The 144,179-nt window shown below is 42.9% G+C and overlaps 1 long non-coding RNA gene across 1 annotated transcript; it reads left to right on the top strand.

The window, feature by feature from the left end:
- Window positions 1-41,673: 41,673 nt before the first annotated feature.
- Window positions 41,674-138,490, top strand: LOC142761082 (uncharacterized). The gene is made up of 3 exons (XR_012883498.1): window positions 41,674-41,910; window positions 53,934-53,984; window positions 138,458-138,490. It is a non-coding gene; the product is annotated as an uncharacterized LOC142761082 (long non-coding RNA).
- The last annotated feature ends 5,689 nt before the right edge of the window (window positions 138,491-144,179 follow it).

Below are 144,179 nucleotides of genomic sequence, written 5' to 3'. Positions count from 1 at the left end.
TCCCTACCCCAATGTCCCAAACCCTTTGCCCACCCCATACTCTTCCGCTCTCCCACCTCTTCAGATTAATCCTCCCACCTCTGCGGCATACATGCCTTCGACCTCGACCTCCTCCTCTGCCCCCTCCTCGTATCCACCATTGAGCCCCCTTCGCTACCAGACCTTGCATTAGGTTTTGGGTTTGTTTGGTTAGCGATTGTACCAGTGAGCGCATTTATGGTCAAAGTTGTTCCCTGAATGTTCTCAGGGCGTCTAATTGAGAGTTGGAGACGTGGCATTAAAGTTAAGTTACATTTATGACTTTTTTTATGTGTGGGCGCCAAAATGGGGAAGGGCATAATGGGAACATCCAACTCACGTTTCCAACATGTGTTTTCGCTAATACACACACTTAAGGGCCAATCACAATAATTTTTTTTTTTGGGCCAAGGGAAGCACATCCAACAGACAATTTGGCAATCCGTAGGAGTAACATTGCCAGAATAGCCTACTGTGTGGACATGAGACGGATTACTGCTGGGTAGCCTGCACACCAGCAACCAAGGAGTATTGCTAAGGCACGGCCCCTTCCTAAGTCACGAAAATATAAGAGAACATATCTGGAACTGCTACACCACGCCTGGCCTACCCAACAGAACCTCAGGGGCAGTGACCAAGAAATATTCTGTCCCAAATATATACCTTCTTAGTTCCCGAAAAATAAGGGCGAAATTACCTTTGGTTGCTCTTACACCAACCAAAGCGTCAACCCACAGTCGGACACGGCCTCTTTATTTAACCTGCGTGAACAAAAGGAGCAGAAAATTCCTGAAACATGTTACTATCTCATTAGCATACAAAAACATATACTTTGGCCTTGGACGTGTGTAGGTGCCCAAATATTACTAACACATTGGCATTGCCAACGAAGGACAATGCTCACTATGGTGCGCAGCCACATATTCAAAATTGCAGCCGTAATTGAAGTGGTCGCGCCTGAAGTTAAGCCATTGTCCAACACTTCGGACTAGTAGACTTCGCCAGCCAGATTCACTTCTCCTTCTGGCCACACTTAATACATGCCATGGGTGTGTCCAGCACGTGATCAAAGGAAATGACCTCCCAAATGAGGTCAGTGCCTAATTGGGAAGAGTGGTTTGGGAAATCCGCAACTAAAACCGCAACGAAATCCGCAACGCAATCCGCAGCACTTTGCCCAAAAACGCACCGTAATCCGCAATGCGGATTATGTGCGGCATTGATGTGGACACTTGCGGAGAAAATCCGCCTCGTGTGGTCATGCCCTTTCAAAATGCTTTATTATTAAGAAACAAAAAAAGTAAAAAAAGTTACACATATTTGGTATCGCCGCGTCCGTAACGACCCCAACTATAAAGTTATTACATATTTAAACCGCACGGCGAATGCCGTAAAAAAACTAAATAAAAAAACATGCAAAAATTGCTGTTTTCTGTGAATCCTCCCTTAACAAAAAGTAATAAAAAGTGACCAAAAAGTCGCATCTGCTCCAAAATGGTACGAATAAACACTAAAATCATCCCACAAAAAAAAACCCTCATAGAAAAATAAAAAAGTTATAGCTCTTGAAATATGGAGACACAAAAACAAATAATTTTGAATAAAAATAGTTTTTACTGTGTAAAAGTAGTAAATCATATAAAATCTATATAAATTTGGTATCTTTGCAATCGTAAAAACCCACTCAAGTTATTGTGTTATTTATACCACACGGTAAACGGCGTAAATTTAGGACGCAAAAAAGTGTGACGATTTATTTTCTATTCTCTCCCCAAAAAAGTTAGTAAAAGTTAATCAATAAATTCTATGTACCCCAAAAATGGTGCTATTAAAAAATACAACTTGTCCTGCAAAAAACAAGATGTTTTACAGCTATGTCGATGCAAAAATAAAAAAGTTATAGCTCTTTGAATGAGACGATGGAAAAACTTCAAATATAGCTTGGTCATTAAGGACTAAAATAGGCTGGTCACTGAGGGGATAATGATCTGTATGGAACTAGGGAAAGTTTCGTTTACATCTGCGTCAGGGCTCCGTTCCGACGTTCCGTTGGAGCTTTCCGTCGGAACGGAGCCCTTACTGACACAAATGGAAACCATAGGTTTCCTTGTTATTATTTTTCTTTGTATCCGTCTGCAGAAGATTGTGCTTATCGCAAAAGCCAATTCTGATAGCTCCTCTAATGTCACCTTTGTTGTGCTACCATTGCTAATTCTAAAATCAGTTACTATAAGTAGGGTGATATGATCAGGAAGACTGGACGCACTCATGGAATCATCTGGCCACTTATTTTAAAGTTAAAATTGACAACATCCGCCATGGTATTATCTCCCAGTCCCCTAGTAACATCGGTCCCCTTCCCACCCGCACTCCCTCTTCTTCACTCTCAGCATTTGACCCAATAACAGAAGAAGTCTCTAGGCTCCTCTCTTCGTCTCGTCCTGCTACCTGTCCAAGTGATCCTTTCCCCTCACACCTCCTCCAATCCCTCTCCCCAGCTGTCACTGGTCACCTAACTAAAATATTTAACCTCTCTCTTTCCTCTGGCATCTTTCCCTCCTCTTTTAAACATGCCATTATAAACCCATTACTGAAAAAAACAACTCTTGACCCATCCAGCGCTGCTAACTACCGACCAGTCTCTAATCTGCCCTTCATCTCCAAACTCCTGGAACGCTTGATCTACTCTCACCTTATCCGCTGTCTCTCTGCTCCATTCTAGACCCCTTACAATCTAGTTTCCGCACTCTACACTCCACGGAAACTGCCCTTACTAAAGTCTCAAATGATCTCTTGGCGGCTAAATCTAACGGCAAATACTCTCTACTGATTCTTCTGGATCTCTCTGCTGCCTTTGACACTGTAGACCACAAACTCCTACTTAAGATGCTCCACTCTATTGGACTAAAGGACGCGGCACTCCCTTGGTTTTCCTCCTATCTCTCTGACCGCTCATTCAGTGTGTCATTTTCTGGTTCCACCTCTTCTCATCTTCCCCTTGCTATCGGGGTTCCTCAGGGATCAGTCCTAGGTCCGCTTCTCTTTTCTCTCTACTCAGCTCCTATTGGACAAACCATCAGCAGATTTGGCTTCCAGTACCATCTCTACGCTGATGACACCCAATTATATGCCTCTTCCCATAACATCACTCCTGCTCTAATACAAAACACCAGTGATTGTCTGTCCGCTGTCTCTAACATCATCATCTATCTAAAACTGAATCTTTCTAAAACTGAGCTCCTTGTGTTTCCACCATCTACTAACCTCCCTAAACCTGATGTCTCCATCTCTGTGTGTGGCACTATCATAACTCCTAAGCAGCACACCCGCTGTCTCGGGGTTATTTTTGACTCAGATCTTTCCTTTACTCCTCACATTCATCAATTTCACGCTCCTGTCATTTTCACCTCAAAAATATCTCCAGAATCCGCTCTTTTCTTACGGAGGAAAGCGCCAAAGCTCTCATTGTTGCTCTGATTCACTCTCATCTTGACTACTGTAACTCATTACTAGTAAGTCTTCCCCTCACCAAACTCTCCCCTCTACAATCTATCCTTAATGCAGCAGCCAAGCTCATATTTATGACCAACCGCTATACCAACGCCTCTACCCTGTGGCAGTCACTGCACTGGTTGCCCATCCCCTTCAGAATAAAATTCAAACTTATTACTCTCACCCACAAAGCTCTCCACAGTGCTGCACCTCCTTACATCTCCTCCCTCATCTCTGTCTACCACCCTACTCGGGCCCTACGTTCTGCCAATGTCCTTAGATTAAAATCCTCCATAATACGAACCTCCCACTCCCGTCTCCAAGATTTTTCTCGTGCTGCACCAGTCGTCCTCTGGAATGTACTACCCCAGACAATCAGATTAATTCCCAATATCCACAGTTTTAAACATGCCCTGAAAACACATCTATTTAGACAGGCCTATAACATTCCCTAATCTGACTCCATGGCCCTCCTTTTAGATTAGTCAACAGAATAAGATTCCCTCACACTCCTTCTCTTCATGTCCGTCATACACGGTTACTGGCTGGTGACCGGCTCATGCAGCTTTATGTTACCACCTCATGTGTATAAAAATGGCCGGACTATTGTACAGAACAAACACTGTTACACTTTGTGTCTCCCTTATTTCCTCATAGATTGTAAGCTCTTGCGAGCAGGGTCCTCACTACTCAGGTTTGAACTGTAAATGAACTTTGTCAATATGTAATGTCTGATATTGTTTGTTTCATGTTCCCTCTAAATTGTAAAGTGCTGCGTAATGTGTTGGCGCTATATAAATAAAGATTATTATTATTATTATTATTATTTATTATTATCTATGGAAAACAAAATATACCTTATAATAATATAATGAGTCTGACATTGATAAAGATATGCGCAAGGGCTTCTGAAACATGTATCACACACAAAATAATACAACACTCAAATTTAGAAATGTAAGCAATGTATATCATTAGACAATAAAGAATGCAGCAGCTGTATTTCCACAGCCTCACGTGACTTCATCCTATTTGCTTCCAAACCTTGCAGGCATTTATACTAATGTGTTATTTCGGTGTCCACTTGATGGCAGTGCGATTATCCTTCTAGAATTACTCAGTGCTAAGATCCAGCCAGGGGAGGAGAATCTGTAGATTCAAGTCACATAATAAAGACAGTTGACTTGAAGTAAAGGTGTGTGTGTTGGATTACTCGGAAGGACAACTGTGGCAGTGTCTCAGTAGGCACAAGGCACTTGTGTGTGACAGTTTACACACCATCTAAATCAGTGCTGCTGTAGCTGCTGCTAACATGACCTCCACAGTTCTTTGCAGAGGTCTGGATTATAAAGGCTGAGCAGTGTACCCTGAGTCTTTGTCAAGAGGGGCTCTGACAGCCCGAGAGCGCTCATACTGATCATCTCATTGGTGAGTGACACGGGACTGCAAATTATACAATGGGTTATGATGGGTGATGGAATATATATATATATATATATATATATATATATATATATATATATATTTATTTATATATATATATACATACGTATATATATACATATATATATATATATATATATATATATATATATTGCAAAAGAATATCAGATTTATCCGATTAATCCAACATGATTAGCTCTTCAAAATATTTTTTTTTCAATTTATTTTTTATTTGATTGGAAAATCAATACATTCCTGACTTCTTTGACTAATACACTGGAATTAGAGTCAACAGATGGGATATGAGGGAGAGGGGGAGGTTTTTTTTTCATTCATACCGGTATTAAAGGATGTCTTGCTTGCTAGAATTCCTCATCTTTCCGCTATTACCATATGCAGTTTAATTAATAGAGGGCTTTATAGTGCATAGGTTACATTCATGTATGATGTGGATGTGTCCTTGGCTATTTAGAGAGTGGCTATGATCACTATGTGTTTCTATCCCTGATATTCCTAGTTACTGCTGCTATATTCTGTTGGAGAGTAAGCAATTCTTTCAAATGTTAGAATGAACTCAGTCTTTTCACTACAATATACTATACTAAGGGAAACTCATCAGCACCAGACTTGAAACAATGTGAAGAGTTTATTATGTTTTATTACATTTAATAAATTCCAATTTGATGACAAATGTAATGCGATTCAGTAAACTGTAGAAATCCATTTTGTTCAAATGATTCATAATGTAAAAATATATAGATATAAAAATTAAATAGAATTATCTGAATGCCCTAAGTGGATACAGTAATGGATCAGCGTAGCTACTAAGCCACTGTGTCTGTACAAACAGCTGACTATAGAAATATGTATTACAGTATTCTAATACCTAATAAAATAATACTCATCTTTCTTTATCTAGTGCCAACATATACCACGGCGCTTTACAATTGGAGAACAGACTAACAAGTAAATGACTAATAAGCAAAACAAATGAACAAACAATGAGACAAAAAGGGGAAAGGTCCTTGTATAAAAGAGCTTACAATCTAAATAATACACAGAATGCATGTTATTCCTCATGCACTGCCCTCCTCGGAGCATGACTAGAGTTTTTCAGTTGAGGTCCAGGATCATGCACAGGATAATTAGGCTGCACCATCTTAGAAGTTGTGCTTCAACATTTCCGATCATGACTTAATTTTCTTACTTGTCTATTTCCACTTCTAACAGACACAACTTCCATAATTTTCTTTTTGTAACATTCATTGTATATTCTAAATATTTTTTTTGATAAAGTGTCATAGTAGACCTTTATATATGGCTGATTAAAACGTTGTCCGGTCAAACTGCTTGAACGGTGTCCTGCTACTGGAACGTCCTCCAATCAGCTAATATCACCAGGGGAAGCAGTTGCCAAGTCTTTACCGTAACACATTAAAGTATTGTATACGGCCCATAGAAATCAATGTGCCATCCATTTAATGCACATCACCCTTCATGGACAGAATGCTCTCATAGGGCATGTCAAAATGGTCTGTCTTAATCAGAAGATATTAATTCAGGCCCTACACTCATGGGTGGTATCTGCCACATACAATAAGCCACATGGGCATTTCATATGATAAACCACATATCATGATTGCAAGCTATAATAATGTTACATTGGGGAAACTACCTTATGAAGATTTGTAATAACTACAGTCGGTAATAAGACTTACAACAATTCCATGGATCCGCCATATTGCTATTTTTGTTGGTTCCTTAATATCCAGAACCCATGTACCAGACATATCTAAAAACACCAATCTTATATAAGGTCTGAGATATTTTTGACCTTTATGTGTAAACATAGACATTTTGATACAGCTTTGTTCCTACAGCAAAAGTTATCTGATCATAAACATAAAGGGATTGTGCAATCTGCACAATCCCTTCTCAAATCAAAGATGACCTTGGCAATCAGTGGCTGCGAGCAGCCCTACATCTTTAGTTTTACATTATACCTATTCAAATGAGTGGGCAACCATTTCATACATGACTTTGTCTGATCTGATGTATGGGGCCATTTTTAAACATGAATTGAACCTTCAAATTGATGTGTTCTTTATGTATGTTGTGTCTGTGTTATAAATTCAATGTTTAATAAAGACCTGCCTACAATTAAAAAAAAATACCATATACTTGGCCGTTTATGGTATATCCAAAGGATATTACATAAATGTCTGAAAGATGCAGGCCCCACCTCTGGGACCCGCACCGATCTCTAGAAAGAGTCCTCCTGACCCCATTCTACCGTGCCTTACTCACGCTGCTTTCCGGCCACTAACCGACTAGGTGGTCGGGAATACGGAAACACCTGAGCTTACTGAGCTACACTGTTTCCGTAACTCCCCTAGAATTGAATGAGAGTTACAGAAACAGCGTAACACACACTACACTAACATATATCATATTATCCTTGCACAGATAAAAAGTTTCCATGCACTTGAAAAAGTGTACAATGAAACAATAGCATCAAAATAGCTTAGTAATCAATTATACATAATAGATACACTGGAGGCAGGGAATGGAGCCACTCAATAAACAGATGACAGTAATCCACCAGTGACATAAGATTAAAAAATTACGTCCAATGGGACGTACTGCGCATGCACCGAAGACCGCATGTATGTAATAACACGGCCAAGTTTCACGTGAAAATGCAGTGGCCATTTGGAGAACCCCAGCCATCAGCGTCCTAGGTTGTCATGGTTATGTGACTCGATTACGCAGTTTACACATGCGCATCAGCTGTAAGCAAGATCGTCTGAAATTGCCCCCCATTGATTTAATGAGAAGCAGAGACATTTTTATTCGGCAGGTGGCTTTTAGCTGCTCGCAGAAAAAAGCAGCATTTTCTTTCTTAAAAAAATCTGCAGCGCTCGTTTCTGAGCGTTTTTCGGTGAGTTTTTACTCATGGTCCTTGCATTAACGAAGAAAAAAGAGCAGGCAGTTTAAAATCTGCTTCAAAATTCCTGAAGGAATTCTGAGGCACATTTTTTTCTGCCTGCAAAAAACTCTGTGTGGACAGGGCCTTAGTGTGTGGCAACATGTTTTTTTAAGAACACACTTGTCTCAGGTATACCCGGAGCAGTATCGTAATTCACTCTGTTCCAAGTGCTCATCACTCAACACCCATATTGATAGACCGGGTCATTGCGATACCCCCCTTATGTATGAGGCAGGCAAATCACAGTAACCATGCTCCTAAGGCTCACCACCCACACCTTCTGGGGTGGGTGCACTATTAGAACAATACGGTCATCATGTTAGGGTGCCTCCATATAAACACACACATAACCAAGGGCGGAGAGTTAAGTCAATGACACTGTCACCGTTACATCCAGCACACTTTAAGGGTTAACCTCATAAAGGAAAGACCGGGCAACATCTAAAAGGCCATTAAGGCTATATTGCATAAATGCTAGTCCACCAATTGGCCAGAGGATCAGAAAAAGCACTTGAAAAAAATATTTCAGGTACTATGAAATTTATTTAGTAGTACATAAATTTCAAATTACCTGAAATATTTTTTTAATAGCTTTTTCTGATGCTCTGGCCAATTGGTGAACTAGCACTTATTATTAAGCTATTTTGAAGCTATTGTTGCACTGGATTTTTTTTCATGTGCACAGAAACGATTTATCTGTACAAGGATAATATGATGTTTGTTAAACATTATTTGAATTTGATACATGCGATGTATTTTATACAATATTATATTTATAACACTTGATTGTTTGATTGGCAAATGTGGGTATATAGCATGGGCAATCTGTGTGTCACATTGCTTCAGAAAGGCCTTGTGACATGGCTGAAACGTTGCAGCATTGAAATGGATGAATAAACCACCTTTTATAGTTTGAAATGCGTTCGATGCCTGCGATTTATTTGTTTTTGCGCTTACCTGGGGACCCTGGATCAATGTCAAGTTCGCATAGCACCCTATCTAAAGTGTTTCCTCTTTTGAAAGGCTTACATATCATTACTATAATAACAAAATCTGCATGGTTTATAGTTACATGATATTTACTAAAGTTGCTATAAATTAGGGAAATGCATTGAATGTATAACAATTAATAAATGTATACGTGAGGTCAAACCAAGAGTACGTTGTAAATGTAACATGTTATTTATGTTACAATATTTGTAGGATATTTATGTGAGGTTTCAGTGAGAATGCCCCAACATATAGAACAAAGGTAGCCGAAGTGTTGCTTAGGGGCCACGTGCAGCACTTAGGCTTCTACCTATTGCAGGTCCTAACTCTCCAACCTTATGACAAACAAGTATCCAGAAATCAGTGGGACAGTTAAGGATACCTTGCACTGTTCTGCAATACCTACTTCAGCCCTAATAAATTACTTCAATCACAGATCATGCCCGATGGACTTCTCCAGTGTCCATCGCCTCCTGCGTACAGATTACCACTGGATGACATAGCTACATTTCAGGGGCTGCTGATTGGCTACTATAATGGAAGTTCCTATTAGTAGAGTAGAGATTAATGCAGGACCATGGAGAAGATCAAAGTGTTTTACAATAGGGGCACTGCACCGGGCACATTTGTATGGCAATTGCTGTAGCAGTAACTACTCTATGGACACCTATGTGCGATTGTTGTATGGTCAATGCTATATGGATTTTATGAATAATTCTGTGCGGTGGGCACAACGGCCGTAGCTATTTTGTGTTGATGTTATTATTATGACTACACTACTGTATGAATACTGCACTATGAAATATCTGCAGGGTAGCACCACTGTGTAGGTAGCATACGTCCCTTGTGTGGGCACATTTTTTTTATGGGCAATACAAGTTGGAACAATTCAAGACCATCACTAGGTCTCAGGGGCCTTTAAAGACCACCATATTTAAAATTAGAGTAAGGCCCCATGCCCACTTCAGTTTTTTCCTTCAGGGTGCGAGCCGTTTTTCTGACGGCTAGCACCCTGACCCATTCATTTCAATGGGGCCATGCACACTTCAGTTTTTTTGACGGTCCATTGCTCCGTTCCGATCCAAAGTAGAGCATGTCCTACTTTGGTCCGGGATTCCGTGACCCTCACGGTCACGGAATCCCGGACCAAAGTAGGACATGCCTCACGCCCATGCAAGTCAATGGGGCCGTCAAAAAAACTGAAGGCACACGGAAGGCATGCGTGTGCCGTCCGTGTGTGACGGAGCCGTTGCCTAGCAACCGCCGGGCGGGCAGTAAAACATAACAGAAATATTACACTAATCGGCAGCCACTTGTCTCTATCAATCACTGATAGAGAAAAGAGGCTGCTGATTAAAAATAAAATAAAAATCAGTTCATACTTACCCGGTTGTTGTCTTGGTGACGAGTCCCTCTTCTTCCTCCAGTCCGACCTTCCAGAATGACGCGGCAGCCTGTGATTGGCTGCAGAGGCCGCTGCGGGCTGTGATTGGCTGCAGAGGCGGTCACGTGGGATGAAGCGTCATCCCTGGAGGCCGGCCTTCTGACGTCATCCTGACGTGCGTGACCGCCTCTACAGCCTGTGATTGGCTGCAGCGGCGACATGGATGAAACATCATCGCTGGAGGCCGGACAGGAGGAAAGTAAGTATGAAATTATTATAATTTTTTTTTATTACATTAAAATTGTATTTTCCGAGTTCCGAGCATGGTACTGTCAAGGGGGCTGAAAGAGTTACCGCCGATCAGTGCAGCCCATTAACTCTTTCAGCACCCTGGACAGTACCATGCTCGGCGCACGGAAACGGAAACACGGAGTGCACACGGCCGATAAAACGGACACACGTATCCGTCAAAAACGGCCGTGAAAACCGTGTCGGAAGTGTGCACGAGGCCTTAGGCCCCATGCACACGAACGTATTTTTGTCCTCCCGGAAATACTGGCGTAAATACGGGTCCTTGGTCACATGTATTTGACCCGTATTGCACCAGTATTTACGGGCACGTTTTCGCTGTTGTCTTGGTGACGCATCCCTCTCTTGACATCCAGCCCGACCTCCCTGGATGGCGTGGCAGTCCATGTGACCACTGCAGCCTGTGATTGGCCTGTGATTGGCTGCAGCGGTCACATGGGCTGAAACGTCATCCCAGGAGGCTGGACTGGAGGAAGAAGGAGGTTCTGGGCATGTATGAACGTCTTTTTTTTTTTACAGGTTGATGTATATTGTGATCGGAAGTCACTGTCCAGGGTGCTGCAACAGTTAGTGCCGATCGTTTAACTCTTTCAGCACCCTGGACAGTGACTATTTACTGACGTCGCCTAGCAACGCTCCCGTAATTACGGGTGCACACACGTAGTCACCCGTAATTACGGGAGCCCCATAGACTTCTATGTGCCCGTGCTGTAATTACGGCCTGAAATAGGACATGTTCTATATTTTTCAACGGCACGGGCACCTTCCCGTCCATGGGCCTTTAAAAACGTGCCGTAATTGCGGCCCGTAATTACGGGCGTTTTTACGTTTGTGTGCATGGGGCCTTAAGGTTGGCTTCCGTGATTGAGGCTAAAGAATAGCATCTAGCCATTAGTGTGGCTCCCGAAAGACCACCCTTGATATAGAGGATACATTGCGCTGATTTCAGTCATTTGGCATACTATATTTGTAAAATAAGCTGATTTATAATTGTGCCCCACTGTGATTTTATTCTGTTTTTCTACTGCCAACTTTGTAAAATTGTTGCAGTAAGGAAATAAAAGGAGTCAGGACTTACCTAATTTTCAAGTTTTCCATGTGGCTATATTGACATATTTGATATAAGGAGGCGGAAATGCTGGTGGCATGTGCCAATGTGCACAACCATTCTATCTATAGTCCAGAGATCCACAGAAACATATGCCAGCTGTTGTGCCTGTTGCTAGGCAGCTGTCCTAACCTACTGGACTCTGCCTATCAAGGACAGTGCTCGTAAAAATTATTCATTAAAGATAATGGTACACTCCAATTTTTTTTAACTGATTAATGTGTTGTTAAGTCTTGATGGTAAACTATCTGGCTGGTGTTTCCAGTTTTACTGCCCTCCTAATCTCAAGATAGGGTTTAAAAGAGGCATTCAATTTTACCAGTAGAGTTCAAAAGACATAACAACAATGTACAAAGGGGATTTTCATTTCAACAATGTGCAACTGGCATTAGGAACAATGTTTCCTGTCTTGAGACCTGTCACTTGCAATAATGCCGCTTTGAGGGTACCTCTGCCTACTGCCTGGAGCGCTACTTGCTCTGTAAAAGGCACTACATTAAAAAGATTTCTGTAAATCAATATGAGAGCTCAAGTATTAGTCAGCTACAGTCACACTCTAGGACTTTAAATGGCGCAGTAAGAGAAAGAATTTATTAAGCGGCATAACATGTAAATGTGACTTTGGTCTGCAGAACATTTACTAGAGGGCAAATTGGTCAAAATTTCACTGAAAAGGATTTGTTGGCAACAGTCTTGCTCCTTGTTTAATGCAGCTTTTACCTTGGAGCACAGTATTATTAAGCCAAAATTACTGGTAACAATAAGTGTTGCATATATGATTTTTTTTTAAATATGATTTATAATAACTTTAAGTTTGTTGCTGCAGTTTTGAATTTATTGAGGTAAAAAGATGTTGTTTAAACAAGGATAGTGTCAGTAGGTAGGTGACGTGTATGGCATCCATGAATCAACTTTGCATTGCCTCATTGTTGACCAAACTATTTTATTGGTCCCTTGATTTATAATGAGATGGAGTTTACAATGAAAAAATACCACTAAAAGTTGAGTCTAATAAACTCATGAAACATGTAAACATGGCAACTGGCCCAAGGGCCATGCTGCTCCTCACTCCGACAAGGGAATGGGATAAGTGCTGGTCCTTTCTGTTTGTGGTAATATGAACCAGGACAAAGCCCATTTAGATTTTTGTTACGTGGCCCACTTTTTCTTACACCACTGGTTATACAACTCTATATTCAAGTTGAAATGTAAATTAAAATATATGCAATGCAGTCTCTTATTATTCTGGTAATCAATGAAGCAGAGGGCCCTATATACTGATAAATATCCCTTTGTTTAAGTCTATGATTAAAAAAATCTAAATCCCTCCTTTAGGCAACTGTAGCTACAAATTTGGGGTATTCTTTGATTCCACTCCTGGTTCAGATAAATGTCCATTTTCCTTCTCCATGCTTGCTGAGGCGATGGGGGCTCTTTCCTGGTTTGATGTAAGAGCTGTGCTATGTGCGCTGAGCCAGTCAGATGTCACTCCCCTTCTGCTCCTCTTCTCCTCTCTTACTTAGAATATTTTACTAAAACACTGAGTAAGAAACTGCAGCTGCATCCCCCACCTCCCTGACTTATTACCGACGTCATGAGTTATGATGGGTCTGCTGTGTAATGGATCCTAATGGCTCCCGTTGACTTTAGATTGATCCGTCAGGTTTTCATTATTTATTTATTTTTTACAAAAAAAGAATAGTACAGCAAACTGTATTCTGGCAGTCAAACAGCAAAGGTCAAGCTGACCGAACAGACCCTATCAGTAGTTTACATTACAAAGACAAGGCGGACACACTAATCATTAAATAAGTGTAAAGCCTTGGCCACAAAATTCAATACAACCAACACACAAAGTAGGGCAAAATCTAGAAACATGCGGAACAGACCAGAGAACCTGCAGGCCGGGAAAGAGGAATACAGGCTGCAGAAATATGTCACTTTCCCCTTATAAGATATATTACAAAACAAATATTAAATGTACTACTATTAATTTTCCAAAATAAAATTAAAAAATATAATAATTGGTATACTCAAATGTAATTTTTTTTTTATCAGCTCCTCAGTCTTGATAACACTTTGGCTAAATTAGAATTTTTAACTCTTGCTCTCCATAAAGAACTATAGTAAATAAGATCTAAAAATACAACTGCAACATGCTAATCCTCATTAAACCGCCGTACATAAGAAGCTCACAACCAACTTATAGTTTCAGTGACAAATCCTTATTAACCACTTGTCTGCCAAAAATTATGGCTATTCCAAGTATTACCTTATTAGAATGAGAAATAAACTCGTAATTTAGGTTAGAAGAAATTTTAATGAAAGCTTTATTTGATTAAATCTTTTAAGTATTAATTTACTAACTTGGGATTTTAGGGGCACAATTGTATTGAATTTAGCCAATTGCAACAGTCTTTGCATGTTATAGTTGCTTTATTAGATCTAATAATATTTAACATTTGAAGCTACTTTTTGTGTTTATTTTTAGTGCATATTCAGGGAGGAGGAGTGATCGTGGGAAAAAAAAGGCTTTCATTTAGGTCTAGCCACAGATATGTGTGATCTGTGGTAAAGGGGGCAACACAGATGACCTGGCAGTGGGGCTTTGAGCCTGATCTCATGGAAATGATACCACATATAAACTCTTGAAACATCCTAGACCACTAGGGATATTAACCCATGAAATGTCTGTGAAGCAAAAATGTTAAATATAGGACTGTCCATAAGAGCAATCTACTCTGAAGAAATACCTCTATTTCTTCCAGATTTTATATGCCGAGTTCATAGCATAATCAGATTCCTATGTACCATGCTGGTATGATTTGCAGATGGGAGAAGTTATCCTTTTTTTTTTTCATTGTAGTCATGCATTTAAAAGACAATGTTCTGATTCCATAAATCCCATATTTAGCTCTTATGTATTTTAGCATCTTGGGTTATTGCAAATATACAATTTGTTAGGTACAGGTTCAGCTTTCTCTAAAGCTCCATAGTCACATGATGAACATGTGTTGGCCCCTAAGGCTTTGCACATTGTCAGGAAGTCTTTATAATGAAATCATTAGAGACATGCTGCGTAAATGAAGCATATGAAAGAAACCTGTAATATATTTTCACATTTACTGTGTCATATTCAGACTGACATTCCATGTGTGATATATTGTAGCGCCCGTGGCCCCAGACCGCCGGCATCACCCTCTTACCAGCGGCCGCAGTACTGTGCCTCTTCACCAGCGTCCCCCTTCCCAAGATGACTTCTGTGTTCAAGTCCAGTGTCGGTGTCAAGTCTATTGCCTGAGATGACTTCTGTGTTCAAATCAAGTGTCCATATCAAGTCTATTGCCCGAGACGACTTCTGTGTTCAAATCCAGTTATCCAGCACAAGCCTTCTTCCGATAGTCCAGCACAGGCCTGCTTCCGATAGTCCAGTACAAGCCAGCTACCCAGGTGTTCTCGTCCTTGTGTCTGTCATTGATTTTTCATTTGACCAGCTGCTACTCCTCTACGGCGGGGCGGCCCAGTCGGTCCACATACCCCATAGCCGTGACATATATAGGACAAACAAATAGGCAACAACTCTGTCCTGCTTTTTTCTTTTTTTTTTTTAAGTTTTTATTGTGATTTTCCCAAAATAATAAATTTTTATGTTTTCCAACAAGAAAAAAAACAAAAAAACAGCAAGTTATAAGGAATAAGTGCCTTGACCAATATCTTTGTATGAACAACACTCCCATGCAATCATGCCTATGGGTTTCAATGGAGCATGATGATATACCCAAGAGCCTGTATCTATAAATCATAAAATTGCATAATACAGAGAAGGTATCATTAAAGCATTAGAATCAATAATAGCACCAATTGAAGCATCGAAGTGTAATCTGAACAAGAATAAACAATAGCTCCTATAAGGAGCCCAGAACCAGCCATGCTCCTCACACCCCCAAAGACACCGCCACTCAATAATGTCTGTGTAGCCCATACCCGAGTAGATATGCCAATTGGAATGTTCCAAAGCCATACTTAGTACGAGACTCTCCATCCCATCATCCAAGCTACAAGTGTGTGTTGTTACCCCCGTGTTTGTATTGCCTCTTTCTTTTGAAATCATGTTGGCGGAGATCCCGTCAATATCCTCTCTTGATACCAGACAGTGGCCTGGAAGTTAACTCAAATTGCCACTTTGATTAATTGTGGGAGAACTGAGACAAAACTACCCCAGATTTAAAAAAAAGATTCTATAAGTGTCTACTTACGGTTCAGGGTCTCCGTCCAATCCATTTTAAATATAAAGGTAAATTTGTCCAAAAACATCTTGAATGGTGGTGCCTGTTTTTGTAGCCAAGCTTGTAGAATAGATTTTACACCTGTCGCAGCTATCATGTATAACAATTTACCTGCCCCCTTTGAGTAGTTACAGGTATCCTTGTCCAAATATCCAAAATGGCCAAAGAGCATCATTAGGAACTAAATTAGTCAGATGTGCTATAGTGTAACTTCTTATTTTATCCCAATAGTGTTGAATTATAGGATATGTCCACATACAATGGTACAGATTTGCATCAGGTTGTCCGTATTTGAAACAATTGGGGCTGTCATATATTCCCATCAGGTATCCCCTTGAGGGTGTAAGGTATGCTCTGTGGCTTATCTTCAGTCTCATTTCTAAGTACTTGGATGATGGAAGACATTTTTGAGCATGTTCCAATGCCAACAATATCGTTTGATATGTTTCAGCTGGATCATCCAATACCCACTTGGAAAGAGGAACTTCTGCATTTTTATAATCTATCAGTGTATGTATGGATTGATAGTTTCGATATATCGCCCCTTTAATATTTGTGATTGTTGCAAATTTTGCATGTATAGCGGGATTCCAATCTTTGTCAGATTGGGTAATAACGTGGTACTGTGAAATTGAACCTCCGGATATTTCTGAAGAAGTTCCAATCTTGTGTACATCCTTTTTCCTGTTATGTTAAGCAGTGAGTAAAAAGATCTAATGCTTAACTAGTACCATCTTCCAAATAAAATGTGTCATCCACCCTCTTGGAAATTAGGATTTTTGACTAATGTCAAATAAGAGGAGGCTGATGGAGAGATTCCCAGTATGTTTCTAATTTTGTTTCGCCCTCCTTCCATGTAGAGAACAAAAGAGGATTGTCCTTTACGTCCTTCGAGAACTGGTGATGTTGTATATGAAGCATAGTGGGTAACGCGCAACATGGGAAAAGGTCTTGTTCCGTCAATGTGTCTGCAAAATGTGATGACAATCCTAAGGAGGGAGGCTAACTTATATATTTTGATGTTCGGGAAAGCTATCCATCCATTTAGCTTAGGCTGTTGTAGTGTTTTATATGCTATCCTTGATCTTTTCCCTTCCCATATAAATGTGCGATTTAAAAAGTTGATGCGTTTTTCATCTTTAGGGGTGAGGTAAATTGGCAGTGTATGAAACAAATATAATAGTCTGGGAAATTCGGTCATCTTAAGCAAGTATGCACGTCTCAGATATGAAAGGGGCAGAGACCCCCAAATTTTTAGCATCACCTCTAATGCGTGGATATACGGCTGAATATTAAGTTTATGTAAATCCGTAGGCCTTTTCGTTATCTGCACCCCCAAATATTTAAACGAGTCAACCTGCCACCAGAATGGATATGTATACGACCACAGTGGTTTCGATGGTCCCTTTAGTAAAAGTGTCTCAGTTTTGTCTATGTTAAGAGTGTATCCCGAAAGGCCACCAATTGTGGATAATTCTGTTAATAAGAGAGGTAATACTTGTTTGGGTATTTTTAGCTCCACTTTGTCATTATGTATGCCTTTAAAGAGGCTCTGTCACCACATTATAAGTGCCATATCTTCTACATATTGTGATCGGCGCTGTAATGTAGATTACAGCAGTGTTTTTTATTTAGAAAAACGATCAATTTTGACGGAGTTATGACCTATATTAGATTTATGCTAATGACTTTCTTAATAGATAACTGGGCATGTTTTACTTTTTGACCAAGTTGGCGTTGTAAAGAGAAGTGTATGACGTTATAAAAGACTGATGAATTTAATTTGTTTTTGCCTCAACCCCCTGTAAACGCCGGAGTGTTCATGTAGATAGTGCTGCAATACCCCTGTATATAGTGCCACAATGCCCACTGTAGATAGTTCCCACATAGATAGTATCAGTACACACATAGTGCCACAATGACCACTGTAGATAGTGCCCACATATAACGTGCCAGTGCCACAGGGCCCAAGTAGATAGTGCCACACACAGTGGATATGTACATAGTGCCACAAACTGCCCCTGTAGAAACTCCACCCTCTGTAGATAGCGTCACACCCCCCCTCCTTAGATAGTGCCACACACCCCACTATGTAGATAGCCCCACACATGATCCACCTTGTAGATAGCGCCATTGGGGCACACTCTAGGAGCAGAATCCCCGGGCAGAACATTGCTCACCCTCCGGCCGTAGATTCCGCTCCTGGAGGAGCCTCTGACAGACAGTGACGTCAGGGGCTCCTCCAGGAGCGGAATCCCTGGCCAGAGAATCCACTGACATCGCTGTCCATAAATGGCAGCGACGTCAGAGTCTCCCATCAGGAGGGGAATCCCCAGTCAGAGCGTTGCCGACAATCTGGCCAGGGATTTTGACATCTCAAAGCCCCTAATGTCACTGTCCATATATGGATCTCAGGGGCTCCCAATAGGTGCAGAATTCCTGGCCAGAGCATTGTCGACGATCTAGCCGGGCATTCTCTCATTACATTGCGCCTATAATCTCTGTCCATATATGGACAGACGTCAAGGGCTTGTGATGCTCTGGCCGGGTACTCAATAGTTGAAAGCCCTGACATCACTGTCTGTATATGGACAGTGATGTCAGGGGCTTTTCCGGGCTCAGTACTTAAAGTAGCGCTGTGCTCAGGGAATCCCCTTGTGATCAGGGTCAGTTTTTAAGAGGTGTCACAAGGATTGATTTCTGAAAAGCACCCATTAAAGAAAGATTTATTGACTTCTATGGAGGCCGTCAAGCTGTGAAAACAGATAAAACCAGAACATGTTCTATTTTTTGACAGCTAGTATTCATGGACCGTTAAAAAAACGGCCGTGTGAATACACCTATTGAACTTTATCGTTCTGAAAATGGCCACGTGATGGCCGTTAAAAAAACATTCGTCACATGGCTGTTTTTCACTGTCGTGTAACTATAGCCTAAGTGTTGTAATAAATTGAAATTTGAAAAAAAAAACAAAAAAACATTTGTAAGACTGTTCAAATTACGTTTTGGCCATATGTTTAGTGTGTATATTGGGAATGTTTCCGAAGCACATGCTTAATGTGTCCATAGGGCTCCATTGTCAGATGGAGGCCAAAAGAGAGTCCTTGTTGCCTCTGTTTGGCCGGTAGACCTCAGTATACCACCAAAAAAGAGTCCAGTAAAAAATAAATAAATATATGTTAAATGTATATGTTTTTAAACATGGTAGTCTAAAGGTGACGATGCCACTGTATGGCATCAGTCACAGGCATCCGTTAAATGGATATGTCATGAGCTTTTCAATAGCTGTGTCTGTTAAACGGATGCCATTATAGCCCATGGGTGACAGATGTGTTAAACGGATGCCTATCAGTGGAATCTGTCACCCATAGACTGTAAAGGTATCTGTTTCTTATAACCCCTTTTTATGATGTATCCATTAAATGGACACCATTAAAGCCTATTAGTGATGTATGTCACTGGTTAAGGAATTCATCACAGCCTATGGTTAACGTATACTTGGAAAGCTTTTCCCAGCGTATACGGCACAATACTCACCTATGGCTTTATCTTATAGTTATAGCCTTCGTTATCTTACAATGTCTGCTGCATGGGCAGGAAGTCAGTCTCCTTATTCATTGCTATGAGACTCATATCGAGGCTTCCATATGAATGAATAGCGACAGTGACTTCCTGTCCACACAGCAGGCGCTGTAAGATTCAGTTAGACAGAGCATGTGACCGAATAGTAGCTCCGAATGAAGGCTGCAAATTCAACATAAAGCCATACCAGAGTTTCATTTGTGTCACCTAAATTTCAACAGTGGGGGGTGGGATTTTTTTTTTGTTGCTAGGAGTACTTCTTTAAGACGGACACCTCCTGACAACCCCAATTGAAAGGCTGCAGCTGTTAGGCACTGTTCACATCTGCGTTGTTGCTCCCTGTCTATAACGCAAGCCACAGCGCAATGCCCGATCTGTGTAATTATGGATCCCAACAGTGCCAAATGGATCCCTTGCACTTACAATGGTTTCCATTGGGTTTCTTTGTGATATCAGTCACTCTGACAGCAAGAACAGCGTTGCATGCTGAGCTATTCATGCTGTTAAATGTGACAGAACTGCCAAAGAGGGCATCAACAGGGGGGGGGGGGGCTGTATGGCGTTCCCTTCAGGGGGGTGCTGTATGGCGTTCCCTACAGGGGGAGCTGTATGGCGTTCCCTACAGGGGGAGCTGTATGGCGTTCCCTGCAGGGGGGGGGCTGTATGGCGTTCCCTACAGGGGGGAGCTGTATGGTGTTCTCTACCGGGGGGGGGGGGGCTGTATGGCATTCCCTACAGGGGGGGCTGTATGGCGTTCCCTACAGGGGGGGCTGTATGGCATTCCCTACAGGGGGCTGTATGGCGTTCCCTACAGGGGGGCTTTATGGCGTTCCCTACAGGGGGCTGTATGGCGTTCCCTACAGGGGGGGCTGTATGGCGTTCCCTACAGGGGGGAGCTGTATGGTGTTCTCTACAGGGGGGGCTGTATGGCGTTCCCTACAGGGGGGGCTGTATCGCGTTCCCTACAGGGGGGGGCTGTATGGCATTTCCTACAGGGGGGCTGTATGGCGTTCCCTACAGGGGGGCTGTATGGCGTTCCCTACAGGGGGGGCTGTATGGCGTTCCCTACAGGGGGGGGCTGTATGGCGTTCCCTACAGGGGGGCTGTATGGCGTTCCCTACAGGGGGGGGCTGTATGGCGTTCCCTACAGGGGAGGGCTCTATGGCGTTCTCTACAGTGGGGGCTGTATGGCGTTCTCTACAGTGGGGGCTGTATGGCTTTATCTACAGGGGGGCTGTATGGCGCTATCTACAGAGGGGGCTGTATGGCGCTATCTACAGAGGGGGCTGTATGGCGCTATCTACAGAGGGGGCTGTATGGCGCTATCTACAGAGGGGGCTGTATGGCGCTATCTACAGAGGGGGCTGTATGGCGCTATCTACAGGGGGGTAGTATGGCGCTATCCACAGGGGGGGCTGTATGGCGCTATCTACAGGGGGTCTGTATGGCGCTATCTACAGGGGGTCTGTATGGCGTTATCTACAGGGGGGGCTGTATGGCGTTATCTACAGGGGGGCTGTATGGCGTTATCTACAGGGGGATGTATGGTGCTATCTACAGGGGGGCTGTATGGCGCTATCTACAGGGGGGCTGTATGGCGTTATCTACAGGGGGGCTGTATGGTGTTATCTACAGGGGGTGGGCTGTAAAAAAGGCACTATCTACAAGGGGGGGGGTTTGTGTGACACCCAGGGGAGGGGGGGCCCCAGTCAAAAGTTTGCTATGGGGCCCAGTCTTTCCTAGTTACGCCCCTGGCTAGGTTGTTTCACAATTTCATTATAATAAAGGATAATGGTGCATGTATGCCCACCTCTCTTATACAAACGGAAGACATGAGATCAGTGGGGGGTTCCAGCAGTCAGATCCCTACCAATTAACACTTATAACAGTTTTTATCTATATTCCATAAATGTGTGTAGTGGAAACACCTTTAATTGTGCTGATTATACCCACACCAAAAAGCATGTCAGACCTTAATCATCGAAAAATGTTCTTAGACTATGGGGTCTGAAAATAATATTTATAAGTAAACAGACAGTACACAGTTCTGTGCTCAACTCTGCTGTCTGGGTTACAGAGAATTTGTTCTCTGGATCATTGATTGTAATCCCACATATCACAGTTTATAGGCACATCAAACTGACGTATCATAAAGGTGTACAAAAGGAAATTCCCTTTAAACATAGAGGAAGTTTAACCGGGAGTCCACATTACTCATTATATATTAGTTTACTGAAATGTAAAAATAGTAAACCAATGAAAAATGATGTGGTTTGGTTATAGCAAACATGTTACAATTTCTGTGGTATGCATTATTTAATGTATTCCAGAATATTTACTTTACCATCTATTATTCGCTTTCGAAGAATCAATCCACAGAACTTCCATTATTTTCTGTCTTTTCATACTTGTAAGTGGGCTGAAATAACTATTACACAGTAGGACGGTAGTGTAGGTTTTGTAGAAATCTGCAAGCATATGTCACTTGAGTATAATAGGGAAAGAAATATATGTAATTCCTGTGGTTATCATACTCTGATTAAAGCTAGCAAGATTTTAAACCTAAATGTATTTCAAGTTTTTTGTTTTTTTAAATAAAACAATGTATTATGGTGTTTAATGCAACTATTGAATTGTTTTTTATTAATAATCTTTTGTAGCTTTTGAGGTACAGCTTCTATGTATCCTGGATACAGAGAATCTGTATCTTGCGCTGAAATCTGAATACGTCAGGTCAGCGGGACTATGTAGCTTGCCTGCGTAAGTTATATGTGTGTATATTTACGTTACTTTTTTACATTAAAAGTGACGTGACCACTACTTTTTTTTAATTCTGTATCTTCATTGCATGTATTGTAATGGGTGATAATAGGTTGGCTGGAGTGCTAAAGGTAAAATACCTGAACTGCACATAAGAGAGTTAGCTCATCAATGCAACCTCTTTTCAGCTAGCATGGCATTCCAGCTTCAGAATCCCCCAGTGAAGGGGCCATGAAGGGGCCATACATTTCACCTGTAGCGATAAAAATGTAGTATACATGCCAGTCATTCAAATTAATGGCCGACCATGTAATACATGGGCAGGCAATTTCCGTCAGAGCGAGAGACACTCTTTGTTAGTGACTCTCTACTCTGGCCAATTACAAATAGCGCAATAACACTAAATTAAAGAATCTATTTCTTATAATAGATTAATAGGTAAGGCCAAAATTATGTAAATGCTAATCCTTTCATCTAGGTTCTGAGGTTCTAATATGGCAGAGTTGGGGTTCGAGGATGGAAAGATCTGTCTGCAGCCACCACTGTCAATGAGGCATTATTTTTATGTTTGGTTGCTAGTCTTTAGTAGCGAACCATCGTGGTAGTGGAGCATTCTTTATGATTTTTTTGAAACTTACTGTCACATTTCTGGGGTATGTGAACCCACTAGGCCGCTCCGCCGTAGCGAATGGGCATCTGGCCAAACAACAGTGAATGCAAAAGTCTTAGCACAAAAATACCTGTATGAGATTACAGACAGACACGAGATGTAGCAGACACTTTGGCACAGATTATTCATGGTACAGATGACTCGTGGAACAGATGATTCATGGCACAGATGACTCTTGGGATGGCAGATGATGGAAGTGGCAGATGACACCGGACGCGGCACATGGAACAGATATGACTCCAACACTAGACTTCAGCTCAGGAACAAACACAGTTACAGAATACAGGAAGCAGGATACGGGAACACTGGGAACAAGATACAACTAAGGGACCAGTTGCTTAACTAACAAGGCTCAGGCAGAGAGTGTAAGGGCAGAACCCTTTATATAGTCCAGGGTGTAAGGGGATAGGTTGGGGAACAATTTGTTGGTGCGCGTGCTGGCCCTTTAAGGCCAGGGAGGCACCCTAGAGGCAGGAGAAGCAGAGTGCATCCGGCAGCCTGGGAGGGAGACGCCAACAAGCCTTCAGTGTCCCGCGGTCGCGGCTGCCAGTGAGTACAGCATGATGGGGGTCAACGACCACGGTCACAACACTTATCAATATGACAATACAACAGCACCTTGCATTCTTACATAAATAGACCTCTCATTAGAATTTATTTTTGGTTTTCCAAGAAAAGGTTCTTGATTGTAAACATGTATGGTTGTCATTATGATTACATAGCTCTACATTGTACAGTATTACAGATTTCCCATAAGAAATTGTCGTGAAGTAATTTTTGACTATGTCCTTCATAATGCAAGTAGAAGGCCTTATTGGGATATGTGCCTTCTGCTCCTGTTAGTATGCTGGAGAGGTAAAGGCAGATGGAGAATCAAGTGAGAACTGATCAAACTTTCCCTCCAAACTACTTTGCTACTGCTGTTGCCATAGTTACCCCCAATCTTATTCTACAATTTCCCTCTGATGTCTATGTACAATATTGGCTTATTTAGAACACTGGAGGTAGATACACTGTCCCCTGCTTAATGCTTCAGATGCAGAAATATAGTGAAAAACAAGATATAATCATTATTTTGCAGGATTTTATTTCCTGGTGCTTATATAGCTCCAACATATTCTGCAGTGTTGTACATTGTCAACATTCACATTGGTCCCGGATTAGTTCATTTTAATTAAATTATAAAAAAAAAAATCACACAGGGCCACAAAGGTTTATATTTATATTCAATTATATTATGTTCATTGTTTTTAAGGGGGTGCTGGCTCTACTATATAAAGTTTAATAGGCGTTATACAGGTAAAAAAAAATACTAATATAGGTTGTGTTTAAAATCTGCAACCTTGCTGTAACTATAAATAAAAATTGTTTTAGATAAAGTTTTCTGGTATCACTAGGAGTTGTCCGTGCCTATCCATATCCCATCTTTAGGTAGAAAGGGCAGGCATCAACCTATCGGTCTCCTGATTACTGATAATGCTGTGTGTGTTTCCTGTACTGTACACAGCCTGCAACGCTGTCACCATCATCTTCACAGACATCCACACACTGACCGACCAACTGGATAAAACACAATTACCACAGTAATCTTTCTTTATTACAGTAGATCATGATATAGACTTTTCAGATATAAAAACCAAACAGAAACCCATATCGAGGATGTCGTCCGTGTGCTGTCCAAGTTTTCCACGCACCCATAGACTTCAATGGACAACAAGGTGCGCAAAAATGCACCAATATAGGACATCCAGTGAGTTTCACGCAACGGACACTCGCTGCTTGTAAAGTTGTCCGAATAGCCACATTGAAATCAATGGGTCCGTGTGCTGTGCGTTATTTCAACACACAGCTCATGGACGAGAATTACGCTCGTCTGAATGACCCCTTAAGGCTTATCTACTATCATTACCATTTTTCATACATCTCGCCCCATTGTTATATTTATTTTTGCATATGTACAGTATATGTATGCCACTTGTTTTGAGGCCTGCATATCCAGGTCACCAACCCCTTGTCTTATACTCCTCTTTTTTGAAGGTGCTTTATTTTTTTCCACACTAATATATGTTTTTTATTATGTATGTACAATATCATATACACTACCGTTCAAAAGTTTGGGGTCACCCAGACAATTTGGTGTTTTCCATGAAAACTCACACTTATAGTTATAAAATGAGTTTCAAAATGACTAGAAAATATAGTCAAGACATTGAGAAGGTTAGAAATAATGATTTTTATTTGAAATAATAATTTTCTCCTTCAAACTTTGCTTTCGTCAAAGAATGCTCCATTTGCAGCAATTACAGCATTGCAGACCTTTGGCATTCTAGCTGTTAATTTGCTGAGGTAATCGGGAGAAATTTCACCCCATGCTTCCAGAAGCCCCTCCCACAAGTTGGATTGGCTTGATGGGCACTTCTTGCGTACCATACGGTCAAGCTGCTCCCACAACAGCTCTATGAGGTTGAGATCTGGTGACTGCGCTGGCCACTCCATTACAGATAGAATAACAGGTGCCTGCTTCTTCCCTAAATAGTTCTTGCATAATTTGGAGGTGTGCTTTGGGTCATTGTCCTGTTGTAGGATGAAATTGGCTCCAATCAAGCGCTGTCCACAGGGTATGGCATGGCGTTGCAAAATGGAGTGATAGCCTTCGTTATTCAAAATCCCTTTTACCTTGTACAAATCTCCGACTTTTCCAGCACCAAAGCAACACCAGACCATCACATTACCTCCACCATGCTTGACAGATGGCATCAGGCACTCTTCCAGCATCTTTTCAGTTGTTCTGCGTCTCACAAATGTTCTTCTGTGTGATCCAAACACCTCAAACTTCGATTCGTCTGTCCATAACACTTTTTTCCAATCTTCCTCTGTCCAATGTCTGTGTGCTTTTGCCCATATTAATCTTTTCCTTTTATTAGCCAGTCTCAGATATGGCTTTTTCTTTGCCACTCTGCCCTGAAGGCCAGCATCCCAGAAGTCGCCTCTTCACTGTAGACGTTGACACTGGCGTTTTGCGGGTACTATTTAATGAAGCTGCCAGTTGAGGACCTGTGAGGCGTCTATTTCTCAAACTAGAGACTCTAATGTACTTGTCTTGTTGCTCAGTTGTGCAGCGGGGCCTCCCACTTCTCTTTCTACTCTGGTTAGAGCCTGTGTGTGCTGTCCCCTGAAGGGATGAGTACACACCGTTGTAGGAAATCTTCAGTTTCTTGGCAATTTCTCGCATGGAATAGCCTTCATTTCTAAGAACAAGAATAGACTGTCGAGTTTCACATGAAAGTTATCTTTTTCTAGCCATTTTGAGAGTTTAATCGAACCCACAAATGTAATGCTCCAGATTCTCAACTAGCTCAAAGGAAGGTCAGTTTTATAGCTCCTCTAAACAGCAAAACTGTTTACAGCGGTGCTAACATAATTGCAGAAGGGTTTTCAAGTGTTTTCTAATCATCCATTACCCTTCTAACACAGTTAGCAAACACAATGTACCATTAGAACACTGGAGTGATGGTTGCTGGAAATGGGCCTCTATACACCTATGTAGATATTGCATTAAAAAACAGACGTTTGCAGCTAGAATAGTCATTTAGCACATTAACAATGTATAGAGTGTATTTCTGATTAATTTAATGTTATCTTCATTGAAAAAAAACTCTGCTTTTCTTGCAAAAATAAGGAAATTTCTAAGTGACCCTAAACTTTTGAACGGTAGTGTATGTTAAACTCCTGGAGAACCCTAATAATAAAGTCAATAAAATATTTCCCTAATATAATTTTATCAGAACTTACTTTTTAGCTGCGGTATTCTAATTCCTTCCCTGCAAGCCATCAACAAACTACTGGATGTTTTAAGATTTCATTCAGTGGCATGCCTACCATCGAGGCAGGGCACAGAACTGGTACTGGGGGTAGTAAACTAATACCCATGCTTGTCATGACTGTCATAGTAAAAAAGTAACTAACTACAGCCGCCACTAAGGAAAGCTGACTGCATACAGATCTATTCAACTCCCATTGAGTTTAATTACAAGCTGTATAAATCCAGTTAATTCCCTCACGTCGTGGCTATACTTATATCATTTATCAAGTTTGAAAAATAAAAAACTTCCTTATGCATATATACACTCCTCAATATTGAAATTGCAACACCAAGAAGGAAAAGTTTTGGAATTGTGGAACTCACAGGATGTATAAATATGTTAATGATATGTAAATGATAAAAAAATAGAAATATTGCAAACATCTTGATTTATTCAGTATCGAGTATGAGTGCCACGCGCAGAAATACACGCACTTACACGCCTTGGCATGCTGACAATGAGGTCATTAATGGTTGTCTAAGGAATGTAATCCAACGCTAAATGCACTTGGGCATGCAAATCATCAAGATTGGCTGCTGGCAGCTCCCTTTGCAATTGCAGTTTCAGATGTGCTCGATGTGAGACAAGTCCAGAGACAATGCAGGCCATGGTAGCACGTTTAGGCCACGGATGCTGCTCACACAGCACAAGCACAAGCACAAGCACAGTGGCACAAGCAACATGCGGCCTGGTGTTGTCCCGTTGAAAAATGGCTTCTGAGACTCCTTGGAGAAATGACCACTGGTTCCACAACCAAATCAATGTAACACGAGCTGTTAGTGTACCTGAAATGAAGACTAGAGGGGTCCGGCTACCCTACATTATACCACCCCACACTATAATCCCGGGAGTAGGACCAGTGTGACGTTTCCTTGTGAAGGCCTCTTCATGGCGTTGCCCACGTGATCTCCAGATATATCTCCAGCATTGATTGCATCCGAGAAAAAAGCGAGTTTCATCGCTGAAGAGGATAGACCTCCATTCTAGCCTCCATTGCCATTTTGCTGTGCACCATGATAGCCTTTGAGAGCTGTGGCATGTGGTCATTAGAACACCTGTAGCTGGACATCTGGCTCGTAGCCTAATCTTGTGCAAATGCCTCCTAAAGGTTTGTGTCGACACTGGTTGCCCCCCTAGGCTTGGGATGTGACGTCCAATTTCACTTACAGTACAGAATGGATCACTATGCACCATTCTTCCATTTAGACATTCCGCCCGTGCAGAGGTTTGCCTCCACGCACCTCTTGCTGTCATTCCCATTCGTGTTGTTCGCCCAACCTCCAGGACACACAAAGTTGTACAGTCCGGACATTTCGGCCTAGGAGCGTAGCGATCTGCCGGAGTTATAAACCAAGGTCTCTCAGTTCAAGGATTCTATCCCTCGCAGTTTACAACAATTGCCGATAACTGCCACGTTGATGAACAGTAGAGGCAGCACAATCATCCCACACCACTTGATCCAATTTTTGAGGTTTCATGTGGCTAAAAAAAATTTGCTTTCAATCTGGCTTTTATGCCCATCCCATATGCCAGATAGGAGCTGGGTGCTTGAAAATTTGATCATTTGCAGATCTTAACGACACCTGCTACTTCCTCGATTTGCATAATCTTACGGCTTGCCCTTCATGGCCTTGCAATTTTAATGTTGAGTGTATGATACAATTAAACAACACAGACATTTAGATATAAAACAACATGGTGGTCATTCGTTTGAATAAAGTCTTTGTACTTTTGGCAGAGCTGTCAATGGGTCCCACTCTGAGTTTTGCTTTGGGGATCTTTAATTTCTGAGTACACTTCTGATTCTATTGCAAGAATACTGTAGTCTGCTGGTGTATTGTAAGAGAAACCATGTTATTGTTAATTTCTCCTTCAGCTAATGGAAGTGATTCTAATAATCACATTATCTTAGGGAATTGCTAGTGACCACTGTTCATATTATGAATACTATTGATGGCATTTTTATGTCACCCAGCCAGCGTAGCAAAGAGTCTTCTAGTCTTTGAATACTTGTTAATTAAAATTATGTAGTCAAATATTGAATATGGGGAAATATTCAGCAATTTGTTGCTCTGAAAGCTTAATTCTTCATCTAAATCTGTCCATTCCTATGGGATCTGGGCCAAATCCGCTAATAAACAAGCTTTGAGTTGAGGGCTTTACTGCTGTGAATGTGTTTCATGTATAATTGCCTTTTTGCAGTCATGGTCCAGTGTTTAAATCAATTAACTGCAGCTCAGAGGTAACTTACAGCAAGTTTTACCTTAAAGTATTGATGGTATTATCGATAGAGATGATGTTACAACACATTCCCTTCAAAGGGGTTAATGACCATCACAGTAATTTAAAAAATAATCTGTGGACTGTTAAAACTACCAGCTGGGAAAAAGAAAGACCTCTTTTACTCGATAGTATAAAATGATGGCCTAAAAAATAACAATAGTCCAAAGAAAATGTTTTATGTTTGTGTATCCAGGGCTGACATATTTAATAAACCTCATAAGCCACAACCACAACCACATTTTGGAAAGAAAAGGAACTGTTATTTTAGTTCCAGGGTTAGTTTTTTGGAATATGTATTGGTAGTGCAAAAGCAGGAGAAAAATATCTATCTTGATCAGAGGACAGGACCTCTGTAAATGATTTTTTATAAAAATTATTTTATTGGGCAAACACCATAAGACATAAAAAAAACTATAAACATATGGTATCGCCGTAATCGTATCGCACCGTAGAATAAAGTTAATGTCATTTATAGCGCACGGTGAACACTGTAAAAAAAAGGAATGAAAAACAATAGCAGAATTGCTGTCTTTTAGTCACCACGCCTCTTAATAAATAGAAAAAAAACTGATCAAAAAGTCGCATGAACCCCATGAAAACTACAATGAATTCTTCAAAGGGTCTAGTTTCCAAAACGGGGTCACTTTTAAGGGGTTTCCCTTGTTCTGGTACCTCAGAAGCTCTGCAAATGCGACACGGTGCCCAGAAACCAATCCAGCAAATCTACATGCCAAATAGCACTCCTGCCTTTCTGAACCCTGCCGTTTGTCCAACCAGCAGTTTATTACCACATGTGGGTTATTGTCGTAATCAGGAAAAATTATTTTTCAAATGTTGTGGTGCTTTTTCTCCTTTATTTCTTGTAAAAATTAAACATTTGTACCTTTTATCGGAAAAATTAGATTTTCAATTGCACAGCCTAATTCCACAAAATGCAGCAAAAAAACTGTGGGGTCTAAATGCTCACTATACCCCTCGATAAGTTCCTTGACGGGTGCAATTTGCCAAATAGGGTCACTTTTGGGGGTGTTTCCACTGTTCTGGCACCACAACACCTCTTCAAACCGGACATGGTGCCTAATAAAAAGAAGGCCTCAAAATCCACTAGGTGTCCTTTGATTCTGAAGCATGTGCTTCAGTCCATTACCACACTAGGGTCACATGTGGGATTTTTCTAAAAACTGCAGAATCTGGGCAATAAATGCTGAGTTGCGTTTCTCTGGTAAAACCTTCTGTTTTACAGAAAAAAAATAGAATAAAAAGGATTTTCTGACAAGAAAAAAAGGCATTTGTAAATTTCACCTCTAGTTTGCTTTAAATTCCTGTGAAACACCTAAAGGGTTAAGAAACTTTCTAAATGGTGTTTTGAATACTTTGAGGGGTCTAGGTTTTAAAATAGGGTGTTTTATTGGGTGTTTCTAATATAGAAGGCGCTCAAAGCCACTTCAGAACTGAACTGGTACCTAAAAAAAAGAGGCTTTTGAAATTTTCTTCAAAATATGAGAAATTGTTGCTTATGTTCTAAGCCTTGTAACATCCTAGAAAAATAAAAGAATGTTCAAAAAATGATCCCAACATATAGTAGACATATGGGAAATGTGAACTAGTAACTATTTTGTGTGGTATTACTATCTGTCTTACAAGCAGATACATTGTAAATTCATAAAAATTCTATTTTTTCCAAATTTTGCTATTTTTCACAAATAAACACTGAATATATTGACCAAATTTTATCACTAACATAAAGTACAATGTGTCACGAGAAAACAATCTCAGAATCCTTGAATATGTATAAGCATTCCAGAGTTATTACCACATAAAGTGCCACATGTCAGTTTACTAAAATGGGCTCTGAGCCTTAAAGGGGTTTTCCCATGAAGGACATTTATGATATATCCACAGGATATGTCATAAATATCAGATAGCTGTGGGTCCCACCTCTGGGACCCGCACCTATCTCTAGCACGAGGCCCCCTAAACCCCATTCTAGCTTTTGGTGCTAATGCTGTCTTCCAGCCACTTCCTGACTTTATGGTCGGGAGTTACGCAAACAGCGTAACTCGCTGAGCTACACTGTTTCTGTAAGTCCCATAGAACTGAATGGTAATTACGTAAACAGCGTAGCTCGCATGCTAAGCTGCTTCCGTAACTGCCATTCACTAGTATACGAGTTACGAAAACGGCGTAGCTCAGTGAGCTACGCTGTTTCCGTAACTCCCGACCATGTCCCGACCATAAAGTCAGGAAGTGGCCGGGAGGCAGCGTTAGCACCAAAAGCTGGAACGGGCTTTAGGGGGCCCCATTCTAGATATAGGTGCGTGCAGCGTTCTCTATAAGGAACGCGCGTGTGCGGCCACGCACCTTCCACGATCCGCCCGCTCATTAAACTTTAAAGCCTGCACACTGTCACGGGCGGTGGGCAGATGCAGTGGCGTTGCTAGCACCGGAGGAGGCTCCGGTGCTAGCGATAGCCATATTCACTTGTATTTGCGTGTTCAGGATGCACATACAAATGAATACTATAGGCTGCAGGTCACGTTAGGCCTGCAGCCTATAAGGCGCTGGGATTCGCGCAGGCCGGTGTGATGACATCACATCATCACGCCAGTCTGCGCATGTGTCCCGCTGGAGAGGCAGTGTAGCGCTCTGTCTGTCGCTGCAACGGGGCAAGGTAAGTACAATCTTATTTCATTTTTATTTTTTTTAAGGAACTGTGTGGCAGTATATACAGGGGGAGGGGGGATGTGCAGCGCTATATAGAAGGGGAGGAGGGGGGCTGTGTAGCGCTATATACAAGGGGAGAGGGGGCTGTGTAGCGCTATACACAGGGGAGATTGCTGTGCAGCGCTATATACAAGGGGAGAGGGGGCTGTGTAGCACTATATACAGGGGGAATTGCTGTGTAGCACTATATACAAGGGGAGGGGAGCTGTGTAGCACTACATACACTAGGGCAAGAGGGGGGCTGTGTAGCACTATATACAAGGGGAGGTGGGCTGTGTAGCACTATATACACACAAGGGGAAGAGGGGGGCTGTTTAGCGCTATGTACAAGGGGAGAGGGGGGCTGTGTAGCACTATATACTGGGGAGAATTGCCGTGTAGCACTATATACAGGGGGCTGTGTGGCAGTATCTACAGGGGGCTGTGTGGCACTATCTACAGGGGTCTGTGTGGCAGTATCTACAGGGGTCTGTGTGGCAGTATCTACAGGGGTCTGTGTGGCACTATTTACTGGGGGGGGTCTGTGTGGCACTATCTACAGGGGGGTCTGTGTGGCACTATCTACAGGGGGTCTGTGTGTCACTATCTACAGGGGGGGCTGTGTGGCACTATTTACAGGGGTCTGGTGGCACTATCTACAGGGGGGTCTGTGTGGCACTATCTACAGGGGGGGTCTGTGTGGCACTATCTACAGGGATCTGTGTGGCAGTATTTACAGAGGGGGTCTGCGTGTGGCGCTATCTGCAGGGGTCTGCGTGTGGTGCTATCTTCAGGGGGCTGTGTGTGATGCCATATAGAGGGGGTGACGCTACCTACAGGGGGAAGGTCCTAGAGGCGGGACACACATCTATTGGACATTTATGACCTTCATGGGAAAAACCGTTTAAGGCCGAAACTAGGCTGCGTCGTTAAGGGGTTAATGAAAAGCTAGAAAAACCGGGCTTCTTTACACTGGGATAAAACTTTATGATTCGTTACTGCAAGAGGTAAAAATCAATACATAAATTACAGAATTTAAAAAAGGACTTGAAGATTATTTTATGCAAATACATGTTTTTACTTATCTTCTCCTTTGTTTTTGCTTCAGAGCTGTTTTTCCACCATTCCTGGCTGGCTCAATGCATGCACAAAGCTTGCGGTGGTGATTTGCATTCTAGCAAATGTAGTCTGTACAACAGACCCTTCACCTGTTTTGAATGTTGTCATAGTGTCTGCCATTACAAACGCTTGGGGTAGGACATTCTATAGTTTATACTCTATACTCCTTCCTATATTGATGTCTGAATCGCCATTACTCCACACGTAAAGAATCTCCCTTGGTCTTCTGGGCAGTTCTAGTAATGAATAAATCATGTGCTAGTTCTTTGTATTGACCACAGATATATTTATACATGTTAATAAGATCCCCTCTAAGGCGTCTTTTTTCGAAGCTGAACAAACCCGATTTTTCTGGCCTCTTATTGTAAGAGACCTCCCATTTCATTTAACCACAGGTTCCACTGTGGTGTCCGTCGTTTTGACAATAAAATAACGCTGCAGATGAAAATATAGCTATAAAAACATTATTTTGCCCTGAAGGAATTATATAACCTACCATATCATTTCACTGTTTTATTGATGATTTATATTCTTATTAAACTAAAGTATAGGGAGTCAGAGTTCTACCTTTGAACCCCCTTCAGTTTTCCTATATCTTTTTTACAATGTGGAGCCCAGGTATTTATCTCTCTTTTTATACATCTTAAAATCTTATTTGCTGTTGCAGCCGCTGCTTGACATTGAGTACTGCTGTTTAGCTTACTTGTAACCAGAATACCCAGATCCTTGTCTTGTTCTGTTATGCCCAGATTAATTCCGTTAAATGTATATGCATTAATACTATTACTGTGGCCTAGGTGCATTAGTTTGCATTTAGCAACATTACATTTTGTGGTACTCACTGCAGATGTCAGCCCATTTTGAGTGTGTGTCATATATAATAACTCATTATTTTCTGTCCCTAATTCAATTCTTTACACACGTGCATACATTCACCCCTAGTTCCTGTTCTTGTACAAGATTGTTATGAGGTACAGTATCGAATCCTTTCACAAGAACAGTTAAATCACATCAGCTGTATTACCAACATCTAGATTTGTATTTATCTCCTTATAGAAACCAAACATGTTTGTTAGGCACGACTTGTTTTTCAAGAATCCATGCTGCTTATATTTTGTTGATATTTTGTTGCAATAGCAATTACAATTTTGGAGTCTAGCATGTTATGTGGTTAGCTCCGAGAAGCCTATTAGCTTCGATTTTATATATTCTGAAGTTGTCTACTAATGGAAAGCCAAGAATCAATAATTAATAATAATAATTGTAGCGTCCATGGCCGCGGACCGTCAGGATTTCTCACCCCCCCGACGGCCACAGCCATGGATCTGTGAGCGCTTCCCAGGACATGCCAGCGCTCAATACCGCTCTGGTCCGCTGTGTTCCGTAGGGTGCGCGCACATGCTCGTGCCCGGCCTTAAAGGGCCAACGCGCGCACATGGGAATTAGCATTAATTAGCCCATGATCACCCTGGACTATAAGAAGGGCCCTGCCCCTTTGCTCATTGCCTGAGCGTTGTTGTGTTTTCCTATGTTAGTCTTGCAAATGGTCCCTTAGTGTTATCCTGTTTTCATTGTTCCCGTGCCCTGCTACCTGTACCATGTATGCCGTGCTATTTGTTCCTGTGCCTTAAACCTGTTGGAGTCGTGTTGTGCCACCGGTTCCGCCTGCTATGTTACACCACGTCTGCTGTCAAGGTCCCATCTGTGCCTAGCCGTTGCTACTGTCTGAACCGCTACAGATACCCTTGTGCTTGGAATATTTATATATTGATTTGGTACTCTGTTGGCCAGCTGCTATCCTGCTATGGCGGTACGGTCCAGTGGGTCCACATACCCACAGATCGTGAAAATAATTATTTATTTTTGTAGAAATCTGGCTTTATATCAAATTGTCCAACATATTAATATATAACCTGTTTCTTTATTGAAGTCTGCATACAACGCAAAGTCCTGCATTTACTGAGAATAACATATTTGTGTCTTTAATTTTCATGAAATAATATGTTGAATTTCCACACATCTATAAACTTCTAAAATAAAGCTTTAGAATATATTTTCAATTATTATATTTGGAAAAATTGCAGCGATCTTTATTTGCCAAATTACATTGTTTAGGCACGACAGACACCAGTGGCTTTCGACGGCACTATTGACTTATAACGGGGTCCACTGTGTTCTACTGTGGTGTCCGTAATTTTGACAGTACAATAAGAGAACTGATGAGAACAAAGCTTTAAAAACATTAGTTTGCCCTGAAGCAATTATAGAGCCTACCATATCATTTCACTGTTTTACTGGTGATGTCTATTCTCATTAAAATAAAGTATAGGGAGTCAGAGCTTCGCTCATCTACTTGTAAAGATGGGGTAAACATGAGGCCTCTCATCACTACAATAAGATAACCAAGAATGCGGCTAACTATTCCAAAAATTTGCAGAGCTTCTTAGCATATTTTGGAAATTCCCATTTTCTGCATACATTTTTTTCTGTACTAGAGCATACAGGAAAACCTTGACCTACTCTAGAATTACATTTTTTTTATATTCCTTACCTACATGTACTTCAACTGCAACATTAAAAGAAAAAGAAGGAAAAAATATCTTGATCCAGCGCTGGGTTTAAAAGGAAATATTTTCCACTTTATTGAAAAATTTGTTTCAAAATTGCAGCGAGCACAATCGCTGCAATTTTTCAATAAATTTTTCAATAAAGTGGAAAATATTTCCTTTTAAACCCAGCGCTGGATCAAGATATTTTTTCGTTCTTTTGTGATTTAACCGAGTGCCACCTCGAGGATCCGTGCACAACTGGGGATCAAATGCCAAAACTGGTGAGCTGGCGAAATCCCTCTTTTTGTTTGTATTAAAAAAAAAACTTTTGGTAGAAAATATAACAAAGCCTTTAGTTTGGACACATTGATGCTGCCACCTAGGCTAAAGAAAATTTGGAGAGCAAGCGTATGGTGTTGTTCTTTCAAATGATTGTTATACACTAGAAAGTAATTAGTGAGAATAAATACATTTACGATGTAAGTTTAGAAGAGCAATTCCATATTATCTTCTCAAATCCAAGATCACTCGTAGTAAAAACTCCAATTCTCTTCAGCGCTCCGGAACTTCCAAGTTCAATCCACTAACAGAAAAGTATAAGCCAATTTATTAAAACATAGTTAATTAAAAACAATAATAAAATAAGGGACTTTGGGGAGACACCTCTTTGTTAGGTATGTAGAATTCATACAAAACATTCTTCTTTTAAATCCCTGATGGTCCCCAATTTATTTTAAAGCATGATTATTATTTGTTCTCATTATACATTTTATCATTTGGAAAAACGCCCACAAGCTTGCTCTCCATAATTTATTTTGTAGGCTGTTTATTCTATATGCAGAGTTGGGCTGTAGCTTTTTTCAGATGGTATTGTAGCAAGTTCAGGGGGAAACTTTATAAAGCACTGAAATGAATATGAGTGGCAGAGGTCTACCACTCACAAAGTGTAAATAGATTTCCAATCTGCAGTTAGGCAATTCTGTCATTGAAATGCCTGTTTTAACTGGACAAGCCCTTCTCAAAAACATGTCGCTCTAGTAATCACCTGATCTGCGGATCCAGCTGCTGAAAACCCTGTCAATCGGCTCCTGTTACTGGGGGAAGCTGTGGGCAGCCGTACATTTTCTCTGAAGTGACTGCAGCAGGGGAAATATAGTATTGTACCAATAAATATAATATCAAATGTAATATCATATGGTGCCCATTCAACTTAATTGGACCATAATTTATTACCACGTTGCGTAATTCAGAGTAAAAGGGGGTTTATGCCTCTCTGTCCTATTAGTGCACTTGGACAGTGGTTATCCAGTTGTGGCAACCTCTTTCATTTTCCCTTGACCAGCTTTTATGGGATATACTCAAATGCTGTTGTTTCTCATGTTGCTGCCCAATATATATATATATATATATATATATATATATATATATATATATATATATATATATATTCACACTACCGTTCAAAAGTTTGGGGTCACCCAGACAATTTTGTGTTTTCCATGAAAACTCACACTTATATTTATCAAATGAGTTGCAAAATGACTAGAAAATAGAGTCAAGACATTGACAAGGTTAGAAATAATGATTTTTATTTCAAATAATAATTTTCTCCTTCAAACTTTGCTTTCGTCAAAGAATGCTCCATTTGCAGCAATTACAGCATTGCAGACCTTTGGCATTCTAGCTGTTAATTTGCTGAGGTAATTGGGAGAAATTTCACCCCATGCTTCCAGAAGGCCCTCCCACAAGTTGGATTGGCTTGATGGGCACTTCTTGCGTACCATACGGTCAAGCTGCACCCACAACAGCTCTATGGGGTTGAGATCTGTTGTAGGATGAAATTGGCTCCAATCAAGCTCTGTCCACAGGGTATGGCATGGCATTGCAAAATGGAGTGATAGCCTTCCTTATTCAAAATCCCTTTTACCTTGTACAAATCTCCCACTTTACCAGCACCAAAGCAACCCCAGACCATCACATTACCTCCACCATGCTTGACAGATGGCGTCAGGCATTCTTCCAGCATCTTTTCAGTTGTTCTGCGTCTCACATATGTTCTTCTCTGTGATCCAAACACCTCAAACTTCGATTCGTCTGTCCATAACACTTTTTTCCAATCTTCCTCTGTCCAATGTCTGTGTGCTTTTGCCCATATTAATCTTTTCCATTTATTAGCCAGTCTCAGATATGGCTTTTTCTTTGCCACTCTGCCCTGAAGGCCAGCATCCCGGAGTCGCCTCTTCACTGTAGATGTTAACACTGGCGTTTTGCGGGTACTATTTAATAAAGTTGCCAGTTGAGGACATGTGAGGTGTCTATTTCTCAAACTAGAGACTCTAATGTACTTGTCTTGTTGCTCAGTTGTGCAGCGGGGCCTCCCACTTCTCTTTCTACTCTGGTTAGAGCCTGTGTGTGCTGTCCACTGAAGGGAGTAGTACACACCGTTGTAGGAAATCTTCAGTTTCTTATCAATTTCTCGCATGGAATAGCCTTCATTTCTAAGAACAAGAATAGACTGTCGAGTTTCACATGAAAGCTCTCTTTTTCTAGCCATTTTGAGAGTTTAATCGAACCCACAAATGTAATGCTCCAGATTATCAACTAGCTCAAAGGAAGGTCAGTTTTATAGCTCCTCTAAACAGCAAAACGGTTTACTACGGTGCTAACATAATTGCACAAGGGTTTTCAAGTGTTTTCTAATCATCCATTAGCATTCTAACACAGTTAGCAAATACAATGTACCATTACAACATTGGAGTGATGGTTGCTGGAAATGGGCCTCTATACACCTATGTAGATATTGCATTAAAAACCAGACATTTGCAGCTAGAATAGTCATTTAGCACATTAACAATGTATAGAGTGTATTTCTGATTAATTTAATGTTATCTTCATTGAAAAAAACTGTGCTTTTCTTGCAAAAATAAGGAAATTTCTAAGTGACCCTAAACTTTTGAATGGTAGTGTATATATATATTAATGTAGAATGTGGCATGCCATGTCTTCGTTTGGTCAGTTCAATGATTCATCACTGAACATGCTGTGCGTTGAACTAGTGAGAGAAGCCAGCTGTATTCCAAATAGTGCTATTCGTATTATTTACTCGTATTACTATATCTGAATGTTGCTACTTAGGTTCTTAGTTGACATTTGCATCTGATTGACTTTGATTTGTTCCCTTTAAAGGGGTATTCCGGAACTAAAAAATTACATTTATTTAAATAAAACAATGAAAAAGATATAACTTTCCAATGTACTTACGTTTCATCAGATGGCTGTAGCGTCGTATATCCTCCTCCGTCGCCGTCCCCTTAGCAATGCAAAATCTGCACTTCCTGTGCAGACCCGTCCATTTGGTCTTCTGCCTTGCTTCCGGTTTCCGGCTTTCACACTGTACGGTTACGTCAAAAATGACGTAACCGTACCACGTGCTTCTTTATTGAATTAGAGCATGCGTGGTGAACACACTCCACCGCGCATGCTCTGTGAAATTATGTGGCTGCGTCTTCAGCGGCCGTGTATATTACACTGCGCATGCGCAAGGTTGAAGGTGTGTAGCGGTGTGTATACGAAGTTGCAGGAATAACGGCCGTTTCGGCCGTCTTCCCGACAGGTGCAGGAGCTGTGACAGCTGCTGTCTCGTACAGCAGCTGCCGCAGCTCCTACAGCGGGGACCGATCGCTGTGTCCCCGCTGTCTAACCCCTTAAAAGCCGCGTTCTATAGAGATCGCGGGTTTTTAGGGGTTAAGTTACCATCGCCGGCCTGCTACACGATAGCGGCCGGCGATGGTTACTATGGCAACCGGACACCAAACAAAGGCGTCCGGCTATGCCATCGACGGAAGCCTAGTGGGTCCTGACAAAGTCAGGACCCACTATGCTTGCTGTCAGTGAATAGCTGACAGTTCTAATACACTGCACTACGGATGTAGTGCAGTGTATTAGAATAGCGATCAGGGCCTCCTGCCCTCAAGTCCCCTAGTGGGACAAAGTAATAAAGTAAAAAAAAAAGTTAAAAAAGATGTGTAAAAATAAGAAATTAAAAGTTAAAAAAATCCCCCTTTTTTTCCCTTATCAGTCCTTTTTTATTAATAAAAATATATAAATAAACGATACATAATTGGTATCGCCGCGTCCGTAACGGCCTGAACTACAAAATTATTTCGTTATTTATCCCGCGCGGTGAACGCCGTAAAAGAAAATAATAATATACCGTACCAAAATCACAATTGTTTGGTCACTTCACCTCCCAAAAAATGTATTAAAAATAGATCAAAAAGTTGCATTTACCGAAAAATGGTCCTGATCGAAACTACAGTTCGTTACGCAAAAAATAAGTCCTCGCACGGCTTTATTGATGGAAAAATTATAAAGTTCTGGCTCTTAGAATAAGGTAACACAAAAAGTGAATGATTGTTTACAAAACGTATTTTATTGTGCAAACGCCATAAGACATAAAAAAACTATAAACATCTGGTGTCACCGTAAGGCCGATTTTACACGAGCGTGTGCGTTTTGTGCAAGCAAAAAGCGCGGCGTTTTGCGTGCGCAAAAAGCACTTAACAGCTCCGTGTGTCAGCCCTTTATGATGCGCGGCTGCGTGCTTTTCGCGCAGCCGCCATCATTATGACACTCCGTTTGGATGTTTGTAAACAGAAAAGAACGTGGTGCTTTTCTGTTTTCATTCATCCTTTACAGTGCTGTTGCGTGAATCACGCGCGTCCCACGGAATTGCTTCCGTGCGACATGCGTGGTTTTCACACACCCATTGACTTCAATGGGTGCGTGATGCGCGAACAGCGCACAAATATAGGACGTCGTGCGTTTCACGCAGCGGACATACGCTGCGTGAAAATCACGTACCTGTCTGCACGGCCCCATAGAGTAACATAGGTCCCTGCGACGCGCGTTGCAAAAACGTATAATACGCTCGTGTAAATGAGCCCTAATCGTATCGCCCCATAGAATAAAGTGAATATGTCATTTATAGCGCACGGTGAACGCTGTAACAAAAATAGAATTAAAAAACAATAGAATTGCTGTTTTTTAGTCACCGCGCCACTTAAAAATAGAATAAAAACTGATCAAAAAGCTGCATGCACCCCAAGAAAACTACAATGTATTCCTCAAGTGGTCTAGTTTCCAAAATGGGATCACCTTTTGGGGGTTTCCACTATTTTGGTACCACAAGACCTATTCAAACCGGACATGGTGCCTAATAAAAAGGCGGCCTCAAAATCCACTAGGTGCTCCTTTGCTTCTGAGGCCGGTGCTTCAGTCCATTACCGCCCGAGGGCCACATGTGGGATATTTCTACTGCAGAATCTGGACAATAAGTATTGAGTTGCGTTTCTCTGGTAAAACATTTTGTGCATAAACTTTCTAAATGCTGTTGTGAATACTTTGAGGGGTCTAGTTTCTAAAATGTCGTGTTTCATAGGGGTGTCTAATATATAGGCCCCTCAAAGCCACTTCAGAACTGAACTGGAAGCCCAAAAAAAATAATTAGGCAATACTTCGCTTCTATACGAACTAGTTAGCGATTCACAGTGTGATGAAGTAAGGGGAAGCAGCGCTTATACGAGCGGTGCACCCCCTTCAAACAGCCGATGACTTTTCAGTTCACAGGTAGCAGAGTTACATGATGGGGAATTTGTTTTCCTGTTGTGTAACTCTGCTACCTGTCAATGGAAAAATCAGCTGCCAGAGTGAAAAATGTTTCCACACATAGAGGATTACCGCAAAGAAACACCTGGGAATCAGACATGATGGACTAACATTTTTCCCTGTGGTGGATGACTTTTCAGTTGACAGGTAGCAGAGTTACATGAAGGGGAATTATTTTTCATCGATGGCTAGTTAGGAGCGCTGCTTCCCTTTAGTTTTTTCTTGCTCACTGTGAATCTCCGACACAGGATGCAGCGGCGATCCACAGGTATTGCTCCTTTTATCCCAATTCACATGTTAGAATTCAATTTTTTTTATTTTATATATATATATATATATATATATATATATATATATATATAAAATACAGTATTTAAAACTAAGACTGTATAAACAGTTAATATACATTTAGAAAACTTATAATTATAAAGACCAAACTTTACGTATCATCATATAGGGTCAGTGTTGTTTAAAAACGCAGATATCCAGTGATTTCAGCTTGTGCTAGCAGTAATAGAATGAGAGCACCAAAATGAAGACTGAGATTGCAGAAGTTAGTAGAGCTGGGTGTAGTAGGCGGAGCAAGTGCACTGCTGCATGCACATTGCATGCTGGGACTAGAGCAGTGCATGCAGGGAGGAGAAACACAGGAAGAGAAGAGGAATGAACTTACTGAGCAAAACAAACCTCTCCAGGTAAACAATAGGGAGTAATGTTACTAAAACCATTTATTATCAAGAAAAAGCTAGACAGAGTGCACTAATATATTAATAGAGGAACATTGCATTGATTTAAAAAAAAAAATAAAGTATTGGAAAACCCCTTTAAGCCTTGTAACTCATATGACTATATATGCTGAGTATTTAACACTATTATTTTCCCTTAGATTTCAATACCTAATGATTAATGCTAACATTAAAGGATCATTTCATGTTTTACATTCTTATTTTACCATCAATGATGCTTCCATACAAAATTTTCAAATTTACTAGGTCTTATGCTGGAGTATGTATTTATGTCATAGAAAGAAGAGTGATTTGATATATTTTAAATACATGCTGCTTTTTTTTTAGGTTTGAAATAATCAAGTCCCTGTTTTGAAATGAAACCTTTTACTGGTCTTTAAATTTGACATTTTTTAATTGGTTTGCTCAAAGTATGAAATAAAGTATGTATTTTTAAAGACTTTGTATGGTACTGGGTTATTACCAGCTATAAATAACATCATAAATTAAAAAATGTGGCCTTATTACTCTTAAATTGTAATTCAGATTTAATGAAAAATTAGAATATTGCCAGGATTTTTCTTTTAATTAATTTTGACCCTTGAAATATTTTTGATCAAAAAACATAGAGTAAAAACTGAGAGTGTATAAAAAGATAACCGTCTAGTTGTGCTACAAAACTGTAACAAAGTTGAAGAGTTGCAAACAAAAATTACTATGAAACTGAGAAGTTATATAAGTTTTCTATTACACTTCTATTTTTAGAGTCTTGTTTTCCTTCCATTCTTCAAGTATTGGTTTATCCTTCAAACATAGTGTAATGGCAGGAAGGAGGTGAAGGGAAAGTGAGCCCTAATCTACCCACCGCCCTGTCCCTGCCTACTTGCAACGACCCGCCCTAGGCGACGAGGTACAACTGGGCGGCGGTCCCTACGCTGGCTAAGTGCACAGGAAGACAAACAGGGAACACGCAAGGGAAGGGGCAGTAGCCACGGAACGCCACGAGGAAACGGGGCGGCGAACGAACAGTCAGGACCAGGACGAAGTGAGTACACCCGAGCGGGCACGGAGACAGAAGCAAGCCAGGGCAAGCAAAGCAGGTCAAGCAGAACTGCAGCAAGGCAGAAGCACGGCAGAAGCAGGCTGGAGCAAGCAGCAGTGGGGCCAGGAATCCAAAAGAATTACAAGCACTGAGGGAGAGCACAGGGCAGGTAATAAAGGGCAGGGGGCGGAGCTAACTCCGAGAGACCAGGCCGCGATAGGCTCTCCCACTCCTGAGCCTGCCACCCTGGTTGGTGGGAGATGGTGTCAGTCGAACAGATCTGGCCTCAGGTGTGGATTGATTAATCCCAGGAGTATAGCTAGATGAAGTACCTGGCAGATCCCTAACAGTACTCCCCCTTTTATGAGGGGCCACCGGACCCTTACTAAGGGGACCCGGTTTAGTGGGGAAGAGGAGGTGGAACCTCCTGATCAATACCCCAGCGTGAACATCACGGGCAGGTACCCAAGTCCTCTCCTCCGGCCCGTATCCTCTCCAATGGACCAGGTACTGGAGGGAGCCCTGGACCATCCTACTGTCCATAATCTTGGCCACCTCGAATTCCACCCCCTCAGGGGTGAGAACGGGAACAGGAGGTATCCTCGAGGGGGACCAGGACGGGGAGCAGCGTTTAAGGAGGGAGGCATGGAAGACGTCATGTATGCGAAAGGATGGGGGAGCTCCAGACGGAAGGATACAGGGTTGAGGACTTCAATGATCTTATAAGGTCCAATAAATCGGGGAGCAAAATTCCTGGACGGGACCTTAAGGCGCAAGTTCCTGGACGACAACCAGACCAAATCCCCGACGACAAACCGGGGGTTAGCAGAACGTCTACTATCCGCCTGAATCTTTTGTGCGCTCTGGGACGCCTCTAGGTTCTTCTGAACCTGGGCCCAGACAGTGCACAGTTCCCGATGAACCTCCTCTACCTCAGGATTATTGGAACAACCAGGGGAGACGGAGGAGAACCTTGGGTTAAACCCGAAATTACAGAAAAACGGGGAGACCCCTGACGAGTTACTGACCCGGTTATTCAGGGAAAATTCAGCAAGGGGAAGGAATGAGACCCAATCGAATTGACAGTCAGAGATGAAACACCTTAAATATTGTTCCAGGGATTGGTTGGTCCTTTCCGTTTGGCCATTAGTTTCGGGATGGAAGGCGGAGGAGAAGGACAGATCAATCTCCAACTTTTTACAAAAAGCTCTCCAAAATAAGGAAACAAATTGTACCCCTCTGTCAGAAACGATATTGACTGGGGCCCCATGGAGACGCAGGATGTGTTTCACAAACAAAGAAGCTAACGTCTTGGCGTTAGGTAGCTTCTTAAGGGGCACAAAGTGGCACATCTTGCTGAAGCGGTCGACTACCACCCACACCACCGACTTGCCCTGAGATGGAGGCAAATCGGTGATAAAATCCATGGAGTTATGGGTCCAAGGTCTCTGGGGAATGGGCAAGGAACGTAGTAGGCCCGCAGGTCGGGACCTAGGGGTTTTGGACCTAGCGCAAACCTCACAAGCGGCGACGTAAGCCCTAACATCTTTAGGCAACCCAGGCCACCAATAGTTTCTGGTAATGAGGTGTTTGGTGCCCAAGATGCCAGGATGACCAGATAGAGCGGAGTCATGGTTTTCCCTCAGTACCCTCAGCCGGTATTGCAGGGGAACAAACAGTTTGTCCCCAGGGACGTTCCCGGGAGCTGCACCCTGATCAGCCGCGATATCAGAAGCTAAATCAGAATCCGTGGCAGAGACGATTATACCAGGGGGTAAAATACAAGCGGGATCCTTCTCGGAAGGAGGATTGGCCATGAAACTACGTGACAGAGCGTCAGCCTTAATATTCTTGGACCCAGCCCTATAGGTAACCAAGAAATTAAATCTGGTAAAGAATAGTGCCCACCGAGCTTGTCTAGGATTAAGCCTCCGGGCCGATTCTAGGAAAACCAGATTCTTGTGATCCGTAAGGACCGTTACCTGGTGTCTGGCCCCCTCCAGGAAGTGCCGCCACTCCTCAAAAGCCCATTTAATGGCTAGAAGTTCGCGGTTGCCAATATCATAGTTACTCTCCGTGGGCGAAAACTTCCTAGAGAAGTAAGCACAGGGGCGGAGATGGGTGAGGGAGCTGGTACCCTGGGACAAGACGGCCCCCACTCCCACCTCGGAAGCGTCAACCTCCACAATAAATGGCTCCTCTTGGTTGGGCTGAATCAGCACGGGGGCCGAGATAAAGCACTTCTTAAGAGTCTCAAAGGCCTGGACGGCCTCAGGGGGCCAATGGAGGACATCGGCACCCTTGCGGGTAAGGTCCGTAAGAGGCTTAGCGACGACCGAGAAGTTGGCAATAAATCTCCTGTAATAGTTGGCGAACCCTAAAAAACACTGTAACGCCTTAAGGGAGGCAGGTTGGACCCATTCCGCCACAGCTTGAACCTTGGCAGGGTCCATGCGGAATTCATGAGGAGTGAGGATTTGCCCTAAAAATGGTATCTCCTGTACCCCAAAGACACATTTTTCAGTCTTAGCAAACAGATTATTCTCCCGAAGGACCTGGAGCACCTTCCTGACATGCTCCACGTGGGAGGACCAGTCCTTGGAAAACACCAGTATGTCATCAAGGTACACAACAAGAAAATTACCCAGGTACTCTCTCAGGATTTCATTAATAAAATTCTGGAAGACAGCAGGGGCATTACACAACCCAAAGGGCATGACCAGGTATTCGAAATGACCCTCGGGTGTGTTGAACACAGTTTTCCACTCATCCCCCTCTTTGATGCGGATAAGGTTATATGCCCCCCGTAGATCGAACTTAGAAAAGCATTGGGCTCCCTGAACCTGATTAAAAAGATCCGGAATCAAAGGAAGTGGGTACTGGTTCCTTACGGTGACCTTATTCAGGTTACGATAATCAATGCACGGCCTAAGACCACAATCCTTCTTCCCCACGAAGAAGAAGCCAGCACCTACAGGAGAAGTCGAGGGGCGAATGAAACCCTTGGCCAGGCATTCTTGGATATACACCCTCATCGCTTCACGTTCAGGACATGAAAGATTAAATATCCTACCCTTAGGAAGCTTGGCACCAGGCACCAAATCGATAGCGCAATCGTAATCTCTATGGGGGGGCAACACCTCGGAGGCCTCCTTAGAAAACACATCGGCGAAGTCCTGAACAAACTCAGGAAGCGTGTTTACCTCCTCCCGGGGAGAAATAGAGTTAACAGAAAGACATGACATAAGACATTCATTACCCCATTTGGTGAGATCCCCAGTATTCCAATCAAATGTGGGATTATGCAACTGCAACCAGGGAAGGCCTAAAACCAGATCAGACGATAATCCCTGCATCACCAGTACAGAGCACTGCTCCAAATGCATGGAGCCAACCAGGAGTTCAAAAACAGGAGTATGCTGAGTAAAATAACCATTAGCAAGGGGGGTTGAGTCGATTCCTACTACAGGGATAGGATAAGGTAAATCAATACAAGGCATCTTTAGAGACATAGCAAATTCCACAGACATGATATTAGCAGATGAGCCAGAATCCACGAAAGCACTGCCCGTGGCAGACCGGCCAGCAAACGAGACCTGAAAGGGAAGCAAAATTTTATTGCGTTTCACATTAACGGGAACTACCTGTGCGCCCAAGTGACCTCCCCGATGATCACTTAGGCGCGCAAGTTTTCCGGCTTCTTATTCTTGCGCCTGGGACAGGTGTTCAGTAGATGCTTGTCGTCCCCACAGTAGAAGCAGAGACCATTCATTCTGCGAAACTCCCTACGTTGTCGAGGGGACATGGAGGCCCCGAGTTGCATAGGTACCTCCGAGTCCTCCGTGGAGGGGCGAGGAGACGGGACCTCGGGGGGAATCGCAGAAAAGTCAGAGGGGAGCACACTGAAGCGTTCTAGTTGACGTTCCCTGAGACGTCGGTCAAGTCGTACTGCTAGGGCCATAACCTGGTCAAGGGAGTCAGGCGAGGGGTAGCTAACCAGCAGATCCTTCAGGGCGTCAGATAATCCTAACCTAAACTGGCACCTTAGGGCCGGATCGTTCCACTGAGAAGCTACGCACCACTTCCTAAAATCAGAACAGTATTCCTCAACCGGTCTCCTACCCTGACGTAAGGTCACCAGCTGACTCTCGGCTAAAGCAGTCCTGTCAGTCTCGTCGTAAATGAGTCCGAGGGCAGAGAAAAAACGATCAACAGAGGAAAGTTCAGGGGCGTCAGGAGCCAAGGAGAAGGCCCACTCTTGGGGCCCTTCCTGGAGTCGGGATATGATGATACCCACCCGCTGGTTTTCGGAACCTGAGGAGTGGGGCTTTAGGCGGAAATACAGTCAGGACCAGGACGAAGTGAGTACACCCGAGCGGGCACGGAGACAGAAGCAAGCCAGGGCAAGCAAAGCAGGTCAAGCAGAACTGCAGCAAGGCAGAAGCACGGCAGAAGCAGGCTGGAGCAAGCAGCAGTGGGGCCAGGAATCCAAAAGAATTACAAGCACTGAGGGAGAGCACAGGGCAGGTAATAAAGGGCAGGGGGCGGAGCTAACTCCGAGAGACCAGGCCGCGATAGGCTCTCCCACTCCTGAGCCTGCCACCCTGGTTGGTGGGAGATGGTGTCAGTCGAACAGGTCTGGCCTCAGGTGTGGATTGATTAATCCCAGGAGTATAGCTAGATGAAGTACCTGGCAGATCCCTAACACATAGGTTAACTATTGTAATTTATGGAATTGCATGGGTAGCAATTTCATAATATACTTATGAACAAAAACAATCCAATATTTGGGCAGGCCAATGATGCTGTGGACATATAAAAATATTTTTGGGAATTGCTGTATTTTTAGTGACCTAATATAGTAGCATAAGCCCTGATTTGGTAAGCTAAGTAACACTTTAGAAAAAATAAGCATGGAGAATAAGGCTCTGTAACAAATTTGCTTTCAGAGCCCCTACCCTGTGTCCCATTGGCTTATCTAATATTTTTGATGGAAAAATAGCACAGCCCGCAGTGTATTTCTTGTTGTCAAAACTACTAGAAGCCAGTGATTCTAGTGTTAACAGAGCTTAATTTATCTTAATCCTTCTGCTTTCTTTTTGCATCCATTCCCATGTTTCTGAAAATATAATGGGGGATGGAAATGTGAACAAACCCTTAGGCTGTGTTCACACGGAGTTTTTTGCAGGAGGAAAATTCCTCCTGCAAAAGCTGCTCCAGTAGGTTTTTGCACAGTGGTTTGACAAAAACTCGTCAAAACACTCGTCGAGGGTTTTTTTTCCTCTTTCTGACTCATTGAAATGGGGTTTTGGAGGAGGAAACCGCCTCAAGATGGGTCATGTTGCTTCTTTTTACCACGACGAGTTTTTTTTACTCGTGGAAAAAAAACTCGTCTGCCTCCCATTGAAATCAATGGGAGGCATTTTCGGGCGGTTTTTGAGGAGTTTTTTGGTGTGGTTTCTGCCGCAAAAAACTCGTCAAAAAACTCAGTGTGAACAGGGCCTTAGTTTGTTTTCATTGTCGACTTTTTGTTGCTTTGGGTTTAGGTTAAATAGCTCAACTAAAATGGTGTACAATAGTGAACAATAGATAGCCATGAAAAAAAGTCTTCCATTCTTGGTGCTCCTCATTCAGTTTGGGTAATTTAGGCATTTATATTATATATTGGGATTATTATAAGTAATTTTTCCTTTTGTTCACATTTAGGGATTATATTAGGATTACATTAGGATTTAGATTTCTAATCTAGTGTCTCCAAATTAATTATTCCTTTTAGAGAGAGAGAGAGAGAGAGAGAGAGAGAGAGAGAGATGGAATTTCTTTGCAGAAGGGTTGATGCTGCAAAGTAGTATTCGGGTTTTTAACACATTGCTTTTGTCTTCTTGTTGAATATAAGCCAACTGCCACACTGTATAATATCAGTAAAACCATCACCTACAGTATTTGCTGCATTGACAGTGTGATTTATTAGGGGACTATGTGTGTTACATTCTGGACATGTGTGAAAATGTCCCTTATCTGGGAATGATTGCCTTTAGTTTACAGGAAATATAGTGTCTAGATGACACCTGTGATATATATATAGAATCCTTAATTTATGGTTTGTATAGAAAAGCTTCAATGTAAAGGATCTATACTCATAAGATATAGTTTAATAATGTTTAACATCCTGACATTTTATTATGTGAATGTTAGTAGATTTATGGAATTTACGGGTGGGACTCAGAAATGCGGAAACAGGCAGTCTTCATGATAGTCGATTCACATAATATTTATATGTTAAAAAAAAACTGGTACTCTGTTATACTGTAGGCTATTTGTATCTGATAATCCAGAAAGTGATAACCTGGCATTTGTTTCCAGCACAGAACTGAAATATATTGTAGAGTTTCACAAGACTAGAAGCAAAAGACTGAGGACAGAGAACCAGCTAAGAAATGCCCTTGACTGAAAAGTTATAGGAGCTGTTATTCTGTTACCATTTTATTTTGGGCTGTCTTACTGAAGGTTCTCTACCCTTACACGCAAGTTTTATATACTTTTATGTGACTGTCCAATATTTTAAAATACCAGATAGTCCGTGACCTATGAGGTTGCATTGATGCCAGATTAAAGGAATTTTACTATATTGCTTTCCGTGTCTAGAACCATAGTAGTCATGTTGAACACACTAGATACATTTTACTGGCCAAATGAATAGGTGTAAGTGCAGACTTTTGAAACACAATGGGGCATATTTATCAATAGTGTTGTAAGAAGTAAGAATGACCCTCTGCTAAGGATTTGATTGGATGAATATGCCTCATTATGTTATTTTTTTAGTCTAACAGTACAAAACTGAATCAGAAAACCATCTGTTTGGAGCCAAAGCACCAAAAAATAAGATGTAACCTCAAACAAATATGAGCAATATGAGCACTGATGCACTATATGGCTAAAAGTATGTGGACATCTGACCATCACACCTAAGAGCTTGTTAGATATCTGATACAAAAACCATTATAGCCCTCTTTTGCGGCTATAACAACCTTCACCTTTTCTGGGAAGGCTTTCTACAAGATTTTGGAATTTCTCGGCGGGAATCTGTGCTCATCCAGCCAATAGACCATTGGGCCTGGCTCACAATGAGGGTTCAAAATCATCCCAAAGGTGAAGTTCTGTGCAGGCCACTCCAGGTTCTTCAAACTCGTCAAACCCTGGCTTTATGGACCCCACTTTGTGCACAGGGGCACAGTCATAATTGACAGGTAAGGGCCCTTCCAAAACTGTTGCCACAAAGTTAGAAGTATACAATTGTTTCAAATTTCTTTGTATGCTATATCATTAATATTACCCCTCACTGGAAATAAGGGGCCTAGCCCAAAGCCTTAAAAACAATTATTTTACAGTAGGCACTATGCATTTCTCAAGGTAGCGTTCTCCTAGCACCTGCCAAACTCAGATACGTCCATCAGACTGCCAGTAGTAAAACATGGTTCATCACTCCAGAAAACATGTTATCAATGCTCAAGAGTCCACTGACGACATGCTTACACCACTCCATCTAAAGCTTGGCATTGGGCATGGTATCTTAGACTTATGTGAAGCTATTCGACAATGGAAACCCATTTCATGAAGCTCCCGACACATCATTTTTGTGCTGATGTCCCTTCAAGAGGCTGTTCGGAAATCTGTAGTGAATGATGCAACAAAGGATAGGCGATTTTTATGTGCCACATCGTTTAGCCAGGCATCGTTTAGCCATCTTTAGCACGCGTTAGTTAAACGGCTGTAACTTTTTATTTGTTGGGCTAGCAACGTGATTTTTGCAAGGTTTAAGCATTTTTAGGCTTTTTTACCTTTTAGCTTATTTTTTCTGGTAATAATATAGTGTTACCATAAAATAGGCTTTTTATTTGTAATTGTCATTCTCTATCGTAAATTTTGATCTCTTATATGTCTATTTAAGGGTAATTGAGTCAGGACTAGCTTTATGACAATGATAGGCGGGGTGAGCATTTTTTGTGGAGAGTATTTTATTGCACGGCAGTCCCAGTTACAGGGGAAGTCAGCCGTATTATAGTGACTATTGTCACTGTTAGGGTTCTGCTGGGTCCAGTTAGACTTTTAATTGAAGCATAATAACATAATGCATGTGACCGATCGATGAAATACAATCTTAAGTTTCCTAGCTGCAATTTTGGTTGTACTATATATTTTTAGCTGACTAAACAGCAAGCTATTGTATTTCTTGCTTTTTAACCAGAAATGGGAAAGGAACCCATTTCCTAATAGATGTAAAAGCATTGTTCCAAGGAGTTGCATTTACAAAAATAAAAATTCATATGTTATAATTAAGAGGATGCTAATTGGGCACTGCTCTGTGCCCACGCAGCACAGTGGCATTTCTAAACTACTAGCATATACAGAAGGAATAATGGATACACTTAGTTCTTGTGTGCAGTTACCCTTTTATTTTATCTTTGTGGTTTAAGTACAATGTAGAGGTAGGGTGAATATTGTTTGTCATCGTAGCACTTTCATAATGTGCTTTTAGAAGACTCCTAATACGAGGTTGATTTAAAAAAACCAAAAAAAAAGACATTTATTTGAAGATAAAACCAAACCACTACAATTTCCTTGTCTGGATTACTTTGAGTCCCACTATCCTAAAAATAATGGCCTGCTAGATGGGATGTCTCCTTTCTTCAGTCTGAATGGTATTATCTGCATTCGTAGACTCTCTGTGTGCATTATGTATGCACATAGTATTTCCATTTAAGGCTTCGTTCACATCTGCGCCAGGGCTCCGATCAGGCGTTCCGTCTGAGCTTTCCATCAGAACGGAACCCTGACTGAAACAAACAGAAACCATAGGTTGATTCAATGGTGACGGATCCGGTGCAAATTGTTTCTGTTTGTCTCAGTTGTGCAAGGGTCCCGCCGTTTTGACGGAATTAATAGCGCAGTCGACTACGGTATTGCTTCCATTAGAACGATGGAATCCTTGCACAACTGAGACAAACAGAAACCATTTGCACCGGATTCATCACCATTGAAATCAATGGTGATCCAAACGGAAACCTATGGTTTCTAGGAGCTTCACATACCTAAAGACTTTTTTAGGACGGTGGAGTGCAAACTCTATGACTCCTGTAAAATTAGTCATTGTCATCTTCTAGCACCAAGGGCGTTCATACCATAGAGGCAGACAATAAAGCTGCTATAAGGCCTAGCCTGGGATGGTACCATCCATTTTGCTTCTGGATGGCAAGAATCTATGCAAGTTGTACCTTCTCTAGAGAATCTGCATTGGGGAATTGGTCTAACAGTCATGGAAAGGTCATGAAGGGCAAGATAGACACCAGGTGGCAAAACCCGGCACCATAATATGTATGTGGCCCCATGTTTTCTATGTATGCGATGTTAAGTGTGGTAGATTACAATTTCACATAGCATTCGATGTAGGTTATTTAACTTGTCAAATCAAATCGTTGTCAATAGTTCCTAAGCAATTTCAGTTTAAAATTGATTTCACGCCCCGATTAGTGTTACTTGGAGATGATTTAGAAGTGCAGTTATCAAAAGAGAAGTAAAAGGGGCTGATTAAAACTCTATTCATTGCTAAACTCTTAATAGTCAGATTTTAGATATCAGAAAAAATACCTACAATCAAGGAATGGTTATTACAATTAGAATCCACAATAGTAATTGCGAAGATACATTATAGTCGTACGCAAGTAAAAAAATACCCAACGCTTTGGGGCTAGGTATCTTTACAATCTAAGTATCTATATAGCAAGTACGTTTTACTGTTTCTATTTATATCCCAGGCCGGAATAGGGAGGTAGGGTATAGGATACCTATGAGGAAATTTTTTTATTATATGTATATCTGTAATACAGTAATATTTATTCTTGAACAATAAAAATTATTATAAAAAAATACAAATTGTCAAATCAAAATAAACATGTATTTATATATGATAAAATGTAAAAAAAAGTCATTTGTCATATACTCTTGTTAATATGACAGTGTTATCAAATTTCTATGATTGCACTTGCATTAAATAAAGCAGAATAATATTATTTCAATGTTACCAGAAGGACTGCATTTACTGGAATTTTTGTTATACTTTGTTTTCAAATTTTGCTATCACATTTTAACATGCAGAGTGGCATAGAGTTTACAGTATGTCGATAATAAGGGTAGATGTATAAGAAAATGGTCATGCATGCAGCACAGTTCAACAAGGGTATGCTAGGTTACGCTGATGCCACTTAAATTTACCACTCTGGCCCTGATGGTACCTCTGCGCTATCCGGAGTTCCAGAGAGTCATCAGCTTTCTTCTACTGCTTCTCCTCCCACTTCCAAAAACTGCCTTCATCATATCCTGCCTAATACCTTCTAACACTATTGCAACCCTCCAATCCATCCTTAATTCTGCTACCCGGGTTATTAACTTCTGCCTTCGTTGCTTTCTTGACTTTCCTCTCTGCCAGTACCTTCACTGGCTACCTATTGCCTAGCGAATACATTTTATAATACTGAAAATGACGTACAAGGCTATCCACAACCTCTCCCGTTCATGCATCTCTGCTGTAATATCCTGATAACTCAACACACATAATCTATGGAATCCTTGAAAGTCGATTCTCCTTTCCATCCCCTACTCTGAGACTTACTACTCCAACACATCAGACTCCCTCCCACCATCCAAACCTTCAAAAGCAACCTGAAAACCCAACTCTACAGAAAAGCTTACAACCTTCAATAACCCTTCCCTTACTACACAATTATATAAGCAGCTCCTACCCTCACCTCTCTCTCTGTAAAGAATAAGAACTCCAGGGCCGGACCCCCTCTCCTTTTGTACTAGTTTATTACTCACTAAGCTCATGTTTATTGTACTTGTTTTTATCATTTATTCATGTTTTCTATTTAAACCTCTCTGTATTTTATATGTACAGCACCCCTGAAGTTAATGGAGCGTTTAAAAAAATAATAAGAAACATAAAAAGGTATGTTCAGACACTTCAGATTTGTTTCAGAGATTCATTGTGGATTCCAAATGGATAATCCTGTAGACTTTTTTTTATAGCAATGTACACTTAGGTTTAAAAACTTTTTAATACATATTTTGTATCGTTTTTTTTTTACTCACAAACATTGGAGGCTGCTCTGTCCTGTTCACAGCGAAATCCATCTGTGTAAAACACAGACGGTTCAATCCCCATCCCGTCTGTCTCCTCTCCTGAGCGCTCATAAACACTTGTTGAACTCTGATCAAATGGATCATGTGCGATTGTTAATCAATTTTATGTTATTTTTTGTTGCAAGAGCTTTGTCTAGACTAGTAAAAGGTGCAGGACTTTGCATTATGTCGTAGTAGTATGCAATATGCAGTTGCTTGCAGCAGTCTATCGTAAATATTAGTGCCAATAATTCTTTGTCACTCATTTGCAGCTGTAGCATTACAGATGTACAGATGTAGCCAAGTTTATCTTGACTCTGATAACTTGCTGTAGCGGAATATCACGCAACAAAAGCCATTAAATGCCATTGAAAATGTCAAGTTATAGTTTCTTGCCACAATATATTTAACGCATTAAGAGTCAATCATTGCTACATCTGATACAAGTCACACAATATTTGTCCCGCTGTAGCCCCAGCATACGACATGCTATAACTCAGAAGCAGTAAAAAATTAGTAAAGCTAAATACATGTAAACTCCCTAACCTTTTTATGCAGATCATATCTATATATAAACTGGAAAATGATGTTCAAAGGCAAATCTACGCCTTCCGCTAATGTCCTTAGGAATCCCATATCTGTGTTTATTTTCAGTATATCCTATTGCTTGGCTCAGTTTCTATTTATGGCTGTGAGGCAAGTTGAACCATGTACCGGAAAATTAACTAGATCAGCATAATAATCTGTTATAAAGCATTTTGCCTGTTACAAAGTTTTAGTGTTTAAGATTTGTCTTGTGATTTATTGTGCTGCTTGTCCTTCAACTGCACTCCATTAGCAAGTTAAAGGGGTATTCATTTTATAATCAAAGGTCACACAATAAAAGGTCACACCATTTCCCAAAATTCTTACTATGTCAATTACTCATGGATTTAAAGATCTTTGCTTGCTGTCATTCAGTGGGACCCTTCATTGTTTACTTATAAAGGATACAATCTACCCTGGTCATCCACACAGGTGTATGGCTCGTTACAAGATACAGCTCTGAAAACTGTATTGTAACAAGTCGTGCACCGGTGTGATCATCATATGTTCAGGATAGATTGTGGTCAAATGGAAATAGGAAATGAAGGTGTAATGGCAGGGGGTAGGGAGACGGACAAGTGAGCCCTAATCTACCCGCCACTCTGTCCCTGCCTACTTGCAACGACCCGCCCTAGGCGACGGGGTACAACTGGGCGGCGGTCCCTGCGCTCAGTAAGTGCACGACAAACATACAAAGGAACACAAGCAAGGAAAAGGGGCCGTTGCCCACGGCAACACCGTGAGCAACCAGAGTGGTGAACGAGCCGAGTCAAGCCAGGAGTGTGCGAGGAACAAAACGAAAAGCAGAAGAGTAGTCGGTAAGCCAGGGTCTGTATGGAGCTGGATCAAAAATAGCAGGAGCTGTAGCTGGGCCAGGAATCCACAAGGAAAGAATCACAAGCACCGAGGGACAGGAAGTGCAGGCTTAAATAGACCGAGGGCGGGAGCTAGCTGAGTCTGGCCAGGTTACGATAGGCTCTCCCACTCCTAAGCCTGCCAGCCTGAATGGTGGAAGCCGGAGTCAGTCTCAGGGATGTATTCTCAGGTGCTGACTGATTAGTTCTGGGAGTTAACCCCGAAGCTGTGCCTGGCAGATCCTTTACAGTACCCCCCCTGTTATGAGGGGCCACCGGACCCTTTCTAAGTGGACCTGGCTTACTGGGGAAACGCAGGTGGAACCTCCTGACCAATACCCCAGCGTGAACATCCCGGGCGGGTACCCAAGTCCTCTCCTCGGGCCCGTATCCTCTCCAATGGACCAGGTACTGTAGGGAGCCTTGGACCATCTTGCTGTCCACAATCCTGGCCACCTCGAATTCCACCCCCTCCGGGGTGAGGATGGGAACAGGAGGTCTCCTCGAGGGAGCCAAGGACGGGGAGCAGCGTTTGGGGACGGAGGCATGAAACACGTCGTGTATCCGAAAAGACGGGGGTAACTCCAGCCAGAAGGAGACAGGATTGAGGACCTCAATGACCTTATACGGCCCAATAAACCGGGGAGCAAACTTCTTGGACGGAACCTTGAGACGCAAGTTCCTAGACGACAACCACACCAGATCCCCGACCATAAACAGGGGGTTAGCAGAACGTTTTTTATCAGCCTGAGTTTTTTGTACGCTCTGGGACACCTCTAGGTTTTTCTGAACCTGGGCCCAGACTGTGCACAGTTCCCGATGAACGACCTCTACCTCGGGATTGTTGGAACTACCAGGTGAAACGGAGGAGAACCGTGGATTAAACCCAAAATTACAAAAAAAAGGAGAGACCCCTGACGAGTTACTGACCCGGTTATTAAGGGAAAATTCGGCGAGGGGAATGAAAGAGACCCAATCAAATTGACAGTCAGAGACAAAACACCTTAAGTATTGTTCTAGAGATTGATTAGTCCTCTCCGTTTGGCCATTGGTTTCAGGATGGAAGGCAGAGGAGAAGGACAGATCAATCCCCAACTTCATACAGAAGGCTCTCCAAAACAATGAAACAAATTGTACCCCTCTGTCCGAAACAATATTGACCGGGACCCCATGGAGACGCAGGATGTGTTTGACAAACAAGGCAGCCAACGTTTTGGCGTTGGGTAGTTTCTTGAGGGGCACAAAGTGGCACATCTTACTGAAGCGGTCCACCACAACCCACACCACCGACTTGCCTTGGGATGGAGGCAAATCGGTGATAAAATCCATGGAGATATGTGTCCAAGGTCTCTGGGGAATGGGCAACGAACGCAGTAAGCCCGCTGGTCGGGACCTGGGAGTCTTGGACCTAGCACAAACCTCACAAGCGGCGATGTAGGCCTTAACGTCTTTAGGCAACCCAGGCCACCAATAATTTCTGGTAATGAGGTGTTTGGTACCCAGGATGCCTGGATGACCAGATAGTGCAGAGTCATGATTTTCCCTAAGTACCCTTAGCCGGAATTGCAGGGGAACAAACAGCTTGTTCTCAGGAAGGTTCCCGGGAGCTGCACCTTGATCAGCAGCAATATCAGAGACTAAATCAGAATCGATCGAGGAAATGATTATACCTGGAGGCAAAATACAAGCAGGATCTTCCTCCGAAGGAGGGCTGGCCATGAAGCTACGCGACAGTGCATCAGCCTTAATATTTTTAGACCCAGCCCTATAGGTAACCAAAAAATTGAATCTGGTAAAAAATAACGCCCATCGAGCTTGTCTCGGGTTTAGCCTCCGGGCAGATTCTAGGAAAACCAGATTCTTGTGGTCGGTAAGGACCGTTACCTGGTGCCTAGCCCCCTCCAGGAAGTGGCGCCACTCTTCAAATGCCCATTTAATGGCTAAGAGTTCGCGGTTGCCAATATCATAGTTACTTTCAGTTGGCGAAAACTTCCTGGAGAAGTAGGCACAGGGGCGGAGATGGGTGAGGGACCTGGTACCCTGGGACAAGACAGCCCCCACTCCCACCTCAGATGCGTCAACTTCAACGATAAATGGCTCCATTTGGTTGGGCTGAACCAGCACCGGGGCCGAGACAAAGCACTTCTTAAGGACCTCAAAAGCCTGGACAGCCTCAGGAGGCCAGTGGAGGAGATCAGCACCTTTGCGAGTGAGGTCCGTAAGGGGCTTAGCGATGACCGAGAAGTTAGCAATAAATCTCCTGTAATAATTAGCGAACCCCAAAAAACACTGTAACGCCTTCAGGGAGGCAGGTTGGACCCATTCCGCCACAGCCTGAACCTTGGCGGGGTCCATGCGGAATTCATGAGGAGTGAGGATTTGACCCAAAAATGGAATCTCCTGTACCCCAAACACACATTTTTCAGTTTTGGCAAACAGTTTATTTTCCCGAAGGACCTGGAGCACCTTCCTGACATGCTCAATGTGGGAGGACCAGTCTTTGGAAAACACCAGTATGTCATCAAGGTACACTACCAGAAAAATCCCCAGGTAATTTCTCAAAATCTCATTTATGAAATTCTGGAAGACCGCAGGGGCATTACACAACCCAAAGGGCATGACGAGGTATTCGAAATGGCCTTCGGGCGTGTTAAACGCAGTCTTCCACTCATCCCCCTCTTTGATGCGAATGAGGTTATACGCCCCCCGTAGATCCAATTTAGAAAACCATTGGGCCCCCTGAACCTGATTAAAGAGATCAGGAATCAAAGGAAGGGGATACTGGTTCCTTACCGTGACCTTATTCAGGCTACGGTAGTCAATGCATGGCCTAAGACCACCATCCTTCTTCCCCACGAAGAAGAAGCCAGCACCTACCGGAGAAGAAGAGGGACGAATGTAACCCTTGGCCAGGGATTCCTGGATATACACTCTCATAGCTTCACGTTCGGGACAAGAAAGATTAAATATCCTACCCTTAGGAAGCTTAGCTCCTGGTACCAATTCGATAGCGCAATCGTATTCTCTATGAGGAGGTAACACTTCGGAGGCCTCCCTAGAGAAAACATCAGCGAAGTCCTGAACAAACTCGGGTAGCGTATTCGCCTCCTTAGGGGGAGAAATAGAATTAACAGAAAAACATGACGTACAACATTCATTACCCCATTTGGTTAGCTCCCCAGTATTCCAGTCAAACGTAGGATTATGCAACTGCAACCAGGGAAGACCTAGAACCAAATCGTACGATAATCCCTGCATCAACAGTACAGAGCATTGCTCCAAATGCATGGAGCCAACAAGGAGTTCAAAAACAGGGGTATGCTGTGTAAAATAACCATTAGCAAGAGGAGTGGAGTCGATACCCACTACCGGGACAGGTTTAGGCAAATCAATCAGAGGCATAGCAAGGGACATAGCAAATTCCACAGACATGATATTAGTAGAGGACCCTGAATCCACGAAGGCACTGCCGGTAGCAGACCTACCACTAAAAGAGACCTGAAAGGGAAGCAAGATCTTAGTACGTTTCATATTTACGGGAAATACCTGTGCGCCCAAGTGACCTCCCCGATGATCACTTAGACGCGGAAGTTCTCTGGCTGCAATCTTACGCTTAGGACAGTTGTTCACTTGATGCTTGTCGTCCCCACAGTAGAAGCAGAGACCATTATTCCTGCGGAATTCTCTACGTTGTTGGGGGGACACGGAGGCCCCGAGTTGCATAGGTATCTCTGAATCTTTCGGGGAGGAACGAAGCAACGGAGCTTCGGGAGGCATCATGGGGGAGTCGGAGGAGAAAACACATAAACGTTCACGTTGTCGTTCCCTGACACGTCGGTCAAGTCGTACCGCTAAAGCCATAACCTGATCTAGGGAGTCAGAAGAGGGATAGCTAACTAGCAGGTCCTTCAGAGCATTCGACAGACCCAACCTAAACTGGCACCTTAAGGCAGGGTCATTCCACCGAGAAGCTACGCACCACTTCCGAAAGTCAGAGCAATACTCCTCAACAGGTCTCTTACCCTGACTTAAGGTCACCAGCTGACTCTCGGCAAAGGCAGTCCTGTCAGTCTCGTCATAAATAAGTCCGAGAGCAGAAAAGAAACAATCAACGGAGGAAAGTTCAGGGGCGTCAGGAGCCAAGGAGAAGGCCCACTCTTGGGGCCCTTCCTGGAGTCGGGACATAATTATACCCACCCGCTGGCTCTCAGAACCTGAGGAATGAGGCTTTAAACGAAAGTAAAGCCTACAACTCTCCCGAAAGGAGAGAAAAGCCCTCCGGTCCCCTGAGAACCGGTCAGGCAACTTGAGGTGGGGTTCAAGAGGTGCGGTGAGGGGAACTACCAGGGTAGCATCAGGCTGGTTGACCCTCTGAGCCAGGGCCTGGACCTGTAGGGAGAGATCCTGCATTTGCTGAGCCAGGGTCTCACGGGGATCCATAGTGGTGTCAGGGACCAGGGGTAGACTAGGTATGGGCTTGTGATTATGTAATGGCAGGGGGTAGGGAGACGGACAAGTGAGCCCTAATCTACCCGCCACTCTGTCCCTGCCTACTTGCAACGACCCGCCCTAGGCGACGGGGTACAACTGGGCGGCGGTCCCTGCGCTCAGTAAGTGCACGACAAACACGACAAACATACAAAGGAACACAAGCAAGGAAAAGGGGCCGTTGCCCACGGCAACACCGTGAGCAACCAGAGTGGTGAACGAGCCGAGTCAAGCCAGGAGTGTGCGAGGTACAAAACGAAAAGCAGAAGAGTAGTCGGTAAGCCAGGGTCTGTATGGAGCTGGATCAAAAATAGCAGGAGCTGTAGCTGGGCCAGGAATCCACAAGGAAAGAATCACAAGCACCGAGGGACAGGAAGTGCAGGCTTAAATAGACCGAGGGCGGGAGCTAGCTGAGTCTGGCCAGGTTACGATAGGCTCTCCCACTCCTAAGCCTGCCAGCCTGAATGGTGGAAGCAGGAGTCAGTCTCAGGGATGTATTCTCAGGTGCTGACTGATTAGTTCTGGGAGTTAACCCCGAAGCTGTGCCTGGAAGATCCTTTACAGAAGGTTCTTATTGATGGACTGCAAGCAGGGATCTTAAAAATTATGTCGAATTGAAACCGAAAGTATTTTGAAAAATGTTCTATAAAATTATTAAGCTTTATTTGCTGAAACCAGAATAGCCCTTAAAGAGGACCTGCCACCTCTTCTGACATTTCTGTTTTAGTATTGTATTCCCCATGAAATAACAATTTTGGAGCGTCTTTACTTAGAAATCTGCGTTGTACCATTCCTCTGTTATACCTCCTAGAAAATTCTGAATACATTAACAACTGGGTGTTAAACAGTCTAACACTGTCCAATCAGTAGTGACAGAATGAGAATGTGTAGAGAGACACCCCTTTGACAAGGTGAATGCTAACACCTAGTTGTCTTTATTTTCATAAGTTTCTAGGATGAACAACAGATGGATGGCTCTATGCAGAGTTCTAAGAAATGATGTTCTAGAATTGTTATTTCATGGAGAATACAAGTATTTACTAAAGTAGACATGTCATGAGAGGTGACAGATACTTTTTAAAGTCATCTTTTAAATACCCATAGTTAATAGTTGACCTATCAGATATGGTACAGATTTAAAGGGTTTATCTCTACCGTACACATATATGGCATATCCACGGGATATCCCATACATGTTGGATAGATACGGGTACCCAGCTCTGGTATCTCCAGAGTAGGGGGTCACCTGAACACTGTCCCGCCTTCCCATTCACTCTATGCTTGGATGCCACATTAGACAGGATGGGGGTTGGGTGATGTCATAACTGTTTAAGGTTGGAATACCCCTTTAAATGCACAGAATTAGGATAATAAAGCTGCTTGACACAAAACTGTTACATGAAAAGAATAATAAAACTGCAAGTGCAAATAAACTAGATAGCATTTCCCACTAAATACTCACATATGTACTCGGGTCACGGTGACTTCTCTGCCTTGGGTGAATAACATATTACATATAAATGGAAAACCCTTAAAGACAATAATTATTTTAATGAAACCCAAGACACAACATACAAATAGCAAACTTTATTAATGTGTATATATGTTAAACAATGTGATCATGGTAAAAGAGCCCAGGGTATATAGAAAGACCTGTTTATACAGGACAGTTTTTATAAAATCATTCTGAGTATGTGATGGACATTCCCATCATTACAATCATAGGGACGGCTCAGCAGGGACCATCATTGATTCCTAGTGTCGTGAGAGATACACTGGCCAATTTTTGTTACTATCATTTGAAATAAACACATGATACCGATAATCGCCCAGTGTAGCCTGGCCCTAAAGGCTATGTATACCTTTGAAATATTTTCTTTATATATAAAATTGTCCCTCAGTGCGATTGGTATAACTTCCTAAATGAATTTTATTAACAAATTATTTTTACTTTTTGAGATACAGCTGCTTTGTATCCTGTGTACAGAGCAGCTGTATCTTGCGCTGAATCCGGTATCTGTCAGGTCCGCGGGACTGACGAGTTCATTGTCACTGGCACGCAGGATCGAGCTGCTATCGATCACATCTAAGTTCATAACTTAGATGTGATCGATTACTGGTGGATCCACGCAGGACCCGCATTCACTGTTCCCGTCAGGGCTGACCTGACAGATTCAGGTCTTATCGAACGATACAGCTGCTCTGTGTACAGAATACAAATAGGCTGTATCTCAAAAAGTAAAAATAATTTTTAATAAAATGTATTCAGGAAGTTGCACCAATCACACTGATACATAAAAAAAAATAAAAAAAAAAATTTCAAAGGTGTACATAGCCTTTGAGGGTATGTTCACACGACCTATTTACAGTAGTTTTTCAGGCCGTAAACGCACCGAAAAACGGCTGAAAATACGTAGGCTGAACGCCTCCAACATCTGCCCATTGATTTCAATGGGAAAAATGGCTTTCCGTTCCCACGGGGCCTTTTTTTTATGCGCCGTTTTTTTAAACGGCGCGTAAAAGAACGCCCCATAAAAAAGAAGGGCATGTCACTTCTTGAGACATTTTTGGAGCCGTTTTTCATTGTCTCAATAGTAACACAGCTCCGAAAACAGCCGTAAAAAAACGCATCAAAAAACGCTTGATGCTTAAAAAACAGCTGAAATTCAGAGGCTGTTTTCCCTTGAAAACAGCTCCGTATTTTACAGCCCTTTTTTGTTAAGCGTGTGAACATACCCTAACACAGTTCTTCCCGAGCTGAAAATCTTAATATAGAGACAGGAGGAATAACCAGCCTTTAGGGTATGTTCACACGCTAAGCCAAAAACGTCTGAAAATACGGAGAAGGGAAAACAGCACCTGATTTTCAGAAGTTTTTTGAGCAACTCGCGTTTTTCGTGCTGTTTTCGCAGCGTTTTTTTGGCCGTTTTTGGAGCTGTTTTCAATAGAATCGGGTGCTGACACCAGATACGGTGACCTTCGTGATGGGTAAGAGCCACTCTTTGGGTACTTAAACAGTCCTCTCATATATGGTATATATACTCTTTTGCCGAATTTATTCTGTGTTGCTTGCAAGCTCCTGTATGCATCGTGCAGAGTTCATACATGGTGTATACATTATTATTTACAATAGCTACTGAGCTGCTAAACTACCATATGTTTACTCATATTTGGGCCATTTGAATTGGCTTTCAACATAGTCCATATATGGAGGACTGAGTGTGGTTTCTCTTACTTGTTCGTGCTGTGATGCAATTATGTTGTACAAATGCAATGTGCTGTAACTGTAACTTGCTCTGCTGACACAGCGTCATTTATACATTTATATATTCATATTTTTTGTACAATCTGGTTGTCTTTCCACACTGTGGTAATCATCTCTGCTTTTAATATGTTCTGTAATTTTAAACTGATTCAATAAATGTACATTGTTTTATTTGTGGTGTGTCAGACTCCAATTTTTAGGTTTTGCTACAAATCAGCGGGTCTCACCGTTACCACCATGTTCATTATGGGTTGTTGTGCCCAGGTCCCTATAGATATTATACATTAAGCAAAATGCATGTTCATAATAAGCACTTTAGGGCTCCTCTTGGTGTTCTCCATATAGGTATATTACTGTTTTCAATAGAGTCTATGAGAAAACGGCTCCAAAAACGTCCCAAGAAGTGTCCTGCACTTCTTTTGATGAGGCTGTAATTTTACGCGTCGTCTTTTGACAGCGACGCGTAAAATGACAGGTCGTCGGCACAGTACATCGGCAAACCCATTGAAAGTAATGGGCAGATGTTTGCCGACGTATTGGAGCCATCTTTTCAGGCGTAATTCTTGGCGTAAAACGCCTCCATTACGCCTGAAAATAGGTCATGTGAACCCAGCCTTAGAGTTCACACAGAGTTTTTTGCAGGCAGAAAATTCTGCCTCAAAATTCAGTTTGGAATTTTGGGGCAGATTTTGATCTGCCTGTATGCCGTTTGCCACGTTTTTCACTGTGCTTTTTCACAGTTTTTCGCTCGCGCCCATTCAGCGCCATGGGCAAAAACGCGCGAAATACGCTTTCTCTGCCTCCCATTGATGTCAATGGGAGGTCAGAGGCGTAAACACCCGAAGATGGGGCATGTCAGTTCTTTTTTCCCGCGAGCGTTTTTTACCAAAAAAACGCGTTCGCCTCCCATTGAAATCAATGGGAGGCATTTTGAGGTGTTTTTTGGCGCATTTTCCGACTCGCTTTCCGCGTCAAAAAACTTGTAAAAAAAACCAGTGTGAACTGGGCCTTATAAAACCTTTTTCCAAAGTGCTGATTTAGTGATATCTTTATTTATTTATTTATTTATTTATTTATCTAGTCTGCAGACTGTTGAGTTCTTAGATACATTCCTGTCATTTTTTATTAACCAGATGAACTCCATTAGTCTCATCTTATGTCGCATAGTGCTTAAAAAGCAGTATTTATAATGCAGTGTTGAGGCCCACATATACATTCCTATAAGATGGTAAGCTCCATGAAGCAAGCTATTTGCGTTGTACTCACAGATCCCAAAGTAATTGTTATCCAGGATTTGGAATTTAGCACTGTGCGCTGACGGATAAGGTAGAAAAGCAAGTTGAAGCCTGCATGTAGTGACTTCTGAAACATTTAACCTTAGGTGTAAAATGTGGGGATGTTATCTGCTGGTAACACATTGGAACAGTGCACAAGCCTGTAATGTGTGTACAATTTACTACGTGTATTGAAGTATTAACTCGATAGTTGATGCCATTGCTATATAATTTTTAGAACAGTAAAGTAAAATGATAAGCATGTAATAGAATTGTGATAATGCAATGATTGTGTCAGCACATGAGGATGGAATTACAGTTTTTATTGGAATATCTTTAATACAGACCATATTGCATACCTCCCAACTTTTGAATTCGGAAAAGAGGGACATTTTAAGCCATGCCCCCTAACCACGCCCAATATCCGGCATCAACATATCAAATTGCGGCCAGATCCTTCTGCAAATAACGCACGCGCATTCTCACTGCGGATCTCTAGACTGTTTGGATATCACAGATATTATGGATCCGGTTATGTCGTCTTTGTGTTACTTTTCCTATCTTGGGTATAACATTTGCTCATCACAGCGGCAGCTGCAGGACAAAAGGCTGAGAACAATGAAAGTCAAGAGGGAGACCCTGTGGTGGATGACTTTTCAATTGACAGGTAGCAGAGTTACATGATGGGGATTTTTTTTCTTCCAGTTGTGTAACTCTGCTACCGGTCAATGGAAAATCATCCACCAGAGCCCCCCTGTAGATTGCTCCACACACAGCCCCCCTGTAGATAGTGTCACACACAGCCCCCCTGTAGATAGCTCCAGATACAGCCCCCTGTAGATAGCTCCAGATACAGTCCCACCTGTAGATCGCTCCACACACAGTCCCCCTGTATATAGCTCCACACACAGCCCCCCAGTATATAGCTCCACAGACACAGCCCCTGTAGATAGCACCAGATACAGCCCCCCTGTAGATAGGTCCAGATACAGCCGCCCTGTACATAGCGCCAGATACAGCCCCCTGTACATAGCGCCACACACAGCCCCCTGTAGATTGCTCCACACACAGCCCCCCTGTACATAGCGCCAGACACAGCCGCCCTGTAGATAGTTCCAGATACAGCCCCCTATAGATAGCTCCAGATACAGCCTCCTTTAGATAGCTCCAGATACAGCCCCCCTTTAGATAGCTCCAGATACAGCACCCTGTAGATTGCTCCAGATACAGCCCCCCTGTACATAGCGCCAGACACAGCCCCCCTGTACATAGCGCCAGACACAGCCGCCCTGTAGATAGTTCCAGATACAGCCCCCCTGTAGATAGCTCCAGATACAGCCCCCCTGTAGATAGCTCCAGATACAGCCCCCTGTAGATAGCTCCAGATACAGCCCCCCCTTTAGATAGCTCCAGATACAGCCCCCCTGTACATAGTGCCACACACAGCCCCCCTGTAGATAGCTCCATACACAGCCCCCTGTAGATAGTTCCAGATACAGCCCCCTGTAGATAGCTCCAGATACAGCCCCCCTGTAGATAGCTCCACACACAGCCCCCTGTAGATAGCTCCAGATACAGCCCCCTGTAGATAGCTTCAGATACAGCCCCCCTGTAGATAGCTCCAGATACAGCCCCCCTGTAGATAGCTCCAGACACAGCCCCCCTGTAGATAGCTCCAGAAACAGCCCCCCTGTAGGTAGCGCAACACACAGCCCCTTAGGTCTTATTCACATGACAGGGTCCGAGTGTCGGTTGATAAAAACGTCCGTTTTGCATCCGTTCCGATTCCTTTACGGGCCGTGTTGCCGTTTTTAATGGCCGATTTTAACCCGTTTTGCATCTGTTTTTTTCCATGTCCGTGTTAAAATCGGATGAATTTCATTTAAATTTGTTGCCACACACTTCCCTCTGTAGATAATGCCACAGCCCCCCTGGTAGGTAATGCCACCCAGCCCCCTGTAGGTAATGCCACCCAGCCCTCTGTAGGTAATGCCACCCAGCCCTCTGCAGGTAATGCCACCCAGCCCCCTGTATGTAATACCAACCAGCCCTCTTCAGGTAATGCCACCCAGCCCCCTGTAGGTAATGCCACCCAGCCCTCTGTAGGTAATGCCACCCAGCCCTCTGCAGGTAATGCCACCCAGCCCCCTGTATGTAATACCAACCAGCCCTCTTCAGGTAATGCCACCCAGCCCCCGGCAGGTAATGCCACCCAGCCCCGGCAGGTAATGCCACCCAGCCCCCTGCATGTAATGCCACCCAGCCCCTGCAGGTAATGCCACCCAGCCCCCTGTAGGTAATGCCACCCATCTCCCTGTATGTAATGCCACCCAGCTCCCTGTATATAATGCCACCCAGGCCTCTGAAGGTAATGCCACCCAGCCTCTGGCAGGTAATGCCACCCAGCCCCCGGCAGGTAATGCCACCCAGCCCCTTGAAGGTAATGCCACCCAGCGCCCTGTATGTAATGCCACCCAGCCCCCTGCAGGTAATGCCACCCAGCCCCTGGCAGGTAATGCCACACAGCCCCATGTAGGTAATGCCACCCAGCTCCCTGCAGGTAATGTCACTCAGTCCCCTGTAGGTAATGCTACCCAGCCCTCTGCAGGTAATGCCACCCAGCCCCCAGCAGGTAATGCCACCCATCCCCCTGTATGTAATGCCACCCAGCCCTCTTCAGGTAATGCCACCCAGCCCCCTGTATGTAATGCCACCCAGCCCTCTTCAGGTAATGCCACCCAGCCCCCTGTAGGTAATGCCACCCAGCCCCCTGTAGGTAATGCCACCCAGCCCCCTGTAGGTAATGCCACCCAGCCCCATGTAGGTAATGCCACCCAGCCCCCTGTAGGTAATGCCACCCAGCCCCTGGCTGGTAATGCCACCCAGCCCCCAGCAGGTAATGCCACCCAGCCCCCTGAAGGTAATGCTACCAAGTCCACTGTAGGTAATGCCACACAGCCCCCTGTAAGTTGCACCCATCCCCCCCCTTCCAGGAGAAGTCACTGACTTCAATGTCCATATATGGACAGTGTAGTCACTGACTTCTCCTGGAGATGAATTCCCGGCCACAGGGTCGGGGATTCCGCTTCAGAAGTGAGCGACGTCGCTATGTCCATATATGGACAGTGTAGTCACTCACTTCTCCTGTAGCGGAATCCCCGGCCATAGGGTCAGGGATTCCTCTTCAGAAGTGAGTGACATAGCTGTGTCCATATATGGACAGTGTAGTCACTCACTTCTCCTGTAGCTGAATCCCCGGCCATAGGGTCGGGGATACCACTTCAGAAGTGAGTGACGTCGCTGTGTTCATATATGGACAGTGTAGTCACTCACTTCTCCTGTAGCGGAATCCCCGGCCATGGGGTCGGGGATTCCGCTTCAGAAGTGAGTGACGTCGCTGTGTCCATATATGGACAGTGTAGTCAGTCACTTCTCCTGTAGCGGAATCCCCGGCCATGGGGTCGGGGATTCCGCTTCAGAAGTGAGTGACGTCGCTGTGTCCATATATGGACAGTGTAGTCACTCACTTCTCCTGTAGTGGAATCCCCGGCCATGGGGTCGAGGATTCCGCTTCAGAAGTGAGTGACGTCGCTGTGTCCATATATGGACAGTGTAGTCACTCACTTCTCCTGTAGCGGAATCCCCGGCCATGGGGTCGGGGATTCCGCTTCAGAAGTGAGTGACGTCGCTGTGTCCATATATGGACAGTGTAGTCAGTCACTTCTCCTGTAGCGGAATCCCCGGCCATGGGGTCGGGGATTCCGCTTCAGAAGTGAGTGACGTCGCTTTGTCCATATATGGACAGTGTAGTCACTCACATCTCCTGTAGCGGAATCAATGGCCATGGGGTCGGGGATTCCGCTTCAGAAGTGAGTGACGTCGCTTTGTCCATATATAGACAGTGTAGTCACTTATTTCTCCTGTACAGGAATCCCCAATCCCCGCCGGGGATTGGGGATTCCGACTCCAACAGGGAGAAAAAAAAGACCCTCCTCCTTCTCCTCACATGCACTCTGCTTTCACTCACCGTCAGAAGGCAGGAGTCTTGCAGCGGCGTTGTCACTGGTGTCGATGCCAGCCTGGGAGTGGACTAGTCCAGTCACCTGACTGGTGAGTTCAGATGACAGGTCAGGTGACTGAACTGGTCCACTCCCGGGCCGGCATCGATCCCAGGGAGAACACCGCCGCAAGACTCCTGCCTTCTTCTGATCACTGCTTCAGACAGCAGCGATCAGCTGTTTTGATGCAGCGCCCTGCGGGACATTTTGAAGACCGGGCGGGACGGCAGGACAGCAGTGAGAAACCGGGACTGTCCAGCCGGAATCGGGACGGTTGGGAGGTATGCATATTGTTCTACTGAATGTAAGTTCTCTCTTAGTTATTACAAAAATCGTAACAGCATCTTTGTGCAGTAACTGTAGAAAAATCACTATTAGGCCTTATTCACAGGAGCGTATTTCACGTCTGTGTGCTGTTCGTTTTTTTCACGGACACCACACAGACCTATAAATATAAATGGGGCTATTCAGGCATGCGTTGTTTTTCACACAGCGTGTGTTCAATGCGTGAAACTCACTGTGTGTCCTATTCTGGTGCATTTTTGAGCACTACGCAGCCCATTGAAATCAATGGGTACGTGAAAAAAACTTACAGCACATAGACATCATCCGTGTGCTGTCTGTGATTCAAGCAACATGTGCTAAAGAAATGATGAGGAAAAAAAAAATCCCCACCTTCAGGTCTTATTGCTGAGGTAAAACACCTGTGACATTCGGATGACATACGCATGTAAAAAACGCAGATGTGCACCGTACATGGATGTCATACGGAACTGCGAAAAACGCTGCATTTTTTATGTGCGCAAAACGGAGACGCTCGTATGAATCTAGCCATAGGGTTTCTGCACACTGGCATGGATGGAGCTTCTACGGCAGTGCATGGGGCCCGTATGACTCCTTAAAGCCCCTATTACACCGGCCGATTATCGGTGCCCTGAAACATCGTTGATCGGCGTTCGTTTGCTCCTGTCACACGGAGCTATGGATGGGGACGAGCGGTCGTTACTCCAATCTCTCGCCCCATACATTATCATTATGTCGGCAGCGCGTCTCCCTGTTTACACAGGGAGATATGCTGCCGACAACGATAATATTTTACTTTTTTAAAACATTTTTTTTTTTAATTATTTTTACTTTTGAGGTACAGCTGCTTTGTATCCTGTGTACAGAGCAGCTGTATCTTGCGCTGAATCCTGTATCTGTCAGGTCCACGGGACTGACGAGTTCATTGTCACTTGCACGCAGGATCAAGCTGCTATCGATCACATCTAAGTTCATAACTTAGATGTGATCGATAACAGGTGGATCCATGCAGGACCCGCATTCAATGTTCCCGTCAGGGCTAACCTGACAGATTCATGTCTTATCGAACGATACAGCTGCTCTGTATACGGAATACAAAGCAGCTGTATCTCAAAAAGTAAAAATAATTTTTAATAAAATGTATTTAGGAAGCTGCACCAATCACATATTAAAAGGGGGATGGAGTGGCACTACCAAGGAGGGGGGCTGTGTGACACTACCTGGGGGGGCTGTGTGGCACTACCTGGAAGGGGGCTGTGTGGCACTACCTGGGAGGGGGGCTGTGTGGCACTACAGAGGTCACTAAATTTATGTGGGTACAAACTGGTTGCCTAACTTCTAAATGGGGGTATAAACAGGGGCTTGTCAAAAGTTTAGTTACCCTTTAAAGGGAACCTGTCACCAGCATTTTAGCTATAAAGCCAGCAATACCTGGTGAAAGTGGGTGAAAAATCATTGTCATCTAAGCTATAAATATGTTCTAAGTAAGCTCTGTACCTTTAGTATTCTGTTTTTCAATGGTCCCACGCCGTATGCAAATGAGCAGAAAAGAGTCAAATCTTCATCTGAAAAGAGTCAGATTTTCATTCCTCCAGCATCTCAGAGTGGACTCCACCTCCTTCTGTTTGATTGACAGCTCCTTAGCCAGTCAGGGCCGGACAGGTGCCATGGGCGGGGTTAAGAAGCTGAGTCCCAGAGGGAAAACTAATTACCATAAAAGGCGGGAAAAGTTTAAACGACTACATTTACTGACAGAGGAGGACTTCAGGAAAGAAGAGAACAGGAACGAACTCTGGACAGCTGCGGCCATTGAGGGGTCAGGCGAGTTTGACAGGTAAGATGTTGATGACAGGATCCCTTTAAAGGAATTGTTGAGGTTTGGAAAAAAAGTGTTAGCAATTTTCAAGAAACAGCACCACTTCTATCTGTGGGATGTCTATTTTTTTTTTTTTTTTAGCTCATCCTAATTCACTTCAAAGGGAATGAGCTGCAATACTAGACATGGCCCATGGACAAATGTGGTGCTGTTTCTAGTGAAAAGCAGATATTTTTTTTTGTCTAATACTGGACAAACCTATTAATGTGGAATTTAAAGTGGCTCAAACGTTCAGCCTCTCTTTAAAAGGGTTTTCTGTTATTTAAAAATCCATAGTCCCTAGTGGTGACATTGCTCCAGGCAGCGACTGGCCTCTGCTGTGACCTGACATTTCGTTATGTGTTGCAGAGAGGAAGACCAGGACACACAAGACCAGTGGAGGGGGACCAAATCGGAATACATTTTGTGCCCCAAAAAAATAGATTTAATTTTGATTAAAAGTTTTATATATATATATATATATATATATATATATATATATATATATATATATATATACATACACGCTTAAGGGAGGACAAAGCAGACAGCATTACAGGTTACAGGTTAATGTAGCCTTTGCCTTCCATTACCTCAATTATTGATAATGTACAAAGTGTCTGTAATGTTTGATGTTGATGAAATATAACTGCTGTATCAACAGTCCTTTTATACAGTAGCTGGGCAGGCTGCCAATATTTTACTGTCCTCTATAGATATAGATTTTAATTTGGTCTTACACAGTGAGAAAGTATGGTAGTTATCAAACAGAATAGTTTAGTGGCCTTTGAAAGTTATAGAATATGGAACTGCAAAAAAAAAATGATACACTAACAGACTATAAAATAAAGAATTCTTAGAATGCAAAATATAACGCTAAAATATTTTACATGTCAAAATAAATAATATAAAAAAAATAAAAAAATCTGCCAGGAACACAAATGATTTTCTCTGCTACAGCACGTTTATCGTAGTTGTGATAAGTACTGTAAATCTATCTATCTATCTATCTATCTATCTATCTATCTATCTATCTATCTATCTATCTATCTATCTATCTTTCCAGGGGCGTAACTAGGAAAGACTGGGCCCCATAGCAAACTTTTGACTGGGTATCACACAACCCCCCCCCCCTGTAGATAGTGCCTCCCTGTAGATTCCGCCACACAGCGCCCCCTATAGATAGCTCCATACAGCCACCTGTATATAATGCCATACAGCCCCCCTGTAGATAACACCATACAGCCCTCCCCCTGTAGATAACACCATACAGCCCTCCCCTATGGATAACACCATACAGCCTCCCCCAGTAGATAACGCCATACAGCCATCCCCTGTAGATAACACCATACAGCCCCCTGTAGACAACGCCATACAGCCCCCCTGTAGATAACACCATACAGCCCCCACCTGTAGATAACACCATACAGCCCTCCCCCTGTAGATAACGCATACAGCTCTCCCCTGTAGATAACGGCATACAGCCTCCCCCCTGTAGATAACACCATACAGCCCTCCCCTACAGATAACGCCATACAGCCCCCCTGTAGATAACGCCATACAGCCCCAAACCCCCCTGTAGATAATGCCACTCAACCCCCCTGTAGATAACGCCATACAGCCCCAAACCCCCCTGTAGATAATGTTATACAGCCCACTGTAGATAACGCCATACAGCCCCCTCTGTAGATAACGCCATACAGCCCCCAACCCCCCCAAATAAAAATGGCCTAGAGTTTGTCCTACAAAACAGATGTATCCCCTATCCACAGGATAGGGGATGCATGTGTGATCACTGGCCGCGATAAGGAGACTGAAAGTCCCCCGATGTTCTCCATGACAAACCTCGGACAACCGGGGTCTGCACAGTTCAATAAAAATGAAAGGAGCGCTGGTCACGCATGCGCACAAGTGCGACCGGTGCACAAATAATTTTTATGGAGCGGCCGACGGAAGTCCGAGGTTTGTCATGGAGTACTTCGGGAGACTTTCGGTCCCCCGTTCTCCTTATCGCTGGGCGTCCCTGCGATCCCACATGTAGGGGATGCATTTTTTTTGTAGGAACAAAACGCCTTCAGTGGCGTCGTGCTGTAGCAGCAATATTGTAGCAGCAATAGCGGCTGCTAGCGGAGCATCTGGCCACGTGGAGGCCACGGCTACGGCTGTGGCTACGGCTGCTACAGCGGTAGTTATGCCACTGTATCTATCTATCTATCTATCTATCTATCTATCTATCTATCTATCTATCTATCTATCTATCTATCTATCTATCTATCTATCTATCTATCTATCTATCTATCTATCTATCTATCTATCTATCTATCTTCTATCATCTTTTTGTTATCTGCTGTATCTACACAATATATGTCTATCTGTCTATCTGCTGTATCTACATATGTATCTTTTTATTATGTATCTACATCATATTTATCTCTTTAATTAGCTTGTATTAAAAATAAAAAAGGTCTCTATACATTGTATACCTTCTGACAAACTATAAACCATGTACATTACATTCTGTAGAGAATGTACACATATTTGCATATTTTCTGCATATTATTATGTTGTGAACCTTTACCGGCTAACTTAGGGATTTTAAATGTTTTAACTAGAATATTTTTTTGTATCATGTGGTTTAATAAAGATGCATTGTTTGACTACAATGGTGAAGTGCCTTCTTGTATATACCATTTATATTTTACTTATTTCACTTAGCTGAATATTAGGTGTAGCGATTACACCCCCTGATACTGTGTCGCTTATTTTTTCAATATATACTAAGTGGTGCCAACCTTGTGTTTTGGTTGATTGATAGAGTGCCTACTCCAGCCAATGCACAGAGCAGCTCAATACGATCCTTGCTATATGGCAGTGCAATCACTCATGTTATTAAAGACAAAGCAATTTAAACCATTCAGAAAATGGGTAAATGGAATATATTTGACATAATACATATATTTTCTCTGCTTTTTTTTTCCTGACGCTTTCTTGTACAATAAAATGTATAATTTGGGATTTATACCTGTATTTTTTATTAAAAATTAATCCTTTGAGGCTTTTGTCATTGTAATTATTGTAATTTGAAAGTCTATACATACTTTATACATATAAGTACTATGGATATGTGCAGACTTCATTGGTATAAGAACCAAACATACTTAAGGGTGGGAACACACACAACGTATTCAGTGCAGATACACTGTGTTAAGCTGCGCAGCGTATCCGCCCTGAACACTGCAGGGAATGCCGTCCGGAAAATGGCACCACATTGTGATGCGTTTTTCCGGCGTAATTTCCGCTGCAAATTAGCGCCGGAAAAATAGAAAAAAAAACTTTCATACTTACCCCCTTCCTCTCCTCTGTACGTAGTCCGGCCCACTGGGATGACGTTGCAGGCCATGTGACGCTGCAGCCTGTGATTGGCTGTAGCGGTCACATGGCCTGCAACGTCATCCAGGGAGGCCGGACAGGAGAAGAAGCAGGGAACGCTATATAAGTATTATTTTTTTCTTACTTGCGATTTTTGCGGCGCAACGCTGTGATTCCGCCACAAATATCGCAACACACACTGCTTTGTTGTGGATTTAAGCACCCCATTGAATTCAATGGGTAAACCCGCAACAGAAGAGTTGCGTATCCGCAGAATTAAGTGTCATGCTGCGGTTGAAGTAACCGCACCGCAGGTCAATTTATGTGCATTTTTTTGGGCGGATATTTACCACAGTGTGGGGACAAGATTTGTTGAAATCTCAGCCAGACTGCTGCTACTGTAATACGCTGCGGATTTTCTGCAATTAATCCATTGCGGAATATCCGCAGTGTTTACGCTGTGTGCGTTCTTACCCTAAATACGAACTCCATCATGAACAAATAACACAGATCCTTCAATAGGTCCCACTGGTGCTTCATAGCAGACAAGGATAGGAAACAAAGGATCTAAGAAGATTTGGTCGAAAAATTTACCCTTGTATCATACAACAATGTTTTGCACTTTGCATTCTTTCTGCATCAGGAGCTTGATGTCATTAGACTGCCCTTTGGTGCCTTTTGCTCCTTCCACTATCGGACTCTCAGTCTGTGGTTTTCTGTTTGTCTGTGTTATCGGGACTCTGAACTAGACACAAGCTGTTCGGTTTTCACTTTCACACAACAGTCACAGCCTGCCACAAAATTGAAAAAATCAGCTAGCGAAAATTTATATCGTACTGTGATAACAGAAGAATTCACAAACTGTCCTTTTCACAACACTTTGAGATAAACCCTAGATAAATAGTTGAATAAATAAAAAAATCTCACCCATTGGGAAGGAATTGGACACAATTAGGCATTACAATTTTAAATAACATTTAGATAATGAAATTAATTAAAAAATTACATTTTAAAAGAGAGTTTAACATCATCGACCGATGTCTATAGTATTTAATCTCTATAATTATTTTGAGTACTGTGTCTAATAGGACTTACTAACTTTTACCAAAGAAACAGAACATCATGCAAAGTAGGTGTTCATATGGGATATTTATGTGTCATAAAATACAAATTTGGGAACATCCCTTAAAATGAACAAGTGACAGTAGTGATAATGTCCACCGTGTTGAACTTGGATTAGAGTCGTGGAACATCAGATAAAAGAAATTAAATGAACATCTAACAGTAACACTTTTGGTATGCTTGTGAGCACTGTGCTGAAAAAGACTTCATGCCGACCTTAGGCCCCATTCACACGACAGGGTTTCCCGTCCGGGTGTCGGCCGTTCATAAATCGTCCGGCACCCGGCTGCATTAGGAATAATAGACCCCTAATGGGGCTATTCACACGACCGATTTTTTGACGGCCGGGAAAACCGGGCGTCAAAAAATAGGAAATGCTCTATTTTCGGCCGGGTACCCGGCCGCCCGGCTCCCATAGAAGTCTATGGGGTCGGGTAATACACGGCCATCACCGGAATGTGTCCCGAGTGATGGCCGGGTTTTCCGTGTCTTGCGCTCTATCGCCTCCTCCTCACAGCGCAGAGTGCATGTGAGGAGGAGGAGTTGATGCCATTCGGACGAATGGCTACGCTGTACACTGTGTGGCAGGGCCGGGGTGTACAGCAGGTGGAAGGGAGCACTGCGCTGGCTCCCTTCCCCTGCTTGTTAAAAGCGCCCTGGCCCGGCGACACCTTCCATGTCGCCGCTAGCAGCTGCTGCGGCTGCTACTACTGTAGCGACGCCACTATAGCAGAGCAGGGAAGTATTTCCCCGCTCTGCTATGTGCTAGCCCCACTTTAGCTCCTTGAAGGAGCGGAATCCCCGTGTTTTCGGGGATTCCGCTCCTGGACAGAGCGCTTGATGTCTCTGTCCATATCTGGGCAGTGACATCAGGGGAAACTCCTGAAGCGGAATCCCCGAACACATGGGGATTCCCCTTCAGGAGTTGCCGCTGATGTCACTGTCCAGATCTGCCCGGCCCGGAACGATTTTACCGGCCGACACTCGGGCTCGGGCGGGACCCGGTCGTGTGAATCCCGCCTTAAATTTAATTGTACCCTGTGCCCTTCCTTCTGTTGCCTCCCCTTCCTATGGTCTACTGTAATACGGTGTACAAATAACAATAATATACAGTGCAATACGCGGCAAAAATCATATGCTTTTCGGTGCTTAAATAACAGTGCAACGCAATACCTAATTAAATACCGCTATACTGTGCTAAAATAATATATAGTAATCTAATAGCAGTGCTATACAATGTCTAAATAATAGTATTAGGGTATGTTCACGCTCAGTGTTTTCAGGCGTATTTTGGGTCATTTACGCCTCAAAAAACGCCTGAAAAAATGGAAGCTGAACGCCTAAAAACATCTGCCCATTGAAATCAATGGAAAAAACAGCATTTAGTTCATACGGGGCGTCTTTTTGCGCATCTGTTTTAAAAAACGGAGCGTAGAAAGATGCTCCGTAAAAAGAAGTAGCATGTCACTTCTTGAGGCGTTTTTTTGAGCGGATTTTCCATTGAACACTATGAAAAACGCTAACGTTTATGGCCCGAAAAACGGGCAAAAATAGGCCATGTGAACATACCCTTATGCTTGTGTGTTTTTATGTGCGACTTACATTTTGATGCAGAGACAGACGCAGATTTTCTGCTGAATATTTTTGGTGCATTTTTTATAAACTTGCCAGATACAATTCTGAGACAGAAACGCAAGATAAAACATGCAGCAGATTTTGAAATCCGCTACACAGGTCACTTTATGTGCGGAAAAATTCTGCAACGTATAGATGAGATTACTTGGGGGTCCCATATACTTTGCCGGTAATGTATTATGCTATGGATTTACCGCGGGAAAATCTGTGCGTCAAAGTCGCTTGTGATACGCATCATGTGCAAGTGTTCTTAATGCCTTTGCCTTCTACTTGACTATATTCAAGCAGGTAAATGGGACAATGTCGAATGAATGATCCATTAACACTATATGAAACTGTTGTATTTCAGTGCTACATAGGAGTCAGTCATTTTTTCTCCTGGCAAATAAGAGTTAGTCAATACTCATTCACATGTAACAGGTCAAAGAGAGGAGGGCTGCCGCATTGGAACTTGGGGGCATTCTGACTGGTCATAGTAGCATTGTGGCTGACACTAGAGGCTCATTCTCCTGGCAAGGAGGGAGTTGGCTAGCATTGAAAAGGTTATTGTGGCTGATACTAGAGGGCCATTGTAGTTGACATGTGTGGGACATTGTGATTGGGCCTGTTAGAGACACAATATGGTGGACACTGTGTGTTGGGGTGAGTACTGTGGCTGGCATTACATAGCCACACTGTGGTTTGGACTGTATGGGGACTACCGTGGATGCACTGTAACACTGTGTTACTGTTGCAAACCCTTGTTTTGAATAAGACACCTTTATTTAATCAGTGTTTGACATGAAGCTCCCACTTTCTTTTCTGCAGCAGCTGAGGTGTCACCTCTGAGTTTCTTGACCTGTATGCATTAACGGTCATCAAACTTCTTGGTTACTTCTACTGTTCTTATCATTTACAGTCGGGATGGGTATGTATATAATGTTTACAATAACTTATCTTAAATCGACTATCAAGCATGACGGTCATTTTAGATATGGTGATAATAGTCACTGTGATCTTCAGACTACCTCTTCCCTCAAGCACAATATGGGGAAGCAGTAGACTAAGGGTAAGGCTAAATGTAGTCAACACAGTCTGTGTGACTAGAGTGGGCACAGCTAGTGGCATCACTCATCAGCATATGCCCAGTCCTCATTTTGAAACCGGGTGCTGGAACAAGACCCTCAGGGAACAAAGAAAAGTAGGTATTCGATTTTTTAACAGAAACCATGGGGGCCCATAATGACTGTCCCGTCTCGTGGATTTAGATCCATACAAAAATGAGGCTGTCCTTGTGGGAGCTGGTGACCCTACTCACAGCTTTTTCTTTTCAGCACATGGTCTCCAGCGTAGGATCCTTTTTATGAATCCATACCAGTTCCATATCGTATGAATACATAATACGGCACTAATGTTATCTTGTGGAGTTTTCTATACCTCTATGTAATACCGTATTTTGCCATGGAAATTTTTTTTAAACTCAGACCACATACTGCCTTGTTAAAAATAATGTATAATGGTTCATAGGATGTGCTATGCGCTCTTTCTTCCCATACAAGTTCAGGGAGAAATACAGTACCCCTTCTGTGCACCATGTAAAAACCATGTAACACAAGCAAAACATGTGTGGAAGTAGTACATAAAAATTGCTAAGAATACAAACATAAAGTGGATTAGCCTAATAAAACACCTAAAGATTACTTATATGATGTTTAACTCATCTTAAAGAGGCTCTGTCACCACCTTATAAGTGCCCTATCTCCTACATAAGGAGATGGGCGCTGTAATGTAGGTGACAGTAATGCTTTTTATTTAAAAAAAAACTATCTATTTTCACAACGTTAGGAGCGATTTTGGTATATGCTAATGAGTTGCTTAATGCCCAAGTGGGCGTATTTTTACTTTCGATCAAGTGGGCGTTGTACAGAGGAGTGCATGACGCTGACCAATCAGCATCATGCACTCCTCTCCATTCATTTAGACAGCAGAATCGCGTTCTTACTAGAACATGATCTGCAGCCACATACACAGCGATTCTGCTTGATTAACGTTAATCCAGTGTCCTGATAATGAATACACATGACCATCCAGCCTGGACGTCATGTGTATTCAGAATCCTGACACTTCTGACTCTTTTCTGTGAGATTCCAGCAACGGATATGAAATCTCGTGAGATTACGGAGGTAAACGAGATTTAGTTTCCCTTGCTGTAAGGGCAGATTCACACGAGCGTTGCGTTTTTGCGCGCGCAAACAACGCGGCGTTTTGCGAGCGCAAAAACCATTTGACAGCTGCGTGTGTCATGCGTGTCTGATGCGCGGCTGCGTGATTTTCGCGCAGCCGGCATCATAGAGATGAGGCTTGTCGACGCCCGTCACTGTCCAAGGTGCTGAAAGAGCTAAATCTTTCAGCACCCTCGACAGTGAATGCCGAACACAACAGCGAAAAACCTGTAAAAAAAAAAGATAAAGTTCCTACTTACCGAGAACTTCCCGGCCGTTGCCTTGGTGACGCGTCCTTGGTGACGCGCCTCTCGACATTGGGCCCCACCTCCCTGGATGACGTGGCAGTCCAAGTGACCGCTGCAGCCTGTGATTGGCTGCAGCCTGTGCTTGGCCTGTGATTGGCTGGAGCTGTCACTTGAACTGAAGTGTCATCCCGGGAGGTCGGACTGCAGGAAGGAGACAGGAGTAATCGGTAAGTTAGAACTTCGGTTTTTTTTACAGGTTCATGTATTTTGGGATCGCAAGTCACTGTCCATGGTGCTGAAACAGTTTAACTCTTTCAGCACCATGCACAGTGAATGTCTTCCGACGTCGCGGACCGGAAATTTTTTGGCCGGGTTCGGCCAAAACGAGTTTGGCCGAACCCGGTGAAGTTAGCTTCGGTTGTCGGGGTTCGCTCCTCGCAAAGACACTCCGTTTGGATGCTTGGAAACAGAAAAGCACGTGGTGCTTTTCTGTTTCCATTCATCCTTTTGACAGCTCGTGCGCTGTTCGCACGGAAGTGCTTCCGTGCGACCTGCCTGGTTTTCACGCACCCATTGACTTCAATGGGTGCGTGATGCGTGAAATACGCAGAGTTATTGAACCTGTCACGTATTTTGCGCAGCGAACAAACGCTGCGCAAAATACACGGACTGTGTGTACTGCCCCATAGACTTCTATAGGACATTGCGTGCCGCGCGAAAACCACGCGCCCTACACGCTGCCAAATCACGCTCGTGTGAATCCCCCCTAAATCTCACAGAAAAGATTCAGAAGTGTCAGGATTCTGAGTACACATGACGTCCAGGCTGGATGGTCATGTGTATTCATTATCAGGACACTGGATTAATGTTAATCAAGCAGAATCGCTGTGTATGTGGCTGCAGATCATGTTCTAGTAAGAACGCGATTCTGCTGTATAACTGAATAGAGAGGAGTGCATGATGCCGATTGGTCAGCGTCATACACGCCCCTGTACAACGCCCACTTGGTCGAAAGTAAAAATACTCCCACTTGGGCATTAAGAAACTCATTAGCATAAACCAAAATCGCTCCTAACGTTGTGAAAATAGATCGTTTTTTTAAATAAAAAGCATTACTGTCACCTACATTATAGCGCCCATCTCCTTATATAGGAGACAGGGCACTTATAATGTGGTGACAGAGTCTCTTTAAAGTATAATTTTGGCAAGAATATCCCAAACTTTCCCCTCGTCATAAATAGTGATATGCTCTTTTCTAGAACATCGGATACCGAGGACTGGAGGATCTTCTGCTGAGATAGATAGATAGATAGATAGATAGATAGATAGATAGATAGATAGATAGATAGATAGATAGATAGATAGATAGATAGATAGATGGATGGATGGATGGACGGACGGACGGAGGGACGGACGGACGGACCGACAGACAGACAGACAGACAGACAGACAGACAGACAGATAGATAGATAGATAGATAGATAGATAGACAGAGACAGACAGACAGACAGACAGACAGACAGACAGACAGATTAGATAGATACTTCTATATGTGCTTCTCTGATGTGTTGCCCTACTTGCTATATGCCTCGCTTCCTGCAGCCTGTTTAATATGTGGCAGTCCTGTGACGAGCAGACGTCATGTTGGTGCCAGTTTGATGTACAGACGTAGCACAAATGCTGCTGAGGTTTTGCATTTGATGTCTTCTTGAAGCCTTTGATGTGGATGCATCAGAGGCTTTGATATAAAGATGTCGACAGTATAGAAACAAGGAGAAACCTCCAGCTCACCGGTCTGCGTCTTCAGGTAGCGTCAGTCGGATCCCCGTGACGGCCCACGGTATATGGTAGTAGAGAAGAGAAGAGATTGATCCAGCGCTGAATTGATTTAAAAGGGAAAAGCACGTCCCATGTTTATTGTAGAAAAAATTAAAATTGGAAAGGAGACGCAGTCCCAAGGCAAAGGTAGGAGATGTATGGGTAAATACCCAAAGCCTACGCGTTTCGAACGCGGTCTGCGTTCTTAGTCATGGCAGGAAGGTGTTGAACGTGTGTCTGGGACTTCACTTATATGCACAGGATATCAGCTGTTGAAATTAGTATGCAAATGCCAGTAATTAGCTCCGGGTAAAACAGAAAAAAACAAAGGCAATTAATGAGTAACGAATAACGGAGTGGCAATGCAGGGAATAAATAGAAGAATTTATCTGAATTTGTATATTTTGAACAAAGTAGTTATTTCAACTAAATAAGTAAAATAAATTTGTGTGCAATATTAAACTAAACAAATTCAAATTAAATGTTAAATTTTGGCATATGGTGGAGGAGACCGGGACACACGATCAAGGAAATAAATTTATACTTTATTTACTCAAAAATATACAAAGTACAACAAAATATGAAGACAAAAATTAAAAACATTAAACAGATAGTTGAATGTTGTTAGAAGAGAAGCAATTGAAAAAGATATAACCATATATCATACTGTCAAATATTTGAAAAACTGCATATGACAGAATCACGATGTATGCCTAAAGAATAAACAATTAATGTATTATTGTGTATACACGGGAGAAGGTATCTGAAACATTATACATGAATAATTATAACATATATTAGCATGTCATTTGGACTATTTGGTGTAGAGCATTAGTGTATAGATGAGTTAATTTTTTAGAAATATCCTTTATATACAATTATGCTTGGAGAATGTAAATTGAAATAGGTTGTGAACCATGAGGGATATAGAATTCAAAAGGGGAGCTATAATATAAATATCTGCCGCATAATGGGACACAAAATAAATGAAATACAACAAGCAGATGCACTTGTAAACTACATAAAGATGGGGGAACTTTTATTTGAATATATAAGATAGAATTTGTATGTTGTTCTTGAGGTATAATGTGTCGCAAAATACATATATAATATAAAACGTAGCAACGTATAATAAGTCAGGAACATAAGACATGGGTCTGCTAATATATCATTATATTAACTATTTGTCTGGCATGAGATGCATATAAAATGTAGATCATTGAAAAGATGATATATCGGGTATGTGCACTCAAGCTCAAACGCAGTAATGCTGCTATAAATCGCATAGTGTAAGGAGGGTTCTTGATATTTCTACGAGAATAATAGTAGTTATTGGCCACACAAAGTTGTGGCTACGTGTCACTATAATTTAAATGATATTATTTGAAGCTTACATACATTGTGTGAAAATGCTGCGATGCTGCTGTAAATCACACAATGTAAAAAGAATTCTCAATATTCGTAAGAGAGTAATAGTTGTTATTAGCCACATATAATGCATATACAATATAGAACACAGCAGTGTATAATAAGTCAAGAACATAAGGCATGGATCTACTATCATGATATTAAGTATTTGTCTGGCATGTGATGCATGTAAAATGTAGATCATTAAAAAGATGATATAACGGGTATGAGAACTCAAGGTCAAACGCAGTAATGCTGCTATAGATCGCATAGTGTGACACTCTGGAGCTGAAAGTTGTATACCACAGATCCAGGGACATTAATAAAACTCCAAACTGAGCCTGGTAAATACCTACGTATCCAGCATTTGGACTATTTTTGTCCCATGCTAGATTAAATAGATTTCTGGGCTATTATTTTAATAGGATTAATTAATTTTACTGTATTTACAAGACCTGTTTGCCTAATTTAGAGGTGCAATACCCTTCCCAAAATTTAGGACAATGTGAACATATTCCCAAATCTAAATATTCCTTTATACCCCATCAACAATATTAATAAATCTGCTCCCATGTCTAGTCTTTATGGCTATGTAAACCTTTGAAGACATTTTTTGTTTAATAAAACATTGCATTAGAGTGTTTTGTGTAACTGAAATATGTTTTTATTAAAAATTATTTTAATATCTTTACGCAGGATCCACCTGTTATCAATCACATCTAAGGCTTCTTTCACATCTGCGTCGGGGGCTCCGTTCATGGGTTCCGTCTGAGTTTTCCGTCAGGGGAACCTCAAGAACGAAAACCAAACTGGAACAAGTGGATACCATAGGTTTCTGTTTGCATCACCATTGATTTCAATGGTGACGGATACGTTGGAAATGGTTTCCGTTTGTCACCGTTTTGTAAGAGTTCTGTTGTTTTGACGGAATGAATAGCGCAGTCGACTACGGTATTGATTCCATCTAAACAACGGAACCCTTACACAACGGTGACAAACGGAAACCATTTCCAACGTATCCGTCACCATTGAAATCAATGGTGATTCAAACGGAAACCTATGGTTTCTGTTTGGTTCAGTTTGGTTTAGGTCTACCGGTTTCCCTGACGAAAATCTCCAACGGAACGTGTGAACGGAGCTCCGACGCAGATGTGAACGAAGCCTTAGTTATGAACTTAGATGTGATCAATAACAGCTGGATCCCGCGTTATAACACACAGGACCCACTCTCACCGAAGCCATCAGTCCTGTTGACCTGACAGATACAGGTTTCAGCGCAGTATACAGCTTCTATGTATCCAGGATACATAGAAGCTATATCTGAAAAAGTAAACATTAAAACATTATTCTTAAAAAAATAATACAAAGTTGCACAAAACACTTTAATACACCGTTTTAGTAATAATAAAAAAAAAGTCTTCAGTGTAAATATCCTTTAATGTGCTGCACATTAAGGTCTCATGCACACGATTGTATTGGTTTTGCGGCTCGCAAAACCACGGGTCCATATAGTCCGTTGGACCGCAGAAATCTCTTGTTGTGCATCTGTGTGTCATCCGGACTCACGGATCCGCAACAATTCGCCAGTATTGGTGAAGCCACAAATCCGGACCGTAAAATGACTTGTCAGGAGTTTATGCAGTCCGGATTTGCGTCCCCGGCACCGATCTGTGTAAATCACGGTCATGTGCATGGGGCCTTAGAAAAGAATGGGTCCGCAATTTATCCTCAAAAATGCGAGTAAATTGTAGCCTCAAAAATACAGTCGTGTGCATGAGTCCTATGGAAAAGGTCAAAGAGATATTTTAAAACAAGGCACACAGACAATTCGTCCTTTCATTAAAGAAGACCTCCAGCGAAAACAAAACTTTCCATCATAGCACCCCCATCTGATTGTGTATCACACTCTGGATTTATTTTATATCAATTGTACTCAATTTCCTGCAGTTCAGTCACCTCTCTGCTTCTGATCAAACACCATCCTGATTTTTAGACCTCTCTCTGCTTTCTCTTCCTCTATGCTATCAATCCCATGATGCCTAAGCACAGCATGCCATGAGCAGATAGAGCCAGTATCATATCTTCCTGCTGGGGAGGACAGAGTGATTAACCTTACCTCAGTATTCTCCTAGATGCCATTATAGCCTATAGGTGATGGATGTGTTAAATGGATACCTAACAGTGGCATTTGCCTCCCATAGACTTTAATAATATCCGTTTAATGGATACATCATGAAAAGAGTCATGGGAGTTCATGACATATCTCTTAAACTGATACCATTATAGCCTATGGCCGGTATTTTCAGGACCGAACACAGTTCAGGGAGCCGGACCTCTAGCATCATAGTTATCTAAGATGCTAGTAGTCTCTGCTTCCACGTGGGAATACTATCCCATACTGAAAACATGATTACAGTACGGGACATTATTTCCGCTGCAACGACCAGATCCCTGTATAGGGGGTTAAAGAGTGAAGACCGAGGAGTCTACCTAGATAACTCCCTAAGCCAAATACATAAAAAGTAGGCCAAAAACGTGATGTGTGCAGGGCATTGTCTTGTAGTCATCCTAAAATACAGTCTGCATTATAGTGCTAGTCTGCATTCAAAATTATGCAGCCTTCAGAGCTGAAATCTCCCAGAGTTCCGGGATAGTTAAAAGTCTGCACAGAGTTTTATCTTGTAATTTGAATTTTTGGAAGTCTAATTCTAGGCACTGTACAGTGATCTAATGTTGGAAAAAGTACTGTCCCACTGGACTATAGCACTCGCACAGCATCTGTTAGGGAAGTGTCCATCAACAAGCTTGCTGACTGTTTTCAATGACAATCAGCAGAATTGTGAATACGGCTCTGGACTATTTTATATAGGCTGAAATTCACAGCCAGTGCAAGATAAGCAATGTGATATATCTAGAAAATTACTTAACATTTTATGTAGATTAAATAGGAATTTGAAGCGATCAGACCTACAGCCCTGCAAGTCTTTGTTTTTGTTTTTTATCACAATCAATATCTGTACAGGGTAATAAAATTAAATAATTCCCTGATCATTTCTTCAAATAATAAGTAAGGGTTACTTATATTTAATGTTAGGCTTTACAAATGAGTACATTCTGCCAACTGCAATAATCCTGGTTCCAGCACTTTTAATTCACAGAAATGTGCGTATTGTATGCTGTAGTATTTATAGCTAATGGTTGGACTCTGTAAGAGATGACATCATACAAATACAGCTGCTCTGGCCTTCAATAGCTCTAATCTATCACTTCAGTGAAGCGTCTATAGGGAACAATAGTGGTGTAACAAATCTCTCCCGCTGTCTAATTGTCATGCACCATCAAAATGCTATAATATTTCCTTTCTAAGGCCTCATGCAGAGAACCGTGCCCGTAAATACATCCCGTAATTACGGGCACAGCCGGTCGCGGGCAGCCGGCCGTTTTTACGGGCCATGCTCCCATTATAAAGTATAGTAGCACGGCCCGTAAAATAAAAAAATAGGACATTTTCTATATTCTTCAACGGCACGAGCACCTTCCCGTAAGCAAACGGGAAGGTACCCGTGGCCAATAGAAGTCTATGGGTCCGTAATTACGGGCCGTAATTACGGGTGTTTTTACGGTCGTGTGTATGGGGCTATAGTAATCCCATTCAAGGAGAAGGTCAGCTTCTCTATTATGAATTACCACTCTTGGGCAGAAAGTGAAACATTGATCTTACACTCCATGACTAGTGTATCCAATGTAAAACTGATACCATGTTCTCAGACTGTAAAATTATATATTCCTATTAGCTAGAATATAACCTATAATTAATCATTGTTGCCCAAGAAACAGGTTCAGTAATGCAGCAGCATCAGTTATGTGGTAAAAGAAAAATGATATAACATAATAGTGACATTAACACACTCAATATCTTAACTGATATGTAGAACATGTCATTTGTAATAGATTTAACAATTTAATTAGCCAATTTTGTTATGTGTTAAATCAACCGGCTAACTAATTCTATCAATGTCTCTGAGGGTACCCAGACATATAGCGGTTGTGCAGCGGTAATTGCAGCCTGGCGGTTTACCGCATATTGCTGTTGTTTCATAGCAAGTTCAGGTGTAGCACATGGTTTTTATGTACTTAACCTTTACTTGCTGGAAAACTACGGCAATTCATCACAAACCGCTTAAATTTTTTGCTGCACTATACTCTGCCATGCCGCAATTACCACAGCACAACCGCTACGTGCAGGGGCGTAGCTAAAGGCTCATGGGCCCGGGTGCAAGAATTCAGCTTGGGCCCCCCTACCCCTCCCCAGCACCACCATCATCATCAGACCCCTGCGTGCTCCTATGCCCAGACGCCTTGCCCAACAGCCCCCATAGTATAATGCCCCCACACAGTTAATGCTCCCATAGCTGCCCCCACACAGTTAATGCTCCCATAGCTGCCCCCAATATCAGCCCCCCCATACAGTATAATGCCCCCATATGTGCATAATTACTTACCTATCCCCGTTCCCACGTCGAGTGGAGGATCCTTCGCCTCCTCCGGTGTGTACTATGAGTGACTCAGCGCAGGAAGGCGCGATGATGTCGCTACATCCCGCCTGCCTGCGTCGAGCCGCTCACGGCACAGGGAATGCTGGATCAAGGAGATGTCAGCTCCTTGCTCCAGCATTGATTGGAACCGGGACCTCGGTGAGTGACTCACGAACCCCCGGGGGGACGCGACCCACAGTGTAGGGATGTCACGATACCAAAATTTGGACTTCGATACCGATACTTCGTTTACTTTGCCAACAGTAATAAAAAAAAAAAAAAAAGTTCTTCCATTTTCTGATGTGAGGCACGAGGTGTGATGATGAATTTTGAATGTGCCTCACATTAATAGTAATTAACCCCATCATGTTTCTCAGCCATAATGGGCTAATATGTAAGGTACATGATGGGGTTAATTACTATTAATGTGAGGCACATGGAGGTTAAATTCATCATCGCACCTTGTGCCTCACAATTAGGCCCCATGCACACGACCGTAAATAACCTCCATTCACTTTCATTGAGCGCGGACACATATCCGTAGCGCTACGGATGGGTGTCCGTGCCGTAGAAATGTTCCGAAAATTATGGAACATGTCCGTCCTTTTGCATTTTGCGGGCCGTTCTCCCATACTTTGTATGGGAGCACGGCCCGAAAATGCGAGTGGCAGTCGGCGGCCGGCCGTGCCCGCAATCGCGGGCCCTGATTGCGGGCACGGTCGTGTGAATGGGGCCTAAGTGATAGAAAGCTATTTTTATTTTATTTTTTTACAGAGTACACATCATAAATGATGCAAAAAAATTGTTGTGCAGGTTATTACGGGCGTGCCAATACTGATTATGTGTATGTTTTATGTATTGAGACTTATTTTAATGTTTATTATAAAAAAAGTGTATGTGTATTTTTTTTATTTAACATTACTTTGTTTTTATTTTATTTTTAAACTTCAATGTACTGGCCTATAGCTATAAGCCAGTACATTAGCCTGTGTACGGATAGTACACAGGCAGTTGTTAGGACATACCTCAGTATGCCCTAACAACAGGAAATATGGTAGGACAGCCCTGGGGTCCTTCAACAGACCCTGGGCTGTCTGCCCATATATGGTATGTCCCTTAATCGCATCACAGGAATTCCCTGTGACGCGATCCAGGGGCATCCCCCCTTCTCATTTTCCCCTGAATGCTGCAGTCAGCTTTGATCGCAGCATTCAGGAGAATAGCGGCGGAGATGAGCGGTTTCTCTGATCTCCGCCGTTATAGAGCGGGGCTGCAGCTGTGTAATACAGCCATTGCCCCGCTCCTGATATAAGTGCGCGCGCGGTCAGCATGAGGAGATGCGGCCGGCGCTGCACTAATGAGCGGCGGTTCAGGCATTGAGGACAGAACATGGGGGTGTTTTGTAGCGCGCCCACCATGTTCTGTCTTCAGTGCCGACGCTCATTAGTGCAGCGCCGGCCGCATCACATCATCCTGACGGCGCGCACATGTTAGGACTCAGGAGCGGGGCAGTGACTGTATTACACAGCCGCAGCCCCGCTCTCATACACTCATGTGTATATATACTGTATTGTGCAGTTTGCGGTGGAGGGGGGGGGCTGTGATTTAACGCTCCCCCCCTCTCCACCGCATACAACACAATACATTACAAGGCATCACATACATTACATTACAATACATAACGTTACAACACAATACATTACATTACACTGCAGCTTACCTGGAGTCCTCCGCACCGACTCTTCTGCTTTGTCTGGAAGTCGTGTCACGTGACAACACGGTCACATGGTACACTAAGTGTACCATGTGACCGTAACCCGGAAGTGCCGGCTTCACGGCACAGAAGATTTAGTTAGAAAAAATGCTGTATGGCAACGGGGGCCCGTGGGCCCCCCAGGCTTAGGGGCCCGGTCGCAACTGCGACCGCTGCGACCCCTATAGCTACGCCACTGGCTACGTGATTGGGAAGCCTCAAATTGGTTGGATAATTCCACTGCAGAATAACTAGTATTAAGTATTACTTTCTGCAGTATCTCTGCATACTTTTATTTTTTGTAGCCCACATTAGTATTTTCTGCAAGCTGTGATACTTCCAGTTGCCTGATAACCACTATACTTCCTGTCAGACTGGCCACTATTTGGCCCTATGTGGCTACATGGACTAAAGTGCATCATAGCCCATGATGTGATGATCAAACAGGTGCTTGGCCCATTACAAGACACAACTCTGATAACTGTACTGTAACCGTAATCAGTCCTGCACCTGCGTCCATCACATGTCCAGGAAAGATCACTTTAACAGTATACAATGAAGTTCCTAGGGCATGACAGCAAGCAGAGATCTTGAAAACCATAAGGAATTGATGCAGAAAGTATTTAAGAAAATTGCATTGCTTTTCATTATACAAAGACTAAGATTTATTTGCTGAAATTTGAAGGTGTTTTCCATGACTGCACAACTGATGACCTATCCACAGGATACGGATGTAGCCATCTTTAACTTGATTATGATAACTTGCTGCAGCATGATATCACACAACAAAATCCATTGAAAAGTCATTGAAAAAGTCAAGATAATGGATCTAGCCACTGTGTAATTAATGTGTTAAAAGTCAAGGTAAATACGGCTACATCTGTAGGTCCTCAGTATATGATCAGTGTGGGACCGACACCCGGATCCCACACCGATCAGCTGCTCTGACTGCCTTCGGGCACCGGATGTTTTGACCGGTATGCAGTAGCCGGAAGCAGATGGTTTTGACCATTGCATAACAGATGAAAAGTCATCCAAACTTTTCTGAAAAGGTCACCAAAGATCCTGAATAGCATACAAATCTGCATTGTTATGGAATGTTATGGAATCTGCATACGGGTAAATTCAGACATGGCAGAATTTTTCCCCTGCAGATTTTCGCCCGATATGCTGAAAATAAGCAAATAATCCATGGCAAAATCTTTGGGCAACACATTTATTATCCAAACCACAAAAAAAAAAAAAAAGTTCTGGTTAGGGACTCGCAAGGCACTGGGGACCCTTGACGTTGGGTTGCGAGCTTTGCGTATTTTGGCCAAAATAACAACTAATACCCCATGTTTCATGGATATTTCTTACTACGTATACTACACTTTTTTTCAGGACGCAGCCGGGTCTTATATGCTGGGAGGGCATGATGTGCTGGCGTTTGGTTTGGAATGCAGAGCAGCCCGCTTTAGCTAACACTAGCGGCGTTACAAATAGGCTGTTATTCGGCAAGATACGCCATGCCTGACGACTAGCACATTATCCCTCCACGTATTACACATAGTACTGACACCCCATGTACTATTCACAGCACTGACCCCTATTCATCACATTTATTTATTATTTATTTTTATTACATTATTACACAGTTCTGACACTTTCATACATACATATTTATTTTTTACCATCCATTCACACCCTAGCACTACACTGACACTCATTTATCGCACACCTTTGAGCACTTAGTTCGCCACTCCCCTCAAGACTAGTGGGAGGGGCTATCACTATTTAATGCACACTCCTTCTGCAGCATTCTTTGACCCGTCTGCGTCCTGATGGGAACGGGTTTTCACCCACCCACCTACCTAGTAAGTTTGGCCTTTTTTGTGGTTTTGATGATATCTATGTCCCATTTTTTCTGTTTGTGTTTTTAAATTAGGAACGAAAAGTTCTGGTTAGGGACTCGCAAGGCACTGGGGACCCTTGACGTTGGGTTGCGAGCTTTGCGTATTTTGGCCAAAATAACAACTAATACCCCATGTTTCATGGATATTTCTTACTACGTATACTACACTTTTTTTCAGGACGCAGCCGGGTCTTATATGCTGGGAGGGCATGATGTGCTGGCGTTTGGTTTGGAATGCAGAGCAGCCCGCTTTAGCTAACACTAGCGGCGTTACAAATAGGCTGTTATTCGGCAAGATACGCCATGCCTGACGACCAGCACATTATCCCTCCACGTATTACACATAGTACTGACACCCCATGTACTATTCACAGCACTGACCCCTATTCATCACATTTATTTATTATTTATTTTTATTACATTATTACACAGTTCTGACACTTTCATACATACATATTTATTTTTTACCATCCATTCACACCCTAGCACTACACTGACACTCATTTATCGCACACCTTTGAGCACTTAGTTCGCCACTCCCCTCAAGACTAGTGGGAGGGGCTATCACTATTTAATGCACACTCCTTCTGCAGCATTCTTTGACCCGTCTGCGTCCTGATGGGAACGGGTTTTCACCCACCCACCTACCTAGTAAGTTTGGCCTTTTTTGTGGTTTTGATGATATCTATGTCCCATTTTTTCTGTTTGTACATTTATTATCCAGCAGATTTTTCCGTGGATTTCACCCCTTGCACTGTAAAGAGTGAAATCTGGGGGCATGCCCTAAAATCAGCACAAAAAATTCAGCCACGTCTGAACATATTGCAAGGCACATTTATATACGTCTTGAGGTGTCTTTACAGCTTTTATTTGGGACGTACCACATCTGTTAGACTAAGATACCTCAAAAAATATTAGTAGGCTTTTAGGGACCTGTATTTTCAGGTATTTTATTTTAATTGGAAATGTTCTTTGAGTGTCCTTAATGTTATGTTGAATGTTTCTCTCTTAGCACGAAACAGGTATTAATACACTCCGCTGAATGATTACATGAGAAGCTGCAAAGTGATCAATGCGCTTCCAAGAACTCTCTACTTCATGTAACAAAAACAGTTGCGTTGTTACTGACATCCTCCTTTAGTAAGATATGCTGAAAATTTAAAATGCTGAACATTCTGGTATATTTTAGAGGTCACAATTTTGTAAAACGTTTGAATACTTAAATTCAGCCCTGTCATTTTATTAGCATAGTAATCACACGAACAGCTAATAGTAACAGCAATTATGGCAAAATATGAAGCCATACTACTATTGACATCTCCCAAAGACTCTTCTGGTATCTATAAAAAGAAATAAGAAGAGTTTAGTGAGTATAAGATAGCATGCATCTACCAATACACTTAAAGGGTAACTAAACTTTCAGAAAACTTCTGAGATGTCATAGGGACGTGTCAGAAGTTTTGATCGGTGGGAGTTCGAGCACCGATAACCCTACCGATCACTAAAACGAAGTGGTAGAAGCGCTCGGGTAAGCGCTGAGCCGTTTTGTTTCTCATCGACTTTTCTCGGAAAGCCGAGCAGTTGGTGTATGGGCTCAATAGAACGTCTTCCACCTTAGAATTATGGCCTTTGGACAATTTTGTCATGGGCCCCTTAACACTCAAGAGACACAATTTTTTGTTTGTTTGTATGTTTGAAAACGTAAACTTTTTACCTCTTTTCCATGTTCAATTTTAAAGTAAAGGTTTTTTTTTAGACTTGATTGATTCAACCTGCTAAGGATAGTAAAAAAGAAGCAGGTAATATACTTACCATCAAAATTCCTCAGCGACCCAGCGCGATGACTAAGCCACAGTAATGTTAAATCCTGACTTATAATAATAATAATAATAATAATCCTAATTATCCATAGAGCCAACATACTCCACAGCACATTATTTTGTCCAATGGCTGCTGGGGGATGTTAGATGACTATGGACAGTGGTGTAACTACCGCTGTAGCAGTCATAGCGGCTGCCACCGGGCTCGCGGCATGAGGGGTCCGTTGCACCCGCCGAAACGGCCCCCCCATGCCCGATGGCACCACTACCAGCCGGACTGGGACTTAAAATCAGTCCTGGCATTTTTATATATATATATATATATATACAGTATATATAAAAAATATATATACAGTATATATATATATATATATATATATATATATATATATATGAGCTTGGTACTGGTGCTGTATATATGTCAGAGCTTGGTTCTAGTGCTGTATTTATGTACTGAGCTTGGTTGTGGTACTGTATATATATATGAGCTTTGTTGTGGTACTGCATATATGTCAGAGCTTGGTTCTGGATCTGTAATTATATAGGATATATTTATAATAACAAAATTGCAGGGCAGATGGAATTGTCCTCAATTCATCGTATATTTCATGGGAACCTGTCTGATAGTTTTAACCCCTTGAAACGCCAACATGCAGTAATGCATGATCTAACAATATTTCCCCTGTACGTTTTTTCTCAGATGCAGCAAAATCTTTCAAATCCACTTTTAAAATGGCGCACACTATATGCTAATTACTCATTAAAGGGTCATGGGGCGGTGCCGCTATCCTGATGAGTCACACAGTCCTGCCTCCAAACCAAACTTTCCATGTTTGATTGACATCCCCTGGCTGATACAACTTTCTCCGATGCGCCATTGCCTTGTGGCACTATATACAAAGGGGGGCTGTGTGGCACTATATAAAAGGGGAGCTGTGTGGAACTGTACACATGGGAGAGCTATGTGGCACTATATACAAGGGGCCGTGTGGCACTACTAAAGGGGGGGGGGCTGTGTGCCACTATTTACAAGGGGGGGCTGTGTGGCACTATTTACAAGGTGGAGGGCTGTGGGTCTATCTACAGGGGGCTGTGTGCGGCGCAAACTACAGGGTCTGTGTGTGGCACTATCTACTAAGGGGGGGGCTGTGCAGCACCATATACAAGGGATGGGGGCTGTGTGGCACTATATACAGTGGGAGCTGTATATCGCTATAAACCAGGGAGGCTTTATAACGATATCTACAGAGGGGCTGCATGGCACTATCTACAAGGGGGAGGTGGGGGTCGCTATCTACAAGTGGGGTGTGACACTGTTTATAGGCGGGGCTGTATAGCACTGTTTACAGGGGGGCTGTATTTCACATTCTACAGGGGGCACTATCTATAAGGGGGGCTGCTTGTGGCACCTGGGGGGGCAGTCAAGAGTTTTTTCTGCCTGCTATGGGGCCCAGTCTTTCCTAGTTACGCCCCTGACTGACGTATAAAGATTGCAAATTGTACCGTTATACAATGCTAAAATATCACCATACTGTTACTAAATAGTATGATTTCAATATAATATTCAGCCATGTACACACACACTCACATGCTGGACACATGACGCACAGATGCAACCCACAAGCTGGACACATGCTGCATTCGTGCCACTCACAACTATAGCACATGCACACACACACACACCACTCACACCTAGGAAACATGCGCACGCACACCACTCACAACTAGGACACATGCACATTCACATCACTCACACCTAGGGCACATGCGCACGCACACCACGCACACCTAAGGACACATGCGCACACACACCACTTACACCTAGAACACATCCCCCACTCACACCTAGGACATATGCACACGCACACCACTCACACCTAGGATATATCCTCCACTCTGGCAACTCACACCTAAGACATATGCCGCACGTTGTCTACCCACACCAAGGACACATGTTGAACACACACTACTCACACCTGCCACAGATGCTGCACACACCACTCACACACTAGACACTTACCACACACTAGACACATACCGCACACACCACACAAATGCTAAACACATACCTCACATAACACTTACACACTAGACCTATACTACACATACCACTCACACACAAATTGAAAAGAACACACACACAAATGCCACTAATACATTAGAAGAAGAAACAAAACTCACACAAATTGCATATTTCACTCATACAATTGACATACACTGTTAACACTACATCAACCAGTCACACTACAAAAATCAATCCAACACTTCACATTGCTATATTTACCTGCTTTCTTTTGTAGACTACTAATTCTTGGGCACTGGCATGCAGGATGCTGGCAGTACATAGGCATCTATACCTGAGATGCCCCCTCCACCACTAAGCCCCGTCTATGTGCCAATGAAGCCACATCCCTTTTACAAAGCACCTCCTGTCTGTGGCTCAAATTAACCATAACGTTATGCTCACCTTTTTAACCCTATAGCTCCTGTCTACAGTATCTGGACCACCTCCATCCCCACAAGCAGGTTGCTTGCAGATACTGTGTGCATCACAAATGTCCTTTACACTCACTTATGCCCACCTACACCCCTCATTGTAGAATGCTGCTTCCAGCTTACATGAAGCTGAAGCAGATAAAGAATAAACCTGCTGGCGCTACAGCCATACCTGGCAGGGTCTGGAGTCTCCTTCTCCTTGGCAGTCAGACTGAAACTGTGCTCAAGGGGCAGTAGAAAGAGCTTAGGACGCAGATACTATTGTACATTACGGCAAAGCAGGAAGTTATCTCCCTGCTCTGCCATAGGCTACAGGCAACGTTCGGCCTGCAGCCTGTCAGGCGCAGGGAAAGGATCCTTGCGCATGACGGCGTGATGACATCACTTAATCACGCCGGCCTACGCAAGGGTCCCGTTGGCGTTGTAGAACAGCTCCATTAATCATGGGAACGGGGCCCAGGTGAGTATAATTTTTTGGGGTTTGGGGGGCGGTATATGGCGCTGTCTACAAGGGGGGCTGTGTGGCGTTGATTACAAGGGGGGGGGGCTTTGTGGCGCTGCCTACAGGGGTGAGTACAGGTAAAGAGCAATGATGAATACCTATGTTGATACAGGCCAAACGATAAACGTTATAATCAACGTCCGCACATATCAAAAGAGAAAATAGACATTAAATACCCATAACTGTATGTGAGGACATATAACACCTCCACAAAAGGGAAGAATAACACCAAGTACAAATAGTACCTTGCAGAAATATATAAATCCTTTATTACAATAATCATAAAAACATATTGACCATCAAGACCTAAAATGAGACACAATTAAAATACACTGATGTGGAGAGCAATGAGGCTATTCAAAGTAACATACACTCAACAGTGATGCATGGTATAGTCACACAATGGGTCGCTTACACAGACATGCTGTAAATATATAGTATAGGAAAATATGATAACCACAAATAGTTCAAAAGCACATGCCTGTACAAAGGATTATATGTCTTAGACCCAACAGAATATGACAAGGGATGGCAGCAAACACTAGAATAACAGTGTATATGTAGATAAATGGAAACCAGGAAATCATCAAAAATCGAAAAGGTCCCAGAGACCATACCAACCCATGTGTTGCATGATAGACCTGTAATGAGCTCCACACCAAAAGCCCCGACGCACGTTTCGCGTTAGCTTTTTCAAGGGGGGGCTTTGTGGCGCTGCCTACAGGGGTGAGTACAGGTAAAGAGCAGTCCAGTATATGTAGTACAGGTAGAAAGCAGTAAAGTACATGTAGCACAGGTAGAGAGCAGTACAGGACATGTAGTACAGGTAGAAAGCAGTACAGGACATGTAGCACAGGTAGAGAGCAGTACAGTACATGTAGCACAGGTAGAGAGCAGTATAGTACTTGATTAGTACAGTACATGAAGTACAGGTAGAGAGCAGTACAGTACATGTAGTAATTGTAGAGAGAAGTACAGTACATGCAGTATAGGTAGAGAGCAGTACAGTACATGTAGCACAGGTAGAGAGCAGTATAGTACTTGATTAGTACAGTACATGAAGTACAGGTAGAGAGCAGTACAGTACATGTAGTAATTGTAGAGAGAAGTACAGTACATGCAGTATAGGTAGAGAGCAGTACAGTACATGTAGCACAGGTAGAGAGCAGTATAGTACTTGATTAGTATAGTACTTGAAGTACAGGTAGAGAGCAGTACAGTACATGTAGTAAAGGTAGAGAGCATTACAGAAGATGTAGTACAGGTAGAAAGCAGTACAGTACATGTAGTACAGGCAGAAAGCAGTATAGTGCTTGTAGTACAGGTAGAGATCAGTACAGTACATGTAGTAAAGGTAGAGAGCAGTACAGTACATGTAACATTGGTAGATAGTACAGTACATATAGTAAAGGTAGAGGGCAATACAGTACATGTAGTAAAGGTAGAGAGCATTACAGAACATGTAGTACAGGTAGAAAGCAGTACAGTACATGTAGTACAGGCAGAAAGCAGTATAGTGCTTGTAGTACAGGTAGAGATCAGTACAGTACATGTAGTAAAGGTAGAGAGAGCAGTACAGTACATGTAACATTGGTAGATAGTACAGTACATATAGTACAGGTAGAGGGCAGTACAGCACATGTAGTACATGTAACAAAAAGTTCAAAATATAAAGTACAGATAGCCAATTAGTGCATTCACTTCAGTAATGCAGTGCCTTCTATAGCTCTACTTGCACTCATTGTAATGTGCAGATTTGCTCTTCACTGTGGCCAATCATCGGAATTTTATATTATAAGTTGAAAGTGATGTCAAGTTACATTGCTTGTAAAAGAGGAAAAGACACAACAATGCACTTCATAGGGAATCGTCTGATATTTTACATGTAATGGTTGACGAACATGTGGTTATATGCTCACCTGAAAACGTTGTGCAAATAGCTCACAACAACCATGAAGGCATGGAATATAAGAGGACTTGCTACCTGAAATCCGGTCCAATGCCAACGGAGTGGTCGAATGTGAAAGCCACAGGGATTTAACCCCTTCAGGACCAAGCTCATTTTGGCCTTCAGGACCAGACCCATTTTTTCAAATCTGACATATTTCACTTTATGTGGTAATAACTCCGGAACGCTTTTACCTATCAAAGTGATTCTGAGATTGTTTTCTCGTGACACATTGGACTTTATGATAGTGGAAAAATGTGGTCGATAAATTCAATATTTACCAGTGAAAAACACCAAAATTTGGTGAAAAATTGCAAAAATTTGCATTTTTCTAAATGTAAATGTATCTGCTTGTAAGACAGGCAGTTATACCACACAAAATTGTTGCTAATTAACATCCCCCATATGTCTACTTTAGATTGGCATCGTTTTTTGAACATCCTTTTATTTTTCTAGGACGTTACAAGGCTTAGAACTTTAGCAGCAATTTCTCACATTTTCAAGAAAATTTCAAAAGGCTATTTTTACAGGGGCCAGTTCAGTTGTGAAGCGGCTTTTAGGGCCTTATATATTAGAAACCGCCAAAAAGTCACCCCATTTTAAAATCTTCACCCCTCAAAGTATTCAAAACAGCATTTAGAAAGTTTCTTAACCCTTTAAACGTTTCACAGGAATTAAAGCAACGTAGAGGTGAAATTTTCAAATTTCATTTTTTTTTTGCAGAAATTCATTTTTATTCTATTTTTTTTGTAACACAGAAGGTTTTACCAGAGAAATGCAACTCAATATCTATTGCCCAGATTCTGCAGTTTTTAGAAATATCCCACATGTGGCCCTAGTGTGGTAATGAACTGAAGCACCGGCCTCAGAAGCAAAGGAGCACCCAGTGGATTTTGGGCCTCCTTTTTATTAGAAAATATTTTAGGCTCCATGTCAGGTTTCAAGGGCTCTTTCAGTGCCAAAACAGTGGAAATCCACCAAAAGTGACCCCATTTTGGAAACTACACCCCTTGAGGAAATTATCTAGGGGTATAGTGAGCATTTTGACCCCGCAGGTTTTTTGCAGAAATTATTGGAAGTAGGCCGTGAAAATAAAAATCGTCATTCTTTCAAAGATTATGTAGGTTTAGCTAATTTTTTCTAATTTCCACGAGGACTAAAGGAGAAAAAGCACCACAACATTTGTAAAGCAATTTCTCCCGAGTAAAACAATACCCCACATGTGGTTATAAACGGATGTTTGGACACACGGCGGAGCTTAGAAGGGAAAGAGCGCCATTTGGCTTTTGGAGCTCAAATTTAGCAGGAATGGTTTGTGGAGGCCATGTCGCATTTGCAAAGCCCCTGAGGTACCAAAACAGTGAAAACGCCAAAAAAGTGACTCCATTGAGAAAACTACACCCCTTGAGGAATCCATCTAGGGGTGTAGTGAGCATTTTGCCCCCACAGGTGTTTCATAGATTTTATTAGAATTGGGCAGTGAAAATAAAAAAAATCCTTTTTCTTCAATAAGACGTAGCTTTAGCTCCAAATTTTTAATTTTCTCAACAAATAAAGGAAAAAAAGAACCCCAACGCTTGTAAAGCAACTTCTCTGGAGTACGGCAATACCCCACACGTGGTCGTAAAATGCTGTTTGGGCACACGGCAGGGCTCAGAAGGGAAGGAGCGCCATTTGCTTTTGGTGTACAGATTTTGCTGCATTTGGTTTCTGGTCGCTATGTTGCATTTGCAAAGTCCATGTGGGACCAAAACAGTGGATCCCCCCCAGAAGTGACGCCATTTTGGAAACAACACCCTCAAGGTATTCACCTAGGGGTGTAGTGAGCATGTTAACCCCACAGGTGTTTTGCAGAAATTCGTGTGCACACGATGTGGGAGAATGAAAATGGGAATTTTTCCTTAGATACGCCAATATGTGGTGCCCGGCTTGTGCCACCATAACAAGACAGCTCTCAATTATTATGCGGTGTTTCCCTGTTTTAGAATCACCCTACATGTGGCCCTAATCTTTTGCCTGGACATTCGACAGGGCTCAGGAGTGAAAGAGTACCATGTAAAATTGAGGCCTAATTTGGCGACTTATAAAGTATTGGTTCACAATTGCAGAGGCTTTGATGTGAAATAATAAATGAAACCCCTGAGAAGTGACCCCATTTTGGAAACTGCACCCCTCAAGGCATTTATTAAGAGGTGTAGTGAGCATTTTCACCCCACGTGTCTTTTCAATAAATGATTGCGCTGCGGAAGGTACAAATTAAATAGTTTCCCTAGATATGCCAATTCAGTGTCAAATGTCATGCCCAGCTTGTGCCACTTTTTTTTTTATATACACCGTTCACCGTACGTTATAAACTACATGTTACCTTTATTCTGCGGGTCAGTACGATTCCGGCGATACCTAATTTATAGAACTTTTTTATAACTTTTTGCACAATAAAATTACTTTTGGAAAGAGAATGTATTTTTTCTGTCGCCAAGTTGTGAGAGCCATAACTTTTACATTTTTTCGTCGATGGAGCTGTGTGAGGGCTTGTTTTTTTTGCGAGACGAGGTATAGATTTTATCGGTACCATTTTTGGATACATGCGACTTTTTGATCACTTTTTATTTCAATTTTTGGAAGACAGTGACCAAAAAAACAGTAATTATGGCAGTGTTTTTGAGGTTTTTTTTTACGGCGTTCACTGCGCTGGATAAATAACATAATATTTTTATAGTTCAGGTCGTTACGATCGCTGCGATACCAAATATGTATGGCTTTATTATTTTTTTCAATAATAAATGACTTATAAGGGAAAAAGGGCGATTGTGTTTTGTGTTATTATTTGAAACTTTTATTGTATGTTTTCCAACTTTTATTTTTACTTTTTTTACACTTTTTTTTACACTTTTCTTTAGTCCCACTAGGGGACTTGAATGTCCAACTATTTGTTTGATGTTCTAATACATTGCACTACCTATGTAGTGCAATGTATTGGAACTGTCAGTTGTTCACTGACAGCAAGCCGATTAGGCTCCGCCTCTGGGCGGGGCCTAATCAGCTTACGTAATGGCAGACAGGAGTCCATTGTTAGGGCTCCTGTTGCCATGGTAGCAGTCGCCAGCCTTGCCATCGCATGGCAAGGCTGCCGATTTTCTACAAACCTCTAGGATGCAGCGATCACAATGGATCGCTGCATCGAAGGGGTTAATGCCAGGAATCGGAGCTAGCTCCGGTTCCTGGCGATAGATCGGGGTGTCCGCTGTAACATACAGCGGACACCCACTGCTGATGACGCCGGCTCAGCTTCTGAGCCGGAAGCTGAGCCGGCGCCATCTTGCCGATGTTACCGGAAGCCTCCTGGGCCCCGCCGACGACGGGGCATAGGTGGATTCCGTTACAGGCTGATCGGGAGGTAAGCATTAGCCCTCCGATCGCCTTTGCAGCCACCGGCAACCCAGCGATCACGTTGCTGGGGTGCCGGTGGCTATAAACTCCTCACATGCTGCGATCTCTATTGAACGCAGCATGTGAGGGGTTAATCGGTCGGATCGGAGGCTAGCTCCGGTCCTGGCCGATACCTTAGGGTGCCAGCTGTAACATACAGCTGTCACCCGGTGGTGATGTCGCTGGCTCAGCTCCTGAGCCAGCTTCATCTCCATGACGTATATTTACGTGAAAAGGCGGTAAGCCACCGATTTTAATGACGTATATATACGTGATCCGGCGGGAAGGGGTTAATGAAAAGCCACTTCCCACGATCCCGTTTTCATTGACGATTCCCTCTTGTTGTGCGACACAAATTAGGCTGAAAAAGTCAAAAGTCATAGAAGATTCGCTTTATTGGAGTGTACAGCATAACGCGTTTTGAGGCTTTACTAGCCTCTTTACCAGATAAATTACACATGCAGAATTATAGTGGAAGGAGCCCGCATACCACTCACAGCTGACTGGCCGTCATACATCTAAATGCCACATATATTGCTTGCTTTCTTTTATTGTAAATCTTCAAAGGTACATTTGTATACACTTGTGTGTCTATATATTTATTCATATATCTATGTATTGATTCATTTTTATTATCTATTTAATAAACCTGGATTGATAAAATATATTGTAGCCTTTGAACCCACCTTTTTCTTTTCCTTCATCATGTGTTTTTTTTCCCCAGGCTTTTTTCTTTTAAATGTCTCCTTCCACTATAAATATGCATGTGTATTTATGTATAATTATGTATGTGTGTAATTTATCTGATGAAGAGGCTAGTACGTCCTTGAAACGTGTTATGCTGAACACTCCAATAAAGCGACTCTTTTACGACCTTTGACAATATTAATTTATGTCGCACAACAAAAGGGAAGGGGCCAACGAAAATCACACACATGGATTCACACACAAGTATTTTTCTGTCCTTAAATGCCTCTGATGTCAAGTTACAGTGGCCCGGGAAAGGTCATTTTAAAATTATTGTAACCTGAGGGACCACTGTATTTTTAGAAACAATCTTTTTAGAAAGTATCCATGCTTGTCCATTTTTTCTGATTTAAGGGGTATAGGAAGCGTCCATTTCATTTAGCATAATAAGCAATGTTTATACAATGGCATTTACAGGTTAGTTCAAGTCAGTGGGACAGATTTATTAAGACTGGCGTTTCATACGCCAGTCTTAATAACCAATTCACTTGCATAAGATGCAACACATTTATTAAGAGGTAAACCCCTCTCAATAAATGTGTTGCATCTTTCCGCTGGCTGTGCGCCACATTTGTGGATGGTCATGTGCCACAATTGTGGCATAACGACTGTGCCCCCATCCCATACAATAAAAAAAATACCTCACCACCTCTTCGCTTCTCCCCACCTTCTCTCCCTCCGGCACCCTCTTCATGAGGCAGCTCATTTCAGGTACTGACGCCAGGCAGCGTCAGTACCTATGCGACGCAGAACTCAACGTCTTCAGTGCTGTGCAGTTGCAGAGAAGCCGACGATGCCCAGCGTCAGTACCTGGAATGAGTCGCCGCATGAAAAGGGAGCCTGAGAAGACCCTGTGGAAAGAAGAAAAGAGGAGCCGTGAGGTAAGTATAAATACTTTTTTTGTTAATGTGACCGATGGGTAAGGGTAGGGGGAGGTTGGTACTCAGATCGAGGGAGGGGACAATGTAGAGGCCCTGCATCTGAAATCTGATTTCTGCTATAATTTACGCCAGTTGTTTTTCCGGTGGAGGCTCTGCCACTTTGTTTAAGCCCTGCCTCTAAGTGTATGCCATAGTTGTGCTAAAAAAAATTTACTTTTTACTTTTTTAGCCACTTTACAAAAGTGGCAAGAAAAAGAAAGAAGTCACAAGTTTTAGCGCAATTATGGCTTGCGCCAAAACCTGCAACTTTGTTTACGCTAGAAAACTGGTGAAAATCTCCTGATATATTCCCCCAGCGACTTCTATTGTGTTTCAATTGTGCATTGAAAAAAAGCTGTTAACATGACAACAATGTATACAGGCAGCTTCCGTTATTCTACACTGTAATATAGTGTCCTTGAAGAGCTATTGCCTCACATAAGATCAAAGAAAGAAAGATGCACTATAGTCAAATAAAAGCCATGCCCACCACCCACCACCTTCTGCTTTTATATTACATGCGCATTATGGAAAGTGCGTAACTTGATGTCTGTAAAATTGCTTCCTCCTACTGTGCTGGATTGAGTCATCAGTATCTCTGATGACTCACAGCAATTGATTAAAAAATGGATGCATTAGAAGAGTTAGATACAGATCGCATGTATCTTGGATGTCTCAGATTTGACATTATGTTATGCAAATACGAGCTACTAAATAGAGCAAATACTACATTATATCAAAACCAGGTCATCCAAATGTATTTTCTGCATTAAACTCACATTGTTATAGGTTGGTCTGTGGCAGAATGGCTGTGAAGTAATGACATTTGTATGTTGATGCGCAATTACCAGCTAGTACTAAACCATTAGGTTGACATTTATGAGAATTTTAGAGCATTTAATATACAGTATGTGAAAAATCGATCTTTTTACTCTTGGGAAGAAATGCATTTTTATAGGTGCCCTGATGCTGTAGTTTTATCTCTGGCTAGATTTTAAAGCCAAAGTTCGGTGACAAAACATTTGACTTCTGTAGCAAATGACATCACTTCTTGTTTTTATAGTGTAGTCTTCTAACAGACCTAACTATTATGGTCACAGACAATAATTCATGTAGGGGCCTGGGAAAGAAAAAAACAGAACTTGAAGCCAGAAGCAGTTATGAAAAATGGCTGTCAGTTTTGGGCTATGTTGAGAGGACACGTGTTTGAACTGAAGGATGGAATGCAGATAAGTAGTAGTAAAAAAAAAAGGTGTAATGTGAAAAAATCCAGGGGTATTTTTAAATTGGTAAAGGGTTTTCTGGTGAATTAGGTTTTAAGATGGCAGAACCATTATAAATGAAACAGCACAACAGTGTAAAATTATTCAATTCCCCCCCACTTTTACCTCAAGTCCAAGTAAAGATTGCCCTGACTAAGACAATGTGTCAGGATACTCACCTTGTCTTTTTGTTTATTTTCTAAAAATTTTTTATTTTTTATTTAATAAATATTAACCCTTCCCATAAATAGATGTATGTAACAGAGTTAGGATTACCACTACTTATTAATGTGACCTTTAATAATGTGACTGTTACCAGGGGCGTAGCTAGGGGGGGGGGCAGGCGAGGCATGTGCCCCGGGCGCAAGGAAAGGGGGGGGCGCCGAAGAGCAGCTCATCGCTGCTGACAGGCGCCCCGTGTGTCGGACACCTGCAGCAGCTTAGGAAGAGCCAGGAAATTAGGGCGTTCTGACTGGGGTCTGTGACGGCCAGGGAGTGGACCAGTCCAGCCACCTTACCTGTCACCTGACCTCACGTCAGTGACATGAGGTCAGATGACTCAGGTCAGGGGACAGGTCCACTCCCGTGCTGCAGCCTCCCTGCATCTGCCTCTACTCTGTGCTCTGCGAGAAGCAGAGAGGAAGCTCCGCCCACAGCCCGTCCTGACCTGTCAGCAAGGAGACATGGTGAGTGTCTGTGTGTGTGTGTAGTGTGAATACAGTGTGTGTCTCTTTGTTTGTATGTGTATATTTTACAGTGTGTGTGTGTGTGTGTGTGTGTGTCTGTCTGTCTGTGTGTCTGTGTCTCTGCATGTGTTTGTCTCTTATATCTACTACATTATCTGTACTCAGAGAGTTATCAGTGTGCTATCTGTAGTGTTACATAGGACCGCAGGTAACATCTACTACATTATCTGTACTGTGTAGCAGAGCTGAGCTTGTAATTTAGCACAATGTGTTATCTGTGGTGTTACATAGGACTGCAGGGGACACAACTACATTATCAGTACTCAGAGAGTTATCACTATGTGTTATCTGTGGTGTTACATAGGACTGCAGGTAACATCTACTACATTATCTGTACTCAGAGAGTTATCATTGTGTTATCTGTGGTGTTACATAGGACTGCAAGTAACATCTACTACATTATCTGTTCTCAGAGAGTTATCACTGTGTTATCTGTGGTGTTACATAGGACTGCAGGTAACACTACTACATTATCTGTACTCAGAGAGTTATCACTGTTATCTGTGGTGTTACATAGGACTGCAGGTAACATCTACTACATTACCTGTACTCAGAGAGTTATCACTAATATCTGTGGTGTTACATAGGACTGCAGGTAACAATACTACATTATCTGTACTCAGAGAGTTATCATTGCGTTATCTGTGGTGTTACATAGGACTGCAGGGGACACAACTACATTATCAGTACTCAGAGAGTTATCACTGTGTTATCTGTGGTGTTACATAGGACTGCAGGTAACATCTACTACATTATCTGTAATCAGAGAGTTATCACTGTATTATCTGTGGTGTTACATAGGACTGCAGGTAACACTACTACATTATCTGTGCTGTGTACATATGTGCCTGTGTGCATATATATGGGTCTGTTTGTGAATGTGTCTTTGTCCTTGTATATTTGTGCCTTTTATGTATTTGTATATGTTCCTGTCTGTGTATTTATCTGCCGGTGTGTGTGCGTATATGTGTCTGTATGTCTATATATTTACCTGTATGTATATATTCCAGATGTGTGTATGTATATTTGCCTGTATGTCTAAATATCTGTCTTTATGTATGTACAGCATATATGTTCTAGTGTGTCCATATATGTGGTTACGTTTTGGTTTGTGTAGGGGGCGGCAATAGAGAGTCCCGCACAGGGCGCCATCCAAGCTAAGGCCGGCCCTGGCTGTCACCGACCCTAGTCAGAAGGAATTCCGCCGCTGCCTGCGCCGCATGACCTCCTCGGCTTCTCCGGTAAGTCACACCAGGCAGAGCGGAGAGTGGTAGAGGTAGGCTACCGCTCAACGGTCTGTTCACAGTATGGCGCTAAGTACAAGGGGTGGGAGTGTGGCCCTATTTAAAACGGGGGAATGTGGCGCTATTTACAAGGGAGGGAGTGTGGCGCTATTTACAGACGTAAATGCTCCTCCTCGCATTTTGCGAGGCTTCTCTGACAGCCGTAAATTTTGAGCTGCTCTTCATTGAGTTCAATGAAGAACGGCTCAAATTACGTCTGAAAGAAGTGTCCTGCACTTCTTTTGACGAGGCTGTATTTTTACGCGTCGTCGTTTGACAGCTGTCAAACGATGACGCGTAAATGACAGGTTGTCTGCACAGTACGTCGGCAAACCCATTCAAATGAATGGGCAGATGTTTGCCGACGTATTGTAGCCCTATTTTCAGACGTAAAACGAGGCATAATACGCCTCGTTTACGTCTGAAAATAGGTCGTGTGAACCCAGTGTAAGGCCTCATTTACACGAGCGTGTGCGTTTTGCGCGCGCAAAAAAACGCTGCGTTTTGCGTGCGCAAAAGGCAATTGACAGCTCCGTGTGTCATCCGTGTATGATGCGCGGCTGCGTGATTTTCGCGCAGCCGCCATCATAGAGATGAGGTAGTCGACGCCCGTCACTGTCCAAGGTGCTGAAAGAGCTAACTGATCGGCAGTAACTCTTTCAGCACCCTCGACAGTGAATGCCGATCACAATATACACCAACCTGTGAATAAAAAGACGTTCACACTTACCATGAACTGCCTGCTTCCTCCAGTCCGGTCTCCCGGCCGTTGCCTTGGTGACGCGTCCCTCTCTTGTCATCCGGCCCCACCTCCCAGGATGACGCGGCAGGCCATGAGACCGCTGCAGCCTGTGATTGGCTGCAGCCTGTGCTTGGCCTGTGATTGGCTGCAGCTGTCACTTGGCCTGAATTGTCATCCCGGGAGGTCGGACTGGAGGAAGGAGCCGGGACTTATCGGTAAGTCAGAACTTCTGTTTTTTTTTACACGTATATGTATATTGTGATCGAAAGTCACTGTCCATGGTGCTGAAACAGTTTAAGTCTTTGAGCACCGTGGGCAGTGACTGTCTCCTGACGTCGCGTACCCGAACATTTTTTGCCGAGTTCGGTTAAAACGAGTTCGGCCGAACCCGGTGAAGTTCGGTGCGCTCATCTCTAATTTGACACTCCGTTTGGATGTTTGTAACCAGAAAAGCACGTGGTGCTTTTCTGTTTACATTCATCCTTTTGACAGCTCTTGCGTGATTTTCGCGCATGCAACGCAGGACCGTCAGTGTGGCATGCGTTGTTTTCACGCACCCATTGAAGTCAATGGGTGCGTGTTGCGTGAAAAACGCAAGAATATAGAACATGTCGTGAGTTTTACGCAACGCACTCACGCAGCGCAAAATTCACGCATCGTCTAAACAGCCCCATAGACTATTATAGGTGCGTACGACACGCGTGAAAAGCACGCGCGTCGCACGCGCGTATAATACGCTCGTGTAAATGAGGCCTAAAGGATCTGCCAGGCACAGCTTCGGGGTTAACTCCCTTAATTAATCAGTCAGCACCTGAATCTACATCCCTGAGACTGACTCCAGCTTCCACCACTCAGGCTGGCAGGCTTAGGAGTGGGAGAGCCTATCGCAGCCTGGCCAGACTCAGCTAGCTCCCGCCCTCTGTCTATTTATACCTGCATTTCCCTTTCCTCCTTGCTTGTTACTCTTTTTCGTGTGGTTTCCTGGCCCAGCTACAGCTCCTTCTATTTTGTTCCTGCTCCATACAGACCCTGGCTTACTGACTACTCTTCTGCTCTTCGTTTGGTACCTCGCACACTCCTGGCTTGACTCGGCTCGTTCACCACTCTGGTTGCTCACGGTGTTGCCGTGGGCAACTGCCCCTTTCCCTTGCTTGTATTCCCTTGTATGTTTGTCGTGTTTGTCGTGCACTTACTGAGTGCAGGGACCGCCGCCCAGTTGTACCCCGTCGCCTAGGGCGGGTCGTTGCAAGTAGGCAGGGACAGAGTGGCGGGTAGATTAGGGCTCACTTGTCCGTTTCCCTACCCCCCGGTCATTACATAATAACAAGCCCATACCTAGTCTACCCTGGTCCCTGACACCACTATGGACCCCCGTGAGACCCTGGCTCAGCAAATGCAGGGTCTCTCCCTACAGGTCCAGGCCCTGGCTCAGAGGGTCAACCAGCCTGATGCTACCTTGGTAGTTCCCCTCACCGCACCTCTTGAACCCCACCTCAAGTTGCCCGACCGGTTCTCAGGGGACCGGAGGGCTTTTCTCTCCTTTCGGGAGAGTTGTAGGCTTTACTTTCGTTTAAAGCCTCATTCCTCAGGTTCTGAGAGCCAGCGGGTGGGTATAATTATGTCCCGGCTCCAGGAAGGTCCCCAAGAGTGGGCCTTCTCCTTGGCTTCTGACGCCCCTGAACTTTCCTCCGTTGATTGTTTCTTTTCTGCTCTCGGACTTATTTATGACGAGACTGACAGGACTGCCTTTGCCGAGAGTCAGCTGGTGACCTTACGTCAGGGTAAGAGACCTGTTGAGGAGTATTGCTCTGACTTTAGGAAGTGGTGCGTAGCTTCTCGGTGGAATGACCCTGCCTTAAGGTGCCAGTTTAGGTTGGGTCTGTCGAATGCCCTGAAAGACCTGATAGTTAGCTATCCCTCTTCTGACTCCCTAGACCAGGCTATGGCTTTAGCAGTACGACTTGACCGACGTCTCAGGGAACGACAACATGAACGTTTATGTGTTTTCTCCTCCGACTCCCCCATGATGCCTCCCGAAGTTCCGTTGCTTCGTTCCTCCAGGAAAGACTCAGAGATACCTATGCAACTCAGGGCCTCCGTGTCCCCCCAACAACGTAGAGAATTCCGCAGGAAGAATGGTCTCTGCTTCTACTGTGGGGATGACAAGCATCAAGTGAACAACTGTCCTAAGCGTAAGAAAGCAGCCACAGAACTTCCGCGCCTAAGTGATCATCGGGGAGGTCACTTGGGCGCACAGGTATTTCCAGTAAATAGGAAACGTACTAAGATCTTGCTTCCCTTTCAGGTCTCTTTTGGTGGTAGGTCTGCTACCGGCAGTGCCTTCGTGGATTCAGGGTCCTCTACTAATATTATGTCTGTGGAATTTGCTATGTCTCTTGCTATGCCTCTGATTGATTTGCCTAAACTTGTCCCGGTAGTGGGTATCGACTCCACTCCTCTTGCTAATGGTTATTTTACACAGCATACCCCTGTTTTTGAACTCCTTGTTGGCTCCATGCATTTGGAGCAATGCTCTGTACTGTTGATGCAGGGATTATCGTACGATTTGGTTCTAGGCCTTCCCTGGTTGCAGTTGCATAATCCCACGTTTGACTGGAATACTGGGGAGCTAACCAAATGGGGTAATGAATGTTGTACGTCATGTTTTTCTGTTAATTCTATTTCTCCCCCGGAGGAGGCAAATACGCTACCCGAGTTTGTTCAGGACTTCGCTGATGTTTTCTCTAGGGAGGCCTCCGAAGTGTTACCTCCTCATAGAGAATACGATTGCGCTATCGAATTGGTACCAGGAGCTAAGCTTCCTAAGGGTAGGATATTTAATCTTTCTTGTCCCGAACGTGAAGCCATGAGAGAGTATATCCAGGAATCCCTGGCCAAGGGTTACATTCATCCCTCTTCTTCTCCGGTAGGTGCTGGCTTCTTCTTCGTGGGGAAGAAGGATGGTGGTCTTAGGCCATGCATTGACTACCGTAGCCTGAATAAGGTCACGGTAAGGAACCAGTATCCCCTTCCTTTGATTCCTGATCTCTTTAATCAGGTTCAGGGGGCCCAATGGTTCTCTAAATTGGATCTACGGGGGGCGTATAACCTTATTCGCATCAAAGAGGGGGATGAGTGGAAGACTGCGTTTAACACACCCGAAGGCCATTTCGAATACCTCGTCATGCCCTTTGGGTTGTGTAATGCCCCTGCGGTCTTCCAGAATTTCATAAATGAGATTTTGAGAAATTACCTGGGGATATTTCTTGTAGTGTACCTTGATGACATACTGGTGTTTTCCAAGGACTGGTCCTCCCACATTGAGCATGTCAGGAAGGTGCTCCAGGTCCTTCGGGAAAACAAACTGTTTGCCAAAACCGAAAAATGTGTGTTTGGGGTACAGGAGATACCATTTTTGGGTCAAATCCTCACTCCTCATGAATTCCGCATGGACCCCGCCAAGGTTCAGGCTGTGGCGGAATGGGTCCAACCTGCCTCCCTGAAGGCGTTACAGTGTTTTTTGGGGTTCGCTAATTATTACAGGAGATTTATTGCTAACTTCTCGGTCATCGCTAAGCCTCTTACGGACCTCACTCGCAAAGGTGCTGATCTCCTCCACTGGCCTCCTGAGGCTGTCCAGGCTTTTGAGGTCCTTAAGAAGTGCTTTATCTCGGCCCCGGTGCTGGTTCAGCCCAACCAAATGGAGCCATTTATCGTGGAAGTTGACGCATCTGAGGTGGGAGTGGGGGCTGTCTTGTCCCAGGGTACCAGGTCCCTCACCCATCTCCGCCCCTGTGCCTACTTCTCCAGGAAGTTTTCGCCAACTGAGAGTAACTATGATATTGGCAACCGCGAACTCTTAGCCATTAAATGGGCATTTGAAGAGTGGCGCCACTTCCTGGAGGGGGCTAGACACCAGGTAACGGTCCTTACCGACCACAAGAATCTGGTTTTCCTAGAATCTGCCCGGAGGCTAAACCCGAGACAAGCTCGATGGGCGTTATTTTTTACCAGATTCAATTTTTGGGTTACCTATAGGGCTGGGTCTAAAAATATTAAGGCTGATGCACTGTCACGTAGCTTCATGGCCAGCACTCCTTCGGAGGAAGATCCTGCTTGTATTTTGCCTCCAGGTATAATCATTTCCTCGATCGATTCTGATTTAGTCTCTGAAATTGCTGCTGCTCAAGGTTCAGCTCCCGGGAACCTTCCTGAGAACAAGCTGTTTGTTCCCCTGCAATTCCGGCTAAGGGTACTTAGGGAAAATCATGACTCCGCACTATCTGGTCATCCAGGCATCCTGGGTACCAAACACCTCATTACCAGAAATTATTGGTGGCCTGGGTTGCCTAAAGACGTTAAGGCCTACGTCGCCGCTTGTGAGGTTTGTGCTAGGTCCAAGACTCCCAGGTCCCGACCAGCGGGCTTACTGCGTTCGTTGCCCATTCCCCAGAGACCTTGGACACATATCTCCATGGATTTTATCACCGATTTGCCTCCATCCCAAGGCAAGTCGGTGGTGTGGGTGGTGGTAGACCGCTTCAGTAAGATGTGCCACTTTGTGCCCCTCAAGAAACTACCCAACGCCAAGACGTTAGCTACCTTGTTTGTCAAACACATCCTGCGTCTCCATGGGGTCCCTGTCAATATTGTTTCGGACAGAGGGGTACAATTTGTTTCATTGTTTTGGAGAGCCTTCTGTATGAAGTTGGGGATTGATCTGTCCTTCTCCTCTGCCTTCCATCCTGAAACCAATGGTCAAACGGAGAGGACTAATCAATCTCTAGAACAATACTTAAGGTGTTTTGTCTCTGACTGTCAATATGATTGGGTCTCATTCATTCCCCTCGCCGAATTTTCCCTTAATAACCGGGTCAGTAACTCGTCAGGGGTCTCTCCCTTTTTCTGTAATTTTGGGTTTAATCCACGGTTCTCCTCCGTTTCACCTGGTAGTTCCAACAATCCCGAGGTAGAGGTCGTTCATCGGGAACTGTGCACAGTCTGGGCCCAGGTTCAGAAGAACCTAGAGGCGTCCCAGAGCGTACAAAAAACTCAGGCTGATAGAAAACGTTCTGCTAACCCCCTGTTTATGGTCGGGGATCTGGTGTGGTTGTCGTCTAGGAACTTGCGTCTCAAGGTTCCGTCCAAGAAGTTTGCTCCCCGGTTTATTGGGCCGTATAAGGTCATTGAGGTCCTCAATCCTGTCTCCTTCCGGCTGGAGTTACCCCCGTCCTTTCGTATACACGACGTGTTTCATGCCTCCCTCCTTAAACGCTGCTCCCCGTCCTTGGCTCCCTCGAGGAGACCTCCTGTTCCCGTCCTCACCCCTGAGGGGGTGGAATTCGAGGTGGCCAGGATTGTGGACAGCAAGATGGTCCAAGGTTCCCTCCAGTACCTGGTCCATTGGAGAGGTTACGGGCCCGAGGAGAGGACTTGGGTACCCGCCCGGGATGTTCACGCTGGGGTATTGGTCAGGAGGTTCCACCTGTGTTTCCCCAGTAAGCCAGGTCCACTTAGAAAGGGTCCGGTGGCCCCTCATAAAAGGGGGGGTACTGTAAAGGATCTGCCAGGCACAGCTTCGGGGTTAACTCCCTTAATTAATCAGTCAGCACCTGAATCTACATCCCTGAGACTGACTCCAGCTTCCACCACTCAGGCTGGCAGGCTTAGGAGTGGGAGAGCCTATCGCAGCCTGGCCAGACTCAGCTAGCTCCCGCCCTCTGTCTATTTATACCTGCATTTCCTGTTCCTCCTTGCTTGTTACTCTTTTTCGTGTGGTTTCCTGGCCCAGCTACAGCTCCTTCTATTTTGTTCCTGCTCCATACAGACCCTGGCTTACTGACTACTCTTCTGCTCTTCGTTTGGTACCTCGCACACTCTTGGCTTGACTCGGCTCGTTCACCACTCTGGTTGCTCACGGTGTTGCCGTGGGCAACTGCCCCTTTCCCTTGCTTGTATTCCCTTGTATGTTTGTCGTGTTTGTCGTGCACTTACTGAGTGCAGGGACCGCCGCCCAGTTGTACCCCGTCGCCTAGGGCGGGTCGTTGCAAGTAGGCAGGGACAGAGTGGCGGGTAGATTAGGGCTCACTTGTCCGTTTCCCTACCCCCCGGTCATTACACCCAGCCTAAGAGTTATCCCACCATTGAGCAAAGAGAAGATTGAAGTATTGAACTTTTTGATGCACGTTATAGCATCAAAGCTAATGTTAACCAGTGGAAATTTACTGCTATTATATTGCTGTTACAAGTTAAGACCACCAGTTCATAAACATTTTCCTGGTCTGCCAGATTAATGGTGTAGTAATACACTGGCATGCAATAATGTTTTAGAATTCTAAGTATTCCAAAGCATCATCTAAGTGTTTTTACCCAAGTGGGACAAAAAAAAAAAAAAAAATGTTTATTATGGTTTGTTTAGAAAAAAAAGTCTGGCCTCCTAAAAAATATAAATCCCTTTTCCCATAAAAATGTTTGACACTGTTTCAAAATAGTATACCATAAAAAAAATTGTATCGACTAGTAAAAAAAAAAAAAAAAGGGATTGGTGATCGTTCGTGGGGAAACCTCTTTATGAGGTTATGGGTTATATATTGGTACTTCTGTGTTGTGTTCCATGTTTATATAACAAATCTTTCATCTGTATTATGGTCATGTTCTGTTAGACCAGGGGTGGGGAACCTTTTATCTGCCAATGGCCAATTGGATATTTCTAACATTATTCGCGGGCCATACAAAATTATCAACTTAAAAATGAGCCTGCTATATTTGGTCAAACATTAAATGAACTCACCCCTAATGTGATGGCTAGAACTTTTTAGCTTTGGTGAGGCGTATGATGTTAGCCGGTATTCATGATGTTACTACTGCATCAGTCAGTCTGGAGCGCAGTCGAATCTTTACAATAGTAAGTTTTGAAAAGGTCTGATCGAATCAGTAAGTTGTTCCGACTTACTGAAAGGGGTTTTCCCATCAGGGACAATTATGACATATCCACAGGATATGTCCACTGGATATGTCATAAATGTCAGATAGATGCGGGTCCCACCTCTGGGACCTGCACCTATCTCTATAACGGGGCCCCCTAAACCCAGTTCTACATCTCTGTGTTCCGGCTGATTTCCAACCATGAAGAAGAAAATAGCGTAGATCGCTAAGCTGCGCTGTTTCCATAACTCCCATAGTAGTGAATGGCAGTAACGGAAGCAGCGTAGCATGCGATTTACGCGGTTTCCGTAACTACTATTCAGTTCTATGGGACTTATGTAACTGCTATCATGAATTGTACAGACCTGTGTTATATGTTAGCACTTCTTAAATAATAATAGATAATAATAATTTTAATAATAATAAATGAGGCCCATTGCTTTACATAGATAACAAGCTAATTATCTATATTAATAGTGGCTCATGGTGCTCTACTTTTACCTATCTGCTGACTATCAGAGAGATGCACCAGATGATAAAATTATTGGGTTCTATGAACTAGAACCTCTACTGATTTCCACCCTGGGTCTGTGATGTCTATAAACCTCTCTTGATCTGTTAATTCAAGGAATCAGTAGTAGCGCACATACAACATATAGGACCCAATAGCAAAGATCAAAATGGGTCCCACATTATGGTATTTAGGACATGTGTTTGTTTTTCCCCACTCTACAATTTTCTCCCCCTTGATGCTAACAATGCAGTTGGTCTGGAGAGGGGAGTCCTGCACAAGCTCTCACCACCCAGTAGCAAAAGGTGTTGGAACTAAAGGAAACTAGGTCCCCTCTCACCAAGGGCCCCATATCAGCTGCATGATCTGCTTCTAAAGTATGTACGCCCCCATGCTACCCATACAACTGTTACAACCATGGCCGGCCTTAGGTACGTGTGACCAGTGCGGTCGCACAGGGCTCCACCCACCGCACTGTAAGGGGGACCCTACCGGGTGTGCATGCCCCGTGCCGTGACCACTTCTTAGGGCGCCAGCGGGTCAGGTGCCACTCACTTACTGCACTGACCTCAATACTGGCTGCCCCGCGTCCTGGCCACCGCTCATTGGCTCACCCTGTTCTGCGTCCTGAATGACGAGTCAGGCGTGATGATATCATTCAGGACACAAGACAGGGAGGAGACACTGCACTTCCAGGGCTGGTGGGGACACTGAGGGAACGTTTTCTCCAGGACGGCTCCAGCTCCAGCAGGCTGTGTTTCTCAGAAGCCCAGCAGGTCAGTCCCTGACTGTGGGCTTTGGTTAAATATGGGCACTGATGGGGGGTCTAAAAAGGGCAATAATGACAAATGGACAGAGGATTCAGTGCCACCTTGGTGCCCATTTGCCGTTTATTGCCCCTTTAGTGTCCTTCTGTTCAGTGCCCCCTTGATGCCCGTTTGCCATTTTGTTGCCCCTTTATTGTTCTTCTGTGACAAAAGATGATAAAGTCTACAGGGGCAGTAAATGGCAAATGGGCATCAAGGGGCCACCAAACAGAAGGATGCTAAAGGGGCAATAAGTGGCAAATGGGCACCATGTTGGCACTGAAAGACACTAAAGTGTTAATAAATGTTAAATGGACACAGCATTCAGTGCCTTCATAGTGCACATTTACCATTTGTTGCCTTTTTAAACCCTGTTCAGATTACATTAAAAGCTATGTACACCTTTTTTTAAATAAAAATCAGTGTGTTTGGTGCAACTTTGTAATTACATATAAGGCTTCATTCACATCTGCGTCGGGGATCCGTTCAGGCGTTCCGAGCTTTCCATCAGAACGGTACCATGACTGAAACAAATGGAAACCATAGGTTTCGGTTTGCATCACCATTGATTTAAATTGTGACGGATCCGGTGCAAATAGTTTCTGTTTGTCTCCGTTGTGCAAGGGTTCCGTAGTTTTGACAGAATGAATAGCGCAGTTGACTACGGTATTGATTCTGTCAAAATGACTGTACCCTTGCACAATGGAGACAAACGGAAACCATTTGCACCGGATCTGTCACCATTGAAATTATAGGTTTCCGTTTGTTTCCGTCAGTGTTTCGTTCTGACGGAAAGCTCAGATGGAATGCCTGAAATGAGCCGTGACGCACATGTGAATACAGCTGCTTTGTATTCTGTATACAGAGCAGCCGTATGTAGCGCTGAGACCTGAATCCGTCAGGTCAGTGAGACTGACGGGTTTAGTGTCAGGGGGACCCACTCATACTGAACCCATCAGTCCCACTGACCTGACGGATTCAGGTCTCTGCGCTACATATGACTGCTCTGTATAAAGAATACAAAATAGCTGTATCACAAAAAGTTACAATATTTTTTAAGAAAAAGTATTTATTTAGAAAGTTGCACAAAACACACTGACTATTTAAAAAAAAAAAAAAAATACGATTTCAAAAGTATGCATAGTCTTTAAAGCGGTTGTCCGGAATAAAAAAAAACAACATTATGATGAAGCTGCTGGAGAAGTTAAAATAAAGAACTTATACTTACCTCTCTCCTCCCAGACGTTTCTGAGCTGGGTCTCCCATCAGAGCCGTTCTCTGTTTGTATATAGCAGTGACATAATGTTGACCGTATGCCACCGCTGCAGCCTATTAATAGCCTCAGCAGTGTTCAGCTGAGACCAGTAATAGACTGCAGCGGTGATGTACTGTCGTCGTGATGTCACCACTGCAGCCGCTCTGTGTATACACAGAACAGAGATGACAGAAACCTCCAGCGCAGAAAAGTCTGGGGGGGGGGGGGGAGAGGTAAGTATAGGCTGCTTTTTTATTTGAAGCTCTCCTCTCCTGCTGCCACATAAAAAGTTTAAACACGGACAAGCCCTTTATCCTCTTAACACTATCCGTGTATGTATGGCGGATGTGCATTCCAATAATATTGCACGTGCCACTGTGTGTTATCTGTGGAGTTACGTAGGACTGTAGGTAACACTAATACATTATCTGTAATCAAAGACTTATCACTATGTGTGTTATCTGTGGAGTTACATAGGACTGCATGTAACACTAATACATTATCTGTAATCAGAGAGTTATCACAGTGTGTTATCTGCGGTGTTATGTAGGACTGCAAGTAAGGCCGGATTCACACGAGCGTGTGCGTTTTGCGCACGCAAAAACGCTGTGTTTTGCGTGCGCAAAAGGCACTTAACAGCTCTGTGTATCAGCCCCATATGAAGCGTGGCTGCGTGATTTTCATGCAGCCGCCATCATTATGACACTCTGTTTGTATGTTTGTAAACAGAAAAGCACGTGGTGCTTTCCTGTTTTCATTCACACTTTTCACTGCTGTTGCGCGAATCACGAGCGTCCCACGGAAGTGCTTCCGTGTGCCATGCGTGGTTTTCACGCACCCATTGTTTTCAATGGGTGCGTGATGCGCGAAAAGTACGGACATGTCGTGAGTTTTATGCAGCGGACACACGCTGCGCAAAAATCACTGACTGCCTGCACGGCCCCATAGACTAACATAGGTCCGTGCGAGGCGCGTGAAAATCACGCGCGTTGCACGGACGTATTTTACGTTCGTCTGAATAAGCCCTAAGACTTATACATTATCTGTACTCAGAGAGTTATCCCTGTTATCTGTGGTGTTACATAGGACTGCATGTAACACTAATACATTATCTGTAATCAGAGAGTTATCACTGTTATCTGTGGTGTTACATAGGACTGCATGTAACACTAATACATTATCTGTATTCAGAGAGTTATCACTGTTATCTGTGGTCTTACATAGGACTGCATGTAACACTATACATTATCTGCAATCAGAGAGTTATCACTGTGTGTTATCTGTGGTGTTACGTAGGACTGCAGGTAAGACTTATACATTATCTGTACTCAGAGAGTTATCACTGTTATCTGTGGTGTTACATAGGACTGCATGTAACACTATACATTATCTGTAATCAGAGAGTTATCACTGTGTTATCTGTGGTGTTACGTAGGACTGCAGGTAAGACTTATACATTAGCTGTACTCAGAGAGTTATCACTGTTATCTGTGGTGTTACATAGGACTGCAGGTAAGACTAACACGTTATCTGTACTCAGAGAGTTATCACTATGTGTGTTATCTGTGGTGTTCCATAGGACTGCAGGTAACATCTACTACATTATCTGTACTGTGTATATATGTGCCTGTGTGGGTATATTTGAGTCTTTATGTCTATATATTTATCTATATGTATTTGTATATGACCCATTATGTGTGTGCGTACATGCCTCGTATGTGTGTTTGTGTGTCGGTATATATATATATATGTATGTATATTTGCCTGTATGTCTAAATATGTGCCTCTATGTATGTACAGTATATATTTTCCAGTATGTGCGTGTATATATATATATGTGGTTAATTTGTGGAGGGCAGCAATAGAGAATCCCGCACAGGGTGCCATAGAACCTAAGGCCGGCCCTGGTTACAACAATAAGTAAAGGTGACTTATAGACATGTCAGGAGATACGTAAATATTAAATACCCCTTTATAATCATGTGTCATTGTTCTCTAGATTTTAAAGAATAATTTTAGCTGCAAAATAATTCATTCTGATTGGTAGTGAGTAACAGTAGAGCCTTTCCATTTCTACCATGTCAAGCACAAAATCATACAACAAATGTTCTGATACATTTTAGATTTAGTGGGTATGTGCTACATTTTCACAAAGAGATAGCTTTTGGTCAAATTTTGGCAATATAGCATTTTAGACTAACGCTTGGGCTCTTTTCATACAGAACACATCTCACCATTTGGGAGGGTAATTCACAGCCAGTAAATGTATGTAATAAGTGATTATTTTTAATGTTGTTGATTCCAAAATTAATAGCAGAGTATTGATCTCCATTTTCCAAGTTACTTGTGCGTAGTTCTAGTTTTCAGAACATTAATAGAAGAATAATTAGTATTTTCAGCACTTTACAATTTCCTTCCGAATAATATTGGATATAGAGGACATCTTAATTACATTTCAGACTGAATTCTAACTACATCGATTTACAGAAAGTTTTCTCCTTAAATAAAATATGCTTATTACATGCAGCTTTCGATTGGCGGTCCAGATTAGTTTCCACACACGTGAGCTTTAGGTGGTAATATGATTATGTGGCTGAGGCTAAAATTGGAGCTGACTTTATAAAGATGTTGAAGGTTATAAATTCAGCAGATGGAAGGACAACACATTCTGATTGTTTAGCATTTAGGAAGCTACTGGCACACAATAGCCATGTTATACATATGACATAAGATTACAAACTCCCCGAGGCGTGCAGTGTTCAAGTGAAACAAATAAGTGGCCGTGAAATTCAGTAGTATTATCAACACAATAGAAACCTACACAATAAAAAAAAATTATGCTGATATGTGAATTTATTCACTACTGCATGAAAGTGTATTGGTATTGTTGCATTTGTAATGATTTGAATAATATGAGAAATAGTACCAAAACAATGAAACAAATACACCAGCTCTCCAGATACTTCAGTGTACAAAATCTGTATTAGGCCGGATTCACATGAGCGTGTTCGGTCCATGATACCCGGTCCGTATGTCGGCCGCATTTCCCGGACCGAACCCACTGCAGGGAGCCGGGCTCCTAGCATCATAGTTATCTATGACGCTAGGAGTCACTGCCTCTCCGTGGAACTACTGTCCTGTACTGAAAACATGATTACAGTACGGGACAGTTTTGCTGCAGCGAGGCAGTGACTCCTAGCATCATAGATAACGTTGATGCTAGGAGCCCAGCTCCCTGCAGTGTGTTTGGTCTGGGAGTTGCGGCCCGAACACGGACCGAACACGCTCGTGTGAATCCGGCCTTAGGCTTCGTTCACATCTGCGTCGGGACTCATGGGTTCCATCGGACCTTTCCGACAGGGGGGCCCATGAATGGAATCTAAACTGAAACAAACGGAAACCATGGGTTTCCGTTTGCATCACCATTGATTTCAATGGCGACGTATCCGGTGCAAAGGGTTTCCGTTTGTCACCATTGTGTAAGGGTTCCGTTGTTTTGATGGAATCAATACCGGAGTCGACTGCGCTATTCATTCCGTCAAAACGACGGAACCCTTACACAACGGTCAAAACGGAAAGCAATTTGCAATGGATCCGTCACCGTTGAAATTAATGGCGATGCAAACTGAAACCTATGGTTTCCGTTTGTTCAGTTTGGATTCCGTTGAGTTCCCCTGATGGAAAGGTCAGTCGGAACCCCTGAACGCAGCCCTGGCGCTGATGTGAACAAAGCCTTAGTAAATAGTCACAATATATATTGGCTAAGTTTATGTATTCTTTATCAAACAATAACTTATAAACCTCTGGACATGTTGATAACTAACTTGAAGCACATGTTATCATATCTAAGGCTATGTTCACACGGGGTATTTTGCAGAGTTTTTTGACGCGGAAACCGCGTCGCAAAACTCGGCAAAAACGGCCCGAGAACGCCTCCCATTGATTTCAATGGGAGGCGTCGGCGTCTTTTTCCCGCGAGCAGTAAAACTGCCTCGCGGGAAAAAGAAGCGACATGCCCTATCTTCGGGCGCTTCCGCCTCTGACCTCCCATTGACTTCAATGGGAGGCAGGAGAAAGGGTATTTCTCGCTGTTTTATGCTCGCGGCGCTCAATGGCCGCGGGCGAAAAACGGCGCGATAATCGCCGCGAAAATCGGCGTGCAGGGAGAGGAATATCTGCCTCAAAGTTCCAAACTGAATTTTGAGGCAGATATTCCTCCCCCAAAATACTCCGTGTGAACATAGCCTTAATGTACTTGTTTCTTAATTAAAAAACAGAAAATAGTAATAGTAAATATTACCATGATAGTTCATCAAACAGGTAAGGCATGGTTAGTGGCATTTGTCTCTTTGGTAAGAAATTATACTTTGGCGCTATTGCGCATCACACCCCACCGCAGACCAGATTTGTCATAAATAGGAAACCAGTGAAATTTGTCTCCCAGTGTTATGGTGGTGACCTGCTCCTTCTTTTGCTGACCGTCCCAAACGTATTTCTCTATATTGTATCATATGCGGTACAGTTTATCCTGCTCCTAATCTGGTGTCCAGCTGCGTTCTGAGGACGTCGATCTCTTAGCGTTAACTCTTACTTATTGTAGCAATGTTCATCCTGTTATTGGAGTTGAATATTATTGAGCTAAACGCATTTGAAAGCTGTAGCGTCCATGGCCGCGGGCCGTCGGGTTCACTCACCTCCCGACGCCCGCAGCCATGGATCCGTGAGCGCTGGTCCCCGTCTACCTCCTAGGAGACGCCAGCGCTCACTTCCGCTCCGTTCGGCTGTGTCCCGTAGGGCCAGCGCACGCAAATAGGAAATCGTCATCATCAGAAACTGCCACGATTTCCTGTTCTATAAGAAGGCCCCTGGCCTTCTAATCCTTGCCTGAGCGTTGTTAGTTTTCCTAGTCTGTCTTGCAAATGGTCCCTTAGTGTTTCCCGTTCCAATAGTTACCCGTGCCTTGTCACCCCTTCCTGGTCCCCGTGCTGTGCCTTAGTATCGAGTCTTGCCACGTCCTGTGTCATCTGCCACGTCCGGAGGATTCTGCCACGCCCTGTGTCATCTGCCACATCCGGAGGAATCCGCCACGCCCTGTGTCATCTGCCCCGTCCGGAGGAATCCGCCACGTCCTGTGTCATCTGCCACGTCCGGAGGAATCCGCCACGTCCTGTGTCATCTGCCACGTCCAGAGGAATCCGCCATGTCCTGTGTCATCTGCCACGTCCAGAGGAATCCGCCATAACCCATCGGCTGCTTGCTCCAACCACAGTCATCACCGCACCGTTCCTGCGGTTCCGCCTGCTACCCTTCCTGTCTGTACCGGTACCAACCCCCTGTGTTTCTTGCCGCTACCTCCATGCTATGACGGAGATCCGGGGTCCTGCAGGGGATTTTTGAATCAGTGCCTGAACCATTTCAGACTACATGCCAGGTCCTTCTGTTCGGATGATGTCAGGATCGCCTTCATCATCTCTCTCCTTACTGGCAAAGCCCTGGCATGGGCTAATCCTCTGTGGGAACATCAGGGACCAGAGACCCGAGACTTGCAGTGCTTCCTACAGACCTTCCGCTCGATCTTTGAGGAACCTGGGAGAGTTTCTTCGGCTGCTGCATCCTTGTTAACCCTACACCAGGGAGACCTCTCCGTGGGCGAGTATGCCATCCAGTTCCGTATCCTGGCTGCTGAATTGACCTGGAACAACGAGGCTTTGGTGGCTATGTTCTGGCAGGGACTGTCTACAGGGATCAAGGACGAGCTGGCTGCTCGTGATCTGCCATCTACCCTGGACGATCTTATCTTACTCGCCTCCCGAGTTGACATGAGGATCCGGGAACGTTCCCAAGAGGTTCTCCGGGAGAGAGAACTTCCCAGGCTGGATTCTGCTGTCCCGCATTCCCCCTCAGTCATTCCACCAGAGGATTCGATGCAGAGGAATTATGTCAAGTTGTCTACCCAGGAGAGTCAACACAGATGCACTTCTGGACTTTGTCTGTATTGCGGCCGTGGAGGCCATATTCTGCGTCTGTGTCCCCAGAAGCCAGAGAGACCCCCTTGCCTAGGATTGGTTGGAGAGACAACCCTAAGTGGAACGGAACCTAACAGAGCATTCGGTTCCAAATTGACCATTCCTGTGACCCTAGTATCCGGCGACAGGACGCATCAAGTCTCTGCCTATCTTGACTCTGGCTCTGCTGAAAATTTCATCCAAAAAGAGCTTGTGGATCATCTTCAGCTGCCCACAGTTCCCCTGGAGACATCTTTGGCTGTTGCCTAAGTTAATGGACTGCCTCTGCCTGATCCCATCTTTTCTAAGACCAAGCCGTTGAAGCTCCAGGTTGGAGTCCTGCATTTCGAATTTATTTCTTTCCTTGTTTTGCCCAAGGCCATCAACCCTGTTCTACTGGGCCTGCCTTGGCTTCGACTACATGCCCCAATCCTGGACTGGAATTCTGGAGAGGTTCTCCAATGGGGCTCCAAGTGTCATGGTCGTTGTCTGTTGCAGATCCATCCGGTCGAGCCTTCTCTGCCTCAGTCGTTGGCGGGACTGCCTTCCCAATTTGCTCAGTATGCAGATGTTTTCAGCAAAAGGGAGGCTGAGACGCTGCCTCCACATCGGACTTATGACTGCCCCATTGAACTGGTTCCCAATGCCTCTCTTCCCCGTGGACGGGTATATCCTCTCTCCTTGCCAGAGTCTCTATCCATGTCGGCCTATATCAAGGAGAATCTGGAGAGGGGTTTCATACGAAAGTCTTCCTTCCCGGCTGGGGCTGGATTCTTCTTTGTTAAAAAGAAGGACGGATCCCTTCGTCCCTGCATTGACTACAGGGGCCTCAACCTGATCACAGTCAAGAACAAATACCCGTTGCCACTCATTTCTGAGCTGTTTGATCGCATACGAGGAGCCAAAAATTTTTCTAAGCTAGACCTGCGGGGTGCTCACAATCTAGTCCGGATTCGCCAGGGTGATGAATGGAAAACGGCTTTTAACACCTGGGACGGGCACTACGAATAACTGGTGATGCCCTTCGGACTGTGTAACGCTCCCGCAGTGTTTCAGGAGTTCGTTAACGATATCTTCCGAGATCTACTCTATGTCTATGTTGTTGTTTATCTCGATGTTATTTTGATTTTCTCCCCAGATCAGACGACTCATCGGAGGCATGTCCGTCAGGTACTACTACGATTAAGGGAGAATCATTTATACGCCAAGCTGGAGAAGTGCGTCTTTGAGAAGAGTTCTCTGCCCTTCCTGGGCTACATCATCTCGGATCTAGGCCTCAAGATGGATCCTGAGAAAGTGAAAGCTGTCCTGGAGTGGCCACGTCCTCAAGGCTTAAGGGCCATACAGCGGTTCCTGGGATTCGCCAATTTCTACCAGCAGTTTATTCCTAACTTCTCTTCTCTGACGGCCCCCATCTCGTCCCTTACCAAGAAGGGTGTGAACGCCAAAGTGTGGACTCCAGAGACAGAGTCCGCATTTATTAGCCTCAAGAGAGCCTTCACTTCAGCCTCGATCCTCCATCATCCTGACGTATCTCGGCAGTTCTCTCTGGAAGTGGACGCTTCCTCTGTTGGTGCAGGTGCACTTCTGTTACAGAGGAGCTCCAATGGAAAGGCAGTGGTATGTGGCTACTACTCAAGTCTGTTTTCTTCTGCTGAGCGCAATTACTCCATTGGAGATCGGGAGCTACTGGCCATCAAATTGGCTCTGGAGGAGTGGAGACATCTTCTAGAGGGCGCTGCTCACCCGATCCTGATCTTCACCGACCACAAGAACCTCACCTACCTTCAGTCTGCACAACGACTGAATCCCCGTCAAGCCAGGTGGTCGCTGTTTTTCCCCCGTTTTCAATTTCTGCTCCACTACCGTCCCGTGGACCAGAATGTGAGGGCCGATGCCCTGTCCAGATCGTTTGAGACGGAGGACACGGTGGAGTCCCTTCAGACTATCATAGACCCGTCCTGCGTTGTCACCGCTTATCCTCTGCAGATTAGAGACATCCCTCCTGGGAGGACGTTTGTTCGGTTGGCAGACAGGAGAAGAATTCTCCGCTGGGGACACAGTTCTAAACTGGCTGGGCACGCTGGTGTCCGTAAAACCCGAGACCTGATTGCTCGTCACTTCTGGTGGCCCACGCTACCTAAAGATGTTCTGGACTTTGTTTCTGCTTGCATGGTGTGTGCCTCTAACAAAGTGACTCACACCAAGCCTGCCGGCCTGCTTCAACCTCTGCCTGTACCCAGTGCCCCCTGGCAGCATATCGCGATGGACTTTGTCACAGACCTTCCTCACTCAGCAGGATGCAACACCATCTGGGTGGTGGTGGAACGGTTCTCTAAGATGGCACATTTTATCCCGCTGACCGGCCTACCTAGAAATACCTAGAAATACCTAGAAAAAAACAATGCAAGCATGCAAGAGTGCAAGCATGGAGAAAACATACAAACTATGTGTATCATGCAGTAATAATGTTGTCATCAAGGCTCATGCTCAGTTTTTCTTTGTCCTGATGGTTCATGTTCTGAAAAACCAATGAACAATTCCAGGGAATGTTTGGATGTTATGTCCTGTCAGATCATTGTTTGACAGTAAACTTAGACGTGTGAGAAAAATAGGTGAACAGTTAAGACTATAAACACAGCATGCTTCCTGTTTAGTCACAGATTTTAGATGTTGGGAAATGACTTACCAGAAAATATGTAATTTCCCTTGCCTAGTGTTTTACATATATTGTATGGGTCAGGGAAAAAAGATATTCAATCCTGGAACATCACCAAGGAGACTAGGAATCTGACATTTATCACTCCCTCACTCAAAGTTTTTAAAAACACACCAAACTATAATACTGTAGATGCAAGAGAAAAATAATAACTGCATAGAAATGAATGGCCAGTGGAATACTTGCTCAACTGAACTTTATATGCCGCAGCTAAAGTAAAATTATCATAACCTTTCAGGGTCGGATCAAGATATGTGGAAAAAATACGCCTTACTATGCCTAAACAGTGCCTTATTTCAACAAACATATCTACTGCATATGACATACATGCCCTTGAATTTGTATTCTTCACACCAGGCGCTTGCATTGTGAGGACAAGGTGCTGGAGGTCTCTAGAAAGACAATTATTCTTATAATGTGGCCCTGGTAATCACTATGTTTTATGTCAACTGTCATATCTAAAGGCCTTTTTACACAGGCCAATGATCGGGCAAATGAGCGCTCGCACAAACACTCGATCCCAATCATTGCTCTGTGTAAACAGGGTAGCAATCAGCCGATGAACGAGCAAACGCTTGTTCATCAGCTGATCCCAATTTTTATGCAACCAAAAAAATGGTCGCTTCTCAGCAGCACATTTCCTTTTGTCCCCATACTTGCAATTTTTGCTCTGTTTAAATGGAGCAAACGAGCGCCAATTGGCGTGCTTTATTGACGATCGACGCTCGTTTAATGGGCCCGTGTAAAGGGACCTTAACTGATTTGCAACCATTTTCCTAATCTAATTCTATGGTAGGACAACCACTTTGGATATAATGTCAGGCCTGAAGATCTGCCTTAAAAAATTATTAAGCACCTTGGCAGATAGTCTCGATTAAAAGACTAGCTTCTTCTGTATATAGCTCCTAGGCAGACCTATGTGTTTTCATTGTTACAGACTATAAGCAAATGCACATAAGCAAGAAGTAGGGGACAGATTAAAGGGAATATGACTGCAGGATCAAACTACACAGGTTTTTTTTTTTTTTTTTAAATCAATAACCATGAAGACCCGTAGTAATTTTTTATAAATGCAATGGAGCAATAAAAAAAAAAGTCTGCAGAGGTGTGAATAGCCTTTAATTTAAACTATGGCCAAGTGGCAATTTTGCCTTCAGTTGAAGTAATGTGAGACAAACTGTTTGCTAGAAACATACTTCCTGACAATCTCAAGTAAACCCGCAACCAGTCTGTCAGACATAACTCAAAGCTAAATTGGCAGTCATACCTTTCTTCATATAAAGCTGAGATATTTATTAAAAGCTCATTTTGAATACATGGCATATGGCTAGGATATACCATCACTTTTTAATTGGTGAGGGTCCGACTGCCAGCACCCCCCACAATCCCTTCAGGTTTTTTTTTCATACATAGTGGCTCTCACCGCCACCTGCTTTGCAGTGAACTAAAACACAGCTCCATTCACGTGAACGGTGCCCTACTGCAGGTCCTTGCACAGTCAATGGCCAGGAGCGTCGCTGTGTATGGCGAAACTTTGAAAGGGATGCATTATTAAACAGCGCTGCAGTCTTCCTTCTCAGTATTGAGGGGCGCCCCAGCAGATATATATGCCATGGCTGTCTGTGATGGAATACCCATTTTAGGTAAACAACACCATTATTCCAGACTTGAAATAGTGCAATCCAATAGTCTATGAAAGGGATGCAAGATACATAACTTATTAAGCTATAAATTCTCAGTTTCTTTCCCACATAGGTGAAGGATGCAGCTGTCATTTCCACTTCACATTGGCTGCTATGTCATTTGCTGGCAGTCACAAATCTCAGTGGATTACTTAGTCTCCAGCAAGGTACTGTTGACTAGAACTGAAATAGTACGTGTCTTTGTCCTGAGCGAAAAAATTGGCATGATTGTATTCAGTTATATCATAAAATAATGCCACAAAATAGTATCTGGAGGTTTATAAACAGAGCGTCTAACTGTTGTTGCCCTCTTGATTGAAAGTTTATACGATTTATTTCTAGTTGAGAGTAAATCATACCCAGACTTCTTTAAATGTTAATAAGATCATAAGAATGGGCTTCTCAACAGCTGTACAGACATTTATAACTCCCACAAAATCCTTTTTAGCTGAACTGTAAAGCGATGCGGAATATGTTGCCACTGTATGATGCTGGCCAATTCAAGGTCATCTGTTAGAGGTGGCATTATGATTGTCTATGAACATCTAACATCTTGCAGCTTTGGCTCTTATACATTAAAGGAGTTGTCTGTATTGGAAAACCTATTACATGTTTCAGAGTTAATAGAGGGTAGTCACTCATTCAGGACCTCTTTTAATTATCTGGAGCAGAGAGCTGTTACAATCTATCTCTCGGGAGGACCTAGCACATTTGTGCATTACACATTATTGACATCCCATTGATTTCAATGGGCAACATGTAATGCTTTATTTCCCCTGTAGTGGTGCTGCAGGAGAATTGAATACATGCTATTGAGTACCCCCTTCCGATTACAGCTGATCGCTGGGGTCCCAGCTTATTTTTGGTGGACCATGACCACAAGAGGAAATTGTAAAAAAATGGCTGTGGATTGCAAAAATCGAATGTATATGAGCAGTTTTATGTGCATTTTCTTAATAGAAAGTAGACGTTAAGGAACTGATCATTTGGGCATTTAGTCCCCAAGGGTCTATTCAAAAAATGCAAATGATAAATGGTGCTCAAATACATTGTTGTAACTGATCTCAAGTTTATCATGACTCTGATGGGTGGTAAAGCCCAGGAATTAGATGACTCTTTGCCCACCTCTTGCAGTAGTGTTAATAAGTAGCTTGTCAGCTTTGCGTGGTAGACAGTCTGCAAGTTCTGTGTACACAGTCTGAAAAATCGATGCAATTGTTTCCTTTTTATTTTTATTCAGGAACCTTATAAAAGTTTGAAAATGTTCTTTGTAAATGTTGAATATAGGACATTGGAAATCTTGAAACCTGCCAATTAAAGGTTTTTTCTTCTTCACAAACCACGTTTTTATCCTATCCACGGAATACAGTTTCCCTTGTTCCTCCTCACTACAATGATCGCAGAGAGGAGTTTTGCAGGAAGTGGTGGTTGAGCATGCCGCTCCATGCAACTAAGTAAGAAAGTAAAACAGAGAGGGTTTTTGCAACTTGAATAGAGTTGACAGCCATTCCATATAAATTCCTTCTCATCATAATAGTAGTGAGGAGGAACAGGGGACTCGGGACCCCCTTACTGGTGACCGGTGGTGGTCCCAGAGGTGTGGCCCACAGCGATCTTTCACATGATCTAACATTTATCACCTATTCTATGGATAGGCGATAAATGTGGTTTGTTTAAAACCCCTTAATATCACACCTCATTTATAAGGGAGAGGACATAACAATTCATATTTGGACATAACTGTGTAGATGACAACTTTAAAGTTTTAATTGTTTACTTTTTACCAAGTGAAGTATTTTGTACCACTGCTTGTGAAGGCAAATTTTCTTTGGCTTATATAATAGCTTTGTAAGATGCTACCCAGGCAGTATATGGCCCTCACAGATGGTGTGTCCAATTCTAACTTAACTGATTGCTGACACAGGACGAGAATGCTCGTCCTGAGCGGCGAGTACTTGGCGCATTAGGACGAGCATTCTCGACCTGTGTGACAGCCGTCTGTGCGCGTGATCGAGAGCGGGGCAATGGCTGTAATACACAGCCACGGCCCCGTTTTGACAGCGGAGAGAAGAAAAACATCTTCTCTCCGCCGTTAACCCTTTGAATGCCGCGATGACAGCTGATCGCGGCGTTCAAGGAGAGGGGACTGAACTTTGATCGCGTCACAGAAGATAACTGTGACGCGATCAAAGCCCATAACTTGTATAGCCAGACAGCCCAGGGTCCATTGAAGGACCCCAGGGCTGTCTGAACATATTTCCTGTTGTTAGGGCATAGTGAGGTGTGCCCTAACAACTGCCTGTGTACTATCAGTACAAGCTAATGTACTGGCATATAGATCTATGCCAGTACATTGCAGTTACAAAATAAAAATAAAAATGATAAATCCCTTTAAGGGATTAAAAAAAAAAATTAAAATGAATGTAAAAAAAGTTAATGATAAATAAATAAATAAAAAGTAAAAAAAATACACAGAAACACACATTTTTTTATAATAAATAAACTTTTTAAAATATAAGTCCCAAAACATGAAATAATTTAGACATATTTGGTATTGCCACGACCGTAACAACCTGTACAACAAATGTATAACCTTATTTATGATGATTGGTGTATAGTGTAAAAAAAATATTATTAAAACTGATGCGGAACTGCTTTTATTCTGCATTTTCGCCAAAATAAAAATGTATAGAAATTAAACGATAATGTATTTGTACCACAAAATGGTACCTACATAAATTACAACTCGTCCTGCAAAAAACAAAGTCTCATACAACTACGTCGTACAAAAAATAAAAGAGTTATGAGCGTCGGGATGCAAAGAGGGAAATATAAAAAAAATAGTTCTGTCCTCAAGGCCAAAATTGGCTATGTCCTTAAGGGGTTAAAAGAGGGTGTCATACTGTGCCAATACTCTTAAATGTAATTACTTTGCATCACATTTTAGGTTGTAGTTTAGTGTATATTGTACATGTATACAGATGACTAATGCAGTCTACAGCTTGTTGCTAGGTGACTACTGTCTGAAACCTGTGGACTTTGAGACATAGATTTACCTTTGTTTTTGGGTTCGGTAGGTATACATCCTCCACCTTTTCTAAATATGATAATGACATTACCCATAATCATACTTAAAAATAATACTCTTCTCCCTATTCAAGCCGCATTGTAGATGATTGGGATTGATGTTGCACACATTTTCTAGCTTTCCTGCAGGCAGGGGAATGTGCAGAAAAAATATGACGCCTATGTCTATATTTACACAACAGATAGTGTATCTATGTTACGTTGGAAATAAAAGGGCATTATTCATCTGCAATTCATCAAATATTGTCTATATAATCTTCAATGTTAGATTTACCACTACACAGGACGGGCTCCTCTTCTACAGTGTGTAGGTTAGGGAAAAAAGCGAGTAAGTGAAGTGGAGTGACACATACCAACAGTATTAGATTACACACAGCAGTTATTATAGTCTGTAAACATGGAGACACATAGATCTGCATAAGAGCTATATACACAAAACGGTAGGATTTAAAAAAAAAGTTAATACTAAGTTATTTTCTTTTTTTAAATTTTAGGTAATAACAAAAAATGTATATAGCCTTCATCTGTACATGGATGACCCTGGATATTTTGAAGTTACTACAAGTAAATTCTAAAAGGTTAATAAAGTGTGAAGTATTGAGCTCGAAGCTTATTTGAAGCCTACAAAGAAAAGTCTTAGCAAACATTTGTTAAACTCAGATGGAGTGATTTGTACTTGATTAAAATTCAAAGCAGATATCAGTTCACCGTAGATTGGTCTCAAGTGCACCCAATTGTAGCTTAAAGTGTGAAGTTGTTTTCAAACCTAGAAATATCTTTGCCATGTAACAATGATTTATATTTGTTTATTGAATATATTATACTCTTAGGCCAGTAGTTTAATAATTGAGCTTTATACAACGAACATTTTAATGAAAACGTTTGTGAAACATGCCAAGAAATATTGTAATTATTACATTTTAACTGTGACTTGTTTATAAACCAGGGAAAAGAGAGAAGTAAAACATTGTCTTCAACAAACATAAAATACCTCCAACTAAGCTTACAGAGATCTATACCATTTATTTATTTCTATTAATGTAATACATTGGTTGGGAATCCCACTTTAGAGCTCCCATTCTTGTATCTTTAAAGAAGGGTCCAGCGATCATGATGTGGTGACCCCTTCGCTGTCACTTGCCTTCTAAATCTGAAGAAATGTAGTTAATTAATTTAGAACTATGTTAGCTTTAAACCTGTTTAATATTGTTGGACAATGCATTATGAATACATTCATGGGATATCAAATAGTAATAGCTTAAATCTGGCATATTATAATGATATTTTGTCTTCCTAGATATCATTGCTGTATGATTAGTTACTGGCTGTATTCACATGGTGTATGAAGGAAGCCATAGACACTAGATTGGCCCACAGGTATCTGGTGCCTGGATATCAATAACAATACCTATCTTTAATTGGTCATTATTTCCTCTGAGATCAGTCCTCTGTAAGCGTCCGATAAGGCCCATACACGTCATCTGTCTTTGGGTTCATTATGTCTTAAAGGCTATGTCCACCTTTGAAATATATATATATATGTATATATATATATATATATATGTGTATATATATATATATATAAAAGAATGCAGTGTGTTTGGTGAAACTTTCTAAATACTTTATATTAAAAAATATTTTTACTTTTTGAGTACAGCTGCTTTGTATCCTGTAAACAGAGCAGCTGTATCTAGCACTGAAACCTATATCTGTCAGGTCCGCGGGACTGACGGGTTTAATGTCAGCAGGTGACGTGTCTCTCGCAGGATCTAGCTGTTATCGATCACATCTAAATTCACAACTGATCACTTAACCCATCAGTGCCGCTGACCTGATGGCTTCAGGCCTTAGCACACGATACAGCTGCTCTGTATACTGTATAAAGAGCAGCTGTATCTCAAAAAGTTAAAATATTTTTTAATAAAAAGTATTTGGAATGTTGCACCAAACACACTGACAGACATTTTTATTAAAATAAAAAAATATTTTTAAAGGGGTACATAGCCTTTAATGCAATAAAAATCATCACTGCTCTAGATATTTTGAGCTGATGTTTTTGGGCTTGTATGAACTACCATCCTTAATTCTTGCCATGCTTTTTTAAATGGGCTTAAGTCATGTTGTTACATGGCGAGTGATTCTTGTGTCACATAATATCTGGTGGTTGCATTTATCCACTGATCTGGGAGATTTCATGTGTTCTTTATTTAATCTCTTCACAGACTATTATTGGCTATTTTTATAAATGGAGCTAGTATTTGATATAATCATAGGGCTGAATATTATTGAGGTTAAGTATTTCCTACAAGCAATATATATGGAGTTTGTCAGATACAGAGACCAATGTTTATTTCTACCTTGAGAGACCACGTGCTGTATGAACAGATTACCTGATGTAGAGAACATGTCAGAAAGTTCTCCAAGATTAGACTACATTAATCTCCTTAGAATGAGTCCCACATGTTTATGGCATGTTGTGTAAACTGAAAACATAGAATCTCACATTGTAAAGCCAAACTGAGAAATGGCTAATTGAGATAGACTTTATTGCTTCTTACAGCTTGTAGAACTTCCAAGGAAAATGAAGTTATTACAGAATGGGCACATTTTGGGCTGGAGATGCAGAGAGAGGGTGTATCTAGGCAGCTGCAAGCCACACCATTGTAAGATTAACATAATGACAGTAATTCTGGAGGGGTCTTATAATTTGTAGAGGGCCAGATGTCCATCTGTCTAGCTTCGCTTGAATTCTCTGAGGTTACCATTTTTGGGTATTGTCTTTATAAATTTACACAACTACCCATTATGTTAACAATTAATCTATTCATGTGCAGACTCGCCCAGTTCTATGATGTCTTCAGAAAACTGCATCAAATAATATAAGTAATCCTGCTATTCCATGACACTGACCCTATAAGACATATTTGCTGCATTTATAAAAAAAAACACAGCACAGGCAAAGTGCAAGCAGGCATTAGTTATGCTGGACCCAGTTTTCCCTTACCAACTGAGATCTGGGTTTTTTCGGTTTTTTTTTACCAAAACTATGAAAAGTTAATGAGTAAACATTACATTAACCCAGAAACTGACCCCATGATTTTCTATGAGACTTTTTTTCTGAAGATGTTTAACATAATCCCCAGTACGAAAAATGAAGAAAGGACAAACAGATTTAAAGGTTAAGGATGTTTTATATGGAATGAATCATTGTAGTTACTGATGATAAGATGGAGTCAGACAGATGCCTCTAGTACTTTCCGGTAGCACATTCACCTGCTTTTCTCCCATGTCCTTGCTCTTATTTTCTATACAGCATATGCCCATTCAACATTCACACATAACCATCTTGTCAAAAAGGATAAGCTCAAAGCCGTGATTCATTTCCTCCAAAGGTTAAAAGTGACATAGACAGTAAAAAGTGAATGAAAAGAATCAGTGGACTGTAATTTGTAAAAATCGCTAAAATAATTCCAATGTCTTGATTTTTTTTTAATAGAATCACATTCTACAAGTACTGATTACAGAGACTATGTGGGCAACAGACCCATTTATGAAGTAATCATTGTATATTACATCTTGCTGGCATGGTGATCAGCAGTCATTGTATTATACATAAGTCACTCTACTAGTTTGGCTTTACACTGACAATTATTGCTTTAAAACACTTTCTTTACCGCAACCATTTCCATATAAACATCAATGCACATATGAAGGAGCAGATTGTTTTAACATTACTAGTAAGAGGGATGGAGCCATAGCCACCATTGATAATTACAGTGAAAGTGCCCAGACCAGAGCAGAGAAGGCTATAATCCACTATAGTCCAGAGACTACGCATAGTATATAATAATAATAATAATAATAATAATAATAATAATAATAATAAAGTGACTGAAAAATGAATCAAAAAGGGAAAAAATAAATATATATACATGGGAAGCAGGTTTGGCGGTAAAGAGAAATTTTGGGGCACAGTCTGCACACCTTCAGGGGGCACTTCCTACTAGTTAAAGATTGTGTTTGTTTCCAGAACTGTTCCTATGGAAAAATGAATGTGGGAAAAGCACAAGGATTTTTTTTTCTAGTTGAGTTTAATAGGAAAACATTTTTTGAGACACATAGAAAAAAAATAATTATTCAATGCAAGCAAAACACTATATAAAATCATTCTAACTAGTGCAACATTAATAGGAAAAAAGAAAGGTAAGATATAACAATATAACAAGTTAAAGAAATGATCCTAATCTATGACTTTTAGCCTAATAGTTCTTTAAAATGCATTAGCATGTAATGGTGGGTCTAGATGCTGGAAATGTAGTATGACATGGGGATCATTCAAGTAACTTGGGACAGTTAAGTACCTGGTCAGGCCAATTCCGCCGGAGGGAGAGAGACATTGTTTTTAAAGGTGGCTCTCTACTCTGGCTGACATGGGAAAGGGGGGGGTGGGGGGTCCTTGAATGATCCCGTTGTCATACTACATTTCCATGGCGGCAGCCTGTTTCAGCATCTAGACCTACCATTAGGTGCTAAAGCATTTGACTAAAATAACTATTAGGCTAAAAGTCATAGCATAGGACAATTTCTTTAACATGTTAACTTGTTCCATATATGATGTGCACATGCCTTAGTTGGTCACATGAACAGAAGTTGTCTTGAGAGGAAACTCCTTGAATATAGAACGGATAAATGATGTATCTTCTTCACATGCACTACTCTTCCAGTCCTCCATATACTGTACTATTGTATGCCATTACCTTGTTTAGAAATATATTATACAGCTTTACAAGATTTCCAGAATTACATTAGCTAAATTCTGGTTATATTTTTTTATTTTGGTGTTTTTAGGAAATATGCAGAGTAAGCTTTAAAATAATTAAAAACACTCAGTTTCCTAAACAGCATTAGGATTAATCAATAAATCACTTATGTGAATTATTTGTGCCCCCTATCACATGATTTGTGAGTATGTGTCCTTGGAAGATGTATTTTTTTATTTATCAAGGTATCCTTATAGTGACCAAAGAGAATCATCATTACATTGACAGGATTTTTTTTTTCTTTCATGTAACAAGTTCTATTCATCAAACAATACATTTAAAGTCAGTTCACACTGAGTTCTTTTACAGGTTTTTTGACGTGGAAACCGCGTTGGAAAACACGCCAAATAATGGCCAAAAATGGCTCCCATTGATTTCAAGGGGAGGCGGAGGCGGTTTTTCCCACGAGCGGAAAAACCGTCCCGCGGGAAAAAGAAACGACATGCCCTATCTTCGAGCATTTACGTCTCTGACCTCCCATTGACATCAATAGGAGGCAGAGAAAGGGTATTTCGCTGCGTTTTTGCCCGCGGCGCTCAATGTCCGCAGGCGAAAAACGCAGCTAAACACGCGGCAAACGGCGTGCAAAAAACTCAGTGTGAACATACCCTAAGGGGTTATGCACATCACAGATTGCTAGGATATGCCATCACTTTGTGATTGGTGGAGGTCTGACTGCTAGGACCAGGGCCGGCCTTAGGATAGATGGCGCCCCGTGCGAAATGATCTTTCGGCGCCCCACCCCACCATTAAAAAAAAATGCCCCATAAAAAAATTATAATGCCCCTTTAGTGCCCCCATAAAGTATAATAATAATATTTAATAATATAATATATTACAACCCCTTCAAGGACACAGTATTTTGTCCTCTAATTGTGCCCACAGTATTATGCCACCTGTAGTACCCCTACACAGTAAAATGTCCACTTAGTGGCCCCCACATAGTAAAGTGCCCCTCTGTAGTTTTTGCCATACAGCCTTCCTGTAGACAGTGCAATACAGTCCCCCACCTCCCCCTTGTAGACAGTGCCCCCAAAAAAGCACTACACTCGTAGGGTATGTTTACACACGTTTTTTGTAAGGCAAAAAAATCTGCCTCAAAACGCCTTCAGGAACTGACAGCATTGTTTGACCTTTTTTTATGTTTTTTCTTAAGCCGTTCAAGCTAATGCAAAAGACGCAGGCAAAAAAGCTCAGAACGGGTGCCGCAGGTATTTTCTACCTCCTATTAATTTCAAATGAAGGTCAGAGGCGGAAACCACTTGAAGACCATCAGCCCCCCACTCACAGTAAAATGACCATCAGCCCGCCACTCACAGTAAAATGACCATCAGGCCCCCCACTCAAAGTAAAATGACCATCAGCCCCCCCACTCACAGTAAAATGACCATCAGCCCACCACTCACAGATTCCCCCTGTAGGTAGCGCCACACAGCCCCTTGTAGGTAGCGCCACACAGCCCCCTTGTAGGTAGCGCCACACAGCCTCCTTGTAGGTATCGCCACACAGCCCCCTTGTAGGCAGCGCCAGACAGCCCCCTTGTAGGTAGCGCCACACAGCCCCTTGTAGGTAGCGTCACACAGCCCCCTTGTAGATAGCGCCAAACAGCCCCCTTGTAGATAGTGCCACACAGCCCCCTTGTAGATATCGCCACACAGCCCCCTTGTAGATAGCGCCACACAGCCCCCTTGTAGATAGCGCCACACCGCCCCCTGTAGAGAGTGCCACACAGCCCCCTGGTAGGGAGCGCCACACAGCCCCCTAGTAGGGAGCGCCACACAGCCCCCTGGTAGGGAACGCCACACAGCCCCCTGGTAGGGAGCATCACCCAGCCCCGTGGTAGGGAGCGCCACACAGCCCCCTGGTTGGTAGTGCCACACAGCCCCCTGGTTGGTAGTGCCACACAGCCCCCTGGTTGGTAGCGCCACACAGCCCCCTGGTTTGTTAGCGCCACACAGCCCACAGCCCCCTGGTTGGCAGTGCCACAATGCCCACAGCCCCCTGGTTGGTAGTGCCAAACAGCCCACAGCCCTCTGTTTGGTAGTGCCCCACAGCCCACAGCCCCCTGTTTTGTAGTGCCCCACAGCCCACAGCCCCCTGGTTGGTAGTTCCACACAGCCCACAGCCCCCTGGTTGGTAGTGCCACACAGCCCACAGCCATCTGGTTGGTAGTGCCACACAGCCACCTGGTTGGTAGTGCCACACAGCCCCCTGGTTGGTAGTGCCACACAGCCAATAGCCCCCTGGTTGGCAGTGCCAGACAGCCCCCTGGTTGGTAGTGCCAGACAGCCGACAGCCCCCTGGTAGGTAGTGACACACAGCCCACAGCCCCCTGGTAGGTAATGCCACACAGCCCACAGCCCCCTTGTAGGTAGTGGCACACAGCCCACAGCCCTCTTGTAGATAGCGCCACTGTAGCTCCCTGAAGGAGCGGAATCCCCGTGTGACTGGGGATTCTGCTCCTGGAGCGCTCCTTGATGTCTCTGTCCATATATGGACAGTGACATCAGGGGAAACTCCTGAAGCGGAATCCCCGCCCACAGCATTGCCGACGCTGTGACCGGGGATTCCACTCAAGGAGAAGCTCCTGTCGTCTGTATCCATTTATGGACAATAACGTCATTGGCTTCTCCTGGAGTGGAATCCCTGGTCACAGCATCTGCAACGCTGTGGACATGGATTCCGCTGCAGGAGTTTCCCCTGATGTCACTGTCCATATATGGACAGAGACATCAAGGAGCGCTGCAGGAGCAGAATCCCCGGCCACACAGGAATTCAGCTCCTTCAGGGAACTACAGTGGCGCTAGTAGATAGCAGAGCAGGGAGATACCTCCCTGCTCTGCTGTAGTGTCGTCGCTACCGCTGTAGCAGCCGCAGCGGCTGCTAGGGGCGCCACCGCCCTCATGCCCGGTGTCGCCGCTAGCAGCTGCTATGGCTGCTACAGCGGTAGCGACGGCCACTAAGTGAAGAAGCGCCGAAATGCAACTGCTGAGTCGCCAGGCCCGCGCGCTTCTGAAAAAAAGCAGGGGAAGGGAGCCAGCGCAGCGCCCCTTTCACCTGCTGGAGTGATGCGCCCTGTGCGAAGGCACAGGTCACACACCCCTAAGGCCCGCCCTGGCTTGGACCCACTCAATCTTAAGACTGAAGGGGCCGCAACGTTACTTTAGTGCTAAGCCTCCTTCAAAGTTTTTCCTCTTCAAAGGTTTTACCAAAGCAGCTCCCTATTATCATATGGATATGGACTCTGTCATGACAGAAGGTATCAAAAGCTCCTCCAGCATCCTTGCATTTTCTCTATGTCTTACATCTAGTCTCCTCTTTAACTAAAAACCTTAAACTTAGACTCTTTTATTCAAAATTCTATTTTCCAGACATCGACCATCCAAAATCTTTGTTCTTTTTCATATTTTAACCTTTATTCTGTATTTACCATTCTCAAATATGCAACTCCTGTAGTGCCTTTTTATATTTGTAGATAACACTGATATTTGTCATGCACTATTTAAGGAAACCTTTACCTCAGTATTTGTAATGTGTGTGTTTCTGAAACTGCTCAGTCTTGTGCAGTTGTACATCTGGGCTTTCCTTTTTTTCTGGTTAAATCCAGTTTGTAATCTTCTCTCAAGTGAACACCCCGGTCTGAAATCTTCAGTTTCATGGTAGTCTGACCCATGGAATAGATCTTAATTTTGTTAAACAATTGGCCAATGGGTTTCTTCAGAAAGCTGTTTAGATTGAATAAGGAAGGGCTAAAAGAGTTTACTATTAGGACACTGGAGTAATGGCTGCTAAAAAAGGATCTTGTCATATGTAAATAATAAATTATATAAAACGGTATTAGTAAAATAAATGTAATTTTATGTTTGATTTATTTTACATATTACGATGCTTCACTTCTTCTGGATGTAACCTTTGTAAGTGTTAATTTTCAGATGTTGCTATGAAGAAAGAGGTCAGAAATGACTGATGTGGAGCCTGTGGTCACAGATTTTGCAGCATCGGGAAGATCAGGTCGCCGCAATGCCTTACCAGACATATTGGGTTCTCCCGCAGGAGCTGAGACCTCAGATCTACCACAGAAATTAGCGGAGCTCTGTGTATCTCAAGGTAATTATTTTAATACAAAGCAAAATGATAGGATATTACACTTACAAAAATGTACATTATCTTTATAAAGGACCTATATGTACACTTACAGGTCCCTTCCCCCTTCATTTATATACCTCACACAAAACTGATAGTACTTGGCAATGTTAACTTACCTGGGGTCCTCACATATTGTTTGTTGGAAGGAAAACATTTGGAAGCAGCTTTATAACTGTGTATAGGTCTAGAAAGTGTTAAAAATTTGCCACATTTTGGCGCAAATTAGCAGTTTGGTACTAAGTTCTGTTGCAAAATAAGCTAAATCAAAAGTGATATAAGGAAAAGAAGTGTATCTAACCGTTCATGAAAGATGTGCCAAAATTCTCACGCAGCAGGCATCACTGATAAATTTGTTGTTTTTTGTGCCTGCCTGGTCTAAGTTTTTGCTGTCTAATGATTAGAATGAATGAGCAAATGTGCGCCATTGATTTACTTTTTATTTGCTTTTTCCTCCAAGCTTGCTTCAAATTTGCTTCAATTTTACCTATGTGGTGACAAAAACATAAATGCCAACGTGAAGTCTAATCTGTCTTGTGGAAAAAAAAAAAAGATCAGTAGTCATTTTTATATATATATACACACATATATATACAGTGAAGGAAATAAGTATTTGATCCCTTGCTGATTTTGTAAGTTTGCCCACTGTCAAAGACATGAACAGTCTAGAATTTTAGGCTAGGTTAATTTTACCAGTGAGAGATAGATTATATTTAAAAAAAAACAGAAAATCACATTGTCAAAATTATATATATTTATTTGCATTGTGCACAGAGAAATAAGTATTTGATCCCTTTGGCAAACAAGACTTAATACTTGGTGGCAAAACCCTTGTTGGCAAGCACAGCAGTCAGACGTTTTTTATAGTTGATGATGAGGTTTGCACACATGTTAGATGGAATTTTGGCCCACTCCTCTTTGCAGATCATCTGTAAATCATTAAGATTTCGAGGCTGTCGCTTGGCAACTCGGATCTTCAGCTCCCTCCATAAGTTTTCGATGGGATTAAGGTCTGGAGACTGGCTAGGCCACTCCATGACCTTAATGTGCTTCTTTTTGAGCCACTCCTTTATTGCCTTGGCTGTATGTTTCGGGTCATTGTCGTGCTGGAAGACCCAGCCACGAGCCATTTTTAATGTCCTGGTGGAGGGAAGGAGGTTGTCACTCAGGATTTGACGGTACATGGCTCCATCCATTCTCCCATTGATGCGGTGAATTAGTCCTGTGCCCTTAGCAGAGAAACACCCCCAAAACATAATGTTTCCACCTCCATGCTTGACAGTGGGGACGGTGTTCTTTGGGTCATAGGCAGCATTTCTCTTCCTCCAAACACGGCGAGTTGAGTTAATGCCAAAGAGCTCAATTTTAGTCTCATCTGACCACAGCACCTTCTCCCAATAACTCTCAGAATCATCCAGATGTTCATTTGCAAACTTCAGACGGGCCTGTACATGTTCCTTCTTGAGCAGGGGGACCTTGCGGGCACTGCAGGATTTTAATCCATTACGGCGTAATGTGTTACCAATGGTTTTCTTGGTGACTGTGGTCCCAGCTGACTTGAGATCATTAACAAGTTCCCCCCGTGTAGTTTTCGGCTGAGCTCTCACCTTCCTCAGGATCAAGGATACCCCACGAGGTGAGATTTTGCATGGAGCCCCAGATTGATGTCGATTGACAGTCATTTTGTATGTCTTCCATTTTCTTACTATTGCACCAACAGTTTTCTCCTTCTCACCATTTGTCTTACTTATGGTTTTGTAGCCCATTCCAGCCTTGTGCAGGTCTATGATCTTGTCCCTGACATCCTTAGAAAGCTCTTTGGTCTTGCCCATGTTGTAGATGTTAGAGTCAGACTGATTAATTGAGTCTGTGGACAGGAGTCTTTTATACAGGTGACCATTTAAGACAGTTGTCTTTAATGCAGGCACCAAGTTGATTTGGCACGTGTAACTGGTCTGGAGGAGGCTGAACTCTTAATGGTTGGTAGGGGATCAAATACTTATTTCTCTGTGCGCAATGCAAATAAATACATATAATTTTGACTATGTGATTTTTTTTTTTTTTTTATATATATAATCTATCTCTCACTGGTAAAATTAACCTAGCCTAAAAATTCTAGACTGTTCATGACTTTGACAGTTGGCAAACTTACAAAATCAGCAAGGGATCAAATACTTATTTTCTTCACTTAGAATGGAATACCAAAGACAAAGAACAAGTAACAGCACCAGGACTTCAGCGTAAGGGAGGTGTTGGTTTATTCACCACCAGGTGTAAGAATGAGCAACGTTTCGGTTCCCACCTGAACCTTTCTCAAGCTTGAGAAAGATTCAGGTGTGAACCGAAACGTTGCTCATTCTTCCACCTGGTGGTGAATAAACCAACATCTCCCTTACGCTGAAGTCCTGGTGCTGTTACTTGTTCTTCGTTTTTGGTATATATATATATATATATATATATATATATATATATATATATATATATATATATATATATTTATATTTATATATATATATATATATATATATATATATATATATATATATATATATATATATATATATATATATGTATGTATACAGCAAATACTGGGTGTAGAGAACATTAACGCAGCGCTTCTTTCAGTCACTATTAAACTAAAATTGAAGCCAGCGTTGATGGTGAGAAATAGTATTAATCATTCTTGTATATTATTGCCCTCAAGCTCCTGCTGAAAACTGGATTTTCAGTTAGTTAGACCTAAAGCTATATACGTCCCTCAAAGAATATCTATTAGAACTATTGAACTGTGTACAAAAGTGTTGAGAAGCAAGAACAGGCGCCGCCAGCAGATTCAATGATGAGTCGAAGTGGATGAATAAAGTAATTATATAAAAATACTATTAGTTAGTTATTAATGATAATAATAGGAATAATAAAATAAAAATAATTTTATTTATAAACATTGATTTGTTATATCTGTCAGCAGTGTCTGTTCAGCCTTGCCTTTTCTCAATGCTTCTGTACACAATCGACAACAAAGGAGAATGCTGCTCCAGTCTATACATATTTGTACTTCCTGCTCTGATCAGTGTTGCGCCTGGTACTTTGCACAACCACACCAGGTAAACACGTTTCCCATACAAATTACTCTATGAGCGCTATGTAATTTTATTTTTTTAACTATTAGGTCTCTTGCACACGACCGTCGTGCCACTCGGGCCGTTTTTGACGTCTTCTGAGTGGCACCCGATAGTCTTCACGGACCCATACACTTTAGCGGGTGAATCAGGTCAGTGAAAAATGGTCTGAGTTTCCGATCCGAGGAAAGATAGAACATGTCCTATTTTTCCTCAGATCATTGACGGGACAGCACACTCGGTCGTGTGCATGAACCGTTAGAACAGAATTTGTACTGAATATGGTACCTTTTGTAGTCTAATGACTTTGAAAGCTACTGATTCTTGTCGTGGAGATCCAGTTGGTAGGGAGTATTTAGGGCTATGCTCCCTGGAAAAAAAGCAAAATAGCTATCCTCCAGAAGGAAGAAAATCTCCCTAGTGCCATATATAGATGGCGACCTAATAAGCCGGAGCCTAGAGAACGGTCTGGTACGAATCTGAAATGCATAACTCTTTAATTCACTAAATTATCAAGTTTACTCCTGTGGAGTTTAGGATTTATTCACATCTGCATTATGGTTTTCCATTGATCAACGCCATCATAGGAGCAGAACAACGAAAAACCAAAAGCACCTAATCTGTTGCATGACGGACACAAACTTCGCCTGATTGAACCTATTAACTCTAGTGGGTTCCGTCATGTTTCAGTCAGAATGTTCATCATTTTAAAAATAGCACAGCATGCTGCGTTCTTTCTCCTATATTTTGGAGCGGATCTGCAACAGGGACCCCTAATGGAGCCACAGCGCAGATGTGAACAGAACCTTGCATAGATGCATCCTTGTGTTCATTGCTCCTGTAATCTTCCCCAAGTGCTTTTCTTATGATGTTCTTCTTGAACCGGAATCTGTAGGGTTCTTCGCATGAATTCAACACTAATCGAACTCGCTTCAAATTTCCCAAAAGTTCAGGATTTTTACGAATCCGGAACTTTTGGGTTTCGTCCTGTACAAATCTCTTAAAATGGCAACCGGCATTTTACAGATCGAAAGAAGAAAAGAAGACAGAGAAGAAGGACCAAATGACCTCAGACGGCCAGGCTGGTTTCCCCATAATGCCTTGCAGGCAGCCCTCATTCTAGCACAGCCAATCATGAGGGGTATAGGTATGAGTCACTGATGACTCAGTGGATGACAGTTATATGAGTCATAGCCACTATAAACAACCCAACCTGAAATTGCTGCTGCAGATATATAGTGGATTAGTGTCAGTGAGTGTGTTTCATAGTGAGGAGAAGAGAATAGTTAGTTAGATTTACAAAAATTAAATAGAAAGATAGATTTTAGATGGAGATAGGAGTCAGTCAGTGTGACAGGCACAGGCAACCATTGCTGTAAGTGAGTGCTGCTGCAGGTATACAATTCTTATATTACTTTGTGAATCCCCAATCTTCATCACATCATTCACAAATTTACTTCATTAATATTAAGGTGCCTATAGCATGCCATTGCCTTCTGAAACAGCCGTCACAGACATGACGTCACTTATTGGTTTGCATATATCTAATATTACCACCAAAAATTGGCTTATACTTCACTCTGTGTTTAAGTGACAATTTTTTTCAAATAAATAGATTTTAAATTAAATCCTGGAACTGATAGTGTGCCGCTGCCTGCTGTAACAGACGTCACAGATGTGATATCACTCATTGTTCTGCATATATTTAATTGCTAATACTAGTGCAAACAAAAACTTGGCCATTATGCTGTGTCAAGCCATTGTACAGCGCCGTTATACATCAGTCATTGTCCAAGTGACAATTATTTTTCAAATAAGAGTAAAAAGCCATTGTTTCTTCAAATTCTAGGATGATTAGGCATACTGTCGCTGGCACATGTAGTCGGTGGTGGAAGTGGTAGATATATATATATATATATATATATATATATATATATATATATATATATATATTATTATTATTTTCTTTAAAATAGCACCAAACCTATAGCTACTTTCCAAAAAGAGATACTTTTTGGACTGCTTCTTAACCCCTTAAGGACGCAGCCTAGTTTGGGCCTTAAGGCTCAGAGCCCATTTTTCAAATCTGACATATTTCACTTTATGTGGTAATAACGTCAGAAAGCTTAAACCTACCCAAGCGATTCTGAGACTGTTTTCTCGTGACACATTGGGCTTCATGTTCGTGGTAAAATTTGGTCGATATATTTAGTGTTTATTGGTGAAAAATTGCAAAATTTAGAGACAAGTTTGAAAAAATTGCATTTTTCAGAATTTAAATGCATCTGCTTGTAAAACAGACGGATATACAACCCAAAATAGTTACTAGTTCACATTTCCCATATGTCTACTTTAGATTGGCATCGTTTGTTGAACATTCTTTTATTTTTCT

Source organism: Rhinoderma darwinii, chromosome 4, assembly GCF_050947455.1.
Source record: "Rhinoderma darwinii isolate aRhiDar2 chromosome 4, aRhiDar2.hap1, whole genome shotgun sequence".
Lineage (NCBI taxonomy): Eukaryota > Metazoa > Chordata > Amphibia > Anura > Rhinodermatidae > Rhinoderma > Rhinoderma darwinii.
This window is presented reverse-complemented; position numbering and strand designations above follow the sequence as displayed.